At 35.9% G+C, this 144,179-nt stretch overlaps 8 protein-coding genes and 1 pseudogene across 14 annotated transcripts; 3 read left to right on the forward strand and 6 right to left on the reverse strand.

Annotated features, from left to right (window-relative positions):
* Positions 1-14,246: 14,246 nt before the first annotated feature.
* LOC112720985 (protein NRT1/ PTR FAMILY 5.4-like) lies at positions 14,247-15,863 on the reverse strand (annotated as a pseudogene).
* Positions 15,864-24,581: 8,718 nt separating this feature from the next.
* Positions 24,582-25,541, reverse strand: LOC112720986 (uncharacterized). The gene is made up of 3 exons (XM_025772078.1): positions 25,173-25,541; positions 24,814-25,039; positions 24,582-24,721 (listed from the first exon to the last, which is right to left on the reverse strand). Exons 1-3 carry the CDS (start codon positions 25,539-25,541, stop codon positions 24,582-24,584), a joined length of 735 nt encoding a protein of 244 aa, XP_025627863.1.
* A 2,782-nt stretch (positions 25,542-28,323) lies between these two features.
* LOC112720987 (uncharacterized) lies at positions 28,324-44,836 on the forward strand. Its single transcript, XM_025772079.3, is given in 14 exon segments — positions 28,324-29,653; positions 29,763-30,492; positions 31,236-31,571; positions 31,574-31,730; positions 32,000-32,151; positions 32,232-35,621; positions 35,734-35,946; positions 37,384-37,587; positions 37,719-37,922; positions 38,943-39,101; positions 41,180-41,524; positions 42,251-42,686; positions 44,000-44,096; positions 44,545-44,836. Coding segments are annotated over 14 exon segments (7,752 nt in total). The 5' UTR covers positions 28,324-28,526; the 3' UTR covers positions 44,747-44,836.
* Positions 44,837-71,260: 26,424 nt separating this feature from the next.
* LOC140176030 (uncharacterized) lies at positions 71,261-78,461 on the forward strand. Its single transcript, XM_072205875.1, has 6 exons — positions 71,261-73,472; positions 73,626-73,964; positions 74,268-74,707; positions 77,031-77,142; positions 77,262-77,348; positions 77,953-78,461. Exons 1-6 carry the CDS (start codon positions 71,261-71,263, stop codon positions 78,459-78,461), a joined length of 3,699 nt encoding a protein of 1,232 aa, XP_072061976.1.
* Positions 78,462-84,911: 6,450 nt separating this feature from the next.
* On the reverse strand, positions 84,912-86,417 carry LOC112720990 (uncharacterized). The gene has a single exon (XM_025772082.1). It carries the CDS (start codon positions 86,415-86,417, stop codon positions 84,912-84,914), a length of 1,506 nt encoding a protein of 501 aa, XP_025627867.1.
* Positions 86,418-93,978: 7,561 nt separating this feature from the next.
* LOC112720285 (uncharacterized) lies at positions 93,979-98,886 on the forward strand. 4 transcript variants are annotated; one of them, XM_072206479.1, is made up of 5 exons: positions 94,001-94,197; positions 94,695-94,733; positions 97,180-97,841; positions 97,938-98,377; positions 98,514-98,886. In XM_072206479.1, exons 3-5 carry the CDS (start codon positions 97,205-97,207, stop codon positions 98,607-98,609), a joined length of 1,173 nt encoding a protein of 390 aa, XP_072062580.1. In that variant the 5' UTR covers positions 94,001-94,197; positions 94,695-94,733; positions 97,180-97,204; the 3' UTR covers positions 98,610-98,886. The 4 variants fall into 4 exon arrangements, with proteins under 4 accessions (XP_025626956.1, XP_072062580.1, XP_072062581.1 ...); XM_072206480.1 differs by having other exon boundaries at positions 98,523-98,886; XM_025771171.3 differs by having other exon boundaries at positions 93,979-94,197; positions 97,180-98,377.
* A 1,466-nt stretch (positions 98,887-100,352) lies between these two features.
* On the reverse strand, positions 100,353-107,426 carry LOC112720286 (uncharacterized). 4 transcript variants are annotated; one of them, XM_025771174.3, is made up of 13 exons: positions 107,108-107,426; positions 106,353-106,474; positions 106,096-106,250; positions 105,065-105,215; positions 104,633-104,667; positions 103,891-103,966; positions 103,752-103,788; positions 103,079-103,341; positions 102,387-102,641; positions 102,108-102,212; positions 101,906-101,956; positions 101,415-101,496; positions 100,353-100,771 (listed from the first exon to the last, which is right to left on the reverse strand). In XM_025771174.3, the coding sequence occupies exons 1-13, from the start codon at positions 107,283-107,285 to the stop codon at positions 100,599-100,601; spliced, it is 1,683 nt and encodes a 560-aa protein (XP_025626959.1). In that variant the 5' UTR covers positions 107,286-107,426; the 3' UTR covers positions 100,353-100,598. The 4 variants fall into 4 exon arrangements, with proteins under 4 accessions (XP_025626959.1, XP_025626960.1, XP_029145953.1 ...); XM_025771175.3 differs by lacking the exon at positions 102,387-102,641; XM_029290120.2 differs by lacking the exon at positions 101,906-101,956.
* A 7,588-nt stretch (positions 107,427-115,014) lies between these two features.
* Positions 115,015-119,550, reverse strand: LOC112720287 (uncharacterized). The gene is made up of 6 exons (XM_025771176.3): positions 119,209-119,550; positions 118,880-119,078; positions 118,167-118,296; positions 117,874-118,074; positions 117,591-117,758; positions 115,015-115,647 (listed from the first exon to the last, which is right to left on the reverse strand). The coding sequence occupies exons 2-6, from the start codon at positions 119,011-119,013 to the stop codon at positions 115,195-115,197; spliced, it is 1,086 nt and encodes a 361-aa protein (XP_025626961.1). The 5' UTR covers positions 119,014-119,078; positions 119,209-119,550; the 3' UTR covers positions 115,015-115,194.
* Positions 119,551-135,331: 15,781 nt separating this feature from the next.
* LOC112720288 (purple acid phosphatase 18) lies at positions 135,332-140,615 on the reverse strand. Its single transcript, XM_025771177.3, has 5 exons — positions 140,258-140,615; positions 138,840-139,508; positions 137,101-137,289; positions 136,929-137,017; positions 135,332-135,735 (listed from the first exon to the last, which is right to left on the reverse strand). Exons 1-5 carry the CDS (start codon positions 140,393-140,395, stop codon positions 135,516-135,518), a joined length of 1,305 nt encoding a protein of 434 aa, XP_025626962.1. The 5' UTR covers positions 140,396-140,615; the 3' UTR covers positions 135,332-135,515.
* Positions 140,616-144,179: the final 3,564 nt, after the last annotated feature.

The raw sequence follows: 144,179 nt of genomic DNA on the forward strand, positions 1-144,179 counted from the left end.
TTTTTAAACTTAGTAAAAATTTTGGCAGATCGTACTCCCACTCGCACGCATCAATCTCAGATTTTGCTCCATCACGCGTGCACCTAGCCGACGCGAACGCGTCGATGTGTGGATGCAAGTGCCCAGTAGAAAATCTAGAGAGTTGCGCTGGTATTGTGCTGGTTTTGTGCGAGGAGCACAAAACGTACTCACGCGTGCACGTGGTTGACGCGTACGCGTCACTTGGTCTCTCTGCTTCCCATGCGTGCGCATGGGTGATGCGTGAGCATCTTTCCTACCTTTTCCTAGTGAATTTGCATTTAATTTGTTGAGTTTTATCAAGAATTAATTATCTTTTAGCCACTATAGATGCTACTTTGAGTTGTGTGCAATTTTGTTTATTTTAGGTATCATTCGGATGGATTTGATGGAGTTTCCGCAGAAAAAGAGAAGAAGGCGAATGATGCTGTCAACCCTGACCTCTCTGCACTCAAACCTAAATATCTCAAGCTACAGAGGTTCAATTGACGTGATTCTAGTGGCGTTGGAAAGCTAACTTCCAGAGCTTTCCAACGATATATAATAGTCCATACTTTTTCTCCATCAATTCGGCCAAGGCTGCGCCTAACTTGAGAAATCTCAAGTTAGGCGTGGATTATTAAGGAATCAAGTGGTCCCCAACTCTCCAAGAAGCAAGCACGCAATCTCCTATTAATTCTGATTTAAAATTTATTTTATTTAAAAATAAGAAAAGATATTATTTATTTTTAGGAAATATATTTTATATTAATTAGAATTAGATATAAAAGGGAAAAAGAATCAGCCCTTCGAACTCTCCTCTTCTCTTCTACCTCATTACACACTTTACAGTTTTTCAGAATCCTAGTTTTTTCTCTGAACCATGAGCAACTAAACCTCCACTGTTAAGGTTAGGAGCTCTATCTATTGTATGAATTGATAATATTATTTTTCTATTTTAATTCATGTACTGATTTATATTTCAAGAATTGTTTTCGTTCTTTATTTTATGAATCTGGGTGGACCAAAAGTATGACCCTTGTTCTAATTGAGTTCTTGTATAACTTGGAAAAGCTCTTTACTTGAACAACAGCTTGAAAATATATTCTCCTAAATTTCTAATTATCTGGACCTAATGGGATACGTGACATATAATCCTCTTATATTTGGATAATTAGAATTTTTGTGGCATATAAACTAGAATTGAACTTTACCCTCTAATTGGAATTAAGTGACCGAATAATTGGCGGTTGATGAATTTTAGAGGAGACTAAAAAGGTCTAAGAAATTAGAGTTTAGTCACATATAGTTTGCCATGAATTAAATCTTGCATGATTAAAATAGTTAGTAAGAAAAGTCAATCCGGAAAATAGATATCTCTGAAGCCTTAACTGTTTCTCCATATATTATTCACAACTTGTTTACTGCTTGCTTCTGATTCTCTGAATTACTTTTTATGCTTTTGAACTCTCAAAACACCCTTTTCTGTTTGTCTAACTAAGTAAATCACTCAATCATTGTTGCTTGATCCATCAATCCTCGTGGGATCGACCCTCACTCACCTGAGGTATTACTTGGTACGACCCGGTGCACTTGCCGGTTAGTTTGTGGGTTATAAATTCCGCACCAATGGGCGACGCTCACGCGTCACTCTACGGTTTCAGCCTCCCACGCGTGCGCATGGGCGACGCGCACGCGTGACACCATTTTCATCAAAAAATTAATTTTTGAGTTTTCAAAGCCAAATTTCAGACTTCTAAGCTTCCGTTCTCAACCCTTATGCCCGGAATCCTTATAGTATGCCTAGCAATGGGAAGGAGCTAGAAAATGTGGTAACTTGTGGATGAAGTAAGGGGAGAATTAATGATGAATGATGATCAAAGATAATTGTATGAGATACAGAGGATGATGGTGGAAGTGTTTTATATGCCATGAGCCGAAGGGCTATAATTGTTAATAAATTGGCTGGTTATGGGTTGTATTATGAGCCGAATGGCTGAGTTATTACCGAATTATGGTTGAGCTATTATTGAATTATGGCTGAGTATGATTGCATATATGCTTATTGAATGAAATGTGAATGTTGCACTTCAACTATCTGAGATACGAATTTTCCTGGGTGAAAGCAGTGGCTAGCCACCACGTGTTCCAGGTGGAGACTCGATACTCTGCTGACCCTATGTCGTAAGTGTGGCCGAACACTGTGAAAGTTCCGGATGAGCTCGCCCCCATGGATAAACACCATTGTGGGTGTTATGAATATGTATTGATGATTATGATTGAGTATAACTCGAGTTGGGGATGCACAACAGAGGGACAGTCCAATGGTTAGCTACTAGGACTTGTCGGGTTGGCTTTATAACTAACTCATCAGCCAATAGGATAGGCATACATCATATGCATTATATGTGAATTATTTGGAATGCCTAATTGACTGCATAATACTCGCTAATTGTGTAATTGTCGTATATGCTTCCTATTTGTGCATTAAGGGGGAGGTTTTGTCTGAGTTCTTGTAAAAAATAAACGAAAAAGTGGTTTTGGTTAGTGTTATATGTAAAAAGAACATGGTCGGAGGGTTTTGTAAAGTTTGAATGAACGTGTGAATTTTCCTTTGGTTTGAATAGCAAAAGATTTGAAAGAGAGCTTAATTTTATTGAAATAGGAAGTGGCTTAGCTTCAAAGGAAACAATTTGATTATTGAAATTTTATTTGATATTTGGAACAGTGTGATTATTGAAAATGATTTGTTACTTGAAAATGGTTGGAAAGGGTTTGAGAAATGATTTGGTTGGAACCCTTGAAGGGTGGCAAATCCAGAATTTTAGAAAAAATACTGCAGAAATTTTTATAAAACTCTGAGACTTTGTTTAAAACATTATTTAAAAGAAAAATTTGATTTTAGAATCATATTATTTGATTTCGATTTATTAAGAAAAGTATTATGTTTTAAGTTTAATTTATTGAGAAAAGATTTTGTTTTAAGTTATTATTTGAATTTGGTTTATTAAGAAAATGAATTTTTATTCTTAACTAAACGTTTTTGAGGTTGCGATTAATGAATGACTGAAAGTGTATCTTTTGGGTGATGCAGAGGTGTGAATAATAATATGGTGATGCGAAGGTGTGAATGATTATTTGGTGATGCGGAGGTGTGATTGATTATTTGGTGATGCGGATGTATGACAAAAAAAAAAAGAAAAGAAATAAGAAACGATGAATGAAATTGATTATTGAGAATTGTTTGTTTGATTGGGATTTTGTGCCAAACCGCTAATGTGAAAGTGCCCGCCTGACTGATAGCCTAAGTTTACTAATGCAGGAATGTCCACCTAACTGATAGCATGTTTCTTACTGTGATGCACATAGAAATGCTAGCGACATTATTGTGATTTGGCCTAATTGACACGGATAACCCGTGATGCTAAGGTATCTTGACTGACATGGGTTCATCCATGATGATACTTATGTGCCTAACTAACACAGTAGAGAAAACATATTCGAGGTTTGCTCCAAGTAACGTCGGGTTACGGGTAGACAACCGACGCATGATCTCATAGCCTACTTAGGACAGACATGCATCATATTGTTTGCGCATTTGCATTTGGTTGTGTTTACTTATTTTATTTCTTAGTAATTATGCTGTTTGTCTTATTATGCCTTATTTGTGTGTTCAATTGGGTTTCTTGTAATATTAGTTTGTATATTGAGGTGATTAAGACTAATGTTGTGATTGAGAATTGGTTAAGTTCAGAAATTTAAAGAAAGTAATTAATTATTTAAAGTAGAATAAAATATATTTTCAAAGATTTTGATATAAATAGTCTTACTAAGTAAGGTTAATTATTTGCATTTTATTCATTACTTTTACGGCATTCCCTTTCCCCATTGAGAACCTGCGAGGACGATGTTCTCACCCCCTACAGATTTTCTTTACAACGACAGATTCAGAATTCCTTGGCACGGAGCCGGGACTGAAGTACAGAATTTTATTTACATATGTATTCGTATTTTCTGTATTTTGTTTAGTCTTAGATTTTAATTTCCCCTCATCGTTTATTGTTTTAGTTTTTAGAGAGGTAGGACTTGTATTTGAGATTATTTGAATAAGTCTATGTATATAATCCTATGTAAATATATACCTTTGTGATTAAATGGTTTAAGGTACAGACTCTTCGTTTTCTTAATTAAAATTTCGGTACATATTTGCAAAAGCTCGATATTAAATAAATATAGTATGAAATTAAAGGAGTAGAGGTAGGTAACGCCCAGACTTTTAGTGCGATCATGAGGTACTAAAAGTTAGGGTGTTGAACATTTCCTTTTAGCTGCCTCTACTTTATCAAAATATTTTTTATCAACCTCGAAATTTGCACCCAACCCTACATATGTTGGGTTTGCCTTATCCATGAAAGCAGCCCTATTTTTTGTTGTATCAATGTTTCCTGTTCCAATGCAAACAGATAATATGTTGATGGAAGACATATGAAGAAGTGTTTATGACTTTGATATAGTTAGTTATGAATGTCTAAATTGCTATAAGTGTAAATAAGTATTTACATGTCTCTGATAGAATCATTGTTGGCTTTTTTCTCTAGCTGCTCTGCTAGCCATGCAGATATCCATGGCTCTGGTTCCTCATACTGTTCTAGCAGGCCACTCTTTAGTCGTTGAAAGTATAATATCTAATTGGTATAAGTACAAACAACAATGGAATCAAATTCAAAGTTGCAAAAATGTCATCTCAAGTTCTTTAAAATAACCATGAATATAACCAACAAGGTGAACATGCAGCCTTCACAGGTCTTGTTGTGTTTAAGCTGGTATCTACTGATTGTCTTCTTCAGCCAATTGAAGATTTTCATTGGCCAGTTGAATCGACTAGGATCTTAAACATCCAAAATGGGGGAATATGCCAAGGTGACAAGACTTGCTGCATTGTTGGGCAGAGAAACATCTTCATCACAACCAGTATAAAGTGTTTGTGAAATTTCATCATGTCAGCTTCACTATCCATGAAGCAGTAGTCACGAAGTGTAGTTGTTGTTAGACGTGCGCCGGATTCTTCTTGTCAAATTTTGGAAAGTCATCGTCTGCCATATTCAATATTTTGAGAAGTCAAATGCGCAAATATTGTTATAGTTACACAGTCTAACTTTACAGAATAATAGAAGCAAAAGAATACTTACCAATAGATGAAAGGACGAAGACATGCCTAATTAAAGCAGCATTAACTTTGATGGTGTCAACATCCAATACCATTTTATTTGAGTCTAAATCATACGATTTTGCCAATGCTACCATGATATTTTTCTTAAACGCCAACCGAGAGATAAATTGTAAGAATTCGAATCTAATGACATCTGTTTCCAAAAGCTTTGCCTCTGCATTGGACTTTGTAAGGTGTTTAAAGATGCCAGCTATGTAACTTGAGTGCACCTTGTCTCCAACAATTTCTAATAATGTATATATTTTTTAACGTAAAACCACAACATTGATGTTAAAATGATGGTAGATAGAAACGTTAAGCATAATACCTTTTTTTAGGTCCACATTCCTTTTTACAGCGACTCATTGTCGATTGTTAAAACCTCAAAAGATAAACGTATGTTACGAAAAACATACAAAACATGTGTCAGGTGGATCATTCAACTAATGAATAGAAAACATATGATACAATGTCCTTGTAAATTAAAAAAAAAAACTGTTAAAAAATGCATCTATACAACACACAAAAAAACATCCATTTAACATAAAAGAAGCGTCCAAATAACAAAAAAGAAACATCCTGAATAATAAACCATAAATCTTAAACCCTAAATTCTAACTCCAAAACCCTAGATCATAAAACCTAAATACTAACTCAAACAAGCCACTACAATGCAACGTTCCATACCACCAAATTTCAAAATCCCTACCGCATCACTTCAAGGAGTCGTTGGAATCGTAATCCTCTTTTGTGTTCCAATCTACGACCGAGTTTTCGTCCCCATTGCTAGAAAATTCATCGGCCAACGTTCTGGCATAACGTTTTGTCAAAGAATCGAAGCCGGCCTTGTTCTGTCCGTACCAAACATGGTCGTCTCGAATTTTGTAGAGACCAAAAAAATTGGAGTCTGTATTCAACATAATCTTATAGAGAATCCGAAGCCGACGTGCCAATAAGTATATGGTGGCTTCTGCCACAATATATTATTAATGGCACGTCGGATGCGTTAATAGTGATAGGATTTCAAGAATTGTACTACAATCAGATGCCGGAGGGAATGAGAAGTTTGGGAGCGGCGGCACTCTCCGTTATTTTTGGACTCAGAAGTTTTGTTAACAATGGGATTGTAGTTGTTGTGGTTGCAATCATCTCAAGATTTGGGGATAAATGGTTGCAAAACAATCTGAATAAGGCTCATCTTCATCATTTTTACTGGGTTCTTGCTTGGTTAAGTGCTAGCAACCTATGTGTTTATGTGTGCATTAAACACATAAACACATAGGTTGATAACACTTAACCTAGCAAGAACTGGTAAAAGTGATGAAGATGAACCTTATTCAGATTGTTTTGCAACCATTTATCTCCAAATCTTGAGCTGATTGCAACCACAACAACTATAATCCCATTGTTAACAAAACTTCCGAGTCCAAAAACAACGGAGAGTGCGCCGCTCCTAAACTTCTCATTCCCTCCGGCATCTAATTGTAGTACAATTCTTGAAATCCTATGTTAACGCATCCGACGTGCCATTAATAACATATTGTGGCAGAAGCCACCATATATTTATTGGCACGTCGGCTTCGGGATTCTCCATAAGATTATGTTGAATACAGACTCTAATTCTTTTGGTTTCTACAAAATGCGAGACAACCATGTTTGGTACAAATAGAACAAGGCCGGTTCCAATTCTTTGACAAAACGTTATGCCGGAACGTTGGCCGGTGAATTTTCTAGCAATGGGACGAAAATTCAGTCGTAGATTGGAACACAAAAGAGGATTACGATTCCAACGACTCCTTGAAATGATGCGGCAGGGATTTTGAAATTTGGTGGTATGGAACGTTGCATTGTGGTGGCTTGTTTGATGAAGAATGTGGAGAGTTGGCGTTGAACAACGACAAACATCACACGAGATAGTGAAATAGGGATGAGGTCAAAGAGAATCTTTACTTCTTCTACTTGATTCATTGTCCATAGCCTCCATGGATCTTTCACGTTGCTTGAAGCTTCATCTTCATCCATCATCATTGCCTTGTCCAGAAATCTATCATAATGATTTCAAATATTACGACGAAATGATGGTGAAAACTTAGGTGCAGTAGTGAAATTAATAGTTAAGAGTCGTTAAATAATTTGATTGAACGGTTCTCAACTATTAATTTTACCTAGTAAATTAAACTTAGGTGCAATAGTAAAATTAAAGTTGATAGTTGATAATCGTTAAATGATAATTTAATTAAATTTATCAAATTATCTAACAATTTTTTACTATAAACTTTTAAATGAAAATGTATTACTCACATGAAAAAAATTTTATACAAAAATATCATTAAAAATTAGATATATGAATTAATATATTTGGCTAAAAATAATTAAATTAAATATATAAATTATTTAACGATTATTGATTATCATCTTTATATTCGAGTCACTCTGACTTAAATTATTTAATATAATACTTATACGCTTCTTTCCTAATATTTTTATATAAAAGCATTTCATAGTATAAGTTATGAAATGAAAGAAGATTAATACTATTGGTAACTACTTGTAACTTTTTTTTCTGAAAAAAGTGACATATTATTTTTTTTTGTGACTGAAATAAATTAAACAAAGAAAAACAAAACAAACAAAACAAGGAACTGCCTAAATAGAGGGACAGTCCCGTTTAAGACTATTCTTAAACTCCTCCCAAGGTGAAAGAAGCTCCACATGCGAAAGTTGTAACTTCATCGCCATCTTTGCCATAGTATCTGCCACCATGTTTGCATCTCTCATAATCAAACGAAAGTCAACCCGCCAATTCCAATGCATGATATCTCTTATTTTGAGCACCAGTGGATCAATAAACCCAAAACCATCTTGAGTAACAAGATTAAATGCTTCCACACAATCCGTCTCACAAATAACATCTCGTTGACCCACATCCCAAGCTAAGAGATATCCTCTCCAAATAGCAAACAATTCTCCTTGAAGAATACTATTACTCTCAATTATTCCCAAACACCCCCTTTGCCAGCTCCCATTACAATCTCTAATAACACAAGCAAAACTAACACTATCACCCGAACCAAAATAACTAGCATCACAATTAATCTTAAAAGTACCAATGGATGGGGGATTCCAAAAACCATTTAGAGTAGAGGGAAGGGACATACGTTGTAATTCAAAGATATTCCTAAGCTCCTTTTCTGAAGTTAATGCCAGACAAATCACTTTTTCCGGAGGCCAAGTTTCATCGGGATTAAAGATGTCATTATTCCTTGCTCGCCATATCCACCAAAGTCCCGAAAAAAACTTGAACGGATGCTCTCTGCTATGATACAAGAACCAGTTCTTCAAATCCAAAGGATGACAAGAAATATCCAACCTATGCCAGACAAGCTGAGCTTTGGGACAATCCCAGATACAATGTAAAACCGATTCCTGGCTAGAAAGACATCTTGGACACTTATCCGATGACGACATCCCTCTTCTAAAGCGAAAACTTGCAGTAGGAAGAGCCTCCTTAAGACACAACCAAGCCAAAAATTTATGCTTTTCCGGAACAAGCTGGCGCCAAAGCCAAAGTCAATTCTCCCGCTCCTCCCAACCAAACAGTTGCTTACACAACCACAAGTAACCATTGCGAGAGTTATAGACTTTGGCAGCAGACCCACTCCAATACCAACCCACTTCCGGACCTGCTTGTTCATCTGGATTGTAAGAAAGAATATTATCTTTCAGATTTTGAGATAAAGGAGAATAAAGAGTATCCAAATGCCACCTACCAACCGACCAAATATCCTGTATCCGGAGATTCGAATCAGAAATGTGAACATAATCGATCTCATTAGATAACCGTCCTTCTTTCCTCCAGTTAGAAAACCAAAAATTCTGGTTCAAATCTCCAATACACCAAGCAAACCCATCCTTCAACACTTCCCAACCCTTGCAAAGACACCTCCAAATAGGAGAGTCCTTGTTCTTAGGATAACTAAAACAGTCATATAGAGATGATCGGTATTTGGCATCCAACAATTGGACCCATAGCTTGTTTGGCTGCTGGAAGAAAGTCCAAACTAGCTTCCCAAGAAGAGCAATATTTACACAATAAGGATCTCTAATCCCTAAACCTCCATATTTTTTTGGAGTAACCAGTACCTTCCAACTAACAAGATTCAATCCTCTTCCATCAACTTGTCCTTTCTAAAGAAAATTCCTCATCATAGACTCCAATTTACTAATGATTCCTTTGGGAAAAATAGAGACCTGCATCTGGTACGTGGGAATAGCAGCGACAACAGAATTAACCAAGCAAAGTCTACCAGCCCGATTGAGTAAACTTCCTTTCCAGCTTGCTAGCCTACTCCGAATCTTATCCAGGACACCATTGAAAGCTGAACGAGTCACCCTAGAATGGCTAAGGGTAACTCCAAGATACTTGCCCAAGTCCTGGACAAATCTGATAGAGGATACCCCAGTGAAAACCTCTTTCCTTGTTGCAGAGACATTCTTGGAGCAAAGCGCTTTAGACTTCTCCACATTAATCTTCATCCCAGATGCTTTGCAAAAAGTCTCTAAAACCAACATCACATTTTGCACTTGTCTCTTTATAGCTTTACAGAATAGAAGCAAGTCATCCGCAAACATTAAGTGGGATATTCTTGGTCCTCCTCTAGAAATAGCAACTGGTTCCCACAATCCTAAATCAACCTGATGACTAATAAAACATGCCAATCGCTCCATACACAACACAAAAAGATAGGGTGACATAGGGTCTCCTTGTCTAAGACCTCGGCTAGGAGTAAAGCCATTCAGATGACTCCCATTCCAAAGAATAGATAAGGAAGAAGCAGTGACACAATTCATAATCAAATTAAGTGTAGGAATAGGAAAACCAAAGCTTTTAAGGGTATGAGCTAAAAACCTCCAGTCAACTCTGTCATAAGCTTTCTCCAGATCAATCTTAAATGCCAGTGTGCCTTTCTTTGATTTAGTCTTCTTCATAAAGTGGAGGACTTCTTGGGCAATAATGATGTTGTCAGGAGTTCCTCGTCCCGGAATAAATCCTCCTTGAAGCGGGCCAACAATCTCTGCAAGATGAGGACGAAGCCTATTAACAAGGACCTTCATGATGATCTTGTAAACTACATTGCAGAGACTAATCGGCCTGAAATCTTTCATAGATACCGGTGATTCAACCTTTGGAATGAGAACTAGTAAAGTCTCCAACATTCTTGGATCAAGAGGAACACCGGAGAATGCCTGCTTAACCATCTTCCAAACATCAAGACCAATGATCTCCCAATATTCTTTGAAGAAGAAAGCTTGAAACCCATCAGGACCCGGAGCTTTAAAAGAGTTCATGTGAAAAACCGCTGCTTTGACTTCCTCCATAGTAACTGGTGCCGTAAGGTTATTGCAAGCTTCCTCATTTAGAGAAGGAAGAGGCACATCACCAAGGCAACCCAAATCAATATCATCCAAATGACAGAATAAGCTTTTAAAGAAAGACTCTGCTTCTTGACTCAGAACCTCTGGATCAGTTTCCCACACTCCATCCTTGAGAAAAAGGCCATGAATCTTATTATGCTTCCTTCGCGCAAGAGTTTGAATATGAAAGAATCTTGTATTCCTATCCCCGAACCTTACCCACTGCTCTCTGGACTTTTGGAACCATAGGAGCTCTTCTTGCACTAGAGTATTATTATAATCATCAAGCAACTGTTGCTCTTTCTGACGCAAATAAATACTATCCACCACTTCCAAACGCTTTTGTAAATAATTAATCTGCTGCTCTAATTCACATTTCTTAACAAAAATGTTACCAAATACCTTCGAGTTAAACTCTAGTGAATTCTTCTGTACTTCCGAAAGCTTGCCATGAATTCCTCTATTACCAGACCACCATGACTGGTTCACAATATCCCTATACCCAGGATGAGTAGCCCAAGCAGCAACAAATCGGAAAGGTCGATTCCCTTTAGGCTGAGGACGACCTTTACAACGCACCAGAATAGGGCAATGATCAGACTGAAACGTATTTAAAACTTCTGCATAAGCCTCTGGAAAGATAGATAACCAACTATTATTTATACAGACTCGATCAAGCTTTTTTGCCACGTCAACATAATTTTTCACCCTTCTGTACCAAGAAAACTGCCTCCCAATAGTCTTCAGATCAAACAAACCACTATCCCCTAATGAAGTAGCAAACATGTCTGCTCTTTGATGAGAAAACTGACAGCCCTTAGATTCATGAGAAAATTTGACTTCATTAAAATCACCAAGAACAATCCAAGGTCCTTGAAAAACCATGGATTGTGTAACAAGATAATCCCAAAGGAGAACCCTTTTATTAAATTGAGGACTGCCATAAATACCACTACACCTCCAAATTAAATTATCAAAGTGAACCTCAACAGTAACACCCTGATCAAAAGCATCAATGAACTTACAACAAACACCCTTCATAGAGGATAGAAACCAAATACCTCCCTTATGCCCCTCTGCTTCTACTATACCAACAGAGTGATACCCCAATCTTTCCCAGAATAATTTTAAATGCTGAAAAGGGGAGTGAGTTTCAACCACAATAAAGAAAACAGGTCTAAATTTCCTAACAAGTTCCTTGCAATGCACACGAGCTAACTTATTAGAAGCACCCCTAATATTCCAAACAATCATATTTAAACTATCCATAAATAATAGGGACAGAATAAATAAGAACATAAAACTCTAAACAGAATCACCAACCTCAATAGGTGGTTTGTCCTGCGGTACTGGCACACTCTGATCCTCAATAATTGCCACCTTCGGACCTCCTGACACTGCACCTGCCATGCTTCCATCTACTAAGGTTTCCTCCATTGTGCCATCATTTTTATCAACTGGCGAGTTCTGCAAGGAGGAAGGCCGAGGACGCTTCCGTAGAGAAATTCCACGACGTGCAGGAGTTCTACGTGATGGAGATGGCGCAATTTCATGTTTTTCTCGCTTCCCCATCCTAATGCCAATTGATTTACCTCCATCACCATGCAAATTGGGTCTTGGAACCCTTCTCGAACCAAACTTGTGCTGCTTTCCATCTTGGTCCTTCAAACATGATGACTGGCCCATTGTGAATTTTCCCTTACGGAGCACTTGTTGCCAGCCCTCTCCATCATCCATGCATGCCTCATTAACATGACCATCAGGCACGTGAGGAGCCAATGATTTCGTAACCACATCCTTCCCTTTAACAACTCCTAATTTCTCACCTAAATTATGAGGATTCTCACCCAAAACACGAGCTTCTGATTCAGCCTCTTGTTGAATCTCATGATTGTTGTGTGGCACTAGTGTCGGGGCTTCATTATTTTTTTCATCACCAAAGGAATTCCCATTTCCTTCCAAGGACTTCTTATCCATGCACAACGATTTATCATGCCCATATCGTGCACAAGTAGCACAAATCAACGGTAAACTCTCGTACTCCACTTCATAAGTCACACCCTCCACTATAATATGTTTGATTACAGGCAACTCAAGATTAATTTGAACACAAGCTCGAGCATATTTTCCTCTTTCTGCAAGCTTAGTAGCCAAATCTACTTTCACCGGAATCCCTATTGCAGAAGCAATTCGCAGCATTGCTTGTTCCTGGTAGCACCAAATTGGAAGTCCCAAGACTCGAATCCATACCAGCGTTGATCCAAAGAATTTTTCGCATGGCCTAAAATCCACATCCCATGGCTTTACTGCAACATAGTGACCGTCTATCAACCACGGGCCACCAAGAATGACTTTCTCACGATCCGCAGCAATATCAAATTTAACCAAAAAATACCCAAACCCCACATCCAACAAATCAAACCCTCCTTTGATGCGCCATACTATCCAAAGCTTATGCATGAGAGCAGTGTAGCCATAATGCTTATCCAGCACCTTGATCACGATGGCTTCCTTATAAGGTTCAGCTAGACAACTCTTTGCCTCCTTGGTAAAATTGACACTTGGTGGACGAGAATCACCCTACTTACCTGTCACCGTCGCGATACCATCCCCAGATAAAGACCCTACTAATGCAAAGGCCTTAGACTTTTCTGCACCAATGACTTTATCTCTAAAAGAGACCTTGGATGGCTTTTCTAACCCCTCTCAAGAAGAACCCTCCTTAACACCGGATACACACCCACCCACGCTCTCCCCCTTATCTCTTCCGATGGCATGGCCATCTTCCTCACTGTGTTTCACCCTCAACCGTTCGCCCCCGCTCTCTCCTTCTCTCATTCTCCTTGAGTACGGAGTACGTACTCTTTCTCTGCTAGGGTTTTTTTTTTATAAATCAGGTTGGTTTCACTTAAGTAAAGTGACATATTATTTATTATTTGATATATTTTTCCGGTAAAAATGACATGTTATTATTTATTATTTGATATTTTTTAATATTTCTGTATGTCAACTTTAGGAATTAGTATCTTTAGAAAAATATATTATTTCATTAATATAGGAATTAGTTAAGATATAATCTGGTAATTTTGTGTTAATATATGTTCTTCATGGTGAACAATATTTAAAATATTTTTTTTATATACTAATATTCAATCAAAGAGATAATCATTATTTTTATTTTCAAAAAAGAAAAGGTTAAATTAAAATGTGAAATAATATAGTATGAAACTAATTAAAATGCATTCAACCTGTATTGATCAGTGTGCATGGTGGAGCGTGGCTTTCACGCGCCGCTTGCGAGATGCGGCAACAAAAACTTGTCCAATAGTAGTAAGTGGGCTTCCTGTTGGACTTTGTTTTTTGTACCTTTTGATTCCAACTAAGAATATTGATAATGAAATTATCCACAATAGTTTGCAATGCCATTGCCTTATTCCACCCAACATTCTCCTGTGATTTTATTCATTTCAAATAATAAAATAATTTTCTTAAAAATGAGATTATAGCTGTTTTGTTCAGATACAGATTTAGAATAAAAATTTTAGAAAATGTATAGATACATTAGCTAATTTTCTTTTTTATTTTTTTGCAAAATTATGTTTTTTAATATTTATTTTTAGACAATTTAAAGTTTAAGATTGGAACTCTGGATATAAAATTTAATATTTAAAATTAAAAAAAATATATGATATTAAATGAAAAAAAAAAGTTAATTTCCTAGTTAAAATCAAAATTTTATAAAAGTGGCTAAATGGAAAATTTTTATTAATTATTTTTAGAGACTAATTTTTTAGCTAAAGAAATTTTTGGAAACTAATTTGTATGTATATAATAATAAATATATTTATATGTAATTTTTTCTTAAAAAATTGTGCACAAAATATCTTGATGTGCGTTATATATAGAGTAAATTATTATAATAATATTTAAAAAAAATCAGTATAGACCGTCTAAACTTATTTTATTTAATATTTATTAATTATCTTCCTAACATTAATGTATTATTACCTGTAAATATCCTAGAAAAAACACAGCAGAAATTGCGACAAGAACTTGTATCAAGAACCACCAATTAAAGAATGAGCTCTTAGCATCCGTCTCCTCCGCTGCCGTCATCGAACTGATTGACCGCGAAAGTTTGGATACGCAGATGGCCGCCGTCGCCGATGAATGTTATGTAAAGAGCTATAAAGAATAACTTCTCATGATGGTTCTCTAAAGAGACTGATATTGTCAACAAAACCATTCCATGCATGCATGCAATTCAAGAATAATAAGAATTAAATTAATAATTATAAGAAGATAATAATTCAAAATTATTCTTTTTAATTTAATATCTATAATTTTATACATGTAAAATGTATAACTATATATTTATTATTTCTAAAAGAGTAAAAATTGAGAGATTATCATTTATTTATGCAAATTTACCGATCGAGCTTACCACTAGAATTTACTTAAAAATTTATTTATATCATAGTTAATAAACGAATTTAATCTCCTTTAGACAATGAATGTGCTTTCAGTCGAAAAAAAATAGAGAGCAACGCTCCTTAAAAATTAATTTGCTATTAAAAATAAAAATAAAATATAAAATAAAATATCCTAAACTCTATATTCTAACCATAAATCCTCAATTTAAACCATTAATATAAAATATAATAAATAAAAAAATAAATATTATCACTCCTTTTTCGATAATGCCACTCTCTTTTTCTAGAAAATATATAATATAAAAAATCATATTTGGAGTTTTGGACTGACATTAAAAAAGAGAATAGAATTATCATTTTTTAAATAAAGAGTTAAAATTTATTTAATAAACAAATAGTAAAATACTCCTTTTATTCAATAAAAAACATTTTAAGATAAACAGTATGAATAATTTAAACTTAAAAATATGTGCATAATAAATTTGAGAAAAAGTAGTTACATGACATCCACACTAATAATCAACTTAAAAGTGATGGGAACAAATATAATTTGTATATATATAATATAAAAATTGAATTATCAAAAGATAAATGAGAGAAGAGAGGATGATAGTGGTAAAGCGACCAAGATATGAATCAACAATGACGCCACCCAACAAAGAGAAGAGTAACAAAACACCATTTCAAGTGTTTATATTCTTTGTAGCTTCACTTAGATACTTATCAAGCTCATTTGTTAAGTATGTTATCAAATTCGCACGTAATTCTGTTATAACAAATGACTCTGCAAATTCCACAAATGTTGTAATATATATTCCACACACAAATTATTTCTTATTGCATTGTAAATTAATAGTAACTATAAACTCTTATTATTTTATAATAACTATTTCAAGAAAAATATATATTTTTGAGACTAGTAGAAGTTTATTATGTAATTAAAAAATTATCCTAAATTTTTTTTATAATTAGAATTAATATTAGATTTTTTTTTCAAAAGATTTACAAAGTCTCATCATAATATATGATTAAATTAAGGGTATAAAAATGGAAAAAATATTTTGAAATTTGAAAAAAAAAAAGATCAAACAGAAAGAGACAGAAAGAGTGTCTCTTATCTTCAAACTCATGAAACGAAATGAAAGAAAAAACAAAATATAGTGAAACAAGAAAATGAGGTTTATTAAATTTAAGTGTATAATAATAAACTTACAAGTGATGAAGATGGCAGCAGCCAGCAGGCCTTCCACCCTTTTTTGTGGTTTTGGTATTCTTACTATCATCCATAGATTTATGCAACTAATGAGCATTGGATGGTGTTAATATATATATATATATATATATATATATATATATATATATATATATATATATATATATATATATATATAAATAAGTGGGTGGTGAAAATTCACGTAATATATAAAATTTGGTGAAACATGAAAGTGAATAATAATAGAAAACCTACCTAATTATGCAATAAGAACCAAATAGATGCCTTGAAAAAGCATTTTCTATATAAGAATTTTCTTCTTCTTTTAGATATGAATAATAAGTGTACGTATTTGGAATTCACTATCATAATAATGCTCCGATCGAATATGCTTTTTATTTATTTAATTTCGATAGTTTATATCTCACATTTTATTATGGTATGTATTATATGTATGTGTTGATTACATCTTTTTTTATGTCAGGCGGTGCACGAAATTGACCAAAAATAGGACTTGGATAACAATGTCACAAAAGAGTGAAGACATCATTGTCTCCAATATCAAAAGAACCCTTGCCAACACTTTATACTATACACTTTAATTTGTTTAAAAGGATGAAAAATTAAACAACACTTAAAAGACATTTAATTAATAACAAGTTAATGTGAATTTTAAATGTGTAAATTTAAATTTTTTTAATAATAACAAGTTAATTATTGATGAATTTTTATTGTCAATTAGTCATTCCTCTTCAATTTATTATCTAATTTATTTTTAGAGTAATAAAATAAATGGTCATTGAGAAATTTTGCATAGTCCTTTAAAAAAAATAGTTGACCCATAAATTATTTAGAAATTTAATTTTTTTCTTTCAAAAACCTATCAGTTCATTGAAAAAAAATTAAACATTTTTCCTGTACCTAAAAGTTTGAGTGCGAAATTTCTCAAGACCGACTTATTTTATAGGTATACAACTCAAATTTCTCATAAAACCATAAATCTTAAATCTAAAATCCAAAACCTAGATCCTAAGCTGTACACCATAAGACCATAAAGCACTAAACCCTAAACATAAAACTCAAACCTTAAATCCTGAATCATAAGCCATAATCCCTAAAACTCTAAAACACTAAACACTAAATCCTAAACCATAATTCCTACAACCCTAAAACACTAAACACTACTCTAAACCCCAAAACATATAATCCTAAGCCCTGAATACTAAAACATAAACCCTAACCCTAAAACCCTAAACCACAAATCCTAAAACATAAATAGTAACCCTAAGCTCTAAATTCTAAAACCCAAACCCTAATTCAGAAACCCTAAACCCTAAATACTTAGAACACTAACCCATAAACTATAAACCCTAAATTCTGAACCATAAATACTTAGAACACTAAAATACTAAACTATAAAACCCTAATATCGTAAAACTTAAAAACCTAAAACCCTAAAACCCAAAACTCTAAACCAAAAAATCCTAAACTCTAGATTGTAAACCCTAAACCCTACGTCTTACCATATGTATATTAATAAACATTATTAAACTCTTAATTAAACAAAAACATCCAATCTTACATGAGATGTAAATATTCACATTCAATTACATTACATAAAAACATTCAAAAAATTAATAAAAAGAATCCATAATACATAAAAAAGAATCTAAAACACTTTACAAAAAACCATTCACGTACATATTAAAAATCACATCCAAAATTCATTTAAAAGAATATCCAAAAACATGCAAAAAAACATCCGAAATATTATTAAAAGAATAACTAAATAAACATCTAAATAGCACAAAAAAACATCACTAAACCTTTGATAAGAACAACAATTCCATGATAATAAATAATTTAATCCCACATAAAATAATCATATATATTGTAAAATAAATAATCCAATTTCTGACAAAAGAACCATCCAAATAATCCAGTTGAATCGAACTATAAAGATTGACAAAATATGTCCAAATTAATTTGCAAAAAACATCCAAAATATTTTTTACGAAACATCCAAAATACATATAAAAAACTATCTAATATACAAGGGAAAAAAATACATTCAAAATATATTAAAAAATAACCAAATAAACATCTACATAGCACAAAAAGAAACATTCCTAAACTCTTGATATGAACACCAATTTTGCAATAATAAATTTCAAAATCCCATAAAAAAATTATGAAATAAAAAAATTATAAAATTAATAATCCAATTTATGTAAAAAAAACATCCAAACTAATATCCCAATTCATGTAAATAATATGGGATTAAAGCTTCTCACTATAAACAGGTGGGAATGTAGACGGAATGGTGAAATGCGTACGTGTGCTGCTGCAAAACGGTGGCTGCAGCGAGTGGACACCGGCGTGTGACTTGGGACGTACGTGGCTGCAGTAGCGAATGAAAATAGCAATCTTCACAGCTGGACGACGGCGGTGGCTTTGAACAGAGGAGGCTCCAGCAGCGATCGTAATCCATGATGTTCGCGATAGACGACGACTGCTGGCATGGAACGGATGATGCTTCGTGCTCTCAGTTGATGGTGACGGTTAGCTTGGTACAGACGAGACTTCATGCTACAGCTGCTTACATGTTTGGTGGTGGCGTCTGTGATGGCGCTTGACGCTTCCAGTGGTTGCCAGTAGGCGGTAGCTCTGTGCGAGCCCAGAGGTGGTCAACAGTAGTTCTTGAACGTAGCAATTGAGGCCGTCAGATGAAAGCAGCAACCACGTGCAAAATCACTAATCAATTAGGGTTTCTGCGGTTATTATTTGTATTGTGTACTGTAAATAGGATTAAAGTGAAATTAGGTTAATTTTAAAGATCTTTTTTTAATATTGGGTCGGGTTTGTACCTAGTTGGTTTTAGTTGGCCACACTTCGTTAATATTATTTTTACTATGTGCTGTAATTAGGATTAAAGTGAAATTAAGTTAATTTTTTAGGAATTTTTTTAAATATTGGGTCAGATTTGTACCTAGTTGGCCACAATTCTTTAAAATCTATTTACTCTAAATTTTGCTAGGTAACCAACAAGGGTTTAGCCAACAACAAGCTTTTTTTAACTGAATTCTATACTAATTAATTATCATTAATTAGTGATTTAAATTTTATTTTTAAAAGATACAAAATTAATGATTATTAATTACCACTTCTTACTCTAATTCACCTTTTACCATTTATTACACAAACCCTAATTCCTCTTTCAAAAAAAAAAAAACTTCGAAACTCCAAAAAAAATACCAAAACATAAGATAAAGAATCATCCAACTCCTAAAAAAACATACAAAACATAGGAAAAGAATAATCCAAAACTGATAAAAAAGAATCATCCAAATCCTAAGAAAAAAACATACAAACTATAGGAAAAAGAATCATCCAAAATTAATAAAAAGAATCATCCAAAATTTAGGAAAAAGAAATATAAAAAATTAGTTAAAAAGAATCATTCAAAACCAAATAGGAGGAGGAGAAAAAGAGTCGCAGGGTAGCTGGCGATGATGTATTGGACGGCGTTGCATGGACGGTGGGGGACTCATGGTGGCGCGTAGTAAGGAGGAAGCCACGGAGACCACGCATCGCGAGTGAAGGAGTCGCCATGGATCAAAGTAGTTGATCGCGTGTCGCGAATGGGGCCTGGCGGCGGCTGCGTCGCGACGGATGGAGAGCCGTGAGGTACAGATTTTTCACTATCGACGAATAGAGGCCGCGACGGATGGGACACTGGTTCTTGTGGCGGGTCAGCGGCGCGACTAGGCGGTGCACACACTACCAACCGCAACTGGGGAGACTTGGGGCGCACCAAGGAGGCAACGACGCTGTTGTTATGGAGGCGATACCTGCGGCGCACTGGAGCAGCAGCGATCGGGACTTTTGGGGAGAAAAATACCAACGTAATTATATTAAGAAAGTTGATCACAGTGATGAGGGGGTTTAATTGCACCAAACCCTATATTTTCAAATTATGTTATTAATGCGGCAAATTTTGATTTAATTAAATAAAAAATTAATTATTAAATAGAGTTATTTAAAATGTTGACTTGATTATGTTGCCTACTTATACTTTTTCTTACTCTAATTAACCATTAAAAATAAATAGAGAAAAGAACAAATATATCCTTAACCTTTTGATTCGCAAACATTTAAGTTCTCGAGAATTTGAAAATATTTAAGTTTTTAACCTTTTCAAAACCTAGACATGTTGATCCCTCATGTTCACTTGGGCTCCATTTGGTTTGTGTATGTACTAAGACATAGACATTAAGACATAGACACTTGAGACATAGACATAAAATATTTGTGTGTATGTATGATGTTTGGATATAATGAAGATGACATTAGTGTAGTGTCTAATGTTATGTTTGGTTAATAAAACACAAGAACACTACATAATTAAAATGACTATTTTACCCTCCTAATTTAAATTAAAAATTCAATAATTAAAAAAAAACAGAGAGGCAGAGCCCCAAATTGATTCCAGGGTTTCTACTTTCTCCCCCTAACCAGAAAGGCATGGCTCATCGATGGAAAGCCCGTGTGTTGAATTAGCGTCAAAGAAGAAGCCAATGCCAAGAAGCGTCTCCTCCGCGTTTGGCAGGTATCAACCATACCCATTCATAATATTTACAGCTTAAACTATATTTTTAAGAGTTAGGATTTTGCAATTTAGGGTTTGCTTTGCTTGTTGTATACTGTGTTCAAACAATTGATGGCTTCAACATCTGTCCACTTGTTTGTGTTGTTGTTTTTCTTATTTTCATATGGCGAAGAGCAATTAACTACATTTGTTGGCCTGATTTGCATCAATACTCAGTATTGCAATTCTTAATGTATTGCGCTTACAAATATCCATATTTTAATGTTGATCAAAATATATTTAAGTATTTAGCTTATAATGCTGAGTAAATTGAAGTGTGTAGGTGACACCTTCAAAGATGCATTATATATTGATATTAGGCTTGATATTGTTGATGCATTTTATTATTTATTATTGTTGGAAATGTTGATGAAATCCATATTTATAATCAATCCATTTACCAGTAAATTCATGCTAATACTTTGAGAATAGGTTTGGTGTTTGAGCTATATGCTTTTTCCTGGTAATGCATTTAGCTTAAGCTGTCTCTTATTTCAAATCTTAAATGTGTTTATTGCTCCAGATGTAACCAACTTATAGTCCTTCATATGTAAGTACGTTCTTAATTTATTGCTCATTGTACTTCGTCATCTTTAAATTTGTGTATGAGTTCTGCAGAAGTTATGTTGATACACTGTTTCACTTCTCTAATATGAGAGATATGCACACATCATTTAACCAATGAAGATATAATAACTTTTCTTTTTTACTTTGACTTGTTGTAGCCTCCGAAAATTCGATCCTTCATTAATTCTGCTACTTCAATCCCATTTGAGAAGATAGAAGAACCTTTAAAAGGCTTCATTTGGGAGTTTGATAAGGTGCCATTACGGCCTTCTCATCTTATGTTACTAAATTTATTGGGAATACAGTGTGTTGTAAGATCAAAGCATGTTGTGCTTCCACAAAAGTTTTGTTATTGAAATTCTTTTTGCAGGAAATGTTTGTGCCTGCTATGAAAGGATCAGCCAGTTATGAACAACAACAGAAATGGTTGCCTTTGGCTTATAAGATGCAAATAATTGGTTGCTATGCACAAACAGAACTTGGTCATGGATCAAATGTTCAACGGCTTAAAACAACTGCAACTTTGGACCAAATATTACTTTTGAAAGTTGTATTTTTTTCAATTATTTGGCATTGTATTTGTACCAATGAATATGACAAACAATAGCATAAGAGTTTCATTGGTATAGTTTTATGATTCAACACAATTGTATGATTGAAAATTGTATGAATTAAAAATTGAATGGAAAGTGGTTTCTTTGAAATTTAATTTGGCTTGCTGTTTGCTTTCAGCAATGAGTATTTGGAGTATATTTTGTTTGCTTTGCATAAATATGTAAGTGCAGAATTTGGAACTCAAGCTGTAAACATCATGTATGAAATCAACACAAGAAGTGCATTATTTTAGAAACTAAAATTTGATTCGAATTTCCGAGAAGTGTACAACTTTGTTGTGCAAAAGTACACTGCACAATTAAAATTCAACTGTACCTAAGTGCAGAAAATTAACAAAGAGAATGCAGAATTTAATTTTAAATATGCAGAAGTAAATAAATTTAAGGACAAAATTACATAATACATTCAAAAATCGACACACAGAATTACAGCATTTGATTGCAATACTGCATAATTGCACAATATAGAGTGTAAATTTGCATAATATAATTAATAAACACCTGAGGCATAACTTAGGTGCATAAACAAAAAAATCAACACATAGAGTTACAGATTACAAATAAAAGTCAGTTCATGCATAAATTAGGTGCAAATATAGCTATTGCACTTTAATAATATAACAATTACTTAAACCATTGTCAATTATAGCAAAGTACCCACAGTATTTAGCAATAGACCTTAATAAGCTAACAACTAATTAAACCAACAACACCAATAATAGCTAAAAGTTTTCCATTATATCTTGCACGAATGCTGCCTTTTCCTCGTCCAAACTCCAAAAGGTTGCCTTCAATTCCGGATTCTACACAAATTTCTTTGCAACTTGCACTATCTCCATTGTGTCAAAGCCAAGACTCTTCAATGTTCTGCCCAGATTCACTTAGTCATTTACCCACTCATTGCATTTGCTAGTACTTTCACATGCTTTCCTTGATCTTCTACTGCAAACTTAAAAGTTTCAGCCAAGTTTGATAGGATTGCAACATCATTGGTTTTTTTAGTTGCAGATTGACGTCCTTGATTTCTCTCACTTGATGAAGCAAAAGAAGTCGAAAAGGTGTTGGGTAATTCACTCTCAACAGCAGCTAAATCCTCCATGTCAATATCCTCGCCACCTAATCCCAAGCCACCAGCTGTGGCCGCAGCAAATGTAGATCCCGGAGTAACATCTTCTTCAGCATCTTTGCCACTGCATGCTTCAACACCGGTAGCTCTATCCTTACCAAAAATATTGCCAAGACGTTCAAACAAGGGAAATGACTTGCCGGGAGTGTAGAGTGTGACGTTGCGACCCTATACCATAAAACAAAGTCGACATTAATAAATATAGCAAAAGTGAAATTCACATTTGTAAGTTTGAAAATCTTGCAAGAGGATTGATTAAAAACGAAAATCATACCTTTCCCCAAGCTTCCAATACTTGCTTGCTATCTACTTCAACACACATTTTTTCCGAATTCCATCCAAAGCCGCTACAACCCAACATCTCAGCCACATACATATACTTTTCTTTTAGTCGCTTGTGTTTATTTTTGATGCGCTTCACAATGAGGCCACATCCAGGAAACTTCTCATTCATCTTATCTGCTAGCTTTTGAAACGCGTCGGGTTTAAATTGACCGGCATCCGCCCTCTTGCCTTCAACAACCAATTCCTCCATGAAGACCACAAATTATTTAGTTTCCTGTTTAGTCCACTGACGTGGTATGGAAGCCATTGATGCTGGATAATTTAGTTGCACAATAACGAAAAAAAAGCACCACACCAATGGAATTACTATCAGAATTATAAATCAGTTACAACAGAATCTTTATCAACATTACAACAGACTTACAATAACAGTAACAACACAATAAATATCAAGTGACTAGCAGAATTTTAGCAGAGCAATACTGACTAGCACATTTGTAATAGAGTAACACTACAATAAATTAACAATTGCAACAGAATTTAAATAATTACTAGTAGAATATCAACATAATTCAACAATTTTAATAAAATTAGAAACAATCAAATCCTACAATAATACAACCAACTGTATCTTTAATTAGAACACAACTAATTAAACCTAGTATGCAAATACATTATGCCTTAAAAAAAAACTCAAATAATTTCAAGTACAACAATTTATAGTCCACGACAATTGCAGATATAATAAAACTAGGAAAATTTTGAAACTCTACGTGTCATGTTCTCCTCTCCCTCACATTTCAGTTGCTAAGTCCTCACGCCATTGAGTCCACTCATGGCTACTTTCCACAACATCAGTTACGTCGACTTCATCAACAACAATGTCATCTCCTATGGGTATATGCTTCGGTAAAAGAGTTGCATCTTCTTCGGGATCAACATCCATGTTCATATGAATAAAATTTTGTAACAAACAACACGCAATAATAATGTGGCTTTGAATTCTAATTGGATAGAATGAGGGGCTTCGTAGAGTTGCCTATCTCTTCTTAAGCAGCCCAAAGCACCGCTCAATCACATTCCTAACCGACGAATGCGATTTTGTGGTGCACGGTGACCTTGAGCCCACTCATTCACATGATACCGGACATTTCTATAAGGAGATAAAAATCCTCTACCATTGGTATAGCTAGTGTCCACTAAATAATAAGTCCCTAAAATGGAAGGATGGAAAAATTATAAGGAGTATATTGTAATTCTTCAATAGATAGCTAATGCACTTATCAAGAGATTAATTTAAACATACCAACAAGTATTTTCAAGCCATTACGTCGAGTAATTGCATCTCTAAGTACCCTTGAATCAGATGCCGATCCTTCCCAACCGCTAAGGACATAGATGAAATTCATGTTCCGATTGCAAACTCCTAAGACATTGGTGGATATTCTAGATTTCCTTGTCTGATACCTAGATTTATCACTCTTGGGGACTGTGACATCTACATAAGTGCCATCTAATACTCCTAGACAACCCTATCAAATGGACAAAACAAAATAGTTATTACATACAAGTAAACTTGACCAATAAAAATTTAAACTTTATGCAACACCTTACCTTAAACCATTTTCACCTGGGATCTATACAATCCTTTGGTACAGGGTCTACCTTTGCAAATAACACACTTTGGACACGCAAAACCGAACCTAACACCTTATGAAAATACCTACTAACAATTTCACCATACCTATAAAATCTAACTTGTACGCTGCGATTTTTGGTATGATGAGCTAATATGATCAAGAAAGTTGCTACTTGCTCGCCTATGCCAACATGACCATCTTCATCTAACCCACCTTGAACTTGTAGCAATTCACACAAATTAGCAAATGCATTCAAACTCATTCTTAACTCCCATATGCAATTTCTATCTCCACCCATCCCAATGATGTTATCTAATGCATCTCGCCTTAATGGCAATGTGTTCACTCTTCGCCCAATTGAAGAATGACCCCACCTTCTATTCCTAATATACATATATAAAGTAACTAAAAAAAATAACATTATCGTGTCAAATTGCATTCTCATGATCCAGTAATATCCAACACATAGCTTAATTTGTTCAGAACGATCTATTATCACTTTCTACGAAACAATAAAAAATAAACGCATAAAAATAAAATAAATTCTAATATCCAGCATGACAACAATCAAAAATAAACTTTTCTTTATCATTTCAATTAAACTACAAATAGAGAAAATACTCATTACATAATCACATACTCATATTAGCAAGCTAACAGTTTTTGATACATAAATGGAGAACTCTTAATTTATTTCAGTTGCTAATTTTTCTTGCACTATAAATTGGAAATAAAATTCAAGGTAAAAATATACTAATAAATTTCAAAACTAAGCAATCAACTGGCTGGCTCAGATTCCATGAACAAAACAGCAAATAAATTATTGGAATCTAATTAAATATAACTCATCAAGTGAAGATACACAAAGCTCCATTATCATAACAAGTTTACAATTGGGGACAAGTATAAGAAGCTCTCACATAGACTCAAAACTATAATTTTGAAACATCAACCTGATTCAAATTGAAACATAATACTATCACATTATCTTTCTATTTGTTACCATTACTTATAATCTATTTTATTGACTAAATCAGAGAAAACAAGATACATAATACTCCAACTAAACTCTAAACATAATACTCTAACCGAACCCCATTAAAAATATATACCCAAAACAGAAGATTACCCAACACATATGTGCTAAAAAAGAAAATTGGATATCCAATACAGCAACATACAAATACAATATACAAACAAACAAGAAGATTACAATTATTTCAAATCTTGAGTTGAGCTTTCTAGCACAGATGAAGGAGAAAGATTATAATAGAACAATAAAAAGCTTTAAAACATCAAACAACACACACAAGTGAAGAAGACATAAAACTGCAGAAAGTGAGAAAACATAGGAGAAGAGATTAGAACTAGTCAGGGTTTGTGAAAAGGAGAAGGAAATTATCATAGAATAATAAAAAGCTTCACAAAATCAATCAACGCATACACACAATGAAGAACACACGAAGCTTCAGAAAACAGAAGACAAAAGCTGAGAACTGATTAGGATTTGTAAACAGAGAAGGAGATATTTGGAATTTCAAAAAATTGATGAAGATAAAATGGTCCAAAAAAAAAATTTCAGATCTGTGTCCATGACTTTTGTTCTGTGTCTCACCATTTTACTGAGACACTGAAAATATGTATATTGTGTATGTTTATGGGTATGTGTGTCTTTCCAATTTTTGTGTCTCACTAACTAAATACAAGACACGTTTCACCGTGTCTATGTCTTGCCCAGACACACACACTAACCAAACGGAGCCTTGGGTATGTCAGACTCAACAAAAAAATCAAACGTGACTCCCGTTGTACTAACCTGGTTGATACGGATGTACACGTGAGAGAGTTTTTAAAATTGAACAAATTAAACTCATGGATCGATATGTCCAGATTTTGAAGAGGTCAGAAACTTAAATGTATTTTTAAATTCTCAGGTAGTGTTTGGTTGATGTCTATGTCTCATTGAGATATGGATACGATGACACATGTCTGCTATTTGGTTTGGTGAGACAGATTTTCGAAGGACACAAGAGGACACGGATGGACATAGAGCTACTAAATTTGTGTATCTCCAATTTGGTGAGACATTGAGATACAACTTGTGGACACTAATTTTTTACTCTTTTACCTTTATTCAAATTTTAAAATTTGTCCCCTTATCTCTTTAAACCTTTCATTTTCTTCTTCTTCTTTTAGATTCTACAACTCAAAATTTATCCTTCTATTTTTTTCAAAAAAAAAAAATTGTACATTTAATTTTTTTGTTTAATTAAATTTTGATTAATTTTTGATAAATTCTGAGCTTTAGTTTTCTATTTTTTTTAAGAAAATTATATATTTAATATTTAAATGATAATTTAAGATGATATTGGAAGAAATAAAAATTATTAGAAGAAATAAAAATTCAATAATGATGACATACAGTGTTTAGGATAATAGATGTACAGTGATATTGATAAAATTTGTGGTTGAATAAAAAGTAATTCAATTTTTTTTAAATATGTGTGTCTTATTCTTTATTTTTGTTAAAGATAATGAGCTTGTTTGGGTGAGCTTCTAAAAAAAGATCTTTTTTTTGAGTTATGTTTTTTTAAAAGATTTTATGGAAAAGTAAAAGTAATTTTATGTTTGGGTATCTCATGCAAAAATATATTTTTATCTATCAATTATGTTTGGGTATAACGATATAAAAGTACTTTTTTGTTTATTTATTAGATGAAAAACATCTTTTTTTAAGAGAAAAAGATCTTTTAAAAAAAGATGTAAATTACAACTTCTCAAAAAAGATCTTTTTTTGATTTTTCTAGTACTTTTACTTTTACTACTAGAAATTTGCCAAACACGTTAAAAAATAAAAAAAGATCTTTTTTCATTGAAAAAAGATATTTTTTTATCAAAATAATGGCGTCTAAACAAGCACAATATATAGACAAAAATATTTTATGTCTATATCTTTAATATATGTGTCTTTGTGTCTATGTCTTATTATATACATCAATCAAACAAAGCCTCAAGGATTTAAATATTCGCTAACCTCTATTTGTCTTTTTCTCAAATAAATAATATTCAAATGGATAATATTAAGTAGACAAAAAATACAGCCAGAATTTGTCTTATCTAGTATTTATTAATTGTCATAACAATTAATAAATACTAAATAAGACAAAATATGACTATTTTTGGCTAATTTTTTTTTGTTACCAAACATTTTAGTATTCAAATAAGTTCCAACCCATGCCCGCGTCGTTTCTTCCTCCATTGGGGTTCCGTTCCTCTGAAACCCTAGTAAAGCCCTAGTTCACTTCTCAAGTTATCTTGCAGGTTCAAATTCGTCCACCCAAACAATTCAAATTCCTTCGTCATTCCCCACATTGCAGCCATGGCGGATCGCGAAGGTGCTGGCCTAAACCTGCACGCAAAGGTCACACACGACGCGAAGCTCAAAGAACTGCTCCACAGGATCACCTCGCTGGAGATAAAGCTATGCTCCGACGCCACAAAAGAGTTCATCAAGATCCTTAAATCCGAAGACGGAGGATCGTTGCTGCGCGAGTACCTTCGCGGTTCACCGAAGTGTTCTGAGTTATTGGGAGCATGGAAGCTAAGGCAAGGAAAACAGGGAATGCACTATGTATTGGACTTAATTTCCACCATCCTTAACCACCCTATCGGAAAATACAATCATGCTGACGTGGAAAGTGTGAGTGTTAGCAAAGAACTCGACAAGTTCGCGAGGTTGATTTTTGCTGAGTATATAGGTGATGTTTATAAGGAGTTGAGTAGTAAGGAAGTGAAGCGCCAGAAGGCTGCACTTATGCTCATGGTTTCGGTGGTTCGGCGGGGACATAGTTTGGCCTCTGAGGTTGCCAAGAATTTCGATTTTAAGCACCCGGAATTCAAGCGAATTGCGGAGCCTAAGAGGAGGAACAATGACGAGAGGAGTGCCAAGATTGGGGGGAGGTGGTTATTATTGAGAAAGTCGTTTGTTGGGTTCGCTATGTCTTTTTTGGAGGTTGGGAAGCCTGGCCTACTCAGATGGATTCTGCAGCAGAGGGAGATGTATTATGGCGTGCTTCGTGGATTGGGAAACGACGATGATGAGACAGTTATGTTTGTTTTGACGACCCTGCGGGACAGGGTTCTTGTGAAGGAGTCGTTGGTGCCACCGAGTCTGAGGAGTGTGTTGTTTGGGAGTGTGACGCTGGATCAGCTGGTTGGTGTTTGTGGAAGGGATGGTGGTGGTGATTCTGCTAAGTTGGCGTATGAGGTTCTTGTTATGGTTTGTACTAATCCGATTAATGGGTTGATGCCGGACTTGGAAAGGCGTCCGAATCCGTTGAAGGGTAATCCGAAGAGGATCATGGGGTTCATGAGAAAGCTGAGGGGGACTGAGATTCAATACCACAGAGATTTGCTTTTGGCGATTTCTAATGCCAGATTTTCTTTTGGCTTGTCATATTTGAAAGAGTTTCCATACAACATTGAAGATGATACATCACCTTCATGGTCAGAATTATTTATTTGGACTTCTATGTTCTTAAAATTGTATCTATATATGCATAAGTATTTATGTTTTGTTACTCTGTTTTCTGATAGTGACTGCTGTATTTCGCAGGATATATGCAATATCTCTGGCAGCTGATTTGGTTTCATCAGTGGGGAATGGCCTTTCCAAGGAACTGGTTGATTGTCAATCAAAGGATCTGCAATCATTTGACAAAATGGATTTACACAGTACCGTGAAGTGTTTGTTTCCTCGTCCATTCAGCAGGTCAATTTTTAATAAGGGATTGCTTAGTACTAAACCTCATGTGAAACATGGCGCTCTAAGGCTTATCCTGGAGTTAATGAAATTTCTAGATTCTCTCTTTGGTGGTATGAGCCGCAATTCGAGTTTTAGATATAAATTATCACAAAATATGGGGTCTACCAAGCAGGAGATTCAGAATTATGTTCAGGCATTTCTTCCTGATCCTCAAGTTTTAATATCTCTGATTTACCCTTTAGATTCCTGTTCAGAAGCACAAGAGTCAAGTTTGAAGAGAACTGCATGTGATCTTGAACATGTCAGCAACAGCAGAAAGAAGTTAAAAATGGATACATCAGAGAATGACATAGATATAGTTGTTGGTGGGATTAGTACAGGTCCAGATATTGATTTGGCCAGCGACAGTGGAGCAGTTGACAATGATGTAAAACCTGATATGTTGGACGATGAAGAGGATCTCATGAATATTATGGGGGAAATTTGGAGTGTGGATCTCTGTTCCATGGGTGTCAGCACATTGAGGGATGCAGAATCATACTTAAAGTCTAAACTGCTTGATGCTCTCAAATACTATCGCGTATGTATAGTAGTTCTTTTGAAAAATCTTTTTCATTCATTCCTTTGGGAGACACTGTTGTTATGTATTTTTGTAAAATGTAAATATATTAATAGAAAATGTCTTTTGCAATCACCAATATTTCAAATTGTTTCATCGTTATGGTTCAACTAACTAAGCTCCTTTTGATATTTTTTTAAGCATTTTTATTTTCTAAAATTGGTTTGCTAATTATGTGGTGTTCGGTTGCCACTAGAAACTGCTCTGCTGAATAATTAACCACTCATGAGTTATGAGGTAGTTGCTTTTGTGGACCTACCTTTCTATCTACTAGAATTCGTGAAGTTTAACACTGGAAATGGTAAATAATCAAGAAGTGGATTATGCCCAATCTGTCAGATAGTGTCATTTAAAGAACAGGTTTACTGGAATGAAAAAATCTCAGCTGTTGTGTGAAATGCACCAAAGAATGTCTTCATAACTAGTGGATCACCATCTTGCTAAACCTTCCTGGTGAAAGATAATAACTCTAGTGTGATATACTTTATATAAGAAATAATCTAATGTTAGAAACATATTCCTTATGGCTTTGTATGCACGTTTTATTTTATTGTCAATGGATACTCTTAATAGTTCATAATATTGTAGGACCCACCAGCTAAAAGATCTTGTATTTAGAACCACCCTATTGAATATTACATTTTTTTTTGGTGAATATGTATGAAGTTTATCTTATGTATTTGCTGTCTGATTTTCATATGCAGCGAACTTTGCCTTTCACTCTGGATAAATCTTTTGAGTCTTTCAAGGATCTTCTCAAAAACCCATTGGAGTTAACAAGTAATCTGCAGGTCTCATTGTTGTCTTTGCTAGCGGAATATATTGAATGGTGTCCGGAAAATGATATTCCAATAAGAACTCCTCCCATGTTGTACAAATATCTCCAGCCGTTACTTAAGTTGTTAATGTTTTCACCAGTCAATGGTGCAAGGGATCAGGCATATAGGCTGGCTATGGCAGCTATGTTTAGTACTGGTGCTTTTGACAGGAACCCTCATGAAATAGAAGCATGGTTTTTATATTTACCAGGTTATCACAAAACGAGATCCCCATCAATATCCTGGAGGTAGAAGTATTGCAGAGTTTGTGCTCAACTGTCATATCATTCTTGTGTGATGCTGTTTCTACAATTGGGAATAATTTATTCAAATATTGGAGTATTCTTAAGAACTATGTCGATGGTTTGAAAGGTGGAAAAGGTAATTGGTTTTATTATCTCATCATATATTTCTATGCTTGTGCTTAATCTTATGTGTACGTGGTATAACTCTAGAGTTACTTACCATATCCATTTTTGAACTAGCATGATGAATTTGTATGATTAGTATCTTTCCATATGTCTGGGAAATATAACACATATAATCATTTTTTTTGTGCTTATTGTATTCTCTGTTTTGGAATTTCTTGGAGACTTTATTATCTCGTGTTGCTAGACTTTGCAGTGCTGATTTAATGGATTTCATTGCAGAGTTATCACCTGATTTTAGCCCTTTGACTGTATGTGTGCTGGAGAAATGTCTGAGGGTGATCAGATCTAAATCAGGAACCTATTCGCTGCCTAAAAAATCATTGGTATTATCATACACTTGCAATACAGTCAAGTCTCTCTTGCAAACACAGGTACTTGGTGCATAACTGGACATCTTTGCTGTAGTCTACTTGCTTGTGTGCATCTAATTTTAGATATGTGTTTTTGATAGGTCGATGCTGAATTGTTATCTGCTTTAGTTACTGCAGACTTAATGCAGAGACTTGATGACAATTATGAATATGACGGAGCATTTCCCAAGTGGAAGCCAATGAAGAATTTGTTGGATTTTCTGGAGAGCATATCATGCCAACAAAATTGCTCACATTTCTCTAAGAATGAGGAATCTGTGCCTCCTGATGGCTCCTTAGGAAGTGCACTTGGTGATTTAAAAGTATTATTAAGTAGCACTGCTAGCAATGAGATGGCTGAAACATCCATGGCTCTCCTATCCTCCTTTATTTGGGGAGGAATTGATGATAAATTGATGAATCTGCGATCACATGCACTCATTTCACATGACTTACTTGGAGTTCCTTTCTCACTTTTGTCATCAGTATTTCTTCTTGATCCTAGTGTTATTCTCCATGCTTCCAAGCTGTGGCCTGTAAAGTTTGCTGTTGGCTTGGACATGGCCATATCAGATCTTGATACTAATAGTCAAAATGCTCCTCCTGTTGATACTTTTGATCTTACTTTTCATCCTGACTCCCTAACATGCAACCAACTTTTGGATTCTTCTGAAGCTGATGTAACTGCATTCAGTATCTTTCTAAAACAGGCACCTTTCCATGTGATATTTCCTGCAGTGATGTGTATGGAAGGCCCTGATATATCAAAGGTATCTAAAGTGAAAGACCTGCTTCTGCATAAATTATCTAGGTCCATGAGTGATTCCTCCCTTCTTCACTCTCTGAGACTTGTGCTCTTCTGGACTCACCAGATTCAGTTGTGTTATAAAGTTAATCCGTTAGCTGAAACTGAATGGCATTTGAATCTATGTGTCATTCTTGTAAGGAAGATACTAGCACAATTGTTGGTTCCAGAAGGTTCTTTGGACTGCTCTACAAACTCTGCTTTTTGTTCTTCAAGCTATAACAATCAAGAAGTGATTAAAATAATCTTTTGTCATCCTTCTCTTTTGATGTCATTATCCTCTCCATTGGGAAGTAGTCACAACTTTACAAATGTCACTGTAGGGAATGGCTTTGAGGTGCTCAACGGATTATCCGGAGAGGAGTTTCACAAATTTAGGAATCCAATTTTAAATATATTGAGAATGGCTCTAGACTACATGTGGTCCTTATGTAGTTCCCAACTTTGTGCATCAGAATCCCAAGAAGTTACCAATAATATTGTGGAAGCCTTTAAAGGTCTTCAACACAAGCTATTTGTAATTGTTAGAGACAGATTTGAGCTGTGTATTTCTGCTAAAGATATGATACCTCTCCTTCCAACATCATATGCATTGCATTTTTGCATTCGGTTTTTATCTCCTTTTAAGCTCCTTGAATTAGTAGACTGGATATTCAAAAGAGTCGAGGTGGATGATTTGCCAACTAAGAAATCCTGTTTGTCTATTGGATGTTCCTTGGTTGCCGGTGCTTTTAATACTTTGTCCATTTATTTTCAACAGCCAATCAGGAACCGAGCACCCTATGATAACTTTTGGGAGATATCTGAAAAGAATATCAGAGCTGATGTTTTCGAGCAGATCTACAGCAGGGTAGTTGAATTTTCTCTAAATTATGAAACAGATTGTGCGGATAAATGCTTAGTTGAAGCTGTGAATGCTTTGTATATGCAGAAACACATGCAACAAGAAACATTTCATCCTTTGCTGTTGGTCATGTGCAAAATCGTAATGGTTACTCCTGTGAGAATGCTTTTTCAATGTGTTCAGAAAACAAATGCACAGAGAGCAAAATTCCTGTATATCCTCACTGAAATGAGCTCTGTTCACTCGTCAATCTTTGGGCATTTATTTTTGGCTTTGGTGAATAAGGGTTTATATCATGATAATATTGGATTCGAGGGACAAGCCTCTGATCTTACTCTTTCAGAGGATCAGTTTTTGCTGCTTCTTCCTGCTGCTTTGTCTTATTTGAGCCAAAGCTCTAAGAGATTTGGGAGGTGCAATCACAAAGATCTTAAACATTTACCATACTTTTACTCCAAGATTCTTTTGAAAGGTCTTAGTGAGTGGAACAAATTTATTTCAAAAGACATATTTGAGGAAGAATATGGAGAATTCTTTCCAGCATCTGTGCAACAACTACTGTGTCATATGGATCATAGTCTTCTTGGAAAATCAATCCATATGTTGCAGTACCACTTTGCTCTTAATGGAGATTCAATGAAATTGAAGAAGCGTCTAAAGCTGTTCAAATCCATTTGCCAACATTCTGCTGCACGTGATGAACTGATGGACTGTGATAGTCAAGTTATTAATAATTATTCATTGAACCAGTCTCTCAACTTCATTAATCGTGTTGTTGCAAGGATATCATTTTGCAAACTATTATTGTTTCCTGAAGAAGCAGGTGAGGATTTCAAAGTGGCTCCTGCTGAAATGCAAAGCAAATTGGATACATCCAGGATAAGATATATAAACTTGTTGGTGGATATTTGGCAGTCAATTGTTAAGAAAACATCTTTGCCTCCTAATCAGGCTGGAGCTGGAAAAAGCACAAACATTTTGTTGCTATATAATCACTTGGAGGTCTTTGTGTTAGAAAATATTCTTGAGTTAACAGTAAAGATGCATGATGGTCTTATCCAGTTGCAGTCCATTGCTTTCCTAGAGCAATTAATCAGACATGCTTTTCTATATAGATTTGGTGATTTTACAACAATGAAGACCCTCCGTCTTATATTAACTCAGCTTAATGGGGGCAGCCTATCATGTGATACATATCTTCAGTTGTTACTTGCCCACTCTCAGTTTGCCTCCACTCTTTATTCAGTGTGCAAACCAGCAGGTTCCTTATTCAAGCCAGTATCCAGCATTCTGAAATGTCTTGTCATCCCTTCTCATGACCATCGTGAAAATGATGAGAAGCTCACTGAGAAATTGACTGATCTTTCTACAGGACCATTGGAAATTGTTAGATTGCTTCGGGTACTCTTATGGATGAGGGGTCATCAAACTGATATAGATTCTGGAAATGATATTGGTATAAATATAAAAGAATTGCATGCACTACTATGTCATTGTTATGGTGCAACACTCAATCAGATTGATTTGGAGATATATAATCTGATTCATGAAATTGAGTCTATGACTGGATCACAGTCTTTGAACTTATCTGATGTGGAGTGCCTATGGGGACTTGCTTCTTTGGACCCCAACATGGGCCATTCTCTTGAACAGTGTGCATCTTCTAATATCAAGTTTGATTCAGAACCAATTGAAGTATGCTCTGGAAGCCAAAATAGAGAGAACATTCCAATTGATCCTGACATATGCATTTCAACAGTTCTCAGTTTTCCCTACAATAGAAGTATTGCCGATATGCTACCAGCAGGAAACAATATTGAACCAGATACTTTTGGTAAACAGGTTAGGACATGTTCTCAAGTTACTTCACTGGTGCAGTTTGTATTGTCAGTGGTTTTAACATGTTATAATCTTTCTATCATGTTTTTCACTAACTACATCAAATCCTGTACAGATACAATCTCCTCTTGTTGAAGTCGGACTACGTTATGATCCACGATTTATCTTGCGTTTCTCAATTCATAGCCTGTCACAGTCACGTATAGAGCCTGTGGAGTTTGCTGGGTCAGGGTTGCTTGCAATTGCATTTGTTGGCATGTCATCATCAGACCTTGGGATAAGAAAATTGGCTTATGGTACTCTTGATAAATTTAAGAGTGCATTAGAGGTTGGTAATGGGATTATCAATGTTGTTTCCTTAGCATAATATAAAATTTCATTGGCATTATCAGATTTAACTCTGTTTTAAGACTAAACTGGTTATTTATTTTATGTTTGCTTGATTCTTTTTCTTTGAATATTTATAGTTTTATACTTGCATGTGAAAAGCGTTGTTCTTGCTGACTAATCTAATTTGGCTTTGTAAAGAAATGATTGTGTTTACTCATTATTTTCCCTGAGTGGTTATGCTCTGAGTATATTGTCTACAAGAATTTCAAATATTAATTGCATTGCCTTTTGGCATTTCTTTGGTGCATTAGTGTATTTATGTATTCATTATGATGTGAGTTAGTGAACAATTCTATAGGCTGAATTACTAGGACTCAACTTCATCAGGATACCAGGCCATTGTTCTTCTATTGATGGAATTATGGTACCCTGGTGGGAGTTAGTTTGGGATGTCTTTTTTCTGTTATTGTACCTTCCCTTATCTTGAGGGCATTATGGGTCCTCTTCTTTTTGGGGGAGAAAAATCTCAAGTTAATCCCACATAATAATATTCTTACCCAAAATATAATTGGATACATATGTTCCCTGACCTGGCTCACTGACCTTATCTAATCCAATCCCATAGGGCATGCTCTAAACATAAAAATCTGGATAGCTTTGAAAATACTTTTGAAATGTCCTGTTTTTTTGTTATCATACCTATCCCAACCTTTCAAACTAATGTTTGGAGTTTTTTATTATTTACTTTTTATTTTAGATGTGCGAACTATGTCCACCCAAGATGGAGGCTAGGGAAGTCCTAATCGCCATTTTACCTACACATCAGACTTCTATATCATTGCAATTTATCCATGACTATGGTGTCCAATTTTGTGGTTGTCATGAACTATAGCACTAGTTGTTTCTTGCGAAGGACTAACATGTCCATTGGGGATATTATTGGGGACTGATTTGGGGGTTTACTTTGTTTCTTTCCCTCTTCAAGTGTAGGTACACCTAGATAGGCTAAGGTGAAATATGAATGATGGCCAACGAGGGGATTCTGACTGTAAAAGGCTTCCCCACATGGCAAAAGGTGGTGGGGAAAAAAGGAAAAATTGATAGTAGCTGGGGGTTATAAGTTGAGAAGGGAATAATGAGAGAGGTAAAGAATCTACTGAGTGAAGGATACAATTTTATTGGCAATTGGACGAAGAGATGACCTTTGAAGTTCTGCAGTTTCTAATGTTTCCTTGTATATTCTGTTACTGGTTTTTATGAATTGGCTTCTCTGGCTTTCTTTATATTTATTTATTTTAAATATTAATTTTTCTTTTCCAGATAGCTAGATATATATAGAGAGAAAACACATCCATACAAACCTACACAAACGCATTGACATGCATATGTTCTTGATTTAAATGTTGCGGTTGATTAACAATAGTTTACATTACAGAAGTGCCAAAAGAGGAAGGATGTCATGGGACTTCGGCTTCTATTAAATTCTATTCAGAATAGCATAGAAGAGCCATGGCAAAGAATCCCTTCGTTTATTGCGCTTTTCGCTGCTGAGGCATCCTGCGTATTGTTAGATTCTTCACACGATCAATATGCTGCTATAAGTACAATGTTGATACACTCTTCTAAACTGAACATGAGGGTATAAATTGACCTTATAATACCCTTCGTATTATTTTCTGGCATTGAAATTTTTTCTGTTTTTATACTAAAACTTTGGCTTCATAATGAAGGGTGATTTTGTTTTCTGTTCCATTTGTTTCAATTTTGTAGGTTATACCTTTGTTTGATAACTTTTTTTGGAGTACATCTATAAATTTCAAAGCTGAAAGGTGTTGGATGCTTAGGCTACTTTATGCTGGCCTGAACTCAGATGATGATGCCATCATATATATCAAGCACTCTATCCTTGAGAGTCTAATGAGCTTTTATGTCTCTCCTCTTATGGATGTTGAGTCAAAGGACCTAATCATTGAGGTAATCATGCATTCTCAAAAGTTGTTTGTGTTTCCTTTATCATATTGCTTTAACTGTAGTGTTGGAGTAGTATCGCCTTTAACTTGGTTGTAATTGGTTTTCAAATTGCATGTGAATTGAATCATGAATCAGAATGGCAATTTTGTTAGTTCCGATGCTAATTGAATTGAATCATAAATTAAATTGCTCAACTTGCAATACTACCTCCATATTTCCAACAAAGTCTAAGAATTGTTAGCCCACTCTAGTTATGTGCCAACACTATTCCACTGGTCTTCTTTCTATATTACAGCTTTAACATTCCTTTCCTATGTAATTCTGGTGGCCACCTGTTACTGTGTTTTGCCATGACCTTCATCAATGTCTCTCCTCTTTGCACTCTTATCTTCCATTCACTTCACCACCTATCTTTCTTTCGTTGCCCACTCTTTTCTCTTTGATCACAAAAGCTTCCAACTTTTGCCATCAGAACCCATTTTTCCAAAGGTTGGCACTTATTTTTCATGCTCATTTGGTTGTCACCACCATGGCCACCCTCCTCCTTGCAAGCCAAAATCGCTGATTAAAAACACACTGTAGATGAGAACATCAATATTTGGATTTTACTTAATTATCCACCCAAAGCCAAAAGCCACTGCTTTTTTTTATTGATAACTGTACTTAACTGATAAATTTGTAAAATCATAAAGTTTTAATGTAAACCAATGTGATTTATAATACCAAGGGTTAGTTTCTGACAGTGGCCTGGACTAACTGGCATTCTTGTGGTTATTGTGTTCTAAAATGAAGCTGATTTGTGACTGACATGTGCTAGCATAACTGAAAGAATAGTGAAGAAAGTTATTTGAACTTCTTTTCTACTTATGAATGTAAATGTTTTTAGATGTTGTGATCTTTATTATTGTATATATTTGCTTTTTGGATAATAATTCTTGTTTATGATATATTATGCAACCTATAATCTTAATTCTCTGGGCATCTTATATATCAATATAATGTAGGTTCTTATCCACTCTGCAGGTTATAAAGAAGTCTGTTAGATTTCATAAGATTGCTCGACATCTAGTGAAACAATGTTCTCTACTTTCATGGTTTTCATCTATTATCTCTGTTAATAGGGAGAGGCTCAACGGAGAAGAAAAGAGAGTATTCTTGAAGCATGTGTCGGTAATATTGAAGGTAAGTGCTTGATTCTCAGTTTCTCATTCAGTTTAAAGTTCCTTTTGTATGCACAAAGGTCCTCCTTCCTGAGTCCTATTATGCATCATTTATTTTCTGATCTGTCTTTAATATATTCTCCTTACCTGTTCCTCCTTTATCCTTCCCCCTTCTTTTTGTATGCATCTTTGTATAACAAATTCTGTCAGTTAATATTTTTGTGTTTTATCTTTTGAATATATTAGGTATGCTAAATTTATGACTAGCAAGTAGCAAGACTGCATTATTTTTCATCTACTTAGTTAATTGAGCATGTTGTCAAAATGCATATGGGTGGCAGTTTGATTCTTTGATAACCCGTAACCTATGTTTCTCCTGAAAACAAGGAGGCCAACACCAAAACAATAATCAACTTTATCTCTGTACTAGATTCAAACCCCTAAAATGAATTAATTTTTATATATAAAAAATTATTTAATAAAAAAAATTTAAAAATTAATATTAAATTTAAATAAAATTGTAAAAATATTATACATTTTATTATTTGAAAGAATTCATCACTTAATATATATATTTAGCAAACTTAAATACTATAGCACATGAATGAATGTAATGCAAATATGAATATATTTTAATAATTAAAAATAACATCTATCTTTTGATGAATCATGACATGCATTTTTAACATTATTATTACAACTAAATAATATCAAAAGATATAAATTGTGAAAAAAAAGGATATATAAGTGACAAAAACAATATATAATTGATAAACACAATTAGATCAAAAATAGAAAAAGAAAACTTAAAAACATTGTAAGAACATCATACATTATAGTATTTTAGGAGTTCATTACCCAACATACAGTGTACAAATTGTTTAACAAACTAAAATAAAGAACTGTGGTCATCAACTAAATTTTTTAAATAATTGTGCAAAATATTAGCAAAGATAAGGAGAAAGAGTGAGAGACATAAGATTATGTGAGAGGTGATAAAAAAAGATATGTGAAGTGAATGTTGATTTTTATAGTAAACATGAATAGAAATGAGAATAAAAAGACAGAATGAATTAGGTTTTATTAACCAATGTGTATTTATTAAAGAGAAATAACATTACTACTGAAGGCATAGAGCAACCTACATAAAAATAAAGAGTAAAAAGAGATTAAAAGGTAAGACTAAACACTACATAAGAAGGATAAAAAGTGATGTGATACAGCGATAGAAAAACTATAAAATGACAATTTCACTAAAATGTTTATGTTGCAATATTAGGAGTCATTTAATATATCAAGAGTTTATTGTGTCATTATATTTATATATTATAAATAAATTGATAGATAGATAGATGAATAAATAAATAGATTTTTATAAAATGAAATTTATTCTTCAAATATGATATCGAATATTAAAATTTAGACCATTGATATGAATTAATATTTTTCATATCATTTCTTTTTAGAATTAGATAATTTAGTGTGTGAAATTATGAGATTAATGCTAGATTGATTATATAGATGCTATTCTCTATAGTAGTATAAACGTAGTTCTAAGATAGATGCTTTTTCTATGTTGTTGCAATGGATGACGTGGCAATTTCATATGAAATTTAAAACCTTATGTGTCATTCATTCACTATAACACTATTTTGGGCTCTCCTTTAATATATTATAATAGATTTGCTGAAGCGTTTCATTCGTAATTCTTCCATTTGTGGGATTATAACCTAAAATTAATCATGATACTCCAGACTTATTATATCAGCATACTAGATCAATTTGCAATAGTGAGAGCAGTGGATAATTGTGAGAGATAGATGAACAAATTTGAGCCATTAGACTTTGTTTTAGTGATTCTGCGACATTTCCTAACCATCCATATATTGTTGTATGGCCCATCCACTACTATCACCAAAGGCATTACCATATGTATAGATGTATAAATATGTATATATACACCACAAAAGGTAGGCCCTAAATTGTGGATTAGAAATTAAATATATTGACAGAGTTACTTGAGAAAAACAAACAAGTGTGCTTCTAAAAGATTAAATTTCAACTTCTGTTGTACTAATTATTTCTATTTTTTATTTTCAGGCTGTCAATGATGTCATTTCATTGGGAAGCATCTCCAAGTGGCTGCAAAGTTATGGCCTTGAGCAGCTTATGGAGCTTTCGTCTATTCTATTGAATTCCTTACTACAGGATGTTACATTTGCTAATGAAACTTTAGGATTTATAAATCCTTTTCTAAAAATGATAGCATCAATGTTTAAATTATCTCAGAAAAGGAAAATATATCAGCCACATTTTACACTATCAATTGAGGGCTTATATCAGATATATCAGGCTGGTAGTACTGAAGCAACAAAAGGTATTAATCAGGAGGCTGCTTTGGAAGCCATACTTATGAATGCACCTCCTATCTCAATCTTCCTTATGGTACTTTCTCTTTTGAACTCTTTTATTTAAAGACTCTTGAATATGGTTACTAATTACTCTACTTAAATATTCTTTCTATATTGTTCATTAAAAAATATACAAACAATCAATTTAGGACTTTTGAAACTTTCATTGGCATTTCTTATTGTTTTTGTTTTGAGATTTGTCTTGCGTCATGATTCTACTCGCTTTAGAATATGGTATCGGGAAATCTCTACTTTTACTCACCTTACATCCCATCCAAATTAAGAGCATTTTTTTTCAAAAAGGAAAAGGGTGACTTTTGCATATTTTGACCAATTTGCTCGAGATTTTGGCAAGTTGCTGGGTCCTATCCTACTAAGACCGTTGATAAAAGGTTGAACCTTAAAAGTGTAATCAAATAGATATTCTTGAGTTAGGAGCTAAAGTGGGTATAGTTATAAAGCGAGAAAGACACTAATCACATTTGGCATCATTTTGATGTATCATGGATCCACACACAATAGAAGTTATTGATGTAAGGAGTAAGGGTGACTGGTAACCCTCATACATTTTAAACATATATATAAAAAAAATATTAAATATTATTTCATATTAGTATGAAGTTTTTATTAGCATGGTTTAATAATCTACTACCTTTGAATCTAATAGGGGTTTTGTGGAACATTTTACACCCTAAAAACTTGATCCTTGCATCTTAATGTTGTGACTTACATATGAATAACTGGACTTGTGTCTATGCAGAAACAGGAAAGGCTTGAAAGCTTTCTTATTTGGGCAATTACAACTGCTTTACAGTCTGATTCCTCACGAAGGATGAGAGCGAATAAGTCTCACATCTTTCACACAAATAATTACAGGGAAGAGTCTCACGAGCGTTCGTTACTGTCAAAATTATTACGTTGGTTAACAGCATCAGTAATCATTGCGAAACTCTATCAGAAACCCAATGATATGGATTCGGCATTTGTTGAAACACATGATTTAAATTCCCTTCATTCTTTACTGGTACAAGCTGGAAATGCCAATGGACAAAGACATGATATTGGAATTGGCTGTGGGAAGTTACTGGCTTCTGTGATTTTCTGTCTGCAACTTCTTCATGACATAGACCCTGAGGTGCTACCATCAACTGTCTCCGCTCTCTGTCTTCTAACCTTTGGTGCTTCCAACTTTGCAGGTATTCCATTTTACTGACTTAATATGCTTTATCAAGTGCCATCTCAGGGCTGATAGTTGTGTTTTCCCTAATTTATATTATAATGTTGCACTACATTTACTTGCCCCCGCTTTACCGTTACCTTCTAATAAGCATAACACTGTTGAGTTGAATGGCTTTTGCATATCTCATTTGAAACTTGAGTGACACCCTCCCCAAAATATCCCCTTGAAATAATTCCTAGCCTTAATTTTTTTGGTTAAAACAATGATCGACTGAAAGAATGCATTGGGTAAAAAAGTAAGTTTTCGGGCATGTAGTCGTTAATTGTGCCTTGGATCTTTACTAGTATCTTGTACTCCTTTACATTAAGGGTTTATTTGAATTTTATTGTTTTATTATGTTTTAAACAAAGTAAATATCATTTTATTGTTATAATCTTTAACAAATAAATATTTACATAAGGCTAATTCATTCTTAAAATTTCTAATTAGAAGCTTGAATAGAAATCCAGGACTATAATTATTACACTTGCATAATTATAATTATAATTAATTATGAGTAGGCATCTAATATGAAATCTATAGAAGCAAAAACATTATACACTTCTAAAACTATATCTTCTAGTGATATAACAAACTGCTTATCTATTGTTGTTAACAAACTAATTAGTGTAAAAAAATAAAATAAAAAGTATGCTGTTTTTTATTTTATTGAACCTCCTACGTTTAGATCCATTAAACCCCAAAGTTGTAATAAATAATCAAAATACTTAATCATATTGACCAATATTGTGTAAATAATAAAGTGCACCTGAATAATAGAATAAAATAAATAATGTATTAGTATTATTAGAAGCCAACATCATATTGTAAAATACAAGTGACAGATAACCAATTATTTTGAAAAAAACAATGATCTAAACAAAAGAACGAAACAGAGAGATAGGTACTAACCAGGAAAAAGAATTATTTAAGTGCATAAATAAATATTATGATAAGCGAATATGGCTAAGAAGAAAGCCTGAGGGGGGAGACCTGAAGAGTAATATAGCGCATAGAGCATCCCTGAAAAGAATTGCATACTGCAGCATGGATGGGAGATCAGAAGAAAAAATTTTGGGCAGGAAGAATTTTTTTTCCCTGAATTGCAATTATAGAACACCACATGGCACTTATTAGTTAAAGATAATAGATGTGCATTGAGACTACTTGGCATCTTGGATGCAAGTGTGATGCATCAAAATTGTAGTTGACCATTTGGATTTGGATATAGACGCTCATGTCTTTGGTTATATATTTACAATGCTTCTTTTTTTCCCTTTCATTCTGTAGTTGGCAGAGGTGATTTATTGAAAGAATACAGCACTTTGATATCATCACACTGTTCAAGGGTGCGGTGCCCTCCTGAAGCTAATCCAGCTTGGAGATGGTAATTCTTTTCTTGCTCCTCTTTTTATGTTTATTTTCTAACCCGTTTCATCTTAGTATATTATGTAGCCATATTGTTATGCGAGGAAAATGGAATTTCTTGTGGCTTATAGTTCTTGGAGTCCAGTTTTTTCTCCAAAAAGAAAATAAAAATAAAAAAAGATAAGTAGGTTTTTAATTTTGATTTAAGTCTGGTGTAAAGTTAATTTCTTTGGTGTTACTAGTATAAGCTTGGAACTATTATCAATAAAATCCATCATTGGATCGAAGTCTGTATATCATCATTAGATCGAAGTATAATTTGCCAATATTTGATTACATGAAGAGCTATAGTCATAATATTTTGGTCTTACAGTAGAAGAATTTGGACGACCTGTACTTCTAAATGCATTGTTGCAATTTTTGTGCCTCAAAAAATGAAGCAAGTTTGACCTATATTCATTGTTTAGGTCCTTTTACCATCCATGGAAGGATTGTTCACCGGAGTTAACTGATTCCCAGAAGATGGATGAATATCATTCTTGTCTGACTTTGTTAGTGGTTGTCTCAAATGTTCTTGGCGAAAAGAAATTAGAGTTGGCGAGTTTCTCTCCATTAGATATAGAGAGATCTGGCTTATTCCAATGGGAAAAAAGTTTACTAGAAAATTGAGTGCTAACCAAGAATTTTATCTTGTGTGGCAATGTAGTGTTTGTGTTAGGTTTGAAAGAATAATGTTATATATATACATCATTTTTGAAGATGTTTCTCATCCGAGGAAAAAAGCATGGAGAAAGTGTATATATGATGGCGCTCACTTCAGTTACCTGTAATCAAGATATGTATAGCAACGTGAGAAGCATGAGTGACTGAGTGTATCATTTTTGTAACTTATTTTATTTTATTTAATTCTTTTAAATTAAGAATTACAATTTTCTCAGCTCATATATGTATTGTACTAATGTACTTGATCCCTCTGTATAAATTGATATAATAGCTACTTTATTTATAGAAAAAATTACAAAGAATCGATAGTACGATTTAACTATTAAAAAAAGATTTTTAATAATTAAGATTTTTAATATTAAAATTATTAAGAAGGATTAATATTTTAAATATTTAAGAGAGACAGATATATCTTTAATTTTTTTATTTTTTATAATCTTTATAATAACTACATTGAGACCCGTGCAATGAGTGGAGAGGTAAATTAATTATACTATATAGTGTATTCTAATAAGTGTTATGTTATTTAGAGATTGATTAGATAATATATAAATTAATGTTAAATTTGAATTATTTATTTTAAAATTATTTTGCAGAATATTTATTTGATAATTTGTATATAATTTTATATAATTATTTAACTAAAAGTAATATAAATTAAAATATAGCTTATTAGTTTAAAAATTTAAATTTATTTATTTTTAAAAAAGACGTAAGTTTTTTTATATTAGAGTTGTACAAAATTATATATTTATTTGTTGTTTTTATTTAATATAAATTAAAATATAGTTTATTAGTTTAAAAATTTAAATTTATTTATTTTTAAAAAAGACATAAATTTTTTATATTAGAGTTATACAAAATTATATTTTTAATTGTTGTTTCTATTTATATTTTATCCTCTTATATGGTGTTCTTTGCTTTGCAAATAATTAAAGAAAAAATTAAAAAAAATTAATAAGAATGAGAAACACAAAAAATATAATATATTAATTTTATAATAATGATAATATACTTAATTTTAGAAAAATAAATGAGAATAAAAAATATAAAAAATATAATATAAAATTAAATTATAAATAAATTTTATAATTATGATATATTTAAATATATTTAATAAAAAATGTATTAAATTTAAACTTATTTAAAAAAATAAGATAAATATACTATTAACAGAATTTTAATATTTATAATTAAAATTTTTATAATTATTTTTATTATGATATTTTTAATGTATATTTATTGTATTTAATTAGTATTTTATGTTTGAATGAATAATAACAAGTAAGATTTTTTCTTTTAATTTTTTAAAAAAATTATTTATTAGTTGATTTTTAAATTTTTTGTCAAATTATTAAAGTTACTGATATGACATTATTAAAAAAAATATGATTTAGACTTTTTATATAAAAATATAGTATCAACTTTTATATAATAAAAATAAATAAATAAATAGATAGTTTTCATTCTTAAAATCTTAGTCATTTTCATAATCATTTATGCGGTTCTCGTCTTCCTCTCATGGGGGTACAACAACCGACAAATCTACTATGTTCTTCTATTGCAATTTATATGTCAACAGCTATTCTAAAACTATGAGAGAAGTGCTTGTATCTCAGAACGTGCAAAGCAAGGCATAGATAGGCTTGAGACTAAGTGCTTGTGTCATGGCATGCTTCATTGCTCTCCTTTGCTATGTTATTAGCATGGCCTACCGTTTTAGGAGGCACTGCAGTAGTAGCATCATCATGGTGCTCTTCTTCGTCTCAAATCATTCTTTTCCTTTGTCAACGACAGAGAAGATTACATGCCAAACTAAGAAAAGAGAAAAGGAAAAGTGCTTTCTTGTTAAATGGCAGTGCATGAAGATAGACCGTTGGAGGGCTCTAGTGTTAGTGTGCATGTTGGAAATGATACCATCATTACCACTAGTAACAATTAAAGCATGCATAACCTAAATCTCGGTTCGCAATAACACAAATACTTCAGAGTGCGTAAATGTATGTTGTGAAGTTTGCAAAAAAAATCTATAAAATGAAGGAATAAGTAAAGTGAAAAAAAAAGGAAATTTGATCACTATTGAATTTATAACTTCTATTATGTATAAACCTTACTATATTAATTCAAGAATCATTAGACAATCACTTTCTCATTTTACAACCTTCACGTTTTATAAGAGCTTGATCCTTTATTTAGCATTTTTAGGGAGACAAAAAAAAAACAGCTATAACTTGTTTTATTTCGCATTCATTAATTGTCGCAATAATTAATAAATGCTAAATAAGGTAAGTTATGACTGTTTTTGCCTGATTTTCTTTGGTTACCAAACATTTTCGATCCTTTATAACTGCAACTTGGAAGAGTTTCTTGAATGATTAACTTAGAAGATTTGGTTACCTACTTTTGTATCTTCTAGTCCAATAGGCCAACAACTGATCCGTCGTGAATTTGAGCTCCATTTAAAGGTCTGTAGCCAATAAGTTATTGTACGCACAAGGCGATATTCGAAAGTTTGGTCAAAGCAACAGATGCTTTGATTCCTTAATGAAGTGTTTTGGGTTTAGTCTTAACAGCAATTTTTTTTTTTTGTGGATGATAAATGTAATAGCAATCTTAATCTTATTATATAACTATAACCAGTTTTTGGTGGATTTAAAATGTTCAACAAAGTAGGGTTTATGTACTCGTGTATAAATATAGTATAAATTACCCTGAATTACATGAAAAGTCTAAAACCAACCAGAACTGTAGCTGGAATTGTGAACACAAAGCATCCAATAAATTCAATAAACTCAATTATGAGAAAGCACTCCTAATGCCATCATTCATTCATCAACTATATATACAAGAGAATAGAAAGAGGTTATTATGGTGTGGTGTCTTCCACCTAACACTTTTATTTATTGTCCTTAAGTTGGACCATTGATGGGGTGCTTATCAAGGTGACTTGTGCTTGAATTCATCCTTGAATCCCCACCAATGTTTGCATTTTCAATATCCACCGGGATCCCAAATTATGCGCACAAAGCTTCCAAGCAAAATTAAACAAGTGACAAGACCCCAAAATTGTTGATTGATGAAGTGGATTCCGGGATCCCAAACCTTGTTTTTGCACCCGTCTTCTTATTGACTACTATAGTTCAATCCAGGTGACAAGACTTGTAAATTCTCATTTAAGCACCCAAACATCCTCCTAGATCCTATCAATTGAGTAGCACACCAATCCTTGCTCCTAGACTTTGAGCTTCCAACCATAATGAACCGAGAGTTATGTTTCCAACCACTAACCATCTCTCTTTTACTCTTCAACCCACAAATATTCCTAAATTGACCATCCGTTTCAAGCAAACCATATTCAAGCGGGATAATAAAGCTCAAGGACAAGAATTTTACCCATTCAAATGTAAGGGGTGATGGTAACTTAGGAGGAGATATCTCCAATGGTCTTGATAAGGCAATTTCCACTCCCGTCCGTCCTCTTTAATTTGAAGGGCTTCCACCACTTGACTAGATTCTTTAATCTCCACCTCTTGCCAAGCTTTCTCAAATTCAAATGCTTCTTCACCAATGTCTTCTAGCTCTTCCCCATCACTTGAGTCATATCTTGGAGGTTGCATAAGATCTATGTTAGCATCCGTTTCAAATTCAATGGGGAAAGGCTCAACAAGATCATCAAGGGGATTGATCAATGTGGACAAAAAATCACTAATGATGGAATCCACTTCTTGATCAATTTTTCTGAATTCTCTAACCACTTCCTCTATACTAATGATCTCAACTACCTCTTCTTGTTATAACTCTTGCTTTAACTCCTCTTTTTCACCTTGAAGCTCCAAGTTCTTTTCCTCCCTATGCTCTTTGGTTGATCTTCCACATTCATCAATGGGGGGTACTTTGATCGCATAAATGTAGGGAGACTAAATGGTGAACGGCTTCGGTTATGGTGGCCATCATGACTTCCAACCCTTTAGCTTCTTTTGATTCTCTTCTTCTTGCTTTTGAAGACGAAAATAGAGATCTTTTTGTTCTTGCATCAGGGGTTTGAGCAGTTCGTCCAATGAGGGTGGTGGTGGGAAAGAGAGTTCATTGTTTGGAGGAGAGGTATCATAGTTGGAAGGTGGTTCATATTGGTGAGAGTTTTGAGGTGGTGTATATGGGATTAGTGGTTCTTGTGAGTAGTGGTGTTGATGTTGGATTGGTGGTGGCTCGAAATATGGTTCATATGGTTGTTGGTATGGTGGGTATGTGTTAGAATCATATAGAGATGTTTGGTGATATGGGGCTTGTAAGTAAGGTTGTTGAGGACAATGTTGAGGGAAGGGATCATATGCATATGGTGGTTGTGGTTGACAACCACAATGAGGTTCACCACATCCATTAGATTGGTATGCATTATGAGTTGGATTATACCCTTAAGAAACCGAAGGAGGTTGTTGCCAAGAAGAGTATCCATATGCTTGAGGCTCCTCCCACCTTTGATTTACAATTCCTTGATGCAAACCCTCATTGAAGCTTTCATTTTCTACAACATAGTTTGAACCAAACTCATAACCAAAAGGGTGAGAATTCATAGTAGAAAGAGAAAATAAAAACAAAAGCTAGTAAGAAACAAAGAAAACAACTCCTAAAACTAGCAATAACTAACAAAGAAACAAAAAGCAAACATATTTACAATATTCACATATGAACAATAACCAATAACAAGCACACATTGCAATTCCCCGGCAACGGCACCAAAAACTTGATGTAAAAAAAATCATCGGTTTGGAATTTCACAAAATTAATTCTGTTGAAGTATAGATCCAAACCAACAATTAACCCTCAATCAAAGTTTAGTTTTGTTTTTCAAGAATACAAACCCAATAAAAATAACCGAGAGTATTACTCCTGGGTCATTCTCCCTAAGAATTATAATCGAATGCTTAATTATTGGTTATGAGGTTCAAGGAGGGTTTGCGGATAAAGAAGACAAGAAATTAAATTGCAAGAAAGGAAAGTAAACAACTAAATATAACAAATACTAAAGAGGCATTCATGGCAAGGATTGAGAACCAAGGTTTTTTTTATCCTAGTCATTAATCATAGCACAATAATTATCAAGAGCTAATCCTATTTTATTATCTCCAACATCGGGAGAAAATTAAATAGGCCTAATTAATTTCAATCCATAAGTCCTAATCAACTTACTAATTGAATTAGCAAGAGATTAGTGTCAATAAAAACAATATTAATTAACAACTCTAGATCACCAATCCAACTTGGGTATTAATGACTCAAGAGCACCTAATTTCTCTTTCCAAGCCAAGAATGCTCAAAATCTACTCTAAAACTAAGCCAAGCATTTTATCAAATACTTGGTAGGCATAAAAGGAAAACATTATAAAAGTGCAAAAATAATAAATTCTACTACTACCAAATGTAAGAAAATAACAATAACAACTCAATTAAACAATAAGAAACATAAAAAGATATCAATTGCATTAAAGAAAATAAAAATTAACAATAGTTCATTAGCATAAAAGTAACCAAAATGAGAAATTAACAAGAAGAACTAAGAAAATCAAAGCAATTGAACAAGGAAAAGTAAAAGGAACTAGATGAAAACAAGAATTAAAACCTAAATCTAAGAGACAATTATACTAAGAACTCTAATTTCTAGAGAGAAGAGGGAGCTTCTCTCTCTAAAACTAACCTAAAGCATGTTTCCTACTCTACACTAGTTCCCTCTTGAATTCTACATCAAATAGCTTTAGAAATGAGTTGGATTTGGGCCTGGATAAGCTCAGAAATCGTCCCTAGCGTGTTCCTTTAATGAGGTCATGTGACCAGTGTCACGCATACGCGTGAGTGACGCGTGTGCGTCACTTGGCAAAGTCTCTGGTCATGCGTATGCGTGGGTCATGCGCAGGCGTCGCCAAGAAATCACCAAATTCTCATTTCTTCGTGAATTCTCCACTTTGCATGCTTTTTCTTCACTTCTTTGATCCAATCCTTGCCTCCTAAATCTGAAATTACTTAACAAACATATCAAGGCATCGAGTGGAATTAAAGTGAATTAAATTTAGCAATTTTAAGGCCTAAAAAGTATGTTTTCACTCTTAAGCACAATTTATGGGAAATTCACAAAACCATACTATTTCATTGAATAAATGTAAGAAAAATTGATAAAATTTTCTAAATTCAACACAAGATAAACCACAAAATTGAGGTTTATCAGGGTCAAGGACCCCAAAAAGAAAAGACAAAAAACATTATCACCCTTCTCTTAATCTAAAGGAGTGATAACCATCAACCAACAAAGCATGTCTTATCTCAGGTGGGGGACTATAAAAAATATGGAGTCCAGTAGGTAGAGACTGCCTTTTCTTGGCCAAGAGATCAGCAACATGATTGGCTTCACGGAGAGTATGAGTCCAATTCACCATTTGCAAGCGCTTACCCAAGAGCTCAACGTTATCAAGCAGAGCTTTGCATGGGTGCTGAGTATCCGCACCTTCACAGATGAAGGTAATGGCTATTAACGAGTCTGACTCAGCAATCACATGCTTGAAGTCATTAGCTATTGCTATTGGAAGGCCTCTGATAATGCCCCATAGCTCTGTATGCATGATGGAGCAATTGCCGATATTGCATGAAAATCTCAACAAGCACTTGCCTAAATGATTACAGAACACTCCCCCGCAAGCGGCATTGGTGATACTCAAATAATAAGAGCCATCAACATTCAACTTGATGAAAGTTTCAGGAGGAGGTGTCCATTTAATCAACTGATCATAGTCATGGCCACGTTTCTTAAGACTAGGAGTTCTCTTCATCACCTTCAAAATCTCATTTGTTTGGGATTTAATGGAAGCAGTAGCAGTAGCAGGGTGAGTCATCAACCCCTCAAAGATCAATTTATTTTGGTAGAACCACAAGGACGACGTAGCCACTCCAAACAAAATAGACCAATTAGATTTATTAGAAAGGTTGCTAGATAACTACTCTTGGCAGTTGAGATGATATAAGTCTTGACTATGATGTAAGGGGTCGAGAAAATTCCAAACTAACTTTGCATACGAACAACCTCGAAGGACATGGATCAAAGTCTCATCATCTGCATTACAACGAGTTATCCGCTAAGTGTCTTCTTCTCCTCTCCACATTAGTAAGGATAGCCTCGTGAGCCACCAACCACGAGAAGGACCGAATCTGTTCAGGGTCATTCCAGTGTCAAATGAGATTGAACACATGATTAGGAGGCCCAGGATCATCACAAATAGAACTATAGCCAGATTTGAGGGAGAAAGTGTCATCTGTGGATCCATCCCAAGCAATATGGTCCTGAGTTTTTCATGGGGAGGGAGGGGAGAGGGCAACGATCTTGTTCATCGTAGTCATAGGAAGCCAGTCTTTCAGTTTACACTCATCCCAACCTCCTGAAACAGAAATAAAATCCATAAGAGAAGAATTCATATCAACATCAGATATTACCTGCAAAGCTTGGTGGTTGAGGGGGCCAAGCTTGGGAACCCAATTATAGTTCCAGAAATTTATCTTATTTCCATCCCCAATACGCCAAATAGAATTGGTCTAAACATCCTCCCAAGTTGAACGAATTCCCTTTCATAAAATAGAATTATTGTTTCTTCTAGCAACTTTAAGGACAATGTCGTTGCCACACTTGTACTTTAATATGAGCACTCTATCGCACAGAGTGCCTTTTTTTTCAACTAGTCCCCAGTCGATCTTCATTCTGAAAGCACGATTAATATCTTTTGCATGTCTAATTTCCAAACCACCAGAGCTCTTTGGTTTGTTAACATCTCTCCATTTGACCAGATGAATCTTCTTAGTATTATTACCATCACTCCACAAAAAGTTCTTGCATTTACGATTAATCGCATTACAAGTATAAACAGGTAAAAAAGTAGTTTGCATAGTATAAGCAGGAAAAGAGAAAAGGATAGATTTCACCAGAGTTGCTCACCTAGCTAGGGACAATGAAGCTGCCTTCCAGTTATTCAGTCTGGAGTTCATCTTGTTAATTATCTCTTCGTAGGTATTCTTGTTGACTCTGGAATGAACTAGGGAAACTCCCAAATACTTTCCCAAATCAACAGTCCTCATGAAATTTAAAGCATTAATGATCTCACTTCTAACATGTATGCCCACATTTTTAGAGAAGGACACACGAGTCTTCTCATTGCTGACTTTCTGTCCTGAACTCTTGCAAAAGGAGTTAAGAACTTTGTTAATAATCTCAGCTTGGTCCAAGCTTGCTTCAGCAAAGAGAATCAGATCATCCGTAAAATAGAGGTAAGAGAGCTTTGGTCCATGTCTGTTCAGGTGGATAGACTTCCAAAACCCATGCTCAACAGCAGCCCCGATAAGATGAAAAAGACACTCCATACAAAGGACAAAGATATAGGAGAAATAGGGTCACCTTGATGAATTCCTCTAGAAGGGGAGAATTCATCTAAGACCTCTCCATTCCAACGAACCCTTATCTTAGCCGAAGAGATACAACTGTAGATTAACTTAATAATATAGTTCGGCAGGCCGATATCAAGGAGAGTGTTTCTGATGAATGTCCCTTTGAGTCTGTCGTATACTTTCTCTAAATTGATCTTAATCGCCATCTAACCCTTTGCACATTTCCTAGTTTTCATAGAGTGGATAATTTCTTGAGCTATGATGATGTTTTCAGAGCTATGCCTACCAGGCACAAAGCTACACTGAGTAGGACTCACATGCTTATCCATAATCTTCCTAAACCTCCTAGCAAGGATCTTGGTAATAACTTTATAAGACACATTACAAAGACTAATAGGTGTCATTTGTTTTAGATTAAGTACATTCTCTACTTTGGGAACAAGAGTGATCGGGGTATCATTGATCTCACCAACATCAGAAGGATTGGTGAAGATATTTTTTACCATTCTACAAAGATCTAAGCCCACCACATCCCAGTTATTCTGGTAAAAAATAGCTTGTATGAGTTGTATCCCATCCTTATCAGGGGCCTTAAGACCTCCTATGCTAAACACAGTGTTCTTAACTTCCTCTAGAGTAATACTACATCTAATATAACCTAAATCATCATCAGTGAGAGAAGGAAAGACATTGGAGAGGATATAGGGAACATCAGGTGTATCATCACAATAGAGAGAGGAACAGAAAGAAGTAACCATCTGCTCAAGCGTAGAAATATCATTTATCCAGTTGCCATTATCATCTTGAAGGGAATTCATCTTATTCCTCCACCTTCTAGCTATAGTTGTGCCATAAAAATATTTAGTATTCCTATCACCATATTCAATCCATTTGCACATAGACTTTTGGAACCACAACAATTCTTCTTGGGTTAGAATATCTTCATATTCTCTCCATAGATCTTGTTGCAATGTTATTTGAGTCAAGACTGGTTGTAATACCACGAAGTCTTCTTAGGATCTTCTCTTTTCTTTTAAAAATATTTCCAAAAATAGTAGAGTTCCAAGCCTTCAGCACTTTTTGAAAATCATCAACACATTTAGACCAGGATCCCTACATATTCCAATTATTCTAAACCAACCTATCAAACTCTAGGTGAAAGAACCAAGCCATAAGAAACTGAAAGGGCTTCGTACCCATATTGGGCAGAGAAGAAATAAAAAATTGTAGACACAGAGGAGAATGGTCCAATTTGAAGTAAAGAAGGTGATTAATTCTAGCCTCAGAAAATATAATATGCCAATCGACATAGCCCAAGCCTCTATCTAGCCTTTCAACCAAGCTACCTCTCCTCCAGGTAAAAGGCCAACCAGTACACCCAAGATCAATCAAGCCGCAATCAGCACAAGCCGAAAAATCAGCACAAGCTCCATTGTTTTGAGAATTAGACCCTCCATTTCTTTCAAAACTATGAAGAATAGCATTAAAGTCCCCAATTGAACACCAAGAAAAATTTATGTTGGAACTCATAGAACTCAAAAGACTCTAAAGGTTTTTGCGTAGTAGCCTCTGGGGGATCCCATAAACCGCGGTCAAAGCCCAAGGATTAGAGGTACCAACCTATACTCTCATATGAATAAATTGAGAGTTGGTCTGAAGAATATCCACCTACCATAAGCTAGAGTCCCAAAGGCACCAGATACCCCCTGAATGACCTCTGGCTTCTTCTACAAGGCAGTTATCAAAGTCCAACATGTCTCTGATCTTGACATCATGATCACCACTTACATGGGTTTCAAGGAGAATTAGAAAGCTAATCCCAAATTCTCTTTTGATATCTCTAATGAGAGAAGGAAACGTTTTACTGGAAAAACTACGATAATTCCAAGCAATAAAATTTATGGAAACAGAGAAGGAGAAGGGACTAGAGAGACCAAAATCACGATTGGGCATTCGCCCTACCATTTTCACCTTAAGAATAAGAGGATTTCCTCTCACCGTCAATGGAATCTTCGGGTTGCTCCTTCATTATAACATCAAGCGGTTTCTCTTGCAGGGTCTCCACAGCTGAAGCATCATCACCCACCACCATATCCACCGCCTCGGATTGATGGTTTGGGATGTGGGTGAGAAAGTGTTTTTAACCATAAAGTTATCGAGAATATGCTTGCACGATTTGGAGGCTTCAAAGGCTTCCCTTTGTTTCTTTTGGAACCTGCGCATGTACTCCAACATAACCATCTCCATACTCTCTTTTTCTAAAATCCCAACCAAGGAAGACGAGTCTTGTAGCGGGGTAATAGCATCATCCATTTTGGGGGGCATTGGGTCAACCTGTTTGGCTTTGGCTTTGTTTGCTTTAGTAACTAGACTAGGGCCATTTTTATTACTATTCTATTTTCCCACCTTGGGCATTCTTACCAGCATCAGGCCTAGGAACCTTCTTAATAATTTGAATAGATTGTTGGACTCCTTTGTTGGATTGAGAAGAAACATTAATTCTTAGCCCACCATGCATGTTAGACATAACACCTTCATGCACATTGCTATCATGTTGATTCTCATTATCTTCCTCACTTAAAAGATCAAATCTTGAATCGTTTTCCCTATTTGTGGCACCTTCTATATTATATTGGTTATCTTTCATAATACGATATCCCTTAAATCCCGAACCTAATTTACTTTAAATTTGCCTCCTCACTATCATCCAAGGATCAAAATTTGGAGGGTCTTGATTTTCTTTCTTTATAGGATTGGAATTAGAATCTTCACCATTAATGTCATGATCTTCACTCTCAGTCAGACTTGTGTCAACTTCCACGGTTGCCTGCACGTCGTCGGCACTCGTCTTTTGTTGGACTTCTGCACTAATCGAAGCTTCAACACATTGATCTAATCTATGAGCATATTTGACACAAGAGAAACAAATCAAGTGCAACCCTTCATATTCGATGTTGAGAGTACTACCAAGAACCGAAATCTGAGGAACTAACTTCTTAGAGAGATCAATCTCAACACAAATTCTGGTGAACCTTCCTCTAGAACAGATTGAGGTAGCTCGGTCAATCTTTAATATAGTGCCAATAGCAGAGCCTACTCTCCATAAAAAGCATTGGTTATAAAGCCCAATGGGTAGATTTGGTATGCAAATCCAAGTCGTAATCTTCTTAACTTGATTCTTTAAGGATAAAAAGAACAGTCTCCAATGTTGCACTATCAGATAATGGCCTGTTATTTTCCACGGTCCACCGAGAAGGGCATGCGAGTAGTTTTCCTCATCTAAAGAGTGAACAAAAAAATAGTCACAATCCATATTAATAACATTTATCGTACCTTTCTTGACCCAGTCCCTATTGAGTCGATGCTCCACAATGCCAAGGTTCACTCTCTTCCCTAGCACTATCACAATGAGTGCCGCATTCCATAGTTTACACCACTCTTCAAATTCTTCTTTGGACACGGGGATATTTGGGCAAGGATCAAATGGCTTGTCCTCTTTTAGAAAGAGTTCCTCTTCATTGTACCAACAATCTTCAAGGTCAGGCTCATCTTCATCTACCTCGTCAAGGGAGAGATCGCCTTGGTCCATTTGCACACCATGAATGATAAGGAGGGAATTCTTGTACAAAGCCTTCGAAGAAGGAGAGGAGTTTCCATTCTCATCCCCCCAAGATATCCATGGATTCTCCTGGTTGATTTAGATCAACCTTTTCTTGTGTTTTAATTTTCTTAATACTTTGTCGAAGAAGATCGAATTCTTGGGTTGAAACCCTAGAAAAGCGATTGGTCATGATAATTCAATCTATTTTCTTTTAATAAGGGACAATTATATTAGTTGTTTATGGAACATATGAAAAAGAAACACCATTTATGAAAGACACAATAAAAATAAAATTTCTTATACATTCTCATTTAATTCAAGTGAATTCTTCAAAAAGTAACCGCTAACCACAAGTGACTTGATTTAATAGATGTAACTCCATAAAAATCATACAAAGTAGTCCAAGGATTTAGTCCTTTCAAAAAAAGAACAAATTTAGGATAGCATGCATAACCTTTAAAGTTTTAAACTTAAAAGATCTTACAAATTATTAGATGGAGAAGTATTGGGGGACAATTTACAATCAGCTAAGTTTTAACAACTATAATGAATAATTATTTATTTAAAATTAAAAAAATAAATCTGAATAATCAGTATTAATTACCATTTTAAATTATAAGGATTGGTAAAACAACCCTTTAATCCTGTATTCTCCTCTTCCCCATCCCAATAACACTCCGCGATCTCGCCCCACCTCCACCGTTGTTGTCCCTCAAGAGTGCCGTCATCCCTCGCGATTCACAGCACCGCTAACCACTGCAGAGCCGTTCTCGTCGTGATTCGCCGCACCGCTGACCACCACAGCGTCCTCCTCATTGCGATTTGCAGCACACCACCACCGCAGCGCCTCCCTCGCGATTCACAGCACCATTGACCACCGCAGAGCCGTTTTCGTCGCGATTCACAGCGCCACCAACCACCACAACTCCCTCGTCGCGATTTGCAGCCCGCCACCACCGTCGTATCCCTTTCACACATCTAAGTGGTCGCTGCTGCAGGTCTTCTGAGCCAGTGCCGCCGGCCCTTCCACGTCGAACTCCTCCTGCCGCCAGCCCGTTCTATTTGGTCGCGGCTGTAGGCCTCCCGAGAGAGCAACGTTGGGGCATTATTTTTGAATCCGAATTAGGTACAATCACTCAATGGTTCAATTTCCCTCTTTAAATTTCTGATTTTTCCAAGTGCATGTGTATGGTATTTAAATTTTAGATGATCAAGTATGTTATTCACTGTTTTTGAAATTTTTGTTGGTGATATGTTGTTTCTATTATAAACTATGATAATGAGGGTGGCAGACGTTAGATATGTATTGGAATTCATGATTATTTTTTTTGTTGTTGGGTCCTTGTGGAATTTGCGCTGTTTGTTGATTTTGGAAATTTGTGTTCTATAATTGCTAAAGAATATTATTCTTGTTTTGTTGATTTAATGGTTTTCCGTATTTACTGTGATAATGCTTGTAACATCCTGTATTTTTTCAAGATATCAAGGCTTTAAAGTTGAAAATCAAGAATGATTTTGAAGATATGTAATCACAATAATGATTTTCTGCATTTTCAAGATCTTGTTTCAAATGTGTTGGTCATTAAAGAAAATAAAAATGTTGTTTTTACAGTAGAATTTGTCTTGTGGTTGCAAATCAAACTTGTGAGTTCATATCAAGCAGAGATCCAAATTGTTAAGAGCATGGTGGTGAAGATAAGTGATTCAGGTTGATGATTATGTTTCTTGGCTCTGGAATATAGTTGGTGCTTGATCACATAAGTTTCTAACCTTTAAATTTAATTTTCTTATCTGTATTAGCGATCATATGCTAGGAGGGGCAACTGAATCAGATAGATCAAGGCAGCCTAATCCATCTGAAGACCCTGCATTGTCCTTTGATGCTGAGCCTGACCAAAATAATAATTAATTGATTTGTTTTTAAAATGTTTCTTAAATCCTTTAGTCAGATTTTTTACTTTTTGCATAGGTGACTGTAAAGTTGTCAATATTTTGTTGAAATTAGATGCCTAAAGCATAATAACTACAATATATAATGGTATTGCTTACAAGCCTAGTATTCAGACATGATGTTTGCTCGTGTATTATCAACTTCAGAATATGACATAATATTCTTCTCAAATATGAAGTTTATTGTTTAGTTTCATGAACTGTGAACTTTAGGTTGTAGTCAATTATCTTCAGATTATATGACATAATTATTTATTTCATTTTTATTTTTGTAGTCTTGATTAAAACTTGGTCTTCTTTACTAAAGGTAGGAGCTTGTATTCAAAGATTAGATTAGGGTGTGCCAGAGCGAATCTAAATCTTACCTGATTTTAAGTAGTTATGAAATTAATCATACGTTCAAGCAAGTTTTAAATAGAAGACGTATTCATTAAAGACACATCTATTAAAGACACATCTAACTGGAGATACACCCATTAAAGACACATCTATTAAAGATGCACCCGTGTTTGGAAAAATCAATTAGTCACTAGCACATTCATTAAAGATACTTTCAAATAAGTTTTAAATAGAAGAGACATCTATTAAAGACACATCCAAGTATTAACCGGTTAAAACAAAATAAGTATTTAACAAAAGCAAAGAGATATCATCTGAAGAAGCACTCCTTAACATATCAAGAAAATTAGATATGTAAACCCCGCAAAAATCGGTAAATTATTAGTTAATAAGTTGAATTTTTATTAGGAAAGCTAAAAATACAAAACTAATATCAAAATAGTATAGAGCTCGTCGAAACGAGAATTTTGATACTAATTTCAAAAATTTGGCCCAAAATCGGACCGGAAGGGCCGAACCGATTGAATCGGGCCCGAACTGGGCCCAAACCGGGCCTGTGGGTTCAACCGGGCCTATAACATAAATGAAGCAGCAGCTTCATCTTCTCCATTTCACCATAGCAACGAAAAACACAGCAAGGGGGAGAAGAGAAGAAACCTAACCCTCACCTTTCCTTCTCACTACCATAACTCCTCTATCCGGGCTCCGATCGCCACACCGTTCGTGGCCACGCGCTCAGCGCGTCGAGCTCTACCTTTCTATCCAAATAATTTCTCTGGTAAGCCTCCTATTGAGTTCAGAATCTCTATCCCTCTTTCTTTGGTAAACTTGAAAACCTATGGTGAATCTTGTCCAATTTTTGTGTTCTAGGTTCAAGTTAGCTTCCGGAAGTTATGGGCTCAAACTATTGAGCATATGGGTATGGTAAGAACATTCTAACCCTAGCTCAATCTTGTATTTATGATGGGAAAACTGAAATTGGAGCACGTATATGTATTAGGTGTAGATTAAGTGGGTATATAAGCATTGGAATTGGCTTGGGAGTGAATGGAGGCTTGTTGGTGATCAAGCTTGGTTTGGGGGCTGTTTTAATTGAGCTTGGAGGGGCTGTAATTTTGAGTTGTGAGGTTGCCTTGGGTGGATTAAGTGATCAGCCAAGGTATGGTTTAAGTTTCGCACGTTTAATATTTACGGTGTTGTGAAAACTTAGGTTAGAAGAACCATAGGATAAGTTGAATTTGTTAATGGCATTTAATGAGTAGCTTTGTGTTGTTGTTGGTATAAATGTTGATGGACATAAATTGGGATGATGAGGTTATTGATTTCATGTTGTTGGACTTGTGTATAATGGGTTGTGTTGATGTTAAAATTAATGAATTATGGTTGGTAATTAACTCCGCCTATGTTACACTTGCGGTACATAGCCGGTCCCAAGCCCGGATAAAGGAGGAGGGTTGTGTTAGGTCTTCGGCAACCAACATAAAAATATAGCCAAACCCCCATGACATGAATCAAAGACATTATTGCGCTAAAGCTAGGTCGTTTCCCGGAACCAACGCGCCGTATGGCTCGAGTACGGTGTCAAAGCAAGAGCCGCTACATCGGTGCCTGGATGTAGTGTTAAATGAGCAAGGGTTCTCGCGTTTTCGTGAACGGACGAGGGTAAATAAGCTAGTTCACAAAGTAAAAGGTAAAGGTCGAAGCGACAGAAGGTTGAGATTTGGGACATGGAACATAGGCACTCTAACAGGAAAGTCCATGGAGGTGGTGGACACCATGACAAGGAGGAAGATTAACATTATGTGCCTACAAGAAACGAAATGGGTTGGTGCAAAGGCTAGGGAGTTGGATACTTCTGGTTTCAAACTTTGGTATACAGGAAAGGTGAAGAATAGGAATGGGGTTGGAATAATTGTGGATAAGCAGTGGAAGAAGGACGTAGTGGATGTCAAGAGGGTGGGAGATCGGATCATCTCTATCAAACTTGTGGTAGAGGGAGGTGCTTTCCATGTGATTAGCGCCTATGCACCGCAAGTGGGTTCGGACGAACAACACAAGATAAGGTTTTGGGAGGATCTAGAGAGTTTGGTTCAAGGCATACCTTTGGGAGATAAGATTTTCTTAGGAGGAGATTTAAATGGCCATGTTGGGAGAGAAGTGACTGGATATGGGAGTATTCACGGAGGCCATAGTTTCGGGGTGATCAATGCCGAGGGTAAAACTATTTTGGACTTTTCCTCAACTTTTGATCTTCTCATCGCAAATACATATTTTAAAAAGAGAGACGAACATCTTATAACCTATAAGAGTGGCATGACAAGCTCTCAAATCGACTTCTTCTTGTTGAGGAGAGTCGACCGGAAATTTTGCATTAACTGTAAAATTATCCCGGGAGAAAGTTTGACAACACAACATAGGGTGCTCGTCATGGATTTTCGCATTGAGAAAAAGTTGAGGAAAAGACATCATACGAAGAACCCAAGGACGAGGTGGTGGCGGATGAAAGGTGAGGAACAAAGAAGTTTCTTAAGACGGGTAGGAGAAGAGGCAAAGTGGGATGGGAATGGAAGCGCGGAAGAGATGTGGAGGGAGATGGCAGAAGTTATTAGAAGAACAGCAAAAGAAAGTTTTGGTGAATCTAAAGGAATAGGACCAAGAGACAAGGAGTCCTGGTGGTGGAATGTGAGTATACAAGAAAAGATAAAGATAAAAAGAGAATGCTTTAAAGAGTGGTTTTTATGCCGCAATGCAGATAACTGGGAAAAATATAAAGCGGCTAAGAAAGAGACAAAAGTGGCTGTAAGTGAAGCAAGAACAAGAGCATATGAGGGTCTCTATCAGTCTTTGGGCACGAAAGAAGGAGAAAAAGGTATATATAGAATCGCAAAGAGCCGAGAAAGAAGAACGAGATATTTGGATCAGGTTAAGTGCATAAAGGATAAGGATGGAGAGGTGTTGGTTCAAGAGGAGAAGATTAATGAAAGGTGGAAGAACTACTTCTACGAGTTATTTAATGAGGGACATAAGACTCTTCTGAGCCTTGGTCGATTATGCACAAGGGAAGAAGACCAAAACTTTGACTACTATCGAAGGATTCGAGACTTCGAGGTAAAAGAGGCTCTAAAGCAGATGAAAAATGGCAGGGCAGTAGGACCTGATAATATCCCGATTGAGGTTTGGAAGGGTCTTGGAGAAAAAGGCATCAACTGGTTAACCAAGTTTTTTAATGAGATTTTAAGGTCAAAGAAGATGCCTGATGAGTAGAGAAAGAGCACCTTGGTACCTATCTACAAGAATAAGGGGGATATACAAAGTTGCGGAAACTATAGAGGGATTAAGCTTATGAGTCATACTATGAAGTTATGGGAAAGGGTGATAGAACGGAGGTTGAGAAAAGAGATACAAGTAACAGAGAACCAATTTGGATTTATGCCAGGCAGATCTACCACTGAAGCGATATACCTATTAAGAAGGATGATGGAGAGGTATCGTAGTAATAAAAGGGATCTACATATGGTGTTTATTGATTTGGAAAAAGCGTATGATAGGGTACCAAGGGAGGTCTTATGGAAGGTTTTAGAAAAGAGGAGAGTAAGGATCGCATATATTCGGGCAATTAAAGACATGTATGATGGGGCCATAACTAGTGTGAAGACTCAAGGTGGTGTGACAGAGGAATTCTCTATTGGTATAGGATTATACCAGGGATCATCCTTAAGTCCATACCTTTTCACATTAGTCTTGGAAGTACTCACAGTGCACATCCAAGAGCCTGTGCCATGGTGCATGCTTTTTGCCGATGATATCGTCCTTATGGGAGAGTTAAGAGAAGACCTAAATAAGAAGTTGGAGTTATGGAGAGAAGCTCTAGAAGTGTATGGTCTGCGCATAAGCCGTAGCAAGACGGACTATATGGAATGTAAGTTCAGTCTGAGAAGGGAAAACCCCAATATAGAGGTGAAGATTGGAGAAAATATCCTACGAAAAGTTAAAAGTTTTAAGTATCTTGGGTGCATCATACAGGATAATGGAGAGATTGAACAGGATGTAAATCATAGGATTCAAGCAGGTTGGTCAAAATGGCGGAGTGCATCTGGTTTTATATGCGACAAAAAAGTGCCTTTAAAACTTAAAGGTAAATTCTATCGCACCGCTATAAGACCGGCTATGCTGTATGGTACGGAATGTTGGGCGGCTAAAGGGGAACACGAACATAAGCTGAGTGTGGCAGAGATGAAGATGTTGAGATGGATGAGTGGTCATACGCGATTGGATAAAATAAGGAATGAAGATATAAGGGAGAGAGTTGGAGTAGCACCCATTGTGGAAAAGATGGTTGAATCGCGTCTCAGGTGATTTGGACATGTGAGAAGAAGACCGATAGAACATCCAGTCAGGAGGGTGGATGAGATGGAAGATGGACAAAGAGCGAAAGGCAGAGGAAGACCTAAGAAGACCATCCATGAGGTGGTCAAACGAGATCTACATGTAAACGGTCTCTCTATAGACATGATATATGACAGAGCACAATGGCGTCGTTTGATTCATGTAGCCGACCCCACTTAGTGGGACAAGGCTTTGTTGTTGTTGTTGTTGTATGGTTGGTAATTGTTAATAAATAGTTATTATGTTAATTTGATGGTTGAATGTACGAAGGGTTGATTTGTGTTAATGGTATTTAATTGGTATATGTTGATGGAAGGTTGACAAATATATGATGAAAGTTGGTGTAGGTGAAGAATTGATATGAATAAATGAAGGGTTAATGATGTATGAGATAAATGTGGATAATTGTTGATGATCAAGGTTGGTTAAATTGATTATAGGTTATATTGGCAATGGTTGTTGATGTATTGGGTTGATATGGTATTGTAAGGCAAGTTCTATGATAAGAAACTTAAATTGGTGAAAGTGAAGTTTTGTTGGAAATTGGTTAAAACCAAATTTTTGTGAACTTTGGACATCCATAATTTACTCCTCAAATTCTGGATTGATTTGTGGTTTGTTGCAAGTAAAAGATGGTTTTAAGAACTTTTGATTGATATCAATTTTGTGAAAAATGAAACTTCGTAGAGAAAGTTATGGATGTTGCAAGTTAGAGGTATAAAACTGTGTTGCAGGATGGTAAAAACTGGGTGTAGAATGCTTCTGGGCATTCTGCCCATTTTTTTCAAAACAGGCCCACCCACGCGTACGCGTGGCGTGGAATTTTGGCGACGCATGCGCGAGAAGCATGCATACGCGTGTGTGCATATTCACGCGTACGCGTGGATGCTGCCTGCTGCAAAAACTGGTTTTGGCCGTTTTTAAACCAATTTTCCACTTCTAAACCTCCATTTTTCTTCCCTTTAAGGCTTTAAGTATGGTTCTGGGTTGAGTAGACAAAAGAAGCTAGGAAAACAAGATAACTTGAGGGTGAAGAAAGTTGTAAACGGTGGCTTTTATGAAGAAGATAAGAATGTTAATGAGGTTTAAAGTTAAGGCTTGCCAATTGATGATGAATTGATGATAATTTCCATGGCTTATGAATAAAGATATCTGAGATACGAGTTTCCCTGGGTAAGAACCGTGGCTCGCCATCACGTGTTCCAGGTTGATTCTCGATACTCTGTTGACCCTACGTCGTAAGGGTGACCGGGCACGTATAAATTTTCGGGTATGGATAGCCCCCATTGAGTGATTATATGATAAATGAATATGAACTCTATGCATAGACTCTTGGGAATGCGTGACGGGGGACAGTCTAAGGTTTTTGGACTTGTCGGGTTGGCTGGATAACCGACAGATGGGCCCTATCAGCCATAGGACAGGCATGCATCATATGCATTTGTTTGTTTGACTGCTATACATTTTCTGGGTTTGCCTAATTGATATATGTCACCTACTATCTGTTATACTTGCTATTTGTACTATCTGCTCACTACTTGTGCGTGAACTTGTTTGGTTGCCTGTTTCTGTTGCATTCTGAATTATGGAAGGATGGAGGAAACGGAGAAAATGGTTTGGTGTTAGGTTAAGTTTGAATTTGAGTGAGTTAGGTAGAATTAGAACACCTACCTCTATTTATGGCTTCTGATTAGTATTTAAGTTGGATAACTGAATAACGGAGTTCTAGGATTGCCTATGGCATTCTCAGGATCTTATTTATTATACGCGTGGCACTTTTACCATGCTGAGAACCTCCGGTTCTCATTCCATATTGTATTGTTGTTTTTCAGATGCAGGTCGAGAGGCTCCTCGCTAGACATCTGGATCCTGGAAAGCGAAGTGGTTCTTGGGTGTATTTTGGTTTCTGGTTGTACATATATATATATATGTTTAGCTTACTCTCCAAGTAACTTATGTATGGTGCTCCTCTTAGAGGTTGAGGGAGAGTTAGGAGTTTACTTTGATATTTTGGTATATTTTGGGGACACTTATGTATGTTTATATGTATATATGTATCCTCCGGCCAGCCTTAGCTTCGCAGGCTGAGTCAGGGGGCTCGTTATGCTGTTCCTTGGCTTTCCTTTATCCTTTTGTTTAATGTTTTATCATGTTCTTATTAGGTTTCTTAGCACGCAAGTAATCATTTCCTTTGAACGCTGCGCTTTTCATTTTGCAATTTTTGCTTACCGGATTCGTTTCAAGGCTCCTAGTATATTATCTTATTCTCTATTATGTATTTATTTTGCTGTTTAGAGGTCCGTAGCACCACATTACCTCTGTTCTATGACTTAAGCGTAAAACTCTGTGTAATAGGGTGTTACAAGATGCCTCTGCCATCTTCATTTCTAACAACTTCTCCTTGTATGCTAATTAATCAAACGAAGTATCTTAAAAACCTATAAAAAAATAATTTAACTAAAAATAATGGCTCCACCAAGCTAGTACCATTTCTAAATGAATTCAAAGGACAGAAGGGACGTGACATTCTACTTTTTGTTCCAAAGAACATACAAGTTGGCTTTCGACATGTGTTTTGAGCATTTCATCATTTGTAAGATCAAGTGAGGCAAGAGTCCTATCAAGTCTTTCTCTTCTATACTGCACAATCTTTTATTTCTTCTCCATCTATGCATCTCTCGAAAAATTAGAACAAGCCTTCTCTTAAGAATTTATGTCAATCACCATGTGATCAACCATTTAAAAGTTCCTACTTTGCTCCTAAATCAACAACAGAAGAAATTCATCATAGCTATAAACAAAGACTAGCCATTCATAACCAATTTAACATCTCATCATAGTGAATTGGTGTTTAGTAATGATGAATTTTTGGTAAATTCAATTCTTTGGTGTTTCTATTGTAGCATATAACCAATAAAAAGTCAATAAACTCATCATAGCATATAGCTAAAAATAGCAAAGTTACACCAAACATACATATAACCAAGTAACAAACACATAATAACAAATGAAAATTAAATGAAATTACATGACATGAAAGTCCAAAATAAAAAATTCGGCCTTAAAATCAATATACACCATTATATTCCCACTAAGACAAGCATGAATTAAAGGAGCTCAATGAACTGCAATTCAAAAAAAGTTACAAGAAAATTGTATCAAGCTACCCAAAAGAAATATCCAACAATTAAAATCAACGAAAAATTCATTAATCTAACAGAAATTAGAAGAACATCACATAAGAACCACGAATACCAAGAGTCTTAACCCTGAAACAAAATCGAAGCATCTACTATTACTTAAAACCCTAACAATATACTAACCAATTAGAGAACACCATGATAATTGCAGAGAGCGGCGTGCGATGATCAGCAACGAGACACGGCGAGGCGGCGTGGACACAGAGGCAGTTGTTGTTGCAGCCTGGAGGAGGCAGTGCGTCATCAACGCCTTTAGACGAGAAGGACTCCCGCGGCGACGTCAACCTCCGTGAGAAGCAGCAACGTTGTGTTGTGGTATTGAAGACGACGGCGTCCTCATGGGTAGGGGAGCAACTCGGGTTGCGTAGGTGGCAGGCAGAGGCGGTGCCAAGGAGACCCGTCGACAGTGGCAGAAGCGGCGAGTGAAGGAGGCTGAGCAGTGAAGCTAGTGTCATTGATGGAGGTGAGAAGAAGAACATGAGTAATGGTAAAAGGTGATAGATAAAAAGGTTAAAGCTAAATTTTGAATTAAGATCGGAAAGAGAAAAATGAGATTTTTTCTTTTTTAGGTTTTGAGATCTAACTCAATAAAAATTGGTAGGAGTTGACATGATCCTGTTAGTTATTTAGCAGAGTTGTTATTAAATTAGTTAAATTAAAAACACCACATGGCATTTACAAATTATTCATTCCTCGTACAAAGCACAAACTAAAAGTTCATGTTGACTTCATAAAAACTATTACTTTAAACAACACAAACATATCACTATGCATCACCATAATCCAAAGTTCAATTCCAAACTAAACCAAACAAGTGAAACAACCCACAAATTAAAGTTTCTTTTGAATTTTTTTTTTCCTTTAATTTCCCCAACAATACCTAACATGAATTTGCCTGAGCTTATTGAACCACTCATCAGATATTTAATTAGAGCAACATAATGTGGTTCATGGGAAACCCTTATGGTGTGATCCAGGGTGAAAATATTTTATTCCGACAGGAACATCTCCACCATCATCATCATTTGATGTATGGACAAAGAAAATCTCCTCCTTAAGAAACAAAAATGATTTTTTCCACTCTTCACCAAAGAAATCGCTGATATCAATGCATTTCCATCCAGGAGAGTATGACCCAGCACAAAAGCATGCTTTCCAATTAGCAAAGTCATGACCTAATTCCGGTGGCGGCACCGGCGGCATTGGCGTTGACCTTGACCTTGAAAAAGCACCGGTTGTTGACTTGTAAAAGTAACTGTTACCATTGAGGAATTGAATTGGATCAAAGGAATTATAAGAACGATCTAATAGGAAGCTTGGATCAAAGGAGTTATAATAAGCAAAGGGCCTTCGATGGAAGCGTTGATGAGCCATAACAGTTGTTGTAGTGAGTCCTAGTAGGAGAACTAGCAATATTGCTATCTTCACAAAAGCATTGTTATTTTTTTTCAACCCCATTATTTCTCTTCTGTAATATGATATTTATTTATGTATTTATGTGTACGATGCATGCCACAGCATTATCAGGGGGTATTTATAAGCACGTTTCAAGCACTGCACAACCTAAGGCAAGTACACATGTCTATGTCAGGAAATTACACTTTTTCTTCACTCTTCCAATAATGAAAGTATATATATATATATAAATTAATAATTACTAACGACGAATGCTAGATGACCAGCAATAATTTTATATTTATAGATATTTTGTATAAAAAATATATAATATGTATTTATATTTATTAAAATTTTATACATATAAATTAATATAATTTATATTTATATTTAATTTTTAAAATTTATATATATAAATTAATAAAATTTAATATTTATAGTGATCAAATAATAATTAAAATATTAAAAATTATTAGACTCCAATAATTTCTCTGTATATATATCTTTTATAATTTTAATTTCATATATAAAAAGGTATATATATATTTAGGTAAATGTATCAACTTTCTTTAATTTCTTCTTTTTATTTTTTTTAAATTATTCAGATTCCAATAGGTTGCAACTAATTAATAACTCAGTTTTCTTTTCCTAAAGTTAGGAAGAGAGTCGAGTGCGAAATTTTTAGGTGAGAATTACGAGATTATGTCATTTGAGTTATAATTCGTTGACAATTAATAATCTAATTTAAAAGTATGAATATAATTTGCAATAACATAAATTATGGTGATTATTTTAACAACATAAATATTAAATTATAGGACATATTTTTCTTCCTAGTGAGAAAGATTGATTTATATTTTTGAAAAGATTGATATCATCATTTAATAATAAGTATACCTACTATAAAAAGGTTTTTTTTAAAGAGTCTTACTTTTTAATTTTAAGAAGATGAATTCTCTAATTAATTATATATGATAAAATAATATGATTTGATCAATAAAAATAACATTTTAATTTACACTACTTAAATATAACTTTACCAATTTAAAAATAATATTTTATCTGTCACTTTTTTATTAATTTATGACGGTATTTTATCTGATGAACTATAAAACCATTATTTGTTTTATGATAACAAATACTTTTACGAAGTATAGAAAATTTTAGAGTATAAAAATAATTTATTTATTCAACATTTTGTTATAATTTATTGAGAATATTAGATAAATAAATTATTTTTATAATCAAATTTAACTAAATTTTTTTATGTCATTTAATTTTATTTTTAACTAATTTTTATTGTATCAATAAATTATTAGATAAATTTAATTAACTATTAAAATAACTTGATCATCATATAATAATATCATAAATTATATATTATTGTCACACGTGTCATATTGAGACGGTGGGGACGTACTCCGTACTCAGAGAGAATGAGAGAAGGAGAGAGCGGGAGAGAGTGTTTGAGGGTGAAACACGGTGAAGAAGATGGCCATGCCATCGAAAGAGATAAGGGGGAGAGTGTGGGAGGGTTTGCATCAGGTGTGAAGGAGGGATCAAGTAAGGGCGACCTTAGTTCCAGGGTGACTTCCAAGATTTCGTTCCGTGACAAGGTTATTGGTTCTACGGTAGCCACAGGGATAAATTGGGCTAAAGCTCTAGATGGGGATTCCATGGCAGTGGTCACTGGAAAACAAGGAGATCCTATGCCTTCAAGAGTTTGCTTCTCCAAAGAGGCTAGGAACATCCTTTCTGAACCATACAAGGAAGCAATTGTGATTAAGGTTCTTGGAAAAAACCTTAGTTACACGGCCATGTTTCACAAATTGAAAGGGGTATGGAGGATCACCGGTGGATATAAAATCTTGGATGTGGGTTTTGGGTACTTCCTAGTTAAATTTGATTGCATGGACGATCGAGAGAAGGTTTTACTAGGGGGGCCATGGATGATCTTCGGTCACTATATTGCGGTCAAGCCATGGACACCGGATTTTAAACCTTGTGAGGACACTTTCGGGGAGACTATGGTTTGGATTCGAATCTCTGGTTTGAGCATATGGTACTATCAGGATAAAGCCATGATGAGAATCGCTTCTGCTGTGGGAAGACCAGTCAAGGTGGATCTGGCTACTAAGTTGGCGGAAAGGGGAAAATTTGCTCGGGCTTGCGTGCAAATTAATCTTGGTTTGCCGGTGGTCCGGAGTGTGATTGTCGATGAGTTTGAATATAAGGTGGAGTATGAATGCTTACACCTTATTTGTGACAAGTGCAATTGTTTCGGGCATCCAACAACTGAATGCAGAATGACCCCAATAGATTCGGAAAGGGTGGATCGAAAGGAAACATCAGTGACCGAGACGGCGGCCCAGGTGGTGCAGCCACAGGAAGCCTCAAAAGAGAAAATTTTTGAATTTGGATGCAATCCCAAAGAGTCAGTGATAGTTGCAAAAATTGGGAAGGAATTAGATGATACGTTGCATGGGAAGGAAGTGGGATCCCAACATTTGGAAAATGAGGCTGGCTGGACCAAAGTCAGCGGTAAAAGGAGAGGAAAATTGAGTCAATCAAACAAAGCCCAACAAACATCTAAAGATAAAATGCCGGTGCGCTCAAATCAGAAATTGGACCAGAACCGTGACTTTGGGCTACGTATGAGAGGAGCCGAATCAGGGGTGAAGACCGGGTCGGTTAGCGGATCTAAGGCACGCATGTCATCTTCCAAACAGCAAGGGGTGAAGGGCAAAGCTGTCTCCGTTGCGGTGCCGACTTTCACTGCCATTATCAAAAATGGACACAAGAGGTTGCGCCCTTCTTCTTTGCAGAATTCGCCGTCGACTCCGGACTGCCTTGGCGACACCAGCAAGCAGCAAATTGGCAAATTGGAAGGGTTGTCAGTGGAGGGACACATACAAACCGGGCAACAACCGGACAAGGACAAGCAAGGCTCAGGGGGATATGATGGTGGATCTTCATCATCTCGTTAGGGACTTCAGCTGAGGTTGGTCCTTTTACAATACAAATTGTTTTATGGATTATTTAGATTTAAGCTTTCTATTTTGGAATATTAGAGGCGCCTCTAATAAATTGGCCCGGGTTCATAGTAAGGAGTTAGCGAATAAATTTCATCCTACTTTTTTCATTCTGTTTGAAACCCATATTGCTTTCGAGAGGATGAAATCTTTTTGGAATAATCTAGGTTACCAGGGTGTTGGTATTGTTGAGGCTAATGGTCATAGTGGGGGTATCTGGGTTCTATGTTCTAATTCAAATATTTCTGTGAGAGTATTGGATGTAGTTGATCAATGTATCAGTTTTGAAATCACTATGGGCAATACATCTAGTTACTGCAGTGCGGTGTATGCTAATCCGCATATACATCGGCGTAAAGAATTGTGGGGTGACTTGACAAGGATTGCTAATATGATCCACGGACCTTGGATTGTGTTAGGGGACTTTAATGATGTTCTATTGCAGAGTGAAGTTAGAGGGGGGCAATTTAGACTTGCCAGAGCAGAACAATTTGCGGAAACATTGGAGGATTGTGGGCTGTTTGATATGGGAGCTATTGGGAGAAGATTCACTTGGTATAGGAAGGTGAAAGGTGGGGTGCAGGTGGCCAAGAAGCTCGATAGAGCAGTCATCAACCAGGACTGGCGACTAATGTTTCCGGAGGCTTATACTGAGGTGCTGGCGCGCCTTCACTCTGATCATTGCCCATTATTCACTAGGTGTAAGATGGAAAAGAGGGCTATCAAGGGCCATCGTCCGTTCAGATTCCAGGCTGCGTGGATGACTCATCCTCTTTTTAGGAATGTTGTTGATACAGCTTGGAATAGAGGAGCTCCGGATGTAGTCAAATGTTTGTTGGAGGTTCAAAAAGATGCAACTAGCTTCAATAAAAAGGTTTTTGGCAATATTTTTGTTAAGAAAAGGGAGTTGGAGAGGCTTTTGAATGACGTTCAGATTACTCTGGAAAGTCGGGAGGATCAACAGCTTAGGATCAAAGAGCAAGTTTTGCATCAGGAACTGAATGATGTCCTTCTTCAAGAAGAGTTGTTGTGGTATCAAAAATCTAGAGAACAATGGGTGAGATGTGGAGACAGAAATACAAAATTTTTTCATCTGCAGACAGTTATCAGGAGAAAGAGGAACAAAATTCATGGGTTATTTTTGGAGGATGGGTCTTGGGCCACGGAGACTACGACTCTAGAAATGGCGGCAAATTCTTTCTTTCAAAAGCTCTTTTCTACAAGGGAGGATATTGACCTGGACGCCATGGGGCCTTTTCCTTGCCCGTCTCTTAGTACTGAGGCTTGTCAAAAGTTAGTGGAACCGGTGACGTCTGAAGAGGTTAAAAGAGCTGTGATGACCATGAGTTCATTTAAAGCCCCAGGGCCAGATGGATTTCAAGCAATTTTCTACAAAGAGTTCTGGGACTCTCTTAGCAACGATGTGTGTGGACTGGTCAAGCGAGCCTTTGAGGGTGAGCCACTGAATGCGGCTATTTTCGATACTCTCATTGTTCTAATTCCTAAAGTGGAAGTTCCCTCTTCCTTACGGGAGTTTCGGCCTATTAGCTTATGTAATGTAATTTATAAAATTGTCACAAAGGTTCTAGTTAACAGGTTCAGACCTTTCTTGTCGGAGATCATTGGTCCTTTGCAAGGAGGGTTCATTCCAGGAAGAGGAACCACAGAGAATATTATCATTGCTCAAGAGATTATGCACTTCATGAGGAACACCAAGTCTCGAAAAGGGACCATGGCATTCAAGATTGATTTGGAAAAAGCTTATGACAGGGTAGACTGGCGTTTTCTGGAAGCTACTTTGGTCCGGTTTGGGTTTCCAAAGGCTACCATTAATCTTATATTGAATTGTGTGACTTCCTCTTCGTTGGCAGTTTTGTGGAATGGGAACAGGCTCCAAAATTTCAATCCGAAGAGAGGGTTGAGGCAAGGAGATCCTATGTCTCCTTATCTTTTTGTACTCTGTATGGAAATGCTTGCCTGCTTTATCTCTCATAGAGTTTCCCAAGGTTTGTGGAACCCAGTTGCGGTTTCTAGGAATGGACCACGACTCTCTCATTTGATGTTTGCAGATGATCTTTTGCTTTTCTGTAAGGCATCAAAAGCTCAAGTAATAGAGGTCATGCATTGTTTGGACTTGTTTTCTAGAGCGTCAGGTTTAAAGGTAAATCTTCATAAGTCAAAGGCTCAGTGTTCCAAGAGGGTGTCAGAGAGGAGAAAAGAGGTTCTCTCAGGGGTCTCTAACATCCGGTTCTGCAATGATTTGGGTAAATACCTGGGAATTAACATCGGTCATGCCAGAGCTTCCAGGAAGATGGCTCAGGAGATTATTGAAAAAATTTCGAGGAAGCTCTCCAGTTGGAAAGGACGCCTACTGAATAAGGCAGGGAGGCTTTGTCTTGTTAAATCGGTTATGGCCTCTATCCCAGTTTATGAAATGCAAATTTCTCTTCTCCCGAAGTATGCATGTAATAAAATTGATTCCTTGATGAGACAATTCTTGTGGAAAGGCCAAGAGACTGGAAAAGGGCTGCCTCTGGTCAGGTGGGAGGTTGCCATAACTCCTAAAAAGGCAGGAGGATTGGGTATTAGGGATACTTCCTGTGCTAACATGGCGCTTATGGGAAAGTTGGTATGGGATTGTCTAAATAATAGTGAGAAGTTATGGGTGCAGGTTCTGAAGCATAAATATCTCAGAAATCAATCTGGTATGAACGGAAACAGTAAAAATTCTTCATCGGCTACCTGGAAGAACATTGTTAGTGCCTATGAGCATCTCAAGGAAGGGCTTCATTGGAATATTGGGGATGTCCACAAATCAGTTTGGTATGATGAGTGGACTCCTTTTGGTAAGCTTTGCAACCTTGTCCCTTATGTACATATTTCTGAATCAGATTTCATGGTGGCTGACTTGTGGAAAGGGGTGTCTTGGGAGGTTGATAGTCTTACCACGCCTATTCCGCATGAGATTAAGCAGTTTATTTGTGGTCTGAGATATCCTAGTTTGACTGAGTTGGAGCCACAGTGGGAGTGGTGGCCTGCAGCAACAAAAAAGTATAGTGCAAGGGAGGGTTACAAATGGTTATTAAAGAAAACATTAAATTGGAATGCCAACAGTAATTGGAACTGGTTGTGGAACACAAACATTCCAGAGAAGTTCAAATTTACTATGTGGCTTAGCTTACATGATGCTCTACCAACTGAGACCTTTCGATTCAAGCGGCATTTAGCTTCTTCAGATATGTGTAAGCGATGTAACAAGGCACAGGAGACTATGGAGCATTGCCTTAGAGACTGTGAACGATCAAAGGCAATCTGGTATATGTTGGATCCTAGTATCCTGGACTCGACGGCTGGTACTGCTCTTGAAGAGTGGTTTCGGAAGGCCTTGGCTAACAATGAGGCGTCCTTTGGTGCAGGGCTTTGGTGGGTATGGAGACATAGGTGCAATGACATATTCAACACTGACAACCCTTGGACAGACCATAAGGTTGTTGCCTTGGCCAGAATTACCGCCAAGAACTTACAGCTTTACAGGAATCGAAGCAATGCCTTTAGATCTCTCCGAAATTGCCTGTGTTGGGAACCACCGGTAGGCAATGGTTTTAAAGTTAATTGTGATGCAAGCTTGTATATGGATTCAAATTTAGCGGGATTTGGGTGTATTATTAGAGATTCTAAGGGAGATTGGATCTCGGGCTGTTCTGGAAGCATTCCCCCTTGGTTTATAATCAGATGTGAATTATTTGCTGCTTGGAGGGGGCTGGTTTTAGCTTGGGATTGCGGTTTGAGGGATATTATATGTGAAACGGATTGCCTTGACATTCTGCCCATCATGCATGAGCTTACAAGTGGGTATTCATCTGAAGTAACAGATTTGGTTCTCAAGATTCAGGAGCTTTTATCTCGTCCTTGGTTTATTCACGTTGAATGGGTGTCCCGAGAAGCAAATAGAGCTGCGGATTGGATGGCTAAATATGGTGCCAAGAGTAACTCTAATCATGTTATTTGGTCTGGGCCTGGTGTTGATCTCCAACGAATCATCCGCTCGGATTTAAGATAGTTTTTGCTTTGTTTCTTTCCTTGTCTAGACACCAAAAATATTGAGACGGTGGGAAAGATTTCATATAAGAAAGCCTTAAATTTGTAGAATCTCTTGATGGAAGGGTGTGTTTTACAAATTAAAGGCTGTGTTTTACACCAACGACAAGAAGAAAAGCTAATAATATGATACATTTTGTGGAGTCACACTAATAATATAATAACATTTTCCCCTTATCTAGTATTAGCTCATATGATGGAAGTCTTTTCCTTAATAAGCTGTGTATATATTTAATTAGTATCTACTATACTTTATTCTATGGATATTATATAATAATAATAGCAAGAAAATAAGTGGCTCTATCACTTCTATGCACCAAAAGAATTATTGTCGTCCGTGTTGCACATAAATAAATACACTACTCCATCTCTTAATTGATTAACTATGCTAATAAGATTATCGAGAGTTATAGTAGCAATGTGAGGAGTGATGAGATGTAATTGGAAATAAAGATTTAGGCACTTAATTAATTAATTAGGTTACTTTCGCATATATTAGATTGAGCTTTTTATAATCAATAAAAATAATAAATATAATTTAAAATTTATTAATATTAATCTGATAATTATTCATATATTTAAATTATTAAAGAATTTATCTTAAATTATAAATACAAACTAGATTCATAAAGAAGTTTCTAAGCACTATTCACCCTCGTATGCAATTTCTAGCCATTTCAAATGAATGGCCAGATCAAGAAACTAAATGTTATCTCTACTGATAATTATCTATTAAATATTTATTTATCTATTAAAATTAGAGAATTAGACATTTAACTGTGACAAATCACAACATAGATAATATAATAATGCATAATGATCTTAATATTGTTTTTTATTTTGCGTGCAAAACAGTTAGCTTCTTTCTTTTTTCTTTAAAAATGCACACCCAAGCATACTTGGGTTAAGAAGTTTTATTTTAATCATCAGTCTTTTGGGAAAAAAATATTGTTTTATAATAAGTTTAATTAGTATAAATTTAGATGCAGAAATAGAGTGTATACAGAAAATCAAAGTAAAAGTTAAAAAAAAAAATCCAATTTAAAAATCCCCGAAATAAATAAATAAATAACACTAAAAGTTATAATATTTTTGGCTTATTTGTTCGTATTTTGCAAAATAAACATTAATAACATCACAAATTTTGTAAGTGATTTTTCATATTATATATATTGTTAACCACTCAAATTTATTTGTTTATCTTTCTGAAAGTATTTTTTTTTCCTTTCTTTTTATAAAGCTTAGCAAATGGAGACCCCGTAACAACAGCTCAAAGAAAAGGATACAATGACCAAATTATAATTTAATGGGTGTTAAACGTTTCAATATATGATTTGATGAAGTAACATTATGCTGTGTAAATTAGTGTAAAAAACCTTAATTAAAAATGGTGGAACGTGCAACATGCAGGGGAATTTAAAAAGAGTGATGCTTTGGTAGCGGACTGGAAGCTTCCGGTACGGATTGAGAGATGAACCGGGAATTTGCGGATTAAGGCGGATGCTGGATTATTTGACTGGGTCAGTGGGGGGTACCTGCAAAGACACTCCGACGCTCAAGTCAGAATGGATCTGAGAGGTATAAGGTGTGCAGAGTGAATGAATACCTGGAGGGACCTGGATCCTCTATTTATAAGTGATGGCCGATATCTTATCTTATCTTATTTGGCTAAGATAAGGGAGACGTTTGAAAGTTGGTTATGAGCTTCAGTGGGCCGGTCTCGAGCCTTCTGGAAGGGCGAGATGGTTCGGACCCGGGTAACCGAGTATGGAAGTTGTTCTGGGTGTGGAATCTGTGAGCCCGATCCGTAACAGTTGCCCCCGCAGCGGGAGAGCGAGCAAGGTCGGTCTTCGTCGCTGGAGGATATGATTTCGGCCGTTGGCGGCCTTCTTCGGTTCGCCGGAGGGGTTCTTCTTATTGTGGAGGGTCGGCGCGTCGGGTCCTAGGATGGGTTAGTCCGTAGGGTCTGTCAGCTCCGTAGTTCGTGTTGTAGTTGGTGTGATCGTTTGGCATTCCTGTGCCTGTTTCTTTTCCTTTACTGTCAGTTGCGTTTTTCGAGGAGGCATTTATTGCGAGGGGACGCTTGGGTTGTTTTTTTCTTTTTGCCCCTCGTGTTTTGGTTACTTCGAGGGGTACTTTCGTCTTTTCAAAGTTCAAAACCGTTTTGGTTTTTTGCCTCCCTTCCTTCACTTTGATTCATTTTTCCTATTTCTTCTTCTGTGAGTTCTTCCTTCATTGCCTTTTGCTCGTCGCTTTTTGCGCTTCGACTCCTTGTTTTGGTTTTCCCCAATCTCACGCTTGTTTCATCAGGTTAGTGTTCTTTTCCCTTTGCCTTTTGTGAATTTGCATTGCTTTGCTGCCTGTGTTTCTTGTGTATTTTTGCTACTTTTTGGTGGTTTTTGCTTGGCGTGGGGTGGGACGGTGTCCTGGTTTTTTGTGTGATGGTGCTTTGTTCTTGGGGTAGTGGGTTTTATTTTTGAGGGGATGAGCACCACTATGTAGTTGGCAGTAGGTAGTGGTGTCTATTTGATTTTTCTCCACCATTTTTGCCGTGCGGTTTGGCTGATGGTGGTGCTCATCTCTGTTTTAGGTATGGCTCGCCGGAGGACTGAGGGTGTGGGCGCTCCAGTGGTCCCGGCGGGGGGCGTTACCTCCCTTTATTCCTGGGTAACTAGTGACGTTTGGGGGACGCCGTTGCGGATAACGGAGGCGGACCTTCAGCGGCTCCACGATCAGGGGGCTGTTTGTGGGGTGGCGACGCCGAGCGCCATTATGAACTTGCTCTTCCCGGGGTCGACGAGAGGGTTTGTTACACCAATCTCGACTCGCCGACCGTTCTGGATTGGATGTGGGTATATGAGGCGATGTTCACCCGGCTTGGCGTGCGACTTCCCTTCTCGCCTTTTGTTCAGCAGTTGTTGAGTCGGTGTTTCGTGGCACCGTCTCAGCTGCATCCAAATAGCTGGGCAGCGATACGGACTTTTGAGCTTGTGTGTGAGTTCCTGGAGCTCCCGGCTTCGGTGAACGTTTTCCTTTTCCTCTTCTTATGCACCTTGCCTGCCAAAGAGGGGAAGCAAAAGAAAGGGTACATGTTGTTTAGGGCCCAACTTCACCGTCGTGTCTTCGGTTTGTACGAGGACTCTTTTCATGGTTTTAAAGAGGGGTATTTCAAGGTGCGTCCTGCTAGGGGGCATCATCCCTTTTGGCTAACATTGGAGGGGGAGCGTCAGTTTCTGACGTATTGAAATTTTGGCGCGGGACCGTCGGTCCTGACACGGACGACTCAGGAGTTCTTGTCTCTGGAGGATCGGGACGTCGCTAATGTTCTTTGGTTTTTGTTTGGGGAGCGTCCCTTGAGCCCTAAGGATGTGATGGGGGATCCAGTTGCTTGCCAGACTTTTGTTGGTGTGTTCCTTTACTTATTTTCTTTTTTACCCGAGTTACCGTATTAGGTACTTATATTTTTCTTTTTTCCTTTTTCCAGTTGAGATGGCTGGTGGTCTGACATCTTTGGCATGGTTGAAGGCGGCTATGGACCGGAAGAGGCGTCGGTGCCTTCGCCTACTACCTCTTTTTCCTGTCCTATTGAGGATTCCCATGCTGTATCGCAGGAGGTGGTTTCAGCTGGGGCTGGGGCTAGGGGTGGTGGTCGTGTTTCTCCCAGCCCGGCGTTTTTTGGCGAAGATGAGGAAGTGGTTGTTGTCTCGGCTGCTGAGGCTTCTCGGAAGCGGAAGAGGCCGGAGGAGATCAGCAGCGAGAATTTGGGGGAAGAAGGTGCTATTCCATCCATGATGGACCGGAGTTTCAACGCTCCGGCTTTCATCGATCAGTATTTGATGCCTGGCACCGCGGGGTTTTTTGATGATTGTGACGTGACTTTTCAAGCTAAGTCGGTATATCGGGCCCTCCTTCGTTCTGCTGTGATAGTTCGGAAGGCTGAACCTGTTATGGCTCAGGTTGGCCTTCTTGACAAGAAATTACGCCTGGCTCAGTCTGAGGTAAGGAAGTTGAAGGAGCAGCTTGAAGTGTCTGAGGTGGCGAGGGAGAAGGCGGTGAAGTCGTCTGAGGAGGCCGGGGCTGAGATCCTTCGTCTCTCCGAGGTTGAGACTTCACTTTTGTCTCAACTGGGTGGGGAGCGGAAGCGGGCTTCAGACGCTGAATCTCAGGTTGCCGTGCTTCTTGGTGAGGTGAATTCCCTGAAGGCTGAGGTTGGGGGATCGAAGGCTGAGGTGGAGGTGCTGAATAAGGAGAAGACGGAGCTTCTTGCTGATGTAAAGGAGGCGATGACGGCGGCCGAGGAGACGATGAGGGCTCAGGCTCAGATTCTCGCTCCAAACACCGACGTATCCGTTATGGAGGCGTTCAAGATTGTTCAGGAAGGTTGCATCGTGGATCTTTGAATACGGTGTCTTGTATTTTTTTGTATTTGCCGTTTTCATAACTTGTAGCTTTTTATGTTTTGTTGGCCGTGTGGCCGTGTTTGTGACTTTGGATATTTTGGCCGTGTGGCCGTGTTTTAGATATTCTTTGCCTTTTCAAACGTTTGGGCTGGTTGAGCCCTTTCATCTTTATTGAGCCATACGGTTAGGTCTTAGATTTTTTGAGTAGTTGCTTTCGGGCTAGTCAGGCTGTTTATCTTGTAGGCCGTTTGTATTGGCTTTCGTTTCCTGAGTCTTTATGACTTAGGATGCTCGGTAGGCCGTTTTAGTCGTGTGTTATGGATATCCGTTTTCAGGCCTCGAGGGTGATCGGTCCTCGATGTTGGCCGTTTGCTCTTTTGCCGTAACGAAGGTATAGGGAGAAATAGGAAAGTGCATTTTTAAATGAAATTTTATTAAGTTTGGGCCTCGTTAAAACCCTCCGTTTGGGGGGAAAGAGTACCCAAAAACAGTACAAGGAAAATAAAATAAGATAATTATAAGTGACAGACATAATTTTTAAGGGAGGGAGTGTGCCTACGTGTAATATCGTCGTAAGTTGGCGGCATTCAAGGTTCTCGGGACCTCGGTTCTGTCGAGCTTTTCAAGGTTGTAGGCTCCTTTCCCGACCACTCCTTTGATTCGGGATGGTCCTTCCCAGTTGGGGGTGAGCCTTCCTTCGCCTGGTGTGGGAGCTCCGATGTCGTTTCGTTGCAAGACCAGGTCGTCGGGTGAGAAGTCTCTCTGTATCACGCCGTGATTGTACCTTTTTCAAGGTTAGCTCTCGCATATGGGCTACGGCCCTGATCTCGTCTGTGAGGTCTCGCTCGGCCTCTTCGTTGTTGCCTCCGATGGTTCTTCGTGGACTAGGGTCCCCGACCTCGACTGGGATAATGGCTTCTATCCCGTATGTCAGGCGGAAGGGGGCCTCCCCAGTGGAGCTTTGGAGGGTGGTCCAATATGACTAGAGGACCGACCCGAGCTCGTCAGCCCAGAGTCCTTTGGCTTTATCGAGCCATTTTTGGAGTTCTTTGACTATAATTTTATTTGCCGATTCCACTTGGCCGTTTGTCTGGGGGTGTTCTACCGAGTTGAAGCGTTGGGATATGTGTAGTCCTTCTAGGAATTCCCTGAACTTCTTGTCAGCGAACTAGGTTTCGTTGTCTGAAATTACGACTTCTGGGATACCGAATCGAGTTATTATATTTCTCTAGATGAATTTATGGCATTGAGCTGCCGTGATAGAGGCCAGGTGTTTGGCTTCGATCCACTTGGTATAATAGTCCACTGCGACTATGATGTATCGGAGTTGTCCCGGGCTTCTGAATGGCCGATCCGCCGTTATGATGCTGAGCTGGTGTGGGGTGGCTTTGTGGTAGTCTGAGTGATTTTGGCATTTGTCACAGTTTTTGACTGTCTGTATGGAGTCCTTAATGATTGTGGGCCAGAAGTATCCGCTTCGGATGATCTTCTGGGCCAAGGTCTTGCCTCCGATGTGATGACCGCAACAGCCTTCATGGACTTCGCGGAGTATGTACTCCATGTCCCTGGGCTCGATGCATTTGAGCAGGGGCTGCGAGAATCCTCGTTTGTATAGTTGTCTTGTTATGATAGTGTAATTGGCGGCTTCCCTTTTTATCCGATTTGCTTCTTTAGGGTTCTCGGGTAGCATTCTCTTGAGGAGGTATTGTAGGACAGGGAAGGTCCATGATTCCTGATTGGAGACTGGTAGGACGGCGTCGGCCATGGCTAATACAGACGGTGTCCTGACGACTTCCTGAATTAGCGACCGGTTACCTTGTTCCGGCTTGGTGCTGGCCAGTTTCGAGAAGAGGTTTGCCCTTGCATTTCGTTCCCTGGGGACGTGCTGTATGGTTACATGATCGAATTCTTCCTTTAGCTTGTTTACTTTGGTGAGGTACTGTTGGAGCAGGGGGTCTCGTGTTTGGTAGTCTCTGTTGACCTGGGAGCTGACTACCTGTGAGTCGCTGCATACCTCCAAGATTTTTGCCCCGACCTTCTTGGCTAGGGTTAAGCCGGCCAAGAGAGCCTCGTACTCTGCTTGGTTGTTTGAGATCCGAAACTCGTACCGAATAGATTGCTCGATTACGATCCCGTTTTGGCTTTCGAGTATCACTCCGGCTCCTCCAGAAGTGGTGTTCGATGAGCCGTCTACGTGTAGCTTCCAAGTTTCGAGGGTGGGATTTCCTGGCGTTATGTCGGCGATGAAATCTACCATGGCCTGTGTTTTGATTGTATTTCGGGATTCGAATTTTATTTGGAATTGGGACAGTTTGATGGACCATGCAAGCATCCTCCCTGCTAGGTTGGGCTTTTGTAGGACTTGTGACGATTGGATTTCTGTCGGTAAAGAATTTTATAATTATAATTGCGTTGTCAGTATAGTTTCTAAACCAACAGAGAATCTTTTCGTACAAAAGTTTGGTTGTCACAAGTAACAAAACCCAATAAAATTTATAACTGAAGTATTTAAACCTCGGGTCATCTCTCAAAGAATTGGAGGGAAGTATGATTTATTATTGGTTATGGAAAAAGGTATATTTTTGGGTTTTTGAATAAGATAAAAAGCAACAATAGTAAATGGCAATGGAAACAAACTAACTATAAAAATTCTTGGCAAGGTATGAGAGCTGGAAATCCCATCCCAGTTATCCTTATCAGGTGTGATGAGAATTGTTTATTGATCCCACTTAGTTAACCGTTACTAAATAAAGGAAAGTCAAGTGGACCAATTAACTTGATTCCTCAATTCCTAGTCAACTCCTATGGAAAGACTAGCTTTAGAGGGATCCAAATCAATCAACAAACTCCAATTTTCAATCAACAGTTGAGTTTGACAACTCAAGTGTCACCAATTACTCAACCAAAGTCAAAAGGGGAAAAATCCAAATTATTTATATAATAAATAAAAGAGAGCAATCATAAATCTGAAATACCTCAAATTGCATTGAATAAAGAAATCAAATCTAACATGAAGAGTTCATAAACCAAATTGGGAAAATAAACAAACTAAAGTAATAGAATAAATAATAGTAGAAAAGAAATTAAAGTAAAGGAACATTGAACCTGGAATAAAGAAGAAGAAATCCTAATCCTAAATCCTAAGAGAGAGGAGAGAGCCTTTCTCTTTAGAAAACTACATCTAAAACCTAAATTTGTGAATTATGAAAGTTGTATCTTTTTTGTTGTTTGAATGAATGGATTGATCCCCCGATTTTATAACCTCTAATCTGTGTTTTCTGGGCCAAAAACTGGGTCAAAAATAGCCCAAAAATCGCTCCCAGCGATTTCTGGTACGTACAGGTCGCTGCAAAGTCACGCGGGAGCGTCATCCACGCGTTAGCATGGATTGGGTTTTTGCCAGGTCACGCGTTCGCGTGATCCACACGTGCGCGTTGCCTGGCTTCGGGGCAGCTATGGCAAATTATATATCGTTGCGAAGCCCCGGATGTGAGATTTCCAATGCAACTGAAACCGCGTCATTTGGATTTCTGTAGCTCAAGTTATGGTCGATTTAGTACCATGAGGTCAGGCTGGACAACTTTAGCAGTTCCTTCAGTTTCTTGTATTCCTTCCACTTTTGCATGCTTCCTTTCCATCTTCTAAGCCATTCCTGCCCTATAAACCTTGAAAACACTTAACACACATATCAAGGCATCGAATGGGAATAAGAGAGGATTTAAACATAGAAAATTTAAGGCCAAAGAAGCATGTTTTCAATCATAGCACAAAATTAGGAAGGAAAAACGTAAAACATGCGAATTGTATGAATAAGTGTGAGAATAGTCGATTCAGACTGTAATGGGTGGCCTGGAAATATTGTCGGAGACGTCGAGAGGCCGTGAGGAGTGTGAATGCGAGTTTCTCAAGGCATGAATAGCGTGTTTCTATGTCTTGTAAGACTTTGCTTATGAAGTATATGGGTCGCTAGGCCTTATTCTCGTCTTCTCGGATAAGCGCTGCTGCGAGTGCTTCTTCCGTTATGGAGATGTATAGGTAAAGGATCTCTCTTGTTTGGGGTTTGGCGAGAACCGGAGGTTTCGCTAGGACTTTCTTGAAATTTTGGAATGCCTCCTCGCATTCTGCTTCCCAGTTGAAGGGGGTTCCTTTCTTCATCAGTTTGAAGAAAGGGATTTCCTTCTACGCTGATGCCCCTAGAAAACGGGATAGTGCGGTAAGTCGGCCGGTAAGTTTCTGGATGTCTTTGAGATTTTTTGGACTTGCCATTTGGAGGACGGTTCTTCATTTCTCGAGGTTAGCCTCTACCCCACGTTGCGTGATCATGAAACCGAGGAACTTTTCTGCTTCCATTCCGAAGGCGCATTTTGTTGGGTTAAGGCGCATTCGGTGTCTCATTAGGGTGTTCATTATAAGCTCGAGGTCGCTGATGAGCTACTCTCCGGATTCGGTTTTGGCGAGCATGTCATCTATGTAGACTTCCAACTTGGTTCCAGACAAGTTTTGGAATATCTTGTTGACGAGCCTTTGGTAGGTGGCTCCGGCGTTTTTTAGGCCGAAGGGCATGACTGCGTAACAGTACGTGCCATCGGGAGTGATGAAGGTCATATTTTCCTCGTCAGGTCGGTGCATGGGTATCTGGTGGTACCCGAAGTACGCGTCCATGAAGCTGAGGTATTGGTGGCCGGATGTGGTGTCTACCAGTCCATCGATATTTGGTAGGGGGAAGGCGTCTTTTGGACAGGCTTTATTTAGGTCCTGTAGTCGACACACATCCGCCATTTCCCATTAGCTTTTTTGACTAGCACGATGTTAGCCAGCCAAGTCGTATAGGGCAGTTCCCTGATGAAGCCTACTTCAAGGAGGGCTTTAACCTGTTTTTTGACCTCGGTAGCTTGGTCGGGGGACATTTTTCGTCTCCTCTGTGCCCCAGGTTTAGCCTTGGGATCCACGGCTAGTCGGTGAGACATTAGGTCAGGATCTATTCCTAGCATATTAGCGGGTGTGAACGCAAACAAGTCACTGCTCTGTCTTAGGAGGCGTGAGAGGTATTCTTTAAGATCGTATAGGAGGTTCCTGTTGATGAAACTGTAATCTTCTTTGGCTTGCCCTATTTGCAGTTTCTCCATGTTTCTTTCTGGTTCTGGCCTAGGTTGTCCGTCTTGTCGGGCATCCAGGTCGGCTAGAAATATGCCGGCCGCGATCTCTTTCATAGGGCTAGGCTGGCTTTGTCGCATTCTGCTGCGAGTTCCTGGTCTCCATGGATGGTTCCGATGGAGCCGTCTACTGCCGTGAACTTCATGAGAAGGTATTTGGTGAAGATGACGGCGGAGAGATCGTTGATTGTTTTTCTTTGTAGGCGATGGAGTCTTTGAGGACCACGAACTCAGATAGGATTGTCTTCCTTTGGTTTCCCGTTCCTTTGGTGAGGGGGAGGACGATAGAACTGTCTGGTTTGAGGAAGTTGTCTCTGAGTCCAGTGACTCTGTTGCGGTGTGTTTGTAGGTTATCGTTGCGGAGTCCGAGCTTGTCGAAGGCTCCTCTGAAAAGGATGTTAGAGTCTACTCCTGTATCCACTAGTATTCTTCTGACTAGCCCGGTTCCGATCTTTGCCGATATGACAAAGGGGGCATCTTCTGCCGAGGTGCCGTGTTGGCAGTCTTCGGGGGAGAATGTTATCGCCTTACCAGTGGTGGTGGTTGGGGTTTGATTTCTGATTGCCAAGATCTTGAGATCTTTCTTGAGTGCTGATTTTGATTTACCCGGGGCGTCTTTGCCTGTGATGACGTTTATGATTATGGTCGGGTCTGTTTCTGGACTTTCCCTGGGGGTTTGTCTTTGCGTCCTCGGGTTGCGTCCTTTTCTTTCTGGTGATTTGTCTCTTTCTGCACGTTTTGGTTCCCTGATAATTTTGGCGAACTTGGGGAATTTGCCGTCTTTTATTGCTTGTTTGAGAGCGTCTTTTAGGTCGAAACAGTCTTGTGTCCTATGTCCGTAACCTCGGTGGTAATCGTAGTATAAGGTTTTGTTCCCGCCAGTTCTTTCCTTGAGTTGTCGGGCCCTCGGGAGGATACCTCGTTCTGCTATTTGGTGGTATATCTCGGTGATCGGGGCCGTCAGGGGTGTGTAGTTAGAGAATTTTCCGACTCTGGGAGGTCGGTTGATGTTTGCTGGTGTGGGGTGTTCCTTCTGGTTTTCTCTTGGTGGGGGGTTATGTCGAGGTGCTGTGTTGCCATGCTGCCGTTTATTGGCAGCTACGACTTGGCTTACCTCTTCGTCGTTTATGTACTCTTTTGCAACGCCTTGGATCTCGTGCATGGTCCATACCAGTCTGGTGGTGAGGTGCTTCCGGAAGTCTTCATTCATGAGTCCATTGGTTAGGCAGAGGCTTGCGACTGAGTCCGTGAGTCCGTCAACCGTCAAGCACTCGTCGTTGAATCGGTCGAGGTATTTTCTCGTGGACTTGTCTTGTCTCTGGGTAACTCCCAGCAAGCTGATGGGGTGTTTGGTTTTGGTGATTCTGGTGGTGAATTGGGCCATGAATTTCCGCAAAATATTGTGAAAGCCGGTTATGGATCCGTTGGGCAGGGCAGTGAACCATTTAATCACGGGCCCAGCTAGGATTACCGGGAAGGCCCTAAATCGGACTGCGTCAGCGTCCCCTTCCAGGTTCATTCTGGCCTCGAAGGCCGTTAGGTGTTCCTGGGGATCCTTGGTTCCGTCGTACTTCATATCTGTGGGTTTGTCGAAGCCTTTAGGGATTTTTGCTTTCAGGATTCTTTCAGTTAAGGGAGTAGCTCCCATTATGACGTGGTCGCTTCTTGTGCATTTAGCCTCTCGGTGTCGTCGGTCGTTGTCCGTGTTGTGTTGATGAGCTAGGTCTCGTGAGGTGCAGCAATCGTACCTCTTGCCGTGTCGTCGTTCGAGCATTCTGTCGTGTCCGTGATCACAAGAGACATTGCGGTTGTACCTCTTGGCATGTCGCCATTCTGACGATCTGCCGTGTCGGGTTTCATGGCGAGATCTTGATCTGGAGGTTGCGTGACTTCCGTTTTCGGCGTTGTGCTTTCCCTTGGTTGCAACCCGGCCCTCGAGTACTTGTACTTGGAGGCAGAGGTCTTGGATTATCTGAGCTGCTTTTTCTCCCAGGTCTTCAGGGTGTCGTGCCTCGACGATGATGGGGCTGTTTTCTTTGTTGTGTACTGGAGTGGTCTGGCGAAGAGCGCTTGCTATCCTCTCGTGGGGTGTAGCCTCTTAGTGTTTGGGAGTCGGGTTCCTTGTTCGGGAGTTGTCATGGTGGCTCGGGGATCGTTCTTCGAATTCATCCGCCATTCCGTCCAATCGTCGCGAGTTCCCCACAGAAGACACCAATGTACTGGAAGCCTCCAATACGGGTTGAGAGATGGACTGGGAACTTGCGGATTGAGGCGGATGCCAGATTATTTGACAGGGGCAGAGGGAGCGGTACTTGCAAAGACACTCCGACGCTCAAGTCAGAATGGATCTGAGCGGTATAAGGTGTGTAGAGTGAATGAATACCTGGAGGGACCTGGGTCCTCTATTTATAAGTGATGGCCGATATCTTATCTTATCTTATTTGGCTAAGATAAGGGAGACGTTTGAAAGTTGGTTATGAGCTTCAGTGGGCCGGTCTCGAACCTTCTGGAAGGGCGAGTTGGTTCGAACCTGGGTAACCGGGTATGGAAGTCATTCTGGATGTGGAATATGTGGGCCCGATCCGTAACAGAGAGAGAGAGAGAGTGAGAGAGAGAGAGAGAGAGAGAGAGAGAGAGAGAGAGAGAGAGAGAGAGAGAGAGTATAGCTTGCATCCATGTTGTTTGTAATTGGACCTTTTCTCCAAGTTGTGAAACTTGATCATTGTGACCGAAGTTTTGATACCAATTGAAGATTCTTGATAACCTAGAGAAGGGGGTTGAATCTATGACCTTCTTTTAAATTTGATTAATTAATCCTCAAATCAAAAAATGAAACTTCGCTTCTGTTCAGACTGCGTGATTGATTATGCAGGAGACAATTTTATTTTGTCTCATACCGAGTGAAAACAGAATCAGAGCAGAGAAGAAGAAAATGATACAGTCATGTATCTTGGTTCAGCTACCTTTTGCAATATAGCCTACATCCAGTCTCCACTATAACAGTAGTGAAATTTTCACTATCTTTTCAAGTATTACTACACCAATTTTCAAGGAGTCAACCTAATTCTATCAGGGACAAATCAAATTTCTTCATAAGCTTGACTTGGCTAGGTTCACTCCATAGACTTACAACACACTAAGTGCTCACCCAACTTAGCAAGGGATACCTCTCAAGTACATGATACAAAATAGAAATACAGTAAAAAAAAGATATAACATAAATTTTGGCTTTTTTCTCCAAGTACTTCTCTTTGCCTTTTCTCTCAATGGCTTTTTCTGAATGCCTCACATATATACCCTTTTTCACTGAATTGAAACAAAGAAAGATACAATATATAAATAGAATATTCAATGATAAATCATGAAGGAGATCATATTTAATAGCTCTGAAACTATTGGATGAACCGTATTCAACACTCTCTTGTGTAGCTCTCCATCTTGGCAGAATGTTCTTTTGATATAGAAACACTGTCCAAAACATTGAGCAAGAACAGTAGAAAAGCTCTCAATAAAAACTCTGATTTTGGTTCACTCTCCTTACCCAAAACCAAAGTTGATTTTTCCTTTTTATATGGAGTACCATTGCCAAGACTAGGATTTGCTGAACTAAGTCAACTCATTGAATCTTGAACCAATTGAAGTCTTCCCTTTTCTTTTCATCAATCAGACTATAAAATCAGGGATTAAGAATCAGAGATATACAGTGCAGCAACATCTTCATTGGTAATAGATCTTCAATGAATTTGGTAAATCAAAATCCTTAATCTTGTGCTTTGCTCCCAAGTTTCAATATTAGCCGTTAATTCACAACAGAAGAAAGTAGACCCCATCTTTCTTTTGTTACCCAAAATGCTTGTGCAGAGGGAAGGTGGATTCAATGAGTAATTGACTTGTATGTTAATGAAAAATTTTTACCTTTTTATTTTGATTTAGCTTAACTTAAGCATGTTGATTTTCGCTCCAATTTGATTTGACATAGCCTCCAAGATTTGCTTTTTCTTCCTTTCTCTTTAGTACTTAGTGAAAAAGTGAATTTCTCTTTTTTCTCGGTGCCTTACCCAAATCACGAGAACTCCACCAGCAATTAGATGCCTTTTATTTCATGAAGGCAATGGGTTGGACTAAGAACTTGGTCCAAGTAGTTAAAATTTTAGATATTTGATTCTATTGTTTAGACTACACAATAACATTTGGGCCTGTATCACTAAATAATTCATCAAAAATATTTTTAAGTTATTAATCCAATCAAAATCATGTTTGTCATCACCAAAAGTGTTATTATTGTTTACTAAACTCAATAATATATTTTATAATTTTAATTATATTAATAATAATATATAATTTTACATATGCTTATATAATTTTTTATATAATTAAATAGAGAATATAAATTATAATTGATCGATTGACAAATTAAAATATATAATTAATAAATTTTTATATATAATTTATAATTTATTTATTTATATAAAATTATAAATTATGTTCATGTTATTTGAATTGACTCGTGAATTTGAGTTAACTTATGAACTTTTGATAAGTTGAGTTTGAGTTATATAATAGGATCAATTGTTAATGAGTTCAATCATGAATTAAACTCAATTTTTATGAGTTAAACTTTGAACTTGACTCGAGTCAACTAAGCTCAACTTATTTCTAATTCTATAATCAATTTAAATATAAAAACATTTTTAGTCTTAAATCGAATTGACCAGACAACTGATTTACAATTCTTCAATCAGATCGATTAGTCTAATTCAATTTTTGATACACTATTTGAACGTATTACAAATAAAAAAATTAAATAAAAATATGAGTTAATTATAAGGTAAAAAGTTAGATGCAGTTAACTTCATGTGAAGTTGATAGTTGAAAATAGTTAGATGACAATTTAGTCAAATTTATCAAATTATTTAAACTCTCAACTATCAACTTCACATAAAGTTAACTGTACCTGAGTTTTTACCTAATTATAAATATTTTTAGTTTCTTATCTATTAAATACATTAAAACAAATCTTACCATTTTTATTCAGGAATTTTTTTTAAATAAATATTTTAATTACTAAAATATGTAATTTATAACGTATTTACTAATTTACATTGCATTGATTTATCTCATTTACACTGTAAACAAGATAATTATGAATGTATTTCGTTTATCGTATAAACGGGATATATGTATTTGTAAATATAAAAATATAATTTTTTAAAATAATAAAAAATCTTAATAATTTAAATTGGTTCAAATTTTTTAAAATAAAATGTTTCAAATAATAGAAAAGATTAGGTTTCAAAATAACAAAAATAAATGATTTTAACTCATTAATTAATAGGCGATTGAACTTATTACGTAATTTAAAACTGTCAATTTAAAATTAGTTTATTATTTTTTTAGAAATCAATCTATTTAATATCTTAAAATAATAAAAAAGTGTTAATAATTTTTAGTATATTTTATTATTATTTAAATTTAATTATTATTATATGTCAAATAAAAATTTGTAGCGTTATTTAAATTTAATTATTATTATATCTTAAAATAGCTTATTCTGTCATTTGGATGATGTTGATTTGGGTTGCTTTGGTGATGTGCCTCTTCCTTCTCTGAATGAGGAAGCTTGCAATAATCTTACGGCACCAGTTACTATGGAGGAAGTCAAAACAGCTGTTTTTCACATGAACTCTTTTAAAGCTCCATGTCCGGATGGGTTTCAAGCTTTCTTCTTCAAAGAATATTGGGAGATCATTGGTCTTGATGTTTGGAAGATGGTTAAGCAGGCATTCTCCGGTGTTACTCTTGATCCGAGAATGTTGGAGACTTTACTGGTTCTCATTCCAAAGGTTGAATCACCGGTATCTATGAAAGATTTCAGGCCGATTAGTCTCTGCAATGTAGTTTACAAGATCATCACGAAGGTCCTTGTTAATAGGCTTCGTCCTCATCTTGCGGAGATTGTTGGCCCGCTTCAAGGAGGATTTATTCCGGGACGAGGAACTCCTGACAACATCATTATTGCTCAAGAAGTCCTCCACTTTATGAAGAAGACTAAATCAAAGAAAGGCACACTGGCCTTTAAGATTGATCTGGAGAAAGCTTATGACAGAGTTGACTGGAGGTTTTTAGCTCATACCCTTAAGAGCTTTGGTTTTCCTATTCCTACACTTAATTTGATTATGAATTGTGTCACTGCTTCTTCCTTATCTATTCTTTGGAATGGGAGTCGTCTGAATGGCTTTACTCCTAGCCGAGGTCTTAGACAAGGAGACCCTATGTCACCCTATCTTTTTGTGTTGTGTATGGAGCGACTTGCATGCTTTATTAGTCATCAGGTTGATTTGGGCTTGTGGGAGCCGGTTGCTATTTCTAGAGGGGGACCAAGAATATCCCATTTAATGTTTGCGGATGACTTGCTTCTATTCTATAAAGCTACAAAGAGACAAGTGCAAAATGTGATGTTGGTTTTAGAGACTTTTTGCAAAGCATCTGGGATGAAAATTAATGTGGAGAAGTCTAAAACGCTTTGCTCCAAGAATGTCTCTGCAACAAGGAAAGAGGTTTTCACTGGGGTATCCTCTATCAGATTTGTCTAGGATTTGGGCAAGTATCTTGGAGTTACCCTTAGCCATTCTAGAGTGACTCGTTCAGCTTTCAATGGTGTCCTGGATAAGATTCGGAGTAGGCTAACAAGCTGGAAAGGGAGTTTACTCAATCGGGCTGGTAGACTCTGCTTGGTTAATTCTGTTGCCGCTGCTATTCCCACGTACCAGATGCAGGTCTCTATTTTTCCCAAATGAATCATTAGTAAATTGGAGTCTATGATGAGGAATTTTTTTTGGAAAGGACAAGTTGATGGAAGAGGATTGAATCTTGTTAGTTGGAAGGTACTGGTTACTCCAAAAAAATATGGAGGTTTGGGGATTAGAGATCCTTATTGTGTAAATATTGCTCTTCTTGGGAAGCTAGTTTGGACTTTTTTCCAGCAGCCAAACAAGCTATGGGTCCAATTATTGGATGCCAAATACCGATCATCTCTATATGACTGTTTTAGTTATCCTAAGAACAAGGACTCTCTCATTTGGAGGTGTCTTTGCAAGGCTTGGAAAGTGTTGAAGGATGGGTTTGCTTGGTGTATTGGAGATTTGAACCAGAATTTTTGGTTTTCTAGCTGAAGGAGAGAAGGACGGTTATCTAATGAGATGGATTATGTCCACATTTCTGATTCGAATCTCCGGATACAGGATATTTGGTCGGTTGGTAGGTGGCATTTGGATGCTCTTTATTCTCCTTTATCTCAAAATCTGAAAGATAATATTCTCTCTTACAATCCAGATGAACAAGCAGGTCCGGAAGTGGGTTGGTATTGGAGTGGGTCTGCTGCCAAAGTCTATGACTCACGCAATGGTTACTTGTGATTGTGTAAGCAGCTGTTTGGTTGGGAGGAGAGGGAGAATTGGCTTTGGCTTTGGCGTCAGCTTGTTCCGGAAAAGCATAAGTTTTTGGCTTGGTTGTGTCTTAAGGAGGCTCTTCCTACTGCAAGTTTTCGCTTTAGAAGATGGATGTCGTCATCGGATAGGTGTCCAAGATGTCTTTCTAGCCAGGAATCGGTTATACATTGTATTCGGGATTGTCCAAAAGCTCAGCTTGTCTGGTAAAGGTTGGATATTCCTTGTCATCCTTTGGATTTGAAGAACTGGTTCTTGTATCATAGCAGAGAGCACCCGTTCAAGTTCTTTTCGGGACTTTGGTGGATATGGCGAGTAAGGAATAACGACATCTTTAATCCCCATGAAACTTGGCCTCCGAAAAAAGTCATTTGTCTGGCATTAACTTCAGAAAAGGAGCTTAGAAATATTTTTGAATTACAACGTATGTCCCTTCCCTCTACTCTAAATGGTTTTTGGAATCCCCCATCCATTGGTACTTTTAAGATTAATTGTGATGCTAGTTATTTTGGTTCGGGTGATAGTGTTGGTTTTGCTTGTGTTATTAGAGATTGTAATGGGAGCTGGCAAAGGGGGTGTTTGGGAATGATTGAGAGTAATAGTATTCTTCAAGGAGAATTGTTTGCTATTTGGAGATGATATCTCTTAGCTTGGGATGTGGGTCAACGAGATGTTATTTGTGAGACGGATTGTGTGGAAGCATTTAATCTTGTTACTCAAGATGGTTTTGGGTTTATTGATCCACTGGTGCTCAAAATAAGAGATATCATGCATTGGAATTGGCGTGTTGACTTTCGTTTGATTATGAGAGATGCAAACACGGTGGCAGATACTATGGCAAAGATGGCGATGAAGTTACAACTTTCGCATATGAAGCTTCTTTCACCTTGGGAGGAGTTTAAGAGTAGTCTTAAACGGGACTGTCCCTCTATTTAAGCAGTTCCTTGTTTTGTTTCTTTTGTTTTTCTTTGTTTAATTTATTTCAGTCACAAAAAAAAATTGATTTAATATAAATCCTAATAAAAACTGTTAGCGGGTGGAAGTTAGCGAATGGAAAAAGCTATTAAACTGCCTAGCGTGTTAATGGACGTATAATGTTAGTTAAAAATTTGAATTTACACTAAATTAATTTAAATTTAAATTTTTTACTATTAACACTATTAATATGTTCACTTTTCCAAACAGTTGAAATAAATGAAAGTATATAAGTGGTAGGCTAATATTAATCTAAACTAACATTATACGTCCATTAATCTAAACTAATAGTCTAACTTTATGTTATTTGAAACTATTCATTTTAAAATTTTTAGTACAAATAAATATAAAGAAGTTATTAATTTAAAATTTAAATAAATTGGTTTCTAAAAAAATAATATATTAATTTTAAATGGATAATTTTAAATGAGATGTGATATGTCAATTAATCAATAAGTTAAAATCACATATTTTTTATATTATTTTAAAATCATTCATCTTTTTTATTATTTAAAATTATTCATCTTTTTTATTATTTGAAACATTTTATTTTTAAGAGTTTAGTCTAATTTAAATTATTTATATTTTTTATTATTTTTAAAAATGATATATTTATGTTTATAAATACGCATATCTCGTTTACCTTACAAATTATATATTTCAATAATTAAAATAATTAAATTATTTATTTAAAAAAATCCCTTTTTATTCATTTATTAACTTATTATCAAACGGAAACAGTGACTCGTGGCACGTTATTACTGGACGGTGACAAACCATTATATAACAGCCTGATAGATTAGCATTGAGTACGTGTGCGCGAACGTGTGTTACTGTGCGCACACTCTACACTGCTCCCATCCCAGCCTCCTCGTTCTCTCCGCCTCTTCTTCCCTCTTTCCTCTTCCTTCGTCTTCTTCTGCAAAATCGAATCTCAACACTCTCAATCTCTCAACCTTAACACATTTTCCATTATTACTTTTACTTTTTTTTTCTATTCTGAAAGCGGTAATCTCTCTCTCTCTCTCTCTCTCTCTCTCTCTCTCTCTCCATGTATGTATCTGTATGCATAGTTGTTTTAGCGTTCTCTTTTTTCTTTGTCGTTTAGGATCAAGCCCTTGTCGGGGTTTTTCTGAGGTGAATATTTCTTTTTTTAATATATATTTTCAGAATTTTTATTGTCAGGGAGGCTAAAGAATTAGATTTTTATTTCCACTTATGGAGATGTTAGACCCTTGGATTGGAGTGTGGTGTACGATTTTTTTTTCTTTTGGTTTATGATGAAATTATATCGGGAAGTTTTCTGGGGTATACTTTTAATTGGTGTCACAAAGTGATAATGAAAATTGAAAATTGAAACTTTGTCTAGGTTAACCCCTTGGAATTTTTCTCTTGGGTACAGATGACTGTTAGGTCATGAATCATGCTTATTATTATTATTATTATTATTATTATTATTATTATTATTATTATGTAACTGACTTTTGTGTTGGTAATTGTTGCAGGTGCTTGTGTTGCTGCCAATGTTACCACCATTGAAAGAGGTCCAATAGCTAGAAACACTTTCCTTACTATTTAATTTATTATTCTGTAGACCGTAGAGTAGCCCTTTCTCTGTTTTTATGGTGCTTCTGCATCTCTGTGTTGATATACTGTCAAATTTTGTTCCCTCAAATGAGTACTTGACTAGTTGTAGTTCACTGGCTTTGAATAAGATTGCAATAGAGGAAACAATTAAGGAAGTGAATGACTAGTTTTGCTAAGAATGTGTTTGAGAGTGATTCAAAAAGAGAATGCGGAATTGCAAAAATTCCACCCCTTGCCACTCAGAGTCCTTTTCCTTTGCCCCCATTAAATTGGAATGGGAAGGAGGCATTGTCATTATGCCCCTTTCCCTTACCCACTAAACTTACGATTCATTTTATAGGATGACATGATCCATTCTAGTTTGTTCCTTGCCTTTTCAATCTATTCCTTTATGAGCTTCTCTCTTCCATCATCTATAGAAAACTCCTTATATCCTCCTTATAATTTGCTCATAATTATGTTGATATACCTGTCAGAGTTAGAACAAAATTTCATTTTCTCAAACGAAAAATTGCTCCAACAGCCGCCAAAGCCTCATCAAGACACCTTTTCTTAGTCCTCCTTTCTTGCTTCCAGATTTGAATGGCCACACCAGCTGAATGAAGTATTGCTAATGCAACTGAACTGAGATTATATGTATAATGTGTTTATTCAGTGTCGGGAATCGTCAATGGATTACAATTACATATGTTTGAAATGGTACTAATAAAAGCCTAGAAATGTGTTTATTTGGGAAATCACTAGCACTTTGTTGGGGGAAATACAAGTGGGGTATCGATTTGTAGTGGAAGATTTAGAAGCTCCACAATCTCTCCAAGAGAAATGCTCAAAATAATCAAATACACCTAATTAATCCCTTCTACTTTTTCTTAATGGTAACATGACTCCGCCAACTAATTAATGAGTCCTACGATATTTTTCTTATAGAGTTCTAAAAGGATTGGTCTTTACTCCTTATTCTGCATATTGGTTGCATGCATATTCTGTTAAAGATTGGTACCAATGACAATTTGGATGAGTTGCTTACAATATGGACTTCGAATATGAGTTTTTTCCTTGTGCTAAGTGGGGTTGGCTAAATGGATTGAATAATGCCATTGTGTCCTATAATGCTATGTCTATAGACAAGGCATTTTTGTCAAATGCTTAATATCCAAACTATTCTTGTCAGTTTGGATAGGTCCATAAGTAACTTCTTTTAACTTTTAACTTATGAAAAGTTATAGCATTAATGTTTGGTACAATTTTCAAAACCAAATTGTAACTTTCTAAAAAGCTATCTAAGTGCTTATGGAGAAGTTAAAAAAAATGACTTCTCTTATAGTAAAAAGCTTTTTATCATTCTTCTTTTAAATAAGCACTTTTAGCACTAAAAAACCAAACACAAAATAACTTATTTATAAGTTACTTTTAATATAAGTATTTATTGTTTAAATTCTTTTTTTCAAAGGAGCTTAATTAAGCTGTTTACCCAAATTGAGCCTTAGTGATGTTATATATTTTGTTTTATTGCTTTAGTATTTTATATTATTTCTTGTCATTTATATGTTTCTTATATTATGACTTACTCTTTATACTGTGCATACTTCATTATATCTGTTTATTTTCCCTGCATTCCATTATGATACTTGTTTTCATTTACTTCTTTCTTTCACTTGCAGTTTTGAAATTTTAGTTAGTTTGTGGTCAAACTTTTGTTATGCGTTTCATCAAGTATGGTTTGTTTTGTTGTTTCTTTCAATTCCTTCAGCCAGATGATTAAACAAACATGACTTTCCCTGATGGTCGAAACTCTCCCAAGCAAGCCTAGATGAAAATATGAAACCTGTACATGTGTATCACTAATCTTTTTCTATTCTTTGTGGCAACAAGCTTACTGTAGATCTCTCAAAATGGTAACAATTTGTTTGTGTGCTGCAAACTTTATTAAATTGGAAACTACTAACTAGTTTTGTTGATAGTGAGGTAGAATATGGAAAATGGTATATTATACGTTAGATTGTGTGCTGATAGTACCAAATCATTACACCATCTCACATAGCCATGATATTGATTTTGCTACTAATATTGGTTTTAGTAACACTAGGCAATGAGTTGGTAGCTCGTGACCTTGAGGCAGGTTTATCATTATCCTAGTAGAGAGTACATAAAATTTGTGTTGTTTTAGAAAACTATGTTCCTATCTGCTGGCTGTAGTACATATTTATATTTTTGTTTATCAATGTTGCGTTTATAATCACATTTTGTTGGGGTGTAGCCACTCTTCTTGAACCTCTCAGATATTTTGCTTGTAAGCTGTTTTTAGCATAAGCTAATCCAAACACACTTAATCCACTCAAGAAGCTTATTGATATTGACCCCCCCCCCCCCCCTTTCTCTTCTTCCCTCCTCTTGTAATTGTAGACCTTGGAGTTACAGAGATAATAATATGGACCAGCAAAACCAAAATAACACTCCAGATGGTTCTGGCGATGTGCCTTTGAAGCGCAAACGTGGTCGTCCAAGGAAGTACCCACGACCAGATTTGGAAGATGGTTCATATATTTCACATAGTTACAGTAAAAAGCTGAATTCTGTCAGTGGTGAGCCAGCAGTAGTACATCCTGGATTTCAAGGGGCTAATGTAAATCAACACTTCCAAAGGAATCAAGAAAATGATGCCATGATTGGTCAGGCAGTTTCTGGTGTAATTGAGGCAGTATTTGATGCCGGGTATCTGCTCAGTGTAAGAGTTGGTGACTCTGATACTACTTTGAGGGGGCTAGTCTTCAAGCCTGGACGATACGTTCCTATCTCGTCTGAAAATGATGTTGCTCCAGGTGTTCCAATGATACGAAGAGATGAGGTTCCCATCCCTTCTGGAACTGCTCAGTTTCAGAATCCTCTTCCAAAGGAAAGGAATGAACAGCATGCAAACATTAATAGAAATGAAATTCATGCAATGAATGGGTCACCGTCACTCCCTCTTGTACCTAGAACGGCAGCTGGTTCTAGTAATTCAGTTGTCACTTTAGGAAACAATGCACCTACTGTGGCAGGTCAAACCGCTCCTCAAATACCTGGAGGTAATATAGTGCCTGCTTTGCTCCAACCTACCAATTTTTCAAATGGGTTGCCAGTTTCAACTCCACCGTCCCAATTTATGGCCCAAGTTTCTGTAGGAAGTGGATCAAGTGTTGCCAAAGAAATCCCAGCACCAGATGGAAATCGAGCACTTATCTCTCAAACTAGCCAGAACATCTTGTCGAGCAGCATGCAGTGCGAAGTTGTTCCTCACCATCAGTCTTCTAATCTGCCAAATGAAGAACTGAAATCAATGAGAGTGCCTAACGCACCATTTGAGCAGCTCGTTACAGAGGTTGTCAAGAGGATCGAAGCTCCATCAGATGTCATGGATGTTGACACTGACAACAGTAAGCCAGGTGACAAGACGCAACTGAAGGAATCAAGCTGTAGACAAGAAGAAAAAGTAAATGACATGGATCAACCCGTTTTAATTAAGCCTCTACAAGCTGTACAATCTCATCCTCAGGAAAATTCCACTTCTGCTCCCCAACCGTCAGACTTTACCAAGACCGGAAAAATGACAGAGTTATTGCAGGTAAAAACAGTCTTGACTTAAAATTGTTATGCAAGTAAGATGGAAGCTAGGATACCAAAACTTAACACTTGATACGTAGTCTATTATGTGTATTTGTTGTGAACTGTGTACTGACATATGGCTATAATTTGTTAAGATGTTGCAGGATAACAAACCGGAGAACCAGGCATCCAAAGCAGCAGATCTAGGATCTGGGTACCAGCTGGATGATATAAGGAATTTAGGAACCTGACTTGGAGATGGAATAACTGTTCAATCAACAAAACCTTTAATTTAATCAATCAATTGTAGCTAATGTGCCAGCCGGGTTATATATCATAAGTTAGGCAAAATTTTCTGGCATATCTGAAATATACAGGTCTAGGTATCTCAAGGGTCTTGAATAATTTTAAACTTGCATATCTATGCCCTGTTACATTGCTATTAATTATTTTAAAATTAGAGACGCAACCTTCAAGTAGGGATGCTAATTAGTAATTACTTTATTCACAGAGAAATTGTTACTGTCATACACAGGTGTCTCTTTAACCATTTTATATTTTCTTGGGTACATAAGAACCACAACGTAATATTTACAAATCTATATCCATATCCAATGTCCACCATCACATCTGGTGGCATTAGCCTTGCCACAAACTGATCTTCATTCTGCCGCCATAGAACCTGTGATATTAAAGCGTCATAAAATCAGATATTTGTCTGAACCCACAACATATATATAAAGCACTCTAAAAGTGTAAAAATAAAAACTAAGAGATCTCTCTCATTCGCCCTCCAGTCCTAGAGTGAAAAACTCACTTTGATATCTCTGTTACTCGATGAATGAACCCATACAAAGCTCTCTTCTTCTAGCACTTTCCAGAGTGCAAAAGTTTTTAACATTTACTTTCATGGAAGTATTGACTCTTGAAAATATCACTGCTGCATGCTGAAGGAGGAAGCGGGATTCCCGGACGCACATGATGCCACAGAATTTCAGTTTTCAGCACCACCAAACGTGAACAAAATTTTCGTATACAATGACACAGAACGCGCTAATTGCATTGTAGTTTTCTGTGTAACACAGTACTTATCTCCACATTTTGCTAATTGATATTAAAAACAACACATTCTTAAACCGAGTTTAAATTTGTGTGAAGAACCTTTTTTAAACGTATTCAATGTTTTGCCATAAATTTATTTTATGAAGAAATTTTGTCATATTTTTTTCCGATGATACATGTATATTTTTCTACCCATTTAACCATTCATCCACCATATTAAAAATGATTACTTTCTTCAATTTCAGTCATTCATTCATATTTTCAATGGCCAATTGGCCAAAATTTACATTGCATGCTGGATAAATAAAAAATTACGTCTTTAGGATTTAAACTTTCCCAATCGAACTAGTTAATAATGACTCATTTGATTTTAACAATTCTGTACCACATTAAATATGGAAAATTTACTTTGGTACAAAATCAAGGGGACACTAACGAATGATATTTTAACAAGGAAAATATACATTTAAAAAACAATAAATAAATTGTTAATGCCTATCACAAAAAATCGATTAGCTATGTAAAGAACATTGTTTTAAGACCGGACCGGAATAAAAAACTGGTTCGATTTAGGACAAAAATTATTCAATAATGAACTGATCAAAAAATAAAAAATTGGTAATCAATCAAATAGGTTCAATTTTTTACTAGTTAACTGGTTTAAAATAATAAAATATAAAAAAATTATTTCTTTTTCTAAAAAATTATATATTTTATATATAAATATATTATTTTATTATATTTGGTTAAACTTTTGTACTAGTTCTACCGGTTTAATCACCGGATCAATTTTTACAACCTTGGTAAAAAATCCACGTTGAATGTTACATCAGTTTGTCAAAGATAAAATATAAAAAATTAGTGATGACATTATTGTACACTAACGATTAGAACGCATTCAGTTATCAAACATACCATATAAACCCCGAAAGTAATAAAATTTCCTCACGTCCAATAATAATACTTGAATTGAACTTCATCCACAAGCATTGTATATTAATATCCCCCTTAAAAGGATCTAATAATGTTTTCATAACAAAAACAACTGTACAGTTCTCATACTGAGAGAAGAGACAAAACTTTGTAATTTCTATCAATAAAAAAAAAATTGAGAATTAGATTCAACTCAGAAATTGACATGCTCACGAGTAGATAAACCTGGATGAAAGAGCATGCTCTCATGAAAATTTAGCTCCATAGTAACCATTTGGCCCGGGTACTGAAACAGGTCGAGTTACAGGAAACCCAGGTTGCAGAAGCGGAATGTGGCTTTGAAGAGCAAAGGGTTGCGGCGCATTCGTTAGGATTGGCGGGGGTACACAAATTGGTATTGGCTGACCAACTGAGGCTCCTGATATTGGAAAATTGAACCATCAGCACAAATGAAATGAAGTCTGAATTACAGTTTCATCATAGCTTAAATGATATATTCATACAAATATGTTAGGTGTAAACTAAAATCAGCCACCAAAATCGATCACTAGTATAAATATATGTTGAAATATAAAACACACATTGAAAATGAATTAAACATATGTACTTATACACAAATACATAATGGTTGATTTTGGGGGGAACATAGCATTTTTGTTATACAAGAAGTTTCGATGAACCAGTTCTGTCTCAATGCTATGTTAAACAAAAAAGGTGCATAGTGAGAATTGAGATGCAAGAAACACTTTTTTTAGAAAAAAAAAATCTGATAATAGAAAGAACTTCATTAAGATGGGATAACACTGGAATAAAAACAATGTGACCAAGATGGGTAGATGATGTAAAGGGGAGAATATGTTCCAATTTCAAGCAAGAGTTGGGCTAGGCTGTTGGAACTTGGAAGGACTGAGGACTTTTTAATCGCCCAGAATTGTCACTAACTCACTATCGCATCACAGTGCTTTTTCGGATAATATAAACCTCTCTCTAATTTAGTATATTTTGGGTATGGGTGATAAATCTCTGTTCTTTATTTATGAACGAAACCATCATCCTTTTACCTTGCTGCTTTGGATATTGTACATGATTCAACATAGGACGAGCTGAGATTGAGGAGATAGCAGTTCCACCATGAACCAAATCCTTGAGTTACAGACAAAATACTAAGTTAGAAATGTAATGGTAAAATATTACAACATAACAGTAAACATTTGCAGACGGGGAAAAAATAGTATTTGAATTCAATTTGACTAACTGTATAAGAATAAGAAAAAAAAAAAAAAAGATATAGCAAAGTGGAGCAATTGTCTGTTGCTTATTGATTGAATTAACTAAAAGCTAGATATATCCGTCCATTTCCACACAAGTCTCATCCCGTCATTCCTTATAGATATAGGAATTATGGTATACAGAACAGGAGCATTCTTATCAGTGGGAATTACTTTTCTAAAATAAGTAAAAAATCTGTGGAATTAGTTTCTTACAAATTATATTTAAAGGTGAATTGAAGAAAATAATTAGCTTTAAAGGGGTTATAGGCAGGCTATCATACATGGGAAACTGAATGAACATAGACTAACTGCCCGGAACGTCCAACCATAACCTGCACTCAGAAACAGAAGACAATGTTCTGTTGGTGGCAGATTCCTTAGCATGTAAAATGGATTATCTCAACCAATTGTGAGAAGTTACCAAAAACAAAAGTGAAAAAAAAAAATCAAGTTAGATGGTACATGAGATCCTTTCATACTTACAGCAGGGGAGCTGGGTTGCAAATAAGCATGTTCAGACAAAACGGGAGGGTAATGTGCACCATAGCGTAGAGGTTGTGCTCTGTTATGAGCAAGTTGTCCAACAATCTATTTTGGTGTTGCCAAAAGGAATGCACAAAATAACTACAATGAGTACTAAGCAATATATGGTTTGTGACAGTAACCACAGTCATGAGATTTCGTATCAATTATCAAACACAACACAGTACAAGCATTCATGCAAATAAGAGAAAAATTTTCAAAATATTTACTCATACTTACAGGAGGTGAAAATTGAGAACCACTTCCACCATTTCCTATTGTCAAGTTACTATACTGTGCAACCTTAACAGGCATGGAAGGCAGTGAAGCAAAAGTACTGAGACCGGTTTCAGGTTGAACAGCAGCAGTATGTACCACAGGAGAACTATTTGGTACATAAACCATGTTTGCAGAAATAGGCATGGAAGCAGTTGTTGAAATAGGATTTACAAAAGATGGAGAGAAAATTTTGGCCGCTGGGTTGAGCTTAAATTCCTAGAAGAACGTCACATGGGGAAAAGCAGCATGTTAACACCAATTAGTTAACTTTTTTTTTGGGTGGGGTGAGGGGAAGGGGAAATTCATTATCACAATCTACTTATTCTCTTGTTAAACCCGAACAAAAGACTATGAACCAAATATTCTAAAGATCTTAAAGAGATGGATGATAGATTTGTGTTAACTAATTAAAATATTTGAGCACAATTAAATAGAAGAATATTTGGCAGATGATTCAATTGAGAACCTGACAAATAATCCTTGAGAAAGAAGTTTACAAAATGATCTCAACGAAAATTAATAAAATGCATCCAATGTGAAACATGAATTCTTCTATTTTATTTTTCATAAAGAAATCCTCAGCCAACATATCTTTTGTTTATAAGCAGCATTTAGCCAACAGCAGTTGGTACAAGTCAAACTGATTTATTTACCTTAGTATTTCTGGTAGAATCTGTACCCTTTGGAGCAGACATCTCAACAGATTTTTCTGGCATATTGTGTGACTCTAAAATGAGATCTATGCCTTGGGCAGAACTCATAGGAGCAGAATTTGCTGTAGTAGACCTTTCACTACACCGATCATCAGCTTTAACAGATGCATTACCGTTAGTTCTATAAAACCCATTATCAGAAGCATTTGATGCCATATAGCTTCTATTCTCAACAGCTTCTACTTGGACAAGATGAGTATTAGCTGTAATGGAAGTTCCAACAAATTAAATATGAATAAAAGAGAGCTATGGAAGCATCATCATTGTCTTGGTGTTAGAAAGAAGAAATTCAAGTAATACAAGGCAACGCCGCAAATTAGGTTGGAGAGCAATAAGTGGTGGATAACCCAAAAGAAAATAAGAGAGGTCACATTAAAATTTTGAAAAATTATATATATTGTCACTTAACAAAATCATATATACTGCCATTAAACAAAACTTTGCAATAGGGATTAGCAGAGGGGGGAAAAGTGGTTTACGTGTATAAAAATTTTTAATATTCCAGATAGTTTACAATATCCACTATCAATTACAACTTGTGCTATTCCTGTAAACAGTGATAACTAATACTGATAATTTTACATGCAGATAAGATCAGAGAAACCAGACTTACTTTCATGAGTTGATTTGATGACTTGATTCTTCTCATCCTACGGAAAGCCACAGTATTAGAAATAATAATATAAAAGAATAAAATGTACAGAATCCTGTTTGGAATTAGTAGCTTTGCCCAACCCAAGAATTCGACATACAAGTTTTCCTTGAACAAACTCAGGCTTCTCTCTGAAGTCATCAGCATTCCTTTTTGAATTGTCATCTCCAGCCTGTCTGTCAATAGAAACAGTCAGGAGGAACTGGTTGATGAAATAATACAATGATTCTCATACTATGATTATTCAAAAATTCGAATCATGCCATATTGGTAGCATGGTAGTAGGTAACATAATATCATATCTTATGTGACACAAATCCACCAAAGTATATTAGCAAAATGACAGAAGTCTATTACAACTTGGGTTTTTTGATTGTTAGGAAGAGGGAGTAAAATCAACAAATTGTGATAGTTTAATCAGGACTTGACAAGGGAATGCCATCTTTGGAATAGTTTCTACAATAAACTGTTTTCTAGTATGTCTTTAGCAGTTTACTGAAAATACATGTCAATGACATATATGTACCCTAAATAATGTGTCTAAACTACCCGAGATATACATACAATGTGTTAAGAAAAAATTAAATTAAATACAAAGGATATAGTATTTGTCACACTAAACATCCATATTTGAGTTATATAATGCATATGTAAATAGTATAATTTGAAGTTCATTGAGTAAGAAAATACAAGTTTCCTATCAATGTTTTACAAATATGTTTCTTTACCATTGAAATAATAGGAAAATGTAACCCAAGGTTCAATTTACAACATTATCACATTATCATGGTTTTTTTAACTCTACCAACAAGCATAAGAATCAAAATAATTGAATGTCATACCTACAGTTGATTGAGGAACCAGAATATGCTTCAATCTGCATCAACAAAATAATTTAACTTAAGTGTAAGGAATTATATGTTCTATGAACAATTCTAACAGTTAGGCACATTCTAGAATATGCACCACCATTCTGTTATAATATAAATATGCTTAAACAATAGAAAATGGCAAATGATTTCAGAAAGTGATTGATTACACTTATTTTGAGTCAGTTCAGTTTAAAATAGAAAATCTTTTAACAAAAATAGTTGGTATCAACTCAAACTTGAAGGAGCCAAAGTGGATAACATTAACAAGAAAGATATCTCAATTTTCGACGTAACTGTTTTGAAAATTAGGAAATCAAAGCCAATGATGCAAGTTAACATGGCCTGGTAATTTCGCTAGCATGCAGTAATGCATAATCATGCACAAGTTCATGCATACATTACCTCTCCAATATTTGTTTTATCAGTTTTCCCGCAATCAACTTCTGTGGAAGTTCTCATCTGATTAACAGGCAACTTATTTCTTTCAAAATCAATGGCAGCAGTTGAAGGTGGAAGACAATGGGTAAATCCATTCTCATTTTGGACTGGAGTCCTATTTTCACATAAAGGGGGGGAAATGTCACTAATCCTCTTTTGTCTAACCAAAATACATAAAATTGTGGAGGATTCAATTAATATTTCAATCTCCAAAGTCAAAAAGTAATTAATAGATCTCCAAGGAACTCAATAATCCCTTAGACATGCCTATAGTGAAATACATAGAAAATCACATCAAATCAAATAATCAAATTAAACCTCCTTTCTCTAACCAAAAAAACTCAAAGCAAGTATATGAAATATTCATAACTAGGCCTGAACTTCAACATAAGAATAAGATGGTCAATTCTTCAGCAACCAGCAAATACAAGTTGTGAAGAATTTAAACATATAATGATATAAGCATAAATAACAAAATATCCCAACTGTTGATTCTTAATGCAAATTCAGAGTGCACAAAGGTCACAAATAGTCAAATATCACAACTGTTGATTCTTACTCTAAATGTAGATGGCAGAAGAAAAAATATCTCTGAAGCTTTCTAAAACAAGTCAGGATATTTGTGTGATGCTTAAGGTTAAGGATATTCTTGGAAGGAAGGGTTTTGTAGGAAAAGAAACTGGGATATATTCGAATAAGTAAAATAAAATGATAGACTATCAGAACTTTCCTATCATCCTATTTTTTAACTTTATAGAAACTGTATAGCTACTAACTTTTTTTGTTTCGAAAAAGAAAAAAGATAAATCTTTCATTCCCATTTCCTCCAAAAACCCTCCATCCAAACACTCCCTAAAGAGGTTTTCTTTTCTTTCATTAAAAAGGAAAAAACCGAAAATCGAAGATGATAAGTGTTTAAAGAAGAAACGGCTAATTATTCTGTTCATAACTTGAGCATTCTTGTTAACACACATCTTTCCATCCATTTATAGTACCTTGATTGATTAACATGCTTTACATCCGTCAAAGACTTCATATGATTCTCTACCTCACATGTTGGACTCTCACGAGAACACATATCGTGCATAACTGTTTCGCCATCATCACTAGTTATATTTCCACCAAAACTCTTGGTAGGAAGCATTACTTCCTGCATACAAAGCCACACGTGTATTAATATTAAACATGTAGTTATTTCCTAACCGAGATATTGTAAGGCCGTGCATTCACATTGCATAACCAAGTGCCTTACCTTAGCAACAACTTGCACCAAATCACGAGATAGAACTACCAGTGTATCTACCAAATCCTCCTTTCCCACATTGGTCTTTCCCTTTCCCTTCTTGGTCATCCTTGCCTTCTTCAAAACGATACCTGAACGTCACAAAAAGCAAGAGAACGATGACAAATGAAATCAAATAATGGGAGTTTTATCCCAAAACTAAACAATTAAAGAATGCTGATAACTCAGGTCTAGCTTTTCCTAACATCCATTTTTATAGATAAATACATAGAAAACAAGATCAAAACTAGGACTATGCTTTTCTATATTAACAAAAAAAGTTTGATGAAATCATGACAGAAACAAGTCCATTAAGTAACCACCCTAGATCCAGACCTAAAAGTCTAAAACATATACTCCTATTAGGATTTTAACAATTGAATCACCAGTTTAATTTCTCCTATTTCATTCATTAGCTAACAGGAAACCCTCACAAATCGAATGAAACTTAACACTGTAGACTCTCTTAGGATCAAAACAGTTCATGTTTCACTATTAAGTTTACTATTACTGAAAAACTAAAGAAAGTGAAACCAAACCAAACTAAACAAAAACTAGAAGAGATTGTTCAAGCAGAGTAACGTCAATTACTCAAAGCATTGAACATATGTAATATCAAAATTCACATTACGATGAAATCAATACAACAAACGATTTTCCAGCAATGAACCAATAATAATAACAAGAAAAACTTTAGAAGTTTTCTTGAAGAAGAGGCATGTAACCGTAATCGGAATCGACAGAGGCAGTGTGGAAGATTCCAGAATAGACGGAGCCATCCTTAACGTGGACATCGACGGGGAGGCCTATGATGCACATCGTCGTTAACAGTAACGCCTCGCTTAGTGACGATGCTCCGCTATGATCCTCTTCGAACGACTCCGCCCTGTTCCTGCAACCCATATCTTCCTCTCTCTTCTCCCTAGAAGCTTCTATGGTTGCCTGGCTGACTGGTATGAATATAAGTGTATCAAGGAATACTGGAATAGAGAGATCTTGTTCTTGCAATTGCAAAAAAGAGAATTTTCTGGCCAAAAAGCCAAGTATAATGAATGAATAATTTTGAATATACATATATACGAGCAGGTTTTAATTTTGATGCATTTTAAATATAAAATCATAGAATTTTTTTTTCAATTTTTTTTGAGTAATTACTCAAATTAGTTATTCAGATTTTTGAAATTGGATATTTTAGTTTTTTAAATTTTAAAATATACAAAACAAATAATTTTTCATTAGTCATTAACATATTAACATAGAATATGTTAACTCACACACATAACTGTTAAATATTTATATATGCAAGTTGAACAAATTGATATCCAAGATAAAATATAAAATAATTTTTAAAAAATTTTAAAATATCAAAATAATCCTTAAAAAAATTTTAAAATTCCTAAATAGTACTTTTAAATATTTTTAATTTTTTTCAAAAGTTAATGTCTTATAATATTTTTAAAAAATATAATAATAAAATATTATTAAAAATATATATAATAAATAAAAAATAGATAAAATAACAAAATATATACTATAAGATTATTTTATTCGTTAACATTAAAATGTCATAAAAAATAATATTATTTAATTACTAACATATAATACTTATATCGAAGTGGTATAAAATTATAATAATAACAACTAAATCTAACAGTTCATTGCATTATAAAAATTATTATTTATATATCTAAAATTGTTAAGATACTGACACCAAATAAACTTAGAAAAATACTTATAAGTGAAATAAATCTATTTTTTCTTAACATAGCTATTAATTATAGTAGTACAAATAATTTTAACTGCAAACCTATTTTATGCAACATTACAACCAATAAATCCCAAAATTTTGAAAAAAATATAAACAAAATACTTGAATTTATTAAGACATTTCTTCTTCAAATATTACAAAATATTAGGAATTTTCACATTGCATTGAGATTTTATAAATTATCCATATTAACTTTGTAATTGTAATTAACCAAAATTTACAAATTTGACTTCATAAATGACTTGGTTCAGAATGCATACAAGTTTTAAAGTGTTGTTCTTCATAATTATTTGGCACAAATATTTCTAATTGTTTTTGTAAAAAATTTTATATTAAATAGAAATTCTTCACTAATTTATTCTCTTCTTCATCATTAAATAATGATCATAAAATTAAAAATATGGTACTTACAAATTAAATTAATATTTTGCATGATCGAAAATAAATATAAGTTCATTTAATTATTTACTTTTTTTTTAAAACTTGAAAATTAATTTATAATTTAGGATTTGAAAATGCATTTTTTTTTGTATATATGAATAATCAAATTTGAGATAAATAAATAAAAATGTTAGAAATTAAAATTTATCAATTTAAAAATAATTATATATAAATAATTCGAATGAACTATTTTAGATTTTTTAGAGATTTTTGAGATTTTTTAAAATAAAAATGTTAGAAATTAAAATTTATCAATTTAAAAATAATTATATATAAATAATTCGAATGAACTATTTTAGATTTTTTAGAGATTTTTGAGATTTTTTAAACTTTTTTACGGACTATTTTTTACTTCATTTTTTTGGAACTGATTTATCCAAATTGTATATATGGACACTTATCGGCTATGTGTGCGAGTCAACGTTTCACGTCAATAGCAATCATTGTTAGTAACTAATGGAAAAAGACTGTATTGTCTAACGAAAATAAATATTAAAAATTATTTTGTAAAGAACTAAAGTGTTTGCTTTTTAAAGTTTTAAAGGCTAACTTTTTTTTTTTCAAAAAGATAGAATATTGGTAAAATGCGAGTGAAAAACTTTTCTTAACATTGAGTTTAATTTTGATCTTAAATACCTTACTGTTCTTTGTATCATAATTTTCAGATGGCAATAATGGGCCAAGTCTCGGATAATTCAATTGGTACAAAGAATGTTCTATTATTATCCCTAGTTCCAATGTGCAAATTTTTTAGATCATGGCTAGATTTTAGACCCAAAAATTAAAGGATTTTTTATTTTAATAAATAAAATAAATATAATAATTATCAAAATAAATAATTTAAAAAATATTTATCGATTTAAATTCTTTAGTCTTATCTCGTTTATAGTGTAAACGAAATAAGACACGTCAGTTGTAACGTGTCTAGCACCCATGGGTAACGGAGTTTTCCGGTTTTGACTATTCCGACTGATATTCGACATCCATGGGAGGATCATGGTGGAGCAGGTAATGGAGCTTTCCGCCGAAGTGGGACACAGTGGTGGTGGGAGTTCTGTACACTCGACCTATGTACAGGACGACCGACCTCTCGCGCCACCGCCCATTTATGTCGCCATTCCAGTGGATGAGGCAGAAGAGGGCGAGGAGGAGTCGGACGATGATTACGTGGCGAACAGCGACTCGTCCGATGGTGGGGATGAGGATGAGTGTGTTCCGGAGACACCTGTCCAGACTGTGGCGCGCCATGTCCTGCCTCCACCTCGCCCAATTCTGGCGCTATCGACAGTACTAACTCACTATCACAGTCTGGATCGCATGAGAGGACTCTGATCTCTGACACGGGTGAAGAGGATTACAATCTAGACGGCGGTGTAGAGTTTCGGGTCGGCCACAGGTTTAGAAGCCGAGAGGCAGTGCTTTAGGGTGTGAAGAACTACAGTATTTGCAGGAGTGCGGAGTACCAGGTGATCGAATCGGACCGGTTAAAGTATCATGTGTAGTGCCGTCAAGCTAAGAATGGTTGTCAATGGAGCCTCTGTGTGGCCCTTCGGCAGAACCTTGGATACTGGTAAGTTCAACTTTACTTGTGCTTTTCAGTACTTCTGTACGATATATTAAGTAGGTTTGAGATATGGCTGAAGCAATACTGTTTTGTTGTGTTCAGGGAGGTTCGGAGAGTTGGTGGAGCGCACAGTTGTCTAGCACCTACCATCGTCAGTTAGACAGCAGTCTGATCTGCGGGGTCATATTGCCGTTGATTCAGTCCAACCCCTCTGTGAGTATTCTAGTATTGCAAGGTGCGGTCCAGGCAAGCTATCACTTCAAACTGGCGATGTCCGTGATGCCCGCTGTGCCACCGAACAAAGTGACTGGTACGTCCAAGCCAGCACAGCCGAACCCCAGGAAAACGCCCTACACTCCCCGAAGTCTCGGAGAAGCGGTAGCCAACCAGGTTGTTGGACTTGTCTGTCATCAGATACCCTCCGATAAGTAGCATAATATAGTACCTGGCGTACTGTCGAAGGGTCTTCGGGTCGTCTGTCGGGGGCATCTGGCAGACACGATCCCGCAGCCACACGAGCTTCAGCGTGAAGGACTCCTTCCTCTGCGCAGCCTGCTATGCCGCCAACGGAGGCCTGGCACCAAGCAGCTGCTCCACCATAGCCCACGTCTCCGTGCCATACCACCTACCGAAGTCACGGAGGCACCCCCAACGGGGTTACCGTGTGCGCGTAGGCCTAGGTGGTACGCCACGTCTTGCAGGGTGATAGTAACCTCACCCCACGGGAGATGAAACGTGTGCGTCTCCGGATACCATCGCTCGACGAGTGCCAAAATCAGGGAATTGTCAAAAGTGAAGTCCCTGAGTGGCACCGTGTCGCTGAATCCGGCCTCAACCAGATACGGGACGATGGTGTCGGGTGGAGGAAGGGTATGGCTCACTCGCCGGGGCAGTAGAAGGCAAGGCCTCTGAAGAATAAAAAAATATTCAGCGTTAGATGATCATAAATTTATGCACATTACTGAATTCTTACTTTTTATTTTTTTTTTAGTAATTAAATCACTTTAGCATGATACACAACAAATATTTCTATCTAACTTATAGTTACTTCTACTTAAGAACATACTTTCATGTTTCTAACCTACACATGTCTCTAAATTACATATGCCAGAAAATCTTTCCTAATTAGAACGTTATAAATACTAACAACCTAGCACAAGAAAAACAAAGTTCCTCCTAGAGACTTATCACTAAATCATTTAACTATGTTCTTGTTACTTCAGAACTACCCTAACAACAGCCATATACTTAGATTGAACAAAAAGAATGCAACTAACTTCGAAGTCGGCCGCTCCAGCGTAATGCGACGTCTCGTTCAGCCTATTGATGTCTCCGTCGTTCCCCGCCTAGCGCGGCATCACCGTATCGGTCTAAAGTAAGGTAAGAAAGGGTCAAAAGAGGGGAGAAAGTGGTTGACTAAGTCAAATTGGAGCCCCCACAGCCGCTGTAAACGACTTCTACTTATAAGCGTGCACAGTGTAAACGAGATAAGACTGAAAAATTTAAATCAGTAAATATTTTTTAAATTATTTATTTCGATAATTATTACATTTATTTTATTTATTAAAATAAAAAATTTAAAAATTAAATTAATAAAATTTTAATATCTTCAGATTGAGTAAAGTATATTATTTACTCCAAATTAATTTTGTTATGGAAAGAAAAATGGTGTAATGCAAAGATATTGAGTAATTTTAGGATATGTAGGCGAGTAAATCCCCATGATGGTCCCCAAAATTGACGTCGTACACTAAAATCGTCTCTGAGATTCTAATTGCACTAATTACGTCCCTGAGATTGGAAAAATTGCACCATAGTAGTCCCTGACCCGTTTTCCGTTAACGACACGCTGACATGGCGTGATGACGTGGACCTTTGGTGACACGTGTCACCTCATGGTTGGGCCATGTGTAACAGTATGATGACATGGATGGGTATGCCACATGTCACAATGCTATTTTGCCACGTGTCAGATTATGCCACGTGTCGCAATGCTATTTGTCCACGTGTCATCCACTATGTCATTGTTACATGTGTACCAAATTAGTCCCTTACTTTGCATCAAATGACTCATTTTAGTCTCTGAAATTGAATATCGTGCACCAAATTAGTTTATTCATCAGTTTTTCTCATTTTTTTATAAATTTAAAATTTTCACTATATATTTGAATACACTAATTTTAATTTTATCTTTTCACAAGTTATTTAAATACAAATGTTTTTATAAAATATTTTTAAAATATTAGTTTTAATTATACAATTTTTTTCTACAATATTTTATTAAAAAAATTATGTGACATATTAATATTGATTTAATAAAGAGTGTAAGTTAATAGTATAATAATATTCCTTAATACATTTTTTTAATATTTAACACTTTAATAAATATTTTAGGAATTCTTGATAAGGCACTTATTATCTAATATAAATTCATTATTCCCATCCATTTTAAGAATGTCCGATTTCCCATATAATTAACTTCTCACTAAATTAATGAGATAGATTTATACTGTCGATTATAATAATTTATTTTATCTATACCTTAGTTAGGCGGCTTTTTCTATATTACACTATTAATCAATATAAGTATTTATTGTAACCATGACTTGAACAATATTAAAACAGATACAAATAAATACAAGAGACAATAATAAAATTTTGGTCTTAGTTAACATGTACTCTAATGATACAAGTTAATATTATTAATTAAAAATTTATTATAAAATATAATTAAAATAAAATATATAATTAAAATTAGTGTATAAAAAAATATTGAGAATTTTAAATTTATAAAAAAATGAAAAGAAACTTATGAAGGGACTAATTTGGTGCACGACATTCAATTTCAGGGACTAAAATGAGTCATTTGATGTAAAGTAAGGGATCAATTTGGTGCATATGTAACGATGACATAGTGGATGACACGTGGACAAATAGCATTGCGACACGTGGCATAATCTTACACGTGGCAAAATAGCATTGTGACACGTGGCATACCCATCCATGTCAGCATGTCACATGTCGTTAACCGACACGTCATCATACCGTTACACGCGGCCAAACCATGAGGTGACACGTGTCACTAAAGGTCCACGTCATTAAGCCACGTCAGCGCATCGTTAACAGAAAATGGGTCAGGACTATTATGGTGCAATTTTTCTAATTTCAGGGATATAATTAGTACAATTAGAATTTCAAGAACGATTTTGGTGTACGGCGTCAATCTCGAAGACCACTGTGGAGATTTACTCATATGTAGGCAGATATAATGATAATATGGGTCGTTGCAGTGGTAGAGATGCAAAAAGCAGCTTGAGTTTGGCAGAAATGTGACCTGCGTTTTGTAGGTTCAGGAACGCTGATACGATGACACGTGGCTCATTGCAGGCATGCAGGAGATAAGACCAACCATGGTTTGACTGCTTTTTTGTAGCTTTTTCTACAAAACATGACCTGCGTTTTGCAGGTGCTGGCATGCAGGTGACACATTTTTGGGAAACGCAAGTTGCGATTTTGTACGAGAGTGACACGTGTCATGATGGACAGAATGGGAGACACGGTTCCAACTTATAAATTGGCCTGCAATCTACGTTTTATGGAGATAGAGATAGTTGAGATAGAGCAGACAGTAGAAATTAGAAAAGAGAGTTCAGTTCACTAACGAGGTTTGAAAACCAACTTTCATTATAATGGTTCGTGATTTTGCCAAATATTAAAAAAAAAACACAATTTATTTGTTAAGGCTAGAGGCTTAGCCTCCTGAACTTGGAAAGCTATTGTCAAAACGGCTCAAAAAGGAGGGGTTTGTGACTTTGTGTGGGGTGTAGGAGATTTAACCGGTCCCTTTTGGTTTCACAAATGGATGCAACCAGGGATGGCTTTGGAAAGAATGCAGATCATAAACATTTTAGAGATTGACTTCCGTAATTGTGACTTATAATAATCAGTGGCACTTGAACCAAGTTATTTCTTCTATTCCTGAACCTCTCAAGCTTGAAATTCTTAGCATAACCCAATGCGTTTCATTAATGGAAAAGCACGGGGTGGAAATGGGAAGAGGCAGAATCAGAGGATTACTCAACCAAGAGGGGATATGATTGGCTTCTAACTCGCAGTGTGGCATTGGATCACTCCCCTATCTAGAAATGATTCCAGCTAGTATTTGGTGTCTTGATGAATAGAAACTACCAGGTTTTCAACAATTCAACCAATTCTGCTGCTAAGGTAGCGTGCTGAGCTCAATTGCTAATGGAAGACCTGAAATCGGCCCTCAATTCGATTTTCAGTTTGAACTTCTATCCTCTCCTTGCCTCTTGAACTTGCCCAAATACTAGCTTTTCCAAGCTGAACTGTGATGGAAGCATCTTCCCAGAATTATGGTTCGTTCTACGTGACTACTATGGTAATTGGATTCATGGTTGTTCCGGGAAAGTGTCAGGCACAAGCGTTCTTCGTGATGAACTCTGCAGCATTTGGCCGGGGGTTGTCTATGACTTTGGAGGCTGATATCCTGCTCCTGATTTATGAGACTGACTCTAGAAGCCTTTGGATTGGTATCCCCATTGGAGAATCCCTCATAAGCATGCTGAAGCTAACTTAATCCTGCGTATTTTCGAGCTGAAGCAGGTGCAGAGGTGGTCGATGCGGTTTGAACTGATTGGATGGCAAAGAAAGGGACCAGAGAAGACTCGGCCTCTTCGTGTTGGTTGCAACCTTCAGATCCCGAGCCTGATTTTGCAGGATATGCCTCAGTAGCCTTGACCTGAGCTTGTTCCTGTTTTCTTTCCTTTCTTTTTTTCTTTATTTTACCCTCACCAAAACGAAATCTACACATCAAGTTAAGAGAAAATTGGGAAGCATTAATCCTTGAAAAGACATAGACTACTTTGGAGTATTTTTATTACAAGTATTCCCATGTAAGCATTGGGTAAGCATTTTACTATAACTCAGACTATGCAAGACAAAATTGAACTAAGTATACACACTAGACTCGAAATAGATGATTATCCAGTAACATCTACAATTTGATGATTATCAACTCAAAATGAATAATCCTTCAAATCAGATTTTAAGTCACCCAGTTCCATGTCTGCCAAGCACTCTTCCTCGGTAAGGGGTGGGAGTTGCCTCGTCTTGCGCTTCATATTATGCTTGTGCCACTCACTCTTGTGGTGTTCCCTGTACTGCTTAGAGTCCTCAAAAGAAACATTGCATGTGCTGCACTTGTTTGCCTTTTGTTGTTGCATCTCAGGAGGCAGCCTACTCGTAGATGAAATTGTCTGCTTTTGAAGTTTATCATTCAATTCAAGAACAGATTCGCGAGTTTCTTTGGTCAACGGTGGAGGCATATCCTCATAATCATCAGTGTATTGTTCTACCTGGGTATCCCCATCCACATAAAGAGAGTGTGCAAGAACCTCAAATCTTCCATGCATGTTGTTCACAACGAAGTCATGACAACCCTTATATAGACCAGGTTCCAATTCAAAGATCTGCAACCCAATCAGAAACCATATCAATTTTCCTCCACATTTTAGCATATTCAAGATTAACCATATACACAACGGAAAAGGAAATTCCTAACTACACAAATTCTAAACAGATTGAACGTTGCTAAAAACCAATGAATAAACATGGCCAATATCCAACAAAATCAGGTAATGGCAAGTTGGCAACAACTGAATTGGTCAAGTTACTTCTTGATGTATATTAATGCTACTATGCTAGATTGTAGGTACAAACTTCAACAAGTAAAAATAAATGCAAGAAAATAAATCTCTCTTATAATGCCAGTTATGTGCCATGTGTTGTCACTGCCAAGTGTTAGAGCAAATTTGTTTGTGATTTTAGCACCAAAAGGAGTACTGGTTTTTCACTCTCTCTCTCTCTTCAATACTTCTGAAATTTCTAGTGTTGTCTATTTCTGATTTTCTAGAAACAGAAAATAATTATCTTTCTGTCTTTCAGGAAAGCATTCTCCCAAAATTTGAAACAGTAGAAGTGAGAGAAATTGATTTCTAAAGCTTGGAAACCACTAACTTCTAATATATCTTATAAATTTTATGAAATAAGAGGAAAATATTTTTTTTTTCTATATTTCACATCCATTTTGTAATCTAATTAAAAATAGAGTCATCCCAAATCAGTCCCCCAATGAACTTTTAGTCAGACACTTTAATCCTGATCAAATGTTAATCACCAAATCAGTCTCTAACCTTTTATTTTGTTAGACTAATCAATCCTCATGTCAAATTATGGTAAAAATTAGACAAATCAAATCTTATCTTTATTTGATAAAGATATAACAATACCTAAAAAATTTTAAAAATCTCAATCAGTCCCTCCATATAGACGAACAAACTAATGTGGGACTATTTTATGATTAAAATTTGTTGATAACTAAAAATTTCTAAGAGACCGATTTTGGGTAGTACTCTTAAAAATACCTACATTTAAATGCCAAATGCCAAATGATTCAGTTTCTGCTTTTAAATAAGTACTCCTCAAAACTTGACCCTTAATCTCCTCATCCTCCTCATTTACACGCCTCTGTTTCCCCTTACCCTTCAATGTTAAATGCCAAACTTGTGTACCACAAAAAAGCTAGTCTAAGGACCACAGAGCAAAACTCACATATATCAATGCTTGAATAGCACTAGCACGGGACAAAAAATTTTTGGACATGGCACAAATCTATTCATAATGGTTAGCTATTTTTAAGCCCCTTCCAGAAAATACATGGAGCGGCATTTCTAATTAGCATTTTCGAAAAATATTTAAGATTTCTACTTTCACTACACATACACAAGTACATAGACTAGCGAAGGAAATGAATAAGAACTAAACTAACTAGGGCTCACAAGACGAGATTTTAAGAATCAGACACAAATCTCAATGGTACAAGGATAACATTCATCTTTAGATTTTAAATGGCTTTCCAATCAAAATGAAGAAAAAGATATAATAAATAATTAAATGGTGTGGCCAGTTATTGGAGACATGTGCCGCACAATTTTATTAGTATACATATTCAACATGTGATGAACACACAGATATAGACATATAGTGATAGAGTGTCATGTTGATCTGTTCATGTTTTATTATTATTATTATTAATTTAGGGGGGATAAAAAGAAGAATTTCATGATGGGGACATTGAGATATGAGTTCCCCTTGGCAACAGCAAAGGGGAAGAAAACTATAAGACACAGCTTTCCAATCTCTCAACATATCTGACAGTGAGATGGAAACTTTATTCAATGCCATTCCATTCATCACATACCATCATAACAATCTTATCCAAACATAGGTTTTGTTTCAAGATATACTTTGCCAAGACTAACCAAGCGTAAAAACAAATGGTACAAAATTGATAAAGGAATTGAAACACATACCAAACTTGTTTGTAAGAATTGAAGGATAAATAAAGACTTACAACAGATAGCTGACCAGAAGATCCTTCTTTAGAAATAATGGTAGACTTCCACTCATTCAACTTTTCTAAAAGGGCAGGCACTTCCTCCTCAGGAGCAGCAACTCGGATTCTTAACGGACATCGTTTTATAGGGTAGTGCTTTTGAAGCTCCTGAATCAACTCCAAAGCCTGTATAAACAACAGGTTCCACTTTTCACTAATTACCATTATTATAAAACGGAACCAGTTTGACAATTAAAAAGTGAAGATGTTGAATGAAACAGTGATGCAAAAGACCCCTGACCTGCTTCTTGGAACTGCTATTTGGATCAACAGCAAAATGAATGTCCCTCATCAGGCGCTCAATCATGCTAATAGTGTAAGGGCGCTGCGTCTCAGGATTGTATGTCTTCTGCATCACAATGGTGGCAATATCCCTGAACTGACTTGACAGCAAGGATTCCCTTTCTTTCCCGGCAACCTGAAGTTCCCCTTTCTTCAAAACCTGCAACCAAAACACAGCATTTAATTAATCAATCATCCACCAAACATTTTTTCCTTAATTATTATCATCATCATCATTTTCTTTTATCTGACCTCTAAGCATATCTTGGTCTGATCATCAGTCCCAAAAGCAGCAATCAAATCCTTTGACTTGGCAAGAACACCTTTGGAAACATTGGAATAAACAGTATGTGACTGCAACACTTCATCCAGGTCCTTCTCCCTATTATTGAAAAACAAATGTAAAATGTCATCTGTTTTCATCATTATTAATTTTCTGTTTCCAAAATTAATCATACAATTTTTGCATAATTTTCAACAACTTACTAAATTCGGTGTTACAAACCAAAAAAAAAAATAATTTCAGTGTCTCATGCAGAAGATCCTGAAACCAAAACACACCGATGTGTTCACTGTTTTAATCAGCAGAATTAAGAGGATTTGGCGTCAAAAGTGAGGATGTTTGTGGAACTCACTTAAAATGAAAGCTATTGATCTAAAGGTGACTCGCTCCTCAGTTTCTCTATTTGCAAAACTCCTTCCTTTCGGGTTCAGTTTGGATATTGCTTGAGACATAAACCGAGACACATAAACTTACTTGGTATGGAGTGAACAGAGACACACAAATTTCTGTATTTCCTAACAGAGAGGACTAGAAATACCCAAATGTAGCCTTACAAAACTAAACCCGTATTCGGACTACATCTTGAGTGCCACTACAGTTGCATTACATTTTCCATATTTTCAGATTGCAACCGCAATTTAAAAGCATAGGAAGAAGTAAAATAGGTAGAAGGATCGCTTACACGCCGGAACGCCAAGCGAGGACAGTATTGGGGTAGCAGGCGATCTCAAAGCGCATGCCATGCTTCTTGAGTCGCACGACGGCCACGTTGGTCAGCCTCTTCTGCCCTATCGGCTGCACCAGCGTCCGCGACATCTCTCCAATGCAATATGTATCTGTCTACTTATCTTTGACTATCACTTCCAACTTCGTTGCTTGTTCTGTAAAGACCGAATTGATAATCAGAAGAATCAGTTAGGAAATGATAATCAGAATAATATAATATATGTTTACGAGTGCAAAAACGATTCTAGGGTTCAAGAACTGGGGAGATGATGGCGGGGGCGTTACCTCGACGTAAGCCTGCGTCGGCGGAGGAAGGAAATGGAGGCTGCGGCGAGAAGAAGAATCGAACACAAACGATAATCGGCGGCGGAAAGAAGCTTGTATCGCGGCGAAGGTGGTGGCAGGAGATGAAGACGGGGGCGGTAGCAGAAGATGAAGGGCGGGGCGGTGGTTCAAGCTGGTAGGAGCTGGAAGAGAAGACAGCGGTGTTGTGTTGATTTTTGAAAAAGGTATAGTGTGCGACTGTGCGTTGGGGAGAATTTTCTGAGAGAAATAAATTTTAGAATAAATACCAAATTGGTCATAACGAAGTTTTTAGTTTTTTTTTTTTTTTTTGTGACTTGTTGTGTTTTTTTGGTGACTCGAAGTTTAGTTTTATTCAAGACACTTTAGTTTTTAACAATTTTATTTTTATTTCTTAAAAATTAATTTCGTATCCTTCGATTGTAATAGCCTAATAGGTCATCAAAATACAAAATAAATGAAAAAAAATTATTCCAGATGTCCCATAAAAATCAGTGATACTTTTCATTAGAAAAATTACATTGTTCTTTCTTATTATTCATAAGTTTTCTTTAGATGAGTTTTTAAAAAAAAATATTTTTTTATTTTTTAAAAAAAACTTAAAAAATAAAAATAATTTTATATTTAAATATTTTATATAAAAATTTTTTATTTATCAATTATATTTGAATACAATAATATAAAGATATTGTTTATTTATTTATTATATAAAAAATATTTTATGTTTAAAATATCTTTTTAAAAAAATATAAATTATAATTTCTCAAACAAAATATTTTTATTTTTTATATTTTTATTTTTATTACCAAAAAATTTGTTAAACACTTTAAAAAATTAAAAAAAATTCTTTTTAAATTTGTCTTACTCTAGCATTTCTGAAAAAGTTCTTTAAATATTGGTTATATTGGTTTTTTTTGGTGACTTTCAAATATTGGTTTTGATACTCAATCAAGTGACACAGTTAAAATAAATATTAAAAGAGTAAAGTATCGTTTTTGTCCTCAACATTTAGGGTAAGTCCTAAAGTTGTCTCTAACGTTTCAATCGTCCTACGTTTCAAAACTGACTAAATGTTGTCCTGCCGTTAAGGATCCATTAACAGAATTGACGGCGGGACAAAATTGACACGATTTTGAAACGTTAGGGACTTAAATAGGACGAAAACGTTGGGGGCAAAAATGATACATAGAAATAAATTTTAATTTTATCATTCAATAATATCAATTTTTTACTATACATAGTATTCAATTATTTTTTAATCACATTTAAGTAAATTACACTTCATATTACTTTCATTTTAAATAAATTAATTTTTTTTTTATAATTTTACTCTTAAAGATTTTTAGTTATCATGAAATGTTTGTAGAATGACTAGTATATAAACTTGCAGAAAAGAAAAAAAATAATATATAGATATATATATATACAATAAAATATAAATTATACCTTTTGTCTCTAATGTATCAAAATTTTTTAAAATTATAAAAAAATAAATTTATTTAAAATAAAAGTAATGTGATTAAGTGTAATTTATTTAGATGTAATTAAAAAATAATTGATACTATGTACAGTAAAAAATTAATATTATTGAAAGATAAAATTAAATTAAAATTTATTTTTATGTATCGTTTTTGTCCCTAACATTTTCATCCTATTTAAGTCCCTAACGTTTCAAAATCATCTCAATTTTGTCCCGCCGTCAATTCTGTTAACGGATCCCTAACGGCAGGACAACATTGAGTCAATTTTGAAACGTTAGGGACTTAAATAGGACGATTGAAACATTAGGAATAACAATTTTAGAACTTACCCCAAACGTTGGGGACAAAAACGATACTTTACTCATATTAAAAAAATGATGATTAATCTTAACATGCTACTGAGAGTAGCACAAAAAGTTTTTTTTTTTGGTGACTTAAAAGAAAATAAACAAAAACTAAGAAAGAAAAAAAAACAAGAAACTGCTTAAGAAAGGCAGTCCCGCTGAATACTACTCTCAAACTCCTTCCAAGGCAATGGAAGCTCCACTTGGGGAGAAATAGTCCTCATTGCCGTCTTTGCCATGATGTCTGCTACTGTATTTGCATCTCTCAAGATCAACCGAAGATCAGCACGCCATTTCCAAGACATGATATCTCAGATTTTTAACACCAAAGGATTAATAAACCCAGAGCAATCTTGTAAATTATTGACAATAGTAAATGCCTCCACACAGTCTGTCTCACATATAATGTCTCTTTGTCCCGAGTCCCATGCTAAAAAAAAGCCTCTCCAAATAGCAAACAACTCTCCTTGCAAAATGCTACGACTTTCAATTGTTCCCAGATAGCCTCGTTGCCACCTTCTCTTCCAATCTCTGCTAACACAAGCAAAACTAACTCGAGCACCACTGCCAGGATAGCTAGCATCACAATTAATCTTAAAGGTACCCACTGAGGGGGGAATCCAAGAGCCACTAATGGTTGAGGGGATAGATAGTCGTTGCAACTCAAAAATATTTCGGAGCTCCTTTTCTAAGGACAAAGCCATACCAATCACCTTGTCTGTGGTCCAATACTCGTGAGGATGAAAGATCTCGTTATTTCTCGAACAAGTAGCACAAAAAGTTTAAATACTACTAGAGAAGTGATGTAAATAGATTTTAAAGATCATGAAGGTTTTATTGTTAAAGTAGATCAACAATTAATGTTTATTTAATCCTATATTTGATAGAGTTAAGTCCCACTTTGGTCCCTGAGATTGGCAAGTTGTACTGATTTAGTGCTTCAGATTCTAATTGCACTAAATTAATCTCTCAGATTCGAAAAAATGCATTACGTTAGTCCTTGTCCTATTTTCCATCACCGGAGCATTGATACCGTCAGTGACATGGCCAATTGTTGTCACACTGAACACACTAATACTTAAAACATTCAATAAATACTGGTTTCATGTTGGTGGTTAAAGTTTGAGGATGATTTTGTTTTACTGTGTTTAGGGTTAATGTGTAGTAAAAGAAAAAAAAAAGTGTTATTTTCAAATTTTCAAATTGTTAGTCATGGTATAAACATAAAGCAAGTTTTTCTGTCATCTAATAAAATTATTGAAAAAAAATTACAAAAAAAAATCTGCAGTAGCATAATTAAGGGTGGAACAAATTGTCATAATAATAATATATTAACATATCAATGAGTTTCAAGAAAAATAATAATACTCCTGCCATATCAATGACAATTCTCCCACAAAAGTAAAGACTAGTCATAAATTCAAAATACACCTATAGTAAGGACAGAGAGTGCCATCATTCTTATATTGTATCTCAATTCATCATCAGAATGTAGAGCTCTTAAATCACTATCTAAACTCCTCCTGAGAACATGCCACCAATATTCTTTTATCTTATCATATCCTAGTTCTTTATAATAATTTCTCACCCAAAACACATCTAAAGTATCTACATCAATGTCACCAACACATGCCTTCATATCAGAAAAATAAATAGTTATTCCTTTTTCATCTTTCTGAAATTTTTTCCCATGGTGGAACATAATATCTAACTGCACATCTATCTGCATGATTCAAAAAAAATTATTTTTATCACCAGTTCCACACAATGATCACTTTAAGATAGTTTTCATCAACTACATTCATACATGGCACAGAAAAATATCAAAATAAAACACAGTTATCCACCATGAGAAGATACGGATTGTTCCATCATTGGAAAAGAGCATGAAGATAAACCCCTAAAAATAGTCCCAAACAACATCAAAATAAAACCCTAGCACAAAATTCATTTCAAAACTTGGGGACTAACAACATACAAAAGAATAAACCATGATCAACAAACATCAAAGCATTACCTAAAATTTGAAAAAATAAAATTTTACTCTCTTCACCAACTTCGGTGACGAAACAGAAGATCCTTGTAGCGGCAAACGAACTCTTCAAACAACCGTATAGTGTTTCTCGTGTTCCAATAGGCTCCAGAAATCCTATTGCAGCTACCAGTTCTTATTTTGCGTCACTCATGGAGAAGCTGAAGATAAAGAGTGGAGACAAAAGAGGAATGCTAATGTTTTATTTTCCATCACATACAAATGACGTCGTTCAAAGGGGTGTTTAGCGCCAAATTAAAAATGACGTCGTTTCATTGTGTCCAGCGTGGCAACAATTGGCCACGTCACTGACTACATCAGTGCTCTGGTGACGGAAAATAGGACAAGGACAAACGTGGTGCATTTTTTCGAATATGATAGACTAATTTAATGCAATCGGGATCTAGAGGACTAAATTAGTGCAACTCGTCAATCTCAAGAACCAAAGTGGAGCTTAACTCATGTTTGATAGTAAAAAAGTAGAAATAGAACCAGAAAATGTATCTCACAAGAAAGAAAAGATGAACTATTTCATATTGATCCAATATGTTCTAAAAATATGATCACCCTGCTCGTTTTTTTTTGTTGAATCTCGATGCTGAAGAAATTGTGGTCTAAATCTAATTTTAGTGAAGAAAATAAGATTGAGGTTGAAGAAGAAGACTAGGAAAAAGGTATAACACCCCAAATTTTCTAAAACCTTTTCAGAGATATAAACATAACACATTGATCGAAAAACTACAGACGAATAGAAGATTTGTTTGGATAGTTACTTTTGAGTTTATTTTTTCTTGCCCTTGATATTTTTTATTTTTTTATTTTTACTTTTATTACCAAAAACTTTGTCAAATACTTTTAAAAAAAATCTTTTTAAATTTGTCTTCCTCTAGCATTCCTAAAGAAGTTCTTCAAATATTGATTTTTTTGTGACTTTCAAATATTAATTTTGATACTCAATCAAGTGACATAGTTAAAATAAATATTAAAAAAATGATGATTAATCTTAACATGCTACTGAGAGTAGCACAAAAAGTTTAAATACTACTAGAGAAGTGATGTAAATAGATTTTAAAGATTATGAAGGTTTTGTTGTTAAAGTAGATTAACAATTGATGTTTATTTAATCCTATGTTTGATACTGAAAAAGTAGAAGTAGAACCAGAAAATGTATCTCACGAGAAAGAAAAGATGAACTATTTTGTATTGATCCAATATGTTCTAAAAATATTATCACCCTGCTCGTTTTTTCTTGTTGAATCTCGATGCTGAAGAAATCGTGGTCTATATCTAATTTTAGTGAAGAAAATAAGATTGAGATTGAAGAAGAAGACTAAGAAAAAGGTGTAACACCCCAAATTTTCTAAAACCTTTTCAGAGATATAGACATGACACACTGATCGAAAAACTACAGACGAATAGAAGATTTATTTGGATAGTTACTTTTGAGTTTATTTTTTCTCGCCCTTGATATTTTTTATTTTTTCTATTTTTACTTTTATTACTAAAAAATTTGTCAAACACTTTAAAAAATAAAAAAAAATCTTTTTAAATTTGTCTTGCTCTAGCATTCCTGAAGAAGTTCTTCAAATATTGGTTTTTTGTGACTTTCAAATATTGATTTTATTACGCAATGAAGTGACAGAGTTAAAATAAATATTAAAAAATGATGATTAATCTTAATATGCTACTGAGAGTAGCACAAAAAGTTTAAATACTACTAGAGAAGTGATATAAATAGATTTTAAAGATTATGAAGGTTTTGTTGTTAAAGTAGATCAAAAATTGATGTTTATTTAATCCTATGTTTAATAGTAAAAAAGTAGAGGTAGAACCAGAAAATATATCTCACGAGAAAGAAAAGATGAACTATTTTGTATTGATCCAATATGTTCTAAAAATATTATCACCCTGCTCATTTTTTCTTGTTGAATCTCGATGCTGAAGAAATCGTGGTATAGATCTAATTTTAGTGAAGAAAATAAGATTGAGGTTGAAGAAGAAGGCTAAGAAAAAGGTGTAACACCCCAAATTTTCTAAAACCTTTTCAGAGATATAGACATGACACATTGATTGAAAAACTACAGACGAATAGAAGATTTGTTTGGATAGTTACTTTTGAGTTTATTTTTTCTCGCCCTTGATATTTTAGTGTTGTATTTTTTTTTACAGCGAGATAGGTTTTGTATTTGAGTTATTTTGAATAACTATTATGTATTATTAGTATTAATTTTGTAAATATATGCTTTTTGATATACATTCGTACTTGATGGAAAAAGGATTTAGTTTTTCTTAAAACTGTTGACAAGTTAACGTGTAAAAGCTTAATACTATATAGATAATAATAGGAAAGTCATGTGACGTCCTTCTAGTAGAAGTACTATGCCTTAAGCATGGTGTTTTGCTGGAAAGGTCATTACAAATGATATCAGAGCAGTCTTTTCTATAGAGCCTTGGAAATTGACTAACTATGTTTCACTGCATACTCTAAGTGTCTGTCATGTAATAGGACTTGTCAAGAGTTTGAGTTTTTTAAGTGTATGATTGTCTATTGATTAATGCCGTTAGTTTACTGTTACATGTCTCATGGTATTAGGTCTGGCCAACTTAATACTCATGATTTGTGTATACGGAAACATTAATGGATTATCATAGACAAAATAGGAGTAATAGCTAATGCAAATCACGGGATTTGGGAACATTAGAAGTTAAGTTGTAGGGATTAGTTACGTTTTGACGTATAATCTTTATTCGTGCCGATATGACTCGGTGTCATCTCTTTCTTAATTGCTTGCAGTGGAATTCTTTGTTTCGAACTTCCTTCTTGGAATATGTTTCGAATATTTTCCAACCATACTTGATTATGTCTTAGTTGTTGATTGAATCCTTTGGAACATTCAACTTTGTCACTGTTTATAAATTTTGTACTCCTTGATTTGATCTTGGAATTTGTTCTAGTGCAACAAGCGATTCTCGGATCTTTAGAAACATTGTCGTTGCCTTTGATTCAACTAGTTTGTTTTGACTCATTATGCTACCTTTTCTTTCATTGTTTCTCTCCAAGTTCTTTGCCTCAAATTTCTTTCTTAAGATGCGATATAACTCTCTTCTGGTAGACTTCACATTTTATGCATCCTTGTTCGATTACGATCTTAAGCATCCTTCCAAATTCTTGTAACACTGTCTGTGATATCCGTTCTTTTCTTCCTGAAATTTGAATTTCTTTGTTCAAGCTTGAGTTTGTCCTGTGTCATATACGGTACCTAGCAATAGCAAGAAATACATTAGTTCCTTAGGATATGGTTTGAGGATGCAAAAAGTGAAACCGACTTGTGCGAGATATCACAAGAAATTGCAAAGTTGTGGATTTGGTGGGAAAACTTTGCGAGATGGTTGTGGATTAAGGAGGTGGTCATGTCTTGTTGAAGACTTTAAACGCACCCTGAGTTTATCTGTTAATTTCCAAATCTTCAGGTTCTGAGGTTTAATTTGCATTAGATCTATCACACAATGTCTACACCACACTACATTTTTTCTTTTGTTTTCATAAATTGTGATTTCTTTCATGTTTAAAAGCTAGACATGCCAAATCTTTCTGTTTTCTTTGGTAGGTTTGAAAGTGAAGTTGTATGAATCTTTTTCACCTTATATCAATTTTCGAGGACGAAAATTTTTGTAAGGTGGATGGATTGTAATACCCCAAATTTTCTAAAATCTTTTCAGAGATACAGACAGGACGACTGATTGGGAAGCTACAGATGAATAGAAGATTTGTTTGGATAGTTACTTTTGGGTTTATTTCCCCTCACCCTTGATATTTTAGTATTGTATTTTTTTTTACAGTGGGATATGTTTTGTATTTGAGTTCTTTTGAATAACTATTATGTATTATTAGTATTAATTATGTGAATATGTGCTTTTTGATATACATTCGTACTTGATGGAAAAAAAATTAGTTTTTCTTAAAACTGTTGACAAGTTAATGTGTAAATGCTTAATACTATGTAGATAGTAATAGGAAAGTCCTGTGACGTCTTTCTAGTAAAAGTACTATGGCTTAAGCATGGTGTTTTTCTGGGAGGGTCGTTACAAAAAGGTCCTTCTAGTAGTAAGTAAATCAGTTGTTTGATGAGCTGATTTAATAGGTAGCAATTTTCAACACCCCTATTTTGGACTTTTCCCATACAATGTGATAATCTACTTCAATGTGCTTGGTTCTTTCGTGAAAAACCAGATTAGCTGCAATGTACATCACAGATTGATTGTCACAATAGAGATTGATCGGCTAAGGATGAGATACATGGCAGTCATTAAGAAGATAAAGAAGCCATTGACCTTCCCGAATTACATGTGCCCTGGCACGATATTCAGCTCTGAGAAAGAACATGCCACAGTTGTTTGCTTCTTGATCTTTCAAGACACTAATGAAGAACCTAATAAAAAATAGTACACAATTATTGATCGACGAGTATTGGACAACTTGGCTGAGTTTCTCAACTGCAAAAGCAATGTCCGGCCGAGTATTGGTGAGATATAAGAGTTGTCCGAGCAGTCTTCTATATTGTAATGGATCTGGTAATCTTGTTCCATTCTCCTTAGAAAATTTTTCATTATACAACATAGGAACCGAAACAGGTTTAACTTCCAAGATACCATATTCCTCAAGCAAATCAAGAGTGTACTTACGTTGATACAAAGCAATCCCTTTGGAACTACGAGCAACTTCCATTCCAAGAAAAAATTTCAACTGGCCTAAGTCGTTAATACTAAAATTCAGTATCAAGCGCCCTTTTAATAGCTTCAATTTCAAATAGATTATCTCCAGATAAAACAAGATCATCAACATAAACAATAATAATAACCAAGCCAATGTTAATGTGCTTGGTGAACAAAGAGTGATCATGAGGAGACTTGATAAAGCCATGTTACTGAAGAAAACCACTTAATCTTAAATTCCATTGACGGCTTGCCTGTTTCAAGCCATATAGAGAACGATTCAACTTACAAACAGCACCATTTGGAACATCGAGACCTTGGGGTTTCATATAAACCTCTTCTTGCAAATAACCATGCAAGAATGCTGTATTAACATCTAATTGGTAAAGTTTTCAGCCATGGACAACAGCAAGAGTAAGAATAAGTCGTAAAGTGGTGATTTTCACAACCGGACTGAATGTATCGAAGTAATCATAGCCAACTCGTTGACAAAAATCTTGAGCCACAAGACGGGCTTTGTGGCATTCAACATTACCATCTAGATGAAACTTCACCTTAAAAATCCACTTGCATCCAATGAGGTTCTTTCCAAGAGACAAAGAAGTGATAGACCAAGTCTTATTCTTCACAAGAGCAAGCAATTCTGCACTAATTGTATTTCTCCAGTATACATGCCGCACAACTTGTTCATAAGTCTTCGGTTCAAATGTTGTGGTTATTGTTAGGAAAAAAACTCTATGGACAGGGAACAACTTCTTATAATCCACCATATGAGATAAACCGTACCGCTTAGAACATGATTGGTTACTAGAACTTCCTGTTCTAAGTAGCATACAATGATAAACTTGAAGATAAGAAGGTGATTTATGTGTATGAGTTGATCTTCTAAGATCCTGATGATGTATGTTATTATTTGAATGAGAATTAAATGATGCACTATTTGGTAGGCTAGTAGAAGCTACATGTGAATCAATGAGTGAGGTAGGGTTCTAGACTCATGAAAAGAATCAGTATTTACATGAGATGGATGAAATGCATCTAAAGAGTTATAAGTAAAAGGATCAAACCCATTAGAATTAGAATCAGAAATAGGTAGAAAAGAAACATTTATGAAATTTTTGGTCATGTTATCATGAAAGGATTTATAAAAAAAGATAATGTTCATAAAATTTCACATTTCGAGACAAAAATAGTTCTCTAGTGTGAATATCAAACATAATATATATTTTTGTGCCAATTGGATAGCCAAGAAAAATTTTTTTTCTTGCTCATTTATCAAATTTTCTTTGTCTATAAGTTAAGGTTGAAGCAAATGTCAAGCATCCAAATACTTTAAGGTTACTGATGTTTGCATCCTTGCCAAATAAGGTAGCATAAGGGATTTTATTTTTTAAAACTGGAGTTGGAAGTTTATTAATTAAATGAACAGCTAAACCAATAGCAAAATTCCAAATTTTTTTTTGGCAAGGATGGTTAAAATATTAATGCTCTTGCAATGTTAAGAATATGTTAGTGTTTCTGCTCAACAACACTATTTTGTTGAAGTGTCTTAACACATGATATTTGATGCACTATACCCTGTGAATTATATAAAATATCAAGTTTAAACTCAGGACCATTGTTAGTTTGGATAATCTTTACTTGAGAATTAAAATGAGTTTTCATATATGCAACAAAATTCTGAACCAAACGGCTGGTGATGCGAAATTCAGAGTCCACAAACTAACCGGCAAGTGCACCAGATCGTACCAAGTAATACCTCAGGTGAGTGATAATCGATCCCACGATAATTGATGGGCCAAGCAACAATGGTTGAGTGATTCACTTAGTCAGACAAGCAGAAAATGGTGTTTGGGGTTGTAAATCGCATTCAACAGTAAATTCAGGAAATTGAAGGCAAACAGTGAAGTTGGTATGAAGAATATATGAGACAATAGTTAAGGTTTCAGAGTTGTTTATTTTTCGGATTTCTATTTCTTACCAATTATTTTACTCATGCAAGATTCAATTCATGGTAAACTGTAATTGACCAAATCCTAATTTCTTAGTAATCTAGTCTCCTCTAACCTAGTTAATCGCCAATTCCTTGGTCACTTAGTTTCGATTAGAGGTTTAAGTCCAGTTCTAGTTTATTAGCCACAAAACCCTAATTACCCGAATATAAGAGGATTATATGTCACGTATCCCGTTAAGTCTAAGTAATTAGGTAGCGTTTGTTTTGAGGTACTGAGACAGAGACTGAGAGACTGGGACTCAGTATCGTGTTTGTTAGTTCAGAGACTGGTACTAAAATTTCTGTCTCTGTCTCTAAAATTCCAGTATTTCAGTACCTCCAAAAAGTAGGGACACAGGGGACTGAAATTTTTAGAGATGTAGACTGAAACTTTAATAACATTTTATACCTAAAATACTTTCATTTCAATTAATTAATTCCAATTTTACCCTTTGTGCAAATTAAATTAAAGTTTCATTCTTGTTTCAATTCCTGTCTCCCATTTTGCACCAAACAGAATACTGAGATTTATTTCAATCCCTGTCTCTTAGTCTCTGTCTCTCAGTCTCAGTCTTTCTGTCTCTGTCTCTCTACCAAATGCTACCTTAGTGTTTAGGAGGAATTGTTTTTAAGCTGTTGTTCAAGTAAATTACTTTTCCAAGAAGATTTAACAAGAACTCAAATAGAACAAGGGTTATTCTTCTGATATACCCAGATCCCTAAGATGAAGAACGGAAACAAATCCTTGAAATTGAAATCAATACATTAATAAAAATAGATTGACAATAGTATTAATCCATGGAATAAACAGATCTCCTAACCTTAACCAAGGAGGTTTAGTGGCTCATGACTTAGAGAGAAAATTAGGGTTCTAAAAAGTGAAAAGTGTAGAATGAAATCCCTCGTAGAGAAGAGCTCCTCGAAGGGCTAAATCTTTTTCCTTTTATATCTAACATAATTTGATTTGAAACTAAAATAAAATAATAAATTTTAAACCTAAAAGATTTTGTTTATAAATAAAAATAACTTAAACAAAATAAAATATAACAATTAAAAGCCAAATCCAACTAAAGATGCTCCTTTAGTGAAAGTTGATCCGTGTCATTGGCGCTAAACGTCAGATTGGGCGTTTAGCGCTCTAGTGGGCAGAAGCTCCCCCTTTGATTCTGTCTTCCTGGCGCTAGGCATTTAGCGCCCTAATGGGCAGAGAGCTTCCATTCGCTTCTAACTTGTTGGTGCTAAATGCCCAAGTTCGCGTTTAGCGCCAACTTGGCAAATTCCAAATTCTTCTCTTTTCTTGCACACGAACTCTGCCAAACCGATTCAGACTTCACCTGAAATAATTAAAACACTAAAGTGACTCAAAGTAGCATCCAACTAAGCTTCAAAGATTAAAATTGAATTAAAACTTAATATATTTATATCTAAAATAAATAGAAAATAAAGAAAAGATGCTCACGCATCAGCTGGCTTCTGATTTTTAATTTCATGAAATAAATCCATAATTATCTGGTTTTATCATCTACTACAGTTAAAAAATATTTATAATCTTGTAGAGAAATAAGTGACATTGGCCCTCTAGATATCGATATGTATTAAATCAAAATTGTTTAAACTTATTATTTCACTAAGGGTATATGATAACCGTTTTTGCTTGGCATAATGGCAAAAGTCTCATGGTTTAGAGCAAGTAGATATAGAAAACTATACACAGGGATATATTTGCTTAATTATATCAAATTTGTTTTGTGGTACATGACCCAATCTGAAATGCCATAAATTCTCAATAGAAAAATATGAAGTTTGTGTAACCAAATTTGCTATCCTAAGATTAGAAGAAAGTATAATCTTGTCACTATGACTTTGCATATCTAGAATCCTATTACCCCTATTATATATTGTATTTTCCATGTTGTCCTTGTGTGCTAACTCTAATATAGAAAAATCTATCATGTATAATCCATGCTTTGCTCTAGCTGTGACAATCATCTTCAAAGAGGTCCGATTCTGAATCTCTCAAAGTTTGTCAGTAAAAACACATTCACAATACAGGCCTTTTGTAAAGTTTGGAAATAGATAAAATATTGAAGTTGAAACTTGGTATGTACAGCACATCCGTGAGATAAAATATAGTTGCAAATACCACAGTTCTACTTATAGTTGCAGTTGTGTGTGTTCTATCTGGTAATTTTATCAGAATTTGCCTAATATGTCTAAAATTTATAAAAAAATACAATGAGTGTGATACATGATCAGCAGCTCCCGTATCAAGCACCCAAGAATTTGAGAAAAAAGTTTTTACTGACAATAATTGTGCAATATAAGAGCTCAAGTGTATAAGTCTCTCAAACTCTGATTGAATTGGGATTGACTATCGGCTTCCTTGTCCTGCTTGACGTTGTTGGTACTGATCTCTTTAATTCCAACAGCAATATGATTAGCCATAGCTCCGTTGCTAGTCTCTTGTGGTCATTTCGGCCTTATAGATGAGGTGAAAATCCATGTTTGTGGTAACAAGTATCCACAAGATGTCGTGCCTTGTGACAATAAGAACATGTCTTAGGTTCTGAATTTCTTCCTCCTCTTCCACCTCTACCTCCATGGGTTCCTCGTCTTCTTCCTCTAGAAATACTGCTTGAATTATTGTTGAAATTATGAACTGAATTGGCCAAAGATGTAAAGTTCTGAGTCTCCAAATATGATCCATTAAGCTGTCTCTCTTGCTGAGTTAACAGAGGAAAAATTTCATTAATGTCTGCAAGTGACTTCATCAGCATGATTTGGGATCTCACACTTCTATACTGCTCATTCAATCCTGTTAGAAATCTCACTGCATAAGTTTCATCTCGATAATCTCTCATGGTTTCCAAGCTACACTCACATTTTTCATAGTATTCCTTGCATTGTGGAACTAGTTTGAAGCAATCAATGTCTTTTTTTCCAAATAGCCTTCAACTTGGTAAAATAATTTGTTATGCTTTAGATTTTCCTGTTTCATGGTATACAAGTATTCTTCTAATTCAGCAATTCTGTATTTGTCTCCATGATAATACATGTGCTTCAAATCAAGCCATAAATCTACAGGAATTTCATTCCAAGTAACACTCTGTGCAATTTCAACACTCAATGAAAGATTTAACCAAGAAACAACATAAGTATTATACTCATCCCATGCTACATATGCAAGATCATTCTTATCTGGTTTCACAATGGTTCCATCAATAAACCCTATCTTATTCTTTGATTTCAGTGCCAATTTCATAACTCATTGACCAGGAGTTGTAGTTCTTAACATTCAGCATAATTAAGATAATAAAAACTCCAGGATTCTCACCTGAATGTAGAAAGTGAACACTTATTGGATCCGCAAGCAAATTGGTACTCGATTTTGCGTTCTGTTGCTGCAAACTCGAGAGTTGGCTTAGAATGCGAGCTAAATTTCGAAGCTCACCAGCTGAAAGCTCCTGGTTCTCATGTGACCCGTGATTCCCTTAGACATTAGGTCGGAAGGAGTGTCAACCATTGACACTAATTCAATGATCTATTTGTATCCAAGAACTTCACCTCTTTCTTGATAGACGATTCTCCACACTCAACGCACCACAAAGAAATCGTGATCTGGATTTGATTTTAATGAGGAAAATAAGATTGAAATTGAAGAAGAAGACTAAGAGAAAGGGGATTTGTCATATGAACCCATACAAAACCTAAAAGAAATCGTGATCTGAATTTGATTTTAATGAAGAAAATAAGATTGAAATTGAAGAAGAAGACTAAGAGAAAGGGGATTTGTCATATGAACCCATACAAAACCTAAAATTGAAACAGAACAACTGAGTATACTCAAGTACCTATTGTTGTTATCCACTATTTATAGCTATTAGAAAATTAATCTTACTAAAACTTAACTCAATATGGTAAATAAATTAACTATGGTTATGAGGCCATTAATATTGTTAGCTTTGACCTCTAATCAAAACAAAATTTTCTATCATTCTAATTAAAGTTACAAAAATGAATACTATCCAAAAATTATTCAACTATAATCAATTACAGCTTGCTTTTGTGAGCCATTAGATGCCAGCTTAATATCATCTCCAACAGATGCAATGAATCAAGAATATTTTTTTTTTGTCAAGAGGGCCCCAATGATGATCTGACGAATAAATTTGTGGTTCATGAGCATCTTAACTATCTACCATCAATAAGTAGTTATAAGACTTGATAATCTTTCAAATTTTAAACCTATTAAGAATGAGTTAATATTCAAAATGACTCTTGAAATTTGACCCCAACTCAATTTAGCCCTCTAATTTTCAATTAACTTAAATTGTACCCCGAAATTTTAAGGCGTAACTCAAGTTGGCCCCTCCGTCCATTTCCATCATCGGAAAGATGACGTGACATGACTAAACGAAGTCATTTTGTTGTTTGCGCCTAAACGGCGTTATTTTACTCTCTCTCTCTCTCTCCCCCCCTTCTCTTTTCTTCCTCCTCCTCAATGTTTGAACCTCCTACCACTTCATTGCGACCACCCTCAATCATACCTTCTCAACTCCCACCACCCTCACCACCACCACCACCCTCCTCCTCACCTCTCCCTCATCCACCACTCCAATTCAGGTACAATTTGGGTCAAAGTGACTTTCCTCTTTTACCATACTTCTATTGAAATGTTTCCTGAGACTCTAAGGTAAAAAACTCTCTGGACTTCTCTTTGGAAGCTATCTCTTCCTCACAAAACAAAGGTTTTCATGTGAAAAGCTCTTCATGGCAGCTTACCCATCTTCCAGCTTCTCAACCGGTGGATACCAACAATTGAACCAATCTGTCCTTGTTGCCAAAGAAACCAAGAAGATATTATCCACTGTCTAGTCATCAGCTGTGAATACTCCTCAGAGATTTGGAGAGAAAGTACCTTGGAGTTTGTTTTGCTGGTGATGAGCGAAGAACTTTTTCACCAGTGATGGTTGAAGCTTTATGTGAACCTTTCCCAGCGACCAGATTGCAAGAAGAAGACGGAATTTGCAGCTCATCTGAGTTCAGAAATTTGAGAAATAAGGAACCTGTATCCAAATTGGAGTGGTAGATGAGGGGGAGGTGAGGAGGAGGGTGGTCGTGGTGGTCAGGGTGGTGAGGTTAGGAAGGTATGATTGAGGGTGGTGGGAGGTTCAGACATTGAGGAGGAGGAAGAAAAAGAGAGGGAGGAATAAAACGACGTCATCTCACGGAAAAAGACGGAAGAGCCAACTTAAATCACGCCTTAAAATTTCAGAGTATAATTTGGATCAATTGGAAATTAGAGGACTAAATTAAGTCAGGAGTCAAAATTTAGGGGTCAAAATTTAGGGATCATTTTGAGTATAACTCTAGAAATTAGGATAAGTCTTCACAGGAGATAGCTATTTATTGCTCTGTGCGGCATGTGCAGAGCAGAGTATATCATTTCCGATTCAAAGAACCTCTGATAATCATATATGCTTTTGAAGTTTAGCAACCATGGCTAACTATTAGTTCCATTTGTAGAAACAAAATAAGGAAATTATTTACCAAAATAAGCAACCACATTTAGCTTTTCCAATTAAGAAACCAATCTCACAAAGTCAATCACACTGTAAGAATACCATCACATTATATATTTTTTATCAGAGCATAAGACACCTAAGTATTCACATCAAAGACAGGAACAACAGTTCAGCTGATCATGAAACAACGGTAGGCAGTTTTTATGGTGTCGTAAGAGTATTCCCGAGTTCATTTCTCTTCCTACCAACGCATCCTGAGCTAACCAAAGAGGTTATCCAGATATCATCAGATTTTACTGGTTCATCATCATCATTCCTGTGCCAACTCCAGAAAGCATGCGTTGAGTTCACAATCTTGAGCTCGCCATGGCCAAAACTGGCTTCGCGGAATTCTGACCACTTTGGCTGTGGATTTATGTACCTACCAACAAGAAAACATAAATTACATATATGTTAAGAATGATACTTTGCTTATATACACATTTCTTGGAAACTAACCTTAGCCAAGAGAATAGCAATATGTGAAAATTTTTAGTAACACAAAAAATTCTCCCAACCACCCCATTTCCCCAATATACCACCAGCATTAAAAACAAATATGTAACAACACATAACACCACTCTAATACAAGAGTATAAACGAAAAGTCAAATACAAGTTTAAGTATTTCTGACTAGGGCTAATTGAAATGAAGAAAGCGCTTGATTTGCGTTTCATTTCTATTTTCATATTCAGTGTCTTTTGTTTTTATGATTTTGTGAAAAAAAAAAAAAGCGAAAACAATAAAATATTTTTTTTTGTTTTCACCTTCTCCTTTTTCTTTTTTATTCACGAAATTCTAAAAAGTAAAAACAAAAAATACTAAAAATAAAAATGTAAACCAAACGAACCCTAAGTCTTTATATAGAGCTTCCCTAACCGTGCCCTTAATTGTTTTGCTTTATGCAGGACTTAGGACTTGTTTATTTCAAACAAACCCCAAGACACATAACCTCAATATAACTTTCTAACACATGACAAGTGATTCAAAGAATAGCCTTATATGCAATGTTTGAGTGAAGCACCATTTGACCCTTCAGAGATTAAAATGCTGACACTCGAAAAGTCCAAAAGATACTATATTCTCACATGTGGGTAAATGGCATGATCTTTGCTAAGACTAAGGAAATAGCTGAAGCTGCAGTTACTGAGTGGAGAATTGTAATGGAATCCAGGCTTTGCCTTTAGCTACTATCGGATCATCTTACCTTCTAGGGCAGTCAATCAATGTTTTCACCTTACTTAACTAGGGAGAAGATGCAGGAGGGAAAAGTAAACCTTCCCTATAGTGCTTTCTCAAGAGATTGATGTATTTGACTATTTGGCAACTTCGTCCTTAATATTAACATCCTAACAAATTAGTTTCTAAAAGATCACTTTCTAACGAATTAGTCCCTAAAATATCTTTAATTCATGCAAAAACAAAACCCACTATAACTAATAAAGACAAATTCATCACCAAGGTACTACTGACGAATAAAACATCTTTTAGGGACTTATATGTCAACGGTTTTGATTTTTCGGGAATAAACTTGGTGGTTCACACGACAATGTTTATTGGAAGAGTCGAACTTACTTTGCAGCTAAGCCTTCTTTGTTTCCTCCATCACCAATTGTTATATGAACAGCACCACAAGGATCCACTCTTCCATTATACACCCGTCTCTGTCATAGAGATGAAAAATATTTTGTCAACACAATTAAAGCATACTTACAAGAGGGGAAAAATTGGAACCGCGGAAGCTTACCGAGCGTTCATAAGCATGCACATGCCCAGCAAAAACTAAATCAACACTAGCAGTGTATAGCAATGGTTCCATAGCCTTCATCATATCACTACCTTCACCTTGATGTGCCGTGTTACTATTATACCATGGAACATGAAATAACACAAGTAGCCATGGTGTCTTTTTCCTGTCCACCTTTGACAGATCTGCCTGTAGATCAGAAACAAGAGTGTCAACCCTGTTTACTGAAAACCATTTTCATGAAATAAAAAATAAAAAAAGAAAAGAAAAGAAAAAGAGGCTATAACCATATACTAAGGACAGCAGGATGGGACAATTTTGTTTATCATGAAGAAATATTTCATGCAGAACACATTTCCATAGATTACATAGTGCACGAGAATATCAAGAATACCAAACAATACTGCTTTTGAGTTCCATACATTTTTGTTATTCATTACTATACAATGATACTTGTTGCATTAAGGATGTGAGAAGATAAACTCTTATATAAATACAATGTTCTAATTTTTACTTAAACCATCCGTTAAATAATTTATAATAATCAGTTTTATTTTGAAGATTTATTCTCTCCATACTGCAAAAGAATTATCAAGGGTCTTCCAAATGCAAATTATGAAATTATGATTAGCTAGTGAATTTTTTATTTTGGGATTGCTTCAACCAACTCAAGTGTTGTTTCGAGCCGATCAAAGCAACCCTCCAAGTTGCCAACTTTGTGCCCCAAATCACACGTCTCTCCTTGATCTACAACAAATAATAAATACCCAATCCTCCCATAACTAGTGCAAGAACCACAGCTATATTTATCACTTCAACCTACCATTGCATAGGAAAGTAGTTCTGGCTCAAACTAACACGAGTGAAGTGTGCCTTGTCCATAATGTTTTCAAAATTTTTCTAAGTTACCCTAATGTTTTATTTGATTCAATTTTACCTTCAATGTTTCAAATAAGTTTCAATTTAGCCCTATTGTTAATTTTTTACCGTTAACGGTTAGTTAAATTTTACCCTTATCGGTGGTTGATTCTACGGCTTGAATTTGTGACCCTGAGGATATACAGAGACAACTCAAATGATTTTCCAAGGCTCCCCTTCTACACATACACACACAAATTGAGTTCAAGACATGATTCTAGTGAAAGCCATATAGGGTTAACCCTAACTCCCATATGCTAATCCAATGCTTGCATTTGTCACGAGTAATTTGGACTATAAATTGCTCTATTTGACATCTTGATTAGTGTAATCACCATAACAAAGGAAGGAAGAAACAAATATGTATCTAATTTCATCACAATATCACAATGTTTGTATGTGTTTTTGTTGAAAGATCCTGAAAGAAAATCTAGATGGAGGACAGCAGGTATGCTAATCATGGCTTTATAAATGAATGCAAGTGATTGAAATCTACAAGCATGCAACTAGAAGAAAGCTCTATCCCACAATAGGCTCAATTGACTTAATGTTATCCATAACAACATATTTGAAGAAAGGAAACTAGGATACTACGGAAATAGAAAAGAAATTTATGTCTCAACAATAAACATATAAGGATATCTAGTATATAGGACAAACAATATTGATTTTCTTTCTTTTTAGTTGGATCATGCATGTTATAATCACAAAATTTTATAACCAATAGCTTAGAAGAAGCCTGATCTTCTTTGGCAGAGAATCCAATACTTATACACATATCTTGATGTAGTAACTTTTAAGCATTAGAGCAACCAACTAACCTTTAGCCAACTATATTGCTCAGAGTACTCATCATAATCTGCATAGGATCCAAGCATGATAATGTGAACACCTGCAACTTCAAATGAATAATAGAGATTTGAACTCGATCCACTTTCCTCAAACGGCATCTTCCATCTGGAATTATAAGACACAAATCCATCCTTCAACAATGGTATGCTCTCCACTTCATGGTTCCCTTGAGTTACCATCCATGGTTTGGCACTAGCAAGTGGCTGCACCAACCTACCGAATGTGTCCCACCGGTGTTGGATATAATCAGCATATGCAAGGTCTCCAGGAAGTAGGTGAACATCATATTTGCATTGGTCAATGTGGCTCAACGTCGATTTTGTCCAACCGGTTTGACCCAAATCCCCAGCCACAGCAAATGTAATCGGAAATTGAGCAGGAGGAGTTTTGAGCTGGAACTCTGGACCTTGTCTGCCGCATCGGTAAAAGTACACAGAATTATGTTCTAAAGGTCCAATTAGAACATGGTGTATCTTTCCAGAGCTGTAGAGAATATAACTATACGAGGTGGTCTCCCCTTCAGCGAAAGAGTCGTATTTCCCGGGTGATGTTCCATATTCTAAAACCGAAGGTGCAGAATTATCATCCGTGATCCAAGTAACTCTAATGTGTTTGTCTCCTGACAAAGAAATGTGTACCTGAAAACAGACACTTCTTCAGTTAAGAATCTGAAACTCTATGGACTCCATAAAAAGTAACGTGCGTAAAATGGTTTGATATAATTGCTTAAAAGGAATAAGCCTTGTTCACTCTTCACATAATTATTTTCCTAGAACAAGCTACTAATTCAAGCATTAAACCAACCATTAGAAACAATTAACATTTTTTCTTTCTGTCTTCTCCTCAAGATTCTTGGCTACAAATTACAGCATTAAGCTGTTCCCCCATTTGTGCAAAGTGCAGAGGTACATCTAGATATAACACCATTTTTCCCTAATTAATCTAAGGTTAATAAGGAACATTAGCCATCAAATCAGTGGTTTTGCTGAATTTGACAACAACAAAAGAAAAATCACAAAAAAAAGTTGCACTCAATGAGGATATAAACTTACATCACATTCTCACATGGCAACATATGTCATATAAGCAATTTAGAAAACAAAAAGGAAAAGCTTTCTAAATTAAGAAATGCCACAAATACAAATACTAGGAATCTTTTTATTTATCGGGAAAAAAATAAAATAAAATAATAAAGAGCCCAGATTCATTCAGAACCGAAAAGCAAATACCAACTAATGAAAACACAAAAAAATACAAAAAAAATAAAAAAAAGTTATGACATCGATCACTGATCAACCATTGAAACAAAAAAAAGGCACCAAAATGTATTATTAATTATTATTATTTGATTGAAGAGAATAATGTGTATTGACTATTGAGTATTGACCTGCTGAGGGTATGAAGAGAGCTTTGAATCCCATGGAAGGTGTAAGGCTTTACGAGGCTGAGGTCGAACATAATCATCAGCAGTCACAGTTGCTGATGCAACAATAAAAACAGTTAGAATGAGTTTTAAGAGTGCCATTAATGTGTGCAAAACAAACAAATTAAAGAAAACTTTCAGATTCTGGAAGAAGAGGACGACAATAATGTACTTCACGGGGATCTAATTCAATCAGGTCGGTGGATTTTGCTAACGTCACCTTTTCAAAAAGATAAATGGAAAATGAAAGCAACCTCTTTTCTTTTTCGCCTTCTGTGCAGTGCAGTCTCTGACTAATTTGTTTTTGTAATTTTCGTAAAACAAAGACATATTTTGCTAAAGTATCATTTTTGTTTCTAATTTTTGGATAAATTTTAAAGTTGTTTAAAATATTTGAATTATTCTATTTAAGTCTCTAACATCTCAAAATTGACTCAATGTTGTCCTGTCATTAAAAATCTGTTAACAGAATTGACAATGGGACAAAATTGAGACAATTTTAAAATGTTAGGGACTTAAATAGGATGAAAATATTGGAGACAAAAGTGATACATAGAAATAAATTTTAATTTTATCCTTCACTAATATCAATCTTTTACGGTACATATTTATTCAATTATTTTTTAATCACATTTAAGTAAATTACACTTAATCACATTACTTTGATTTTAAATAAATTTATTTTTTTTATAATTTTACTCGTAAAGATTTTTACTCATCATGAAATGTTTGTAAAATGACTAGGTCGATCTCGGATGAGATCTTCTGTACTGGTCGGAGATGACGTGTCCGGCTGGCTGGTGGCGGCCAGAGCTATTGTGTCCGACTTGTTGGACTGGCTGCACTTCTGATCCTTGGTCACCGGAGGGTGGGGGGTACCTGCAAGAGACTCCGATGCTTAAGTTAGCACGGGTATTAAGCAGGTTTATTGTAGAATCAGAGTATGAGTTATACCTGGGTGCTCCAGTGTATTTATAATGGTGTAGAGTGACCTTCTTAGATAAGATAAGTTAGTTATCTTATCTTATCTTATCTTTATCTTTGGGTGAGGTCAGCTTATCTTCAAGGGAACCGCCTTTATCTCTATAGGCTTGGGTTGCCTTTGGATTTGGGTCGTGTTCCTCTATTTGGGCCCTTTACTGGGCTTTCCTGTTGATTTGGCCGATCTCTTTAAGGAGAGATCGGGTAGTCGGACCTGAAGAGGTCGGTCGCCATGTCGCTAAACATCCCGGGTCGGACAGCTCGACCCAGGGTATGAACAGTGCCCCTGCTTGAGCTCGGTCTTCTGCTTTGAGGTCGAGTTTTTTGACTTCGAACTTTTTATAGCGAAGCCGAACTCGAGCACTTTTGTCGATTCCTTTCTTTGTAGAGCTTTTTTTGAATGTAGAACGTTTTTTCTCTAAAAACGCGCGCTTTTGTATTAGCGCTTCGTTCTAGGGAACGTGCGAGGGTTTAATACCTTCATTAATTGGTATTAATTGCCCCGTTTCTCTTGGCTTTATTTTGAATTTTTCTTCCTCAGAAAAACGGTTTCTCTTCTTCCTTTTTCTTTGTAACTCCTTCGTTCTCTCTATCTCTGTCTTTTCTTGCATTGCGGTGCCTTCCAGCGGTCTAGCGATTCCTTCCTTTCTACTTCTTCCGGAACTTCTCATTTCTCCAGGTTAGTTCCATTTTGCAATTACTTTTCTCTTTCGTTGCTTTGGCTTTGGTTTTGTGGTGAAGTTTTGATTTTGCTTGGAGAAAGTTTGGATCTTTCTATTTTTGTTGCGCTTAATTGCTGTTGTATTGTGTGTTCTGGGAGTTTCTTCGTCTTTCGTATGAACTTTTTCGCTTTTCCTGTTGCTTGATGCTTTTAGGGCTTTTGCATGTTATCACCGTTTCTGTTTGTGCTTTCGATGATGGTTTTTGTTTGATTCTGAAAAAGGTTGTATCTTTGATGATTTTCTACTTGGCATTTTTTATGTCGACAATGATTTTCGTTGATAGACTGTAGAAAGATAGTGGCTTAGATGACTTTTGTGTTTTTACTTCCCTTTTTCAAAACGTTTGTCTACTTGAAATCTTCTTTTCTTGTTTGGAAAATGCCGGGACGTAAGCTGTAGATTTTTCCTGAAATCTTGCTTTACCACTGCCTCCAAAGGATGCCCCAGGACTTTGGTTTGAGTCTTGGGGTTTTCCTTTTCTGTCTGTATCATATTAGTCGAGTTGCTTTGCCCTTCCTCTAAGATGTTTTTTAGTGATCGAATATTCTTTTCTTTTTGTAGGATTAGTTGGCCTCATGTCTTCTCGCAATAACGTTGTAGAGATGTCTTCCAAAGTTCCCGAGGGGATGTCCGATTGGCTGGACTCCCTTGTCCTAATGTGTGTCTCTGTCGTGGACGCTGAATTTTGTGTAGAGCTGAGGAAACGTCATAGGATTTGTGATAACAGTGCTCGGGAGAGGGATTATGAGCTTGTAGCTCCTAACTCTGATGAGAGGGCTTATTTTCCTACTTCGGTCGAGGGGGAGCGTCCCTTCTTCTATGCCTATGAATATTTCTTCAGCCAGTTGGATGTTATTTTTTCTTTTACTGCTTTCGAGACCTACTTGTTGTGGTCATGTAACATTGCTCCATCCCAGCTTCATCCGAATTCCTGGGGTTTTATCAAGATATTTCAACTGCTTTGCCAAGAGTTAGGCATAACACCTTCTTAAAATCTTTTCCTCTATCTTTTTGTCTCGGCCAAGCCCGGAGGTTCTTCCAAAAAGAAAGCTTCCTGGGTTTCTTTCAGATCGGCCCAGGGGCATAAAGTTTTTGCCATGTATGATGAGTCTTTTAAAGATTTTAAGAATTATTTCTTCCGAGTCCGTGCTGTTGAGGGGGTCCGCCCCTTTTTTCTTGATGAGAATGACGAGCTTGCTTTTCCTCTAGAGTGGCAAAAGAATGTGAGAGTGCCTCGTTATACATGGGAGATGCTTAATGAGGTTGAGCGGGCTTTTGTAGTTGTTCTTGAAGATTTGTGGGGGGAACCACCCCATCTGGATATAAAAAGATTTTTGAGTGATCCATCTTTGGTTCGAACTACTTTGGGTACTGTCTGACTTGTTTCTTATACTTGTTTCTTAGTTTTGCTTCTCCTAGGTTGTAACTCATCCTTATGTTGATTCTGTATTTTCAGAGATGTCGAAAAACAATGATTCCATGAAGGCCTACAAGAAGGCGAAGAAGGCTGCTGCTGCTCAAAACATCTCGGCCAAGGCGTCCGGAGAGGGATCTTCTCAAGTTCCAGTGAAGCCGCCCGTGCCGAGTTCTCCTGGGCCGAGGAAGGTGATCCCCACTCCTCGAGTTCGTCTGACTGATCCTCCACAGACTTTTGCCACTACTTCTGGTGCTCCTCCCAATAAGAAACAAAAAACAATTGAGCCTTTCAACCTTGACACTCCTAATTTTAATGCAATCGAGTTCGAAGATCAGCAAATCAGTCCCTACGGTGCCCTCGCCATGGATGATGTATCAATCCTTCTCCATCTGGATTTTATGACCCGAAACAGTGTTAAAATGGCATATATGGGGGCTGCCCTGTACCGAACTACTCAGAATCTTCCTCTCCATGCCACCAAAGAATTTATGGAGGAGGCTAAACAGGAGTTCGACCGGATGAAGGGCGTGAAGGAAGAGCTTGAGGTAAAGGTAGCCAAGTTGGAGAAGGATCTGGAGAACGAAAAGGCGAGTTCCCTTGCTCTGGCGGCTTCTGTGCGGTTGGCCGAGGACACGACATTGAGGCATAAGGACAGTTATGTTACATCTTATCGGGAGGTGGTGCGTCTGAGGGAGGAGCTGGAGTCTGCCCGAGTAGACTATTCCGAGCTTCAAGGTCACCTCGTCGGCAGCGTGAACGCTGCCTA

This window comes from Arachis hypogaea, chromosome 11 (assembly GCF_003086295.3).
Source record: "Arachis hypogaea cultivar Tifrunner chromosome 11, arahy.Tifrunner.gnm2.J5K5, whole genome shotgun sequence".
NCBI classification, from domain to species: domain Eukaryota; kingdom Viridiplantae; phylum Streptophyta; class Magnoliopsida; order Fabales; family Fabaceae; genus Arachis; species Arachis hypogaea.

Bases quoted from the DNA above. Each gene is read 5' to 3' on its own strand.
- LOC112720986 (XM_025772078.1), bottom strand. From the start codon at position 25,541: ATGTATATTAGGAATAGAAGGTGGGGTCATTCTTCAATTGGGCGAAGA. The intron at 25,040-25,172 runs GTAGACCCTGTA...TCCATTTGATAG, and splicing joins AAAGTGTGTTATTTGCAAAG to GGTTGTCTAGGAGTATTAGA. The intron at 24,722-24,813 runs GTATGTTTAAAT...CTTCCATTTTAG, and splicing joins TGGCTTGAAAATACTTGTTG to GGACTTATTATTTAGTGGAC.
- LOC140176030 (XM_072205875.1), top strand. From the start codon at position 71,261: ATGAAATCTTTTTGGAATAATCTAGGTTACCAGGGTGTTGGTATTGTT. The intron at 73,473-73,625 runs GTTGGAAAGGAC...TCTTGTGGAAAG, and splicing joins AATTTCGAGGAAGCTCTCCA to GCCAAGAGACTGGAAAAGGG. The intron at 77,349-77,952 runs GTACTTTCGTCT...CTCCACGATCAG, and splicing joins TGTTTTGGTTACTTCGAGGG to GGGGCTGTTTGTGGGGTGGC.
- LOC112720990 (XM_025772082.1), bottom strand. From the start codon at position 86,417: ATGGGAGCTACTCCCTTAACTGAAAGAATCCTGAAAGCAAAAATCCCT.
- LOC112720285 (XM_025771171.3), top strand. From the start codon at position 97,205: ATGGACCAGCAAAACCAAAATAACACTCCAGATGGTTCTGGCGATGTG. The intron at 98,378-98,513 runs GTAAAAACAGTC...TAATTTGTTAAG, and splicing joins AAATGACAGAGTTATTGCAG to ATGTTGCAGGATAACAAACC.
- LOC112720286 (XM_025771174.3), bottom strand. From the start codon at position 107,285: ATGGGTTGCAGGAACAGGGCGGAGTCGTTCGAAGAGGATCATAGCGGA. The intron at 105,216-106,095 runs GTACTATAAATG...ATGTGAAAATAG, and splicing joins AAGCATGTTAATCAATCAAG to GACTCCAGTCCAAAATGAGA. The intron at 100,772-101,414 runs GTAAAAGGATGA...TTCCAATATCAG, and splicing joins ACAATATCCAAAGCAGCAAG to GAGCCTCAGTTGGTCAGCCA.
- LOC112720287 (XM_025771176.3), bottom strand. From the start codon at position 119,013: ATGTCGCGGACGCTGGTGCAGCCGATAGGGCAGAAGAGGCTGACCAAC. The intron at 118,075-118,166 runs GTCAGATAAAAG...TTTTGGTTGCAG, and splicing joins AGACCAAGATATGCTTAGAG to GTTTTGAAGAAAGGGGAACT. The intron at 117,759-117,873 runs GTCAGGGGTCTT...TTGTTTATACAG, and splicing joins ATAGCAGTTCCAAGAAGCAG to GCTTTGGAGTTGATTCAGGA.
- LOC112720288 (XM_025771177.3), bottom strand. From the start codon at position 140,395: ATGGCACTCTTAAAACTCATTCTAACTGTTTTTATTGTTGCATCAGCA. The intron at 137,018-137,100 runs GTAAGCTTCCGC...TCTCTATGACAG, and splicing joins TGCATGCTTATGAACGCTCG to AGACGGGTGTATAATGGAAG. The intron at 135,736-136,928 runs GTAAGTTCGACT...TCTTGTTGGTAG, and splicing joins AAAGAAGGCTTAGCTGCAAA to GTACATAAATCCACAGCCAA.